General features: G+C 37.9%; 5 protein-coding genes, 1 long non-coding RNA gene and 1 other non-coding gene across 7 annotated transcripts; 4 read left to right on the forward strand and 3 right to left on the reverse strand.

The window, feature by feature from the left end:
- Positions 1 to 42,714: 42,714 nt before the first annotated feature.
- Positions 42,715 to 75,790, forward strand: LOC145773685 (uncharacterized). The gene is made up of 26 exons (XM_082584822.1): positions 42,715 to 42,796; positions 44,159 to 44,289; positions 45,218 to 45,481; positions 46,383 to 46,557; positions 46,728 to 46,886; positions 47,226 to 47,390; positions 47,698 to 47,868; positions 50,116 to 50,334; positions 51,447 to 51,665; positions 52,186 to 52,368; positions 53,608 to 53,777; positions 56,461 to 56,525; positions 56,678 to 56,777; positions 57,875 to 58,033; positions 62,653 to 62,786; positions 64,136 to 64,212; positions 65,147 to 65,179; positions 65,522 to 65,688; positions 65,802 to 65,866; positions 66,601 to 66,706; positions 68,487 to 68,648; positions 69,133 to 69,266; positions 72,595 to 72,668; positions 72,911 to 73,075; positions 74,030 to 74,209; positions 75,223 to 75,790. The coding sequence occupies exons 1-25, from the start codon at positions 42,730 to 42,732 to the stop codon at positions 74,206 to 74,208; spliced, it is 3,543 nt and encodes a 1,180-aa protein (XP_082440948.1). The 5' UTR covers positions 42,715 to 42,729; the 3' UTR covers position 74,209; positions 75,223 to 75,790.
- LOC145774938 (U6 spliceosomal RNA) lies at positions 60,628 to 60,734 on the reverse strand. Its single transcript, XR_014290109.1, has one exon. It is a non-coding gene; the product is annotated as a U6 spliceosomal RNA (small nuclear RNA).
- An 8,475-nt stretch (positions 75,791 to 84,265) lies between the features above and the next one.
- Positions 84,266 to 85,439, forward strand: LOC145774181 (uncharacterized). Its single transcript, XR_014290009.1, has 3 exons — positions 84,266 to 84,403; positions 84,788 to 84,962; positions 85,351 to 85,439. It is a non-coding gene; the product is annotated as an uncharacterized LOC145774181 (long non-coding RNA).
- A 28-nt stretch (positions 85,440 to 85,467) lies between these two features.
- On the forward strand, positions 85,468 to 110,888 carry LOC145773686 (tolloid-like protein 2). The gene is made up of 18 exons (XM_082584823.1): positions 85,468 to 85,486; positions 86,231 to 86,354; positions 86,807 to 86,922; positions 87,181 to 87,359; positions 88,747 to 88,888; positions 89,075 to 89,095; positions 89,690 to 89,868; positions 90,652 to 90,796; positions 91,170 to 91,211; positions 100,958 to 101,033; positions 101,071 to 101,099; positions 101,273 to 101,335; positions 102,527 to 102,708; positions 103,459 to 103,603; positions 103,916 to 103,954; positions 109,542 to 109,720; positions 110,070 to 110,214; positions 110,380 to 110,888. The coding sequence occupies exons 1-18, from the start codon at positions 85,468 to 85,470 to the stop codon at positions 110,418 to 110,420; spliced, it is 1,866 nt and encodes a 621-aa protein (XP_082440949.1). The 3' UTR covers positions 110,421 to 110,888.
- LOC145774343 (general transcription factor II-I repeat domain-containing protein 2-like) lies at positions 104,055 to 106,362 on the reverse strand. The gene is made up of 2 exons (XM_082585570.1): positions 106,330 to 106,362; positions 104,055 to 106,278 (listed from the first exon to the last, which is right to left on the reverse strand). The coding sequence occupies exon 2, from the start codon at positions 106,092 to 106,094 to the stop codon at positions 104,253 to 104,255; it is 1,842 nt and encodes a 613-aa protein (XP_082441696.1). The 5' UTR covers positions 106,095 to 106,278; positions 106,330 to 106,362; the 3' UTR covers positions 104,055 to 104,252.
- Positions 110,889 to 113,174: 2,286 nt separating the features above from the next.
- On the forward strand, positions 113,175 to 113,699 carry LOC145773687 (uncharacterized). Its single transcript, XM_082584824.1, has one exon. It carries the CDS (start codon positions 113,175 to 113,177, stop codon positions 113,697 to 113,699), a length of 525 nt encoding a protein of 174 aa, XP_082440950.1.
- Positions 113,700 to 115,640: 1,941 nt separating this feature from the next.
- On the reverse strand, positions 115,641 to 118,156 carry LOC145774277 (Golgi pH regulator-like). Its single transcript, XM_082585477.1, has one exon. The coding sequence runs from the start codon at positions 118,116 to 118,118 to the stop codon at positions 116,718 to 116,720; it is 1,401 nt and encodes a 466-aa protein (XP_082441603.1). The 5' UTR covers positions 118,119 to 118,156; the 3' UTR covers positions 115,641 to 116,717.
- Positions 118,157 to 121,896: the final 3,740 nt, after the last annotated feature.

A 121,896-nucleotide genomic window follows, 5' to 3' on the forward strand; every position in this document is an offset into this window, starting at 1 on the left:
TAATCTCTTCTTGGGAAAATTTTAACATAAAGTTCCCTAATCCGTTCCTCTGTATATAATGACCGAAGAAACACACACTTGAACTTCTTTTCAAACAGTGTATTCCTGTAAAATTAGCCCGAGGCTACCGAAAACGAGGGGGTGCAACGCCTACACCACTTAAACTGTCACTACACAACAGATTACTTGGATAAAAGACGGAACTTTTGTCCAGCTAGCAAGCACTAAGCCAACAGTTAAATGTGCGGCCAACTTTCAAACAATCATTTTACGAATGACCAGAATAGATAGCAATATCTCAAATTCACGTATGCAGTACTGTGACGCAATAATGAAAGACAATTATGAAGTCATTCCAACAGGTGTTTAAAGCTGATGTAATATTTCCTGTTTAAACAGGCCCAAACAGGCCCAAACAGGTCTGACACAAGTCTATGAACAATGGTGCAATTTCGGCACATTTTCTAGCAAGTTCCATGACGTAATATTCAGTAGACTTGAACGGTTTTATATGACGTTTGATTTGTACAGAGATTGGCCGTAACATAGCGGCCCCTAGTTATGACAGTCTAACATGGCATAACTAAAAAAGAATTGAAGGACAATCGTGAGCCAATGAATAAAACACACGATACACAAATTTTTTGAATCACTCACGTTTAAGTTAATACGCAAATACAAAGGGCATGCAAAGAATGAACAGCAATAAGAATAAACACGACGATACATGAAATTGGTACCATAGGTACACGCTAAATGACGCTATATACAATAGTTGCAATAATAACCGACTGTTCCGGGCTCAGACAAGTATCGGCCACCGCAGACAAAACCAGGCTCAAACCCTAACACTTAGGTGTTCTTTACGGGGGCGAGGCACGAAATATCCCTCAACACGTAGTCTACTTTCACTTTCCCCGTACTCTCATCATAGTTGCAGACGGCAACTTTGGCTCTACGAACCACAGGCTTCCCTTTCCTAATTTGTGGAACTACTTCATGCACCCTCCCAAGTTGATACTTCCCACGTTTACCAATGTCTTGGAGAGAACCTACCACTACAAGTTGACCAGGCTCCAAATTCTCGGCCATTTTTAGCCATTTTTTCCGGCCCTGAAGACCTGGCAAGTAAAAATCGATCCATTTATTCCAAAACTGCTGAGAAAGTGACAAATTGAACCGATAATCCCTTCTTAATTGGTCACGATCATGTGGTTGCCCAACAGCACAGTATGGGTCTAAGTATGGGGTCAAAAGTGAGGCAGGGGTGATGACAGTAAAATCCCTAGGGTCGTCACTCAAAGGTACCAAAGGGCGTTCGTTCACGATCCGAACGGCACTACTGGTGTACGTAAGCAGTTCAATAAAATTGGGCTTACGTATCGAAGAGTCCAAAATGTGAAAAAAGTATTTGGTCACATCAGCCATGAAACCAAATCTTTCAAGCCGAAATCTAGCCAAGACATCTGCCAGAGGGTTTAACAAGTCAGACAAGTCAGGGCAAGAAGACATTACATCATTTACACAAGTTCCTCGAAATTCAGATTGTTTTAAAGCCTTCTTCCTTAAAGCAGCAGCTCTATCTGACGCCAACACAAAATTGTTAGGTAAATCAATATCTTCCTTCAACGGAACAGGTATCTCAAATCGACCATCTTTCAACTCAATATTCGGTTCGACAAGTTCTCTAGCCAAAATGTCATTGCGAGACAATTCACAGGTTTCATTTTGCAAAGTCAAATCCTGAATGACTTTATTCAGGTCTGCTATTTCCATATCACGAGACTCAATTTTATGCTGAAAGCCAGAGATGACATCCGACTCTGAAGACGTCTGCACTCTGCACACTTTAGCAACGCTTTCAACTAAGGGTGACTTACCACCACAAGCCAACCAACCGAGAGGAGTGAGCAAAGCATGCGGTTCACTACGATTGTCACCAACACGCTCTTCTTTTGCACACATCAAATAAGCGTTGTCGTTGCCAATCAGTACATCTACAGTACTACAATCATTCAAATGAAACATATTCACGTCATGAAAATGACGGAAACCACTTAAATCTTGTTTATGGGGTAAAGTTTTAACATCGTCAGCCCAAGCTGGGTTAACCACCGAGGTTATATCACAAAACAGTTCATCAGTCTCTAACGACTGGATGTTGAGTTTAACAAGGTCAGCACAAGTAGGTTTCTGACCAGCCAGAGTATCCATTTTAAACGACGCTTTATCATACGGTTCTTCTTCTCTCGTGTTGTCGCTATATGTCAGGGCATCCGTTGGTTAGCCACTGCCTGGTGTTGTCATCGATGGAAATTAGGCCTTCCATACCATGGGGTGGTCTGTATAGCCGGCAATCCTTGATAATGTGGGCTGCCGTCTGCATTTCGCCACACTCACAAGCAGCACTCTCTGCCAAGCCCCAGCGCAACATGTCTGCACCATAGCGTCCAACACCAGTGAGCAAACGGTTACGCCTTGATGAGGCAAGTCTAGAGAGGCCATGTCCCAGCTGGTTTTCGGACGGGGATCTGAATACTTGGCGAAGTGGGGACGTGCTGCTTGACCATTGTTCACACCACGCCGCGTGGCACCACTGTTTGCTAGGGCTTCCACCAGAGGCTGCCAGAAGGTCTTGTGCAGCGCGTACAAATGGCTTTCTTGATTTTAGCCGCTGCTTTGGTGGATATCTCAGCGTGGTTGTGTGTAGCGGATGGCCAGGGTTTAGGGCTTTACGGCTCAGGGAAAGAACAGCACGTTGGCGCAAGCAAGTACGAAAGCAAGGGGACGAAAGCAAGTACCTCCACGTGGTCGTCCCCGCAAGTACCTACTTTGGGAAACTAAACTTGCTACAACTGTCGCTATAAAAGTCAACATGCGGAAGAACAATCATCAGAATGGTACCCCCAGACCAAGCACAGCGCCCTTGTCAGGGCGAACAGCACCAGCTGTTGTAGGTCAAGGAGTGACCATTCTGCAACTAAATGTTGAAGGCATCACCAACGCTAAATCATACGGTTTAAGACCAAGTTCGCACACCAAGTCACTCGAAACAAAGGTCAACTGCGAACCAGGATCATGCTGACAATACACCAACTTCGATTTGCCAGTCATTGGATTCAAAACACGAGCAGCAGTAACGCGGTTAAAGGCTGCTTTAACATTTCCAATCTTAACATTACGCACAGGAACTCTGGCACCAGCCTCATCTTTACCGACCGAATCCAGAGAATCACGTGACGTCACATAAAAATCATGCAGAAGAAAATAGTGTTTCCTATCGTTGGTAGGTCCACACTTACGACAGTTATTTGCATGATTACAGTCTCTAACCATATGCTGGCGCAAACAATTCAAGCATTTGCCAGCTTTCACAATGACACCTCTCCGATCTTTAGGTGTCAAGCGCAAAAATTCTTTACAATTAGACAAAAAATGATATTCAACTTGACCACGTGACGAACAACAAAAACACGCCGGTATGTCACTATGTCTGGCCACACCGCCGCGCGGTGCGCCAACAGCAGTCGAGTACTGCGAACTCCCTGAAATCACATTATCATGGGGTTTTACCGACGTCTGCCTAACCGGACATGAAGGCAATTTTCCTTTGCCAAACTTTTTAAAATGCTGCGACTCACCAGAATCGCCCATTAGCATAATGCTAAAATCAGTCGACTTGCGCGTTTCCTCCCGTACTACAAAATCAAACAAACTCTGAAAAGTAGGTTCCTCAGTGCTACCATACTGATCACCTAAAAAGTCAAGATAACGCTGCTTAGCGTCAAACGAGAGTCGTTTAGCCAAATCCAAAACAAAACGTCCTTCTAATTTATCACGCTGACCATAAGCTTTCGCGTAAAGCAAACACTGCGACAATTCATCTTTAAACTCTTTCAAATCACTGGAAGAGATAGAAGTCAATTTGCTACCATAGCGATACTTTCTAATTTCTGGTTCTGCGAAAAGACCTCCACGAACTCCAAAACGTTGGGACAAGCGAGATAACGACATTTCTATCCTGTCTTCCTCTGACAAGCCAGGAGTGTCGGAAACCAAATTAGCAATCGTTTGTGCAGCTGTTCTAACACAAGCTGCTTGCAACAAAGTCAAACGAGTTCCCTTAAAGGGCGAAGCTGCCATCAAGGCCATAACACGATTTTTAAAGAAGACAAATGGCATATTATTACCATCGTAACCAATCAAGGCCGCCTTATCGAAGAACGTCCTACTATTTTGGTATTCAAAAAAGCAATCCTGCTGTTGAGAACTCAATTTAGCGGGAGAAGACAAGCTATATCCCTTAAGGGGCTGAGTGGGCTCAGTCACATGCACAGCCTGATCACGATCCTCAAACACGTTAAAATCATGAGACACGATACGCCTCTCACAACCACCTAAATTACGTGTAGCTGGGCGATCAGCAACTAGCGGCGCAGAAAACTTTGAAGGGGGCAAAGCATTACTGCTAATGGCGGCCCCGTGACCTGTACGCTCTGGGGGAGGAGTTCGGTTGTAATTTGCAGACCTTGGCTCTACAGCCTTCGGAAGACCCTTAGCCGCGGCCCCGAGACCTCCTGAAACAGCTGGAAAACATGTGGATTGTACAGGTCCACTTACAGATTGAACAGGCGTCTGGAAAAGGTTAGGTAAATTAAACTGCGATTGATGTTCACTTCTGGAATGCCTAGAAGAGCCCTTCCTAGAGCTACGCCGGGAGCCCAACTCAGAACGATATTCAGCTAAAGCTACCTCCTTACGTTGTTCAGCCCTCAACTGTGCGTCTTTGAGTGCGAACTCAGCAGCTCTCGCTTCGGCTTTCGCGGCAGCCTCAGCTCGTACGGCCTCAGCTCTCGCGGCGGCCTCAGCAGCTCTCGCTTCGGCCTCAACTCGTATGGTCTCAACTCTCGCTATGGCCTCAGCAGCTCTTGCTTCGGCCTCGGCTTGGATCTGGAGCTCCTCTCGTCTTAGCTGTAGGTTAATTTGTGCAACTATCCGTGACGAGCTCTCAGACATCCTAGTGCTTACATTTGAGGCGCTATCCTCAGGATGTATGTCAGCATCTAACCTATCTGAGAAATCACTTTCTTTTTGTTCGAAGTTATTTTTTAACGAGTTAAATTCGGGATCTACCCTATCACGAAGTTCTGCCAAGATTGCAGAGTTAACAATTTTACTCAAAAGAGCATGGAAATGCCTTAATTCCTCTTCTAAAGTAGATAAGTTAGATCTAAAAATTAACAGTTCCTGCTTATCACTCAAAGAACCTAGGGCCACAGAAAGTTTCCCAATTTGAGTCAAAATATCCCGTCTAAGATGCCGGGCCTCTCGAACTGACTTAGCCTCATCGTTAATGGGTCCCTCCCCAGAATGGCCTGCCCGACCGCAAAGAACATCATCAGGCTTAAACTCAGTCGAGTCGACGGCGGTCGAGTCCCTGTCACCACCGAGTGTAGACATATTAAATGTTAGGGCTAAATTTAACAATTAAAAAATTAAGTTACACAAACACACAAAATTACAGTAGTTATAAAAAACTTAACTGCAAAGACCGTAAAAATACAAAAAAGAATTTAAATGCACGATACCGTAGCTGTACGAGTATGTGAAGTCCAAACGTCCACAAAACTTGCTTGGATTCTTCCACTTGAATCTTCAAGCACAGATGGATTGCCTTTAATCTTCTTTCTTGCCAATAAATGTCAAAGTTATTTTTCTTCTGTACCAAACTGAGAAGAAATGTCTTTACTTTTTAGCTTAAAGTTCTTCAGTTGCCTACCGAGAAGAAATGTCTTTAATTTTCTTTGCTTCTTTAGACTACCAACCAATAAGATCTTCTTTTATTATTTCTTTGCTTCTAAGTGCTTCTGTGCCAAACACTAGACAGAGAAACGTCTTTTATTTTTTATGGTCACAGCGGTAAACCATAATCTCTTCTTGGGAAAATTTTAACATAAAGTTCCCTAATCCGATCGTCTGTATATAATGACCGAAGAAACACACACTTGAACTTCTTTTCAAACAGTGTATTCCTGTAAAATTAGCCCGAGGCTACCGAAAACGAGGGGGTGCAACGCCTACACCACTTAAACTGTCACTACACAACAGATTACTTGGATAAAAGACGGAACTTTTGTCCAGCTAGCAAGCACTAAGCCAACAGTTAAATGTGCGGCCAACTTTCAAACAATCATTTTACGAATGACCAGAATAGATAGCAATATCTCAAATTCACGTATGCAGTACTGTGACGCAATAATGAAAGACAATTATGAAGTCATTCCAACAGGTGTTTAAAGCTGATGTAATATTTCCTGTTTAAACAGGCCCAAACAGGCCCAAACAGGTCTGACACAAGTCTATGAACAATGGTGCAATTTCGGCACATTTTCTAGCAAGTTCCATGACGTAATATTCAGTAGACTTGAACGGTTTTATATGACGTTTGATTTGTACAGAGATTGGCCGTAACAGGTTGAACACAGCCAAAATAGAATTCTACGTTTATGTGTTGCATCTAACGCGTCAGCTGTATTGGTGGAACGTGTGGACTATATTATGAATGTTTATATTCCAGTATGGTTTGCCATGATAAAGGAAAGCAGTTTCACTAATGGCCAAAAACATTTCTTTAAAATTCTACACTCTGCTCACAAGCTATCGAATAAACCCCCAATATCCTCAACAAAGTAATATAGAGCAATGCGTTTTATGCCCATCCTGAAAACATTTGTAAATGACAAATTTGTGTAAACAAAATCATGATAACAATTCAAGTGGAACTGTACAGTACATTCCATTTACGGAATCTGCAGATCATATTGCTTTTATTCTGAAGTAGCCTAAATTATAGGTTGCGTTTTATAGCTGCAACTCATCAAACGTAGGCTACTATTGCTTTTAGTTTAAGCAAGACTGCGTCTTATAGTTTGTCAGTTCGTATCATCCTGCAAAGTTAGTGGATAGAACATAAATGAGCGTACAGCGTTAACACCATCTCGCCCTTTTGCGACAAGTTTGTTTATTGAGCAATGACAAAAATAGCACTTCAAATTGGTGAAAATTCAGCATTTTGGTCGTCGATGCGGGGGCAGTAAACCTTAAGCTTCGAGCATGCCTTTACATAGGAAAGTTCTGGGTACATCCCACTTACAATTTATAACTAGCCAGTAGAAAAATTATAAAAAAAATTATGTTAAAACGGAAAGAGTAATTCCCCTTTTTTTTCAAAAAATTGAAAGTTTGACCCCCCTGCGGGGGCAGAAGATGCACCCCCAAACTGACAAAATTTTGCACACGTAATTTTTTCATGCATGTGCCACTTTTTATGACTAGCCGTTTTTGAATTTCGAAAAAAAGTCAAAAACGGCCCACCCTATTATACAATGGTTATTGGTTATATCGATGAGCATAGATCGCTAGTTCAAATCCCCGTAAAAAATTTTTTTTATTGTAAATCAGCTTGGCCTTCGCTTGCTAAAAATAACTACATTTCATGCATAAAGAATTTAGAGTGGCATTAAAAACCTGTAAATATGTAACAGACATCCAGTCTGCGTCGAAAGGAGCGTTCTTCTTGGCTGTCAGCACAAAGCTGAGTATACGCTACTCGCTAGAACAGCGAGCAATTGTGATTCATTAACTATACCAATGTAGCCTCTACACTAGCCATTAGACCAGGGTTACCGTACTCAACTAATCTTAACAAAAGTCCAGCTTTGCAATTTGAATATTTTTAGCGGTCCGGTGAATAACTTATTTCACACGCAACCACGAAAGTTAAACTATCTGTACCAAACCACTTGTTTAAGTAAAATGTAACTCGAATTGGATTTCTGAGAAAGTGTTGGGGAGCGTGGGAGTCGAAGCCCCCAGCAACTAGGATAATTACAGTAAAACTTGCTTCCTCCCAGTAGAATCTGTTTAAATAAGCCCTGAAACGTGGCAATGAGGTTCTTCGTCTGAAAGCTCAAGGTCCACCATCAACACCCAGACGGTCAGGATTCGGACCGCGGCCCGCCAGTTGAGTAGCCCTGCATTAGACCATTCAATCAACTACCGTTAGTACCGTATATGTTTCTCTGCTACAATCGGTTACCTGAGAAACAAACAGTCGCTCCGCAGGCTTATCCCGTATAGATTACCAGTAAGCATCTTTCTGTCATCTCATTCATGAATTTACTGATATCAATCTATTTGTGCATTTTATGTGTAGGCCTCTCGATGACCAACCATACATGAGAAGTATTGAAACGCCAAAGCCTTTTCAAAACCTTTCAGATATTTATGTAAGTCACCCTGCAGTTTCAAGTGGGCTTACGCTCATGATACACATTTTTTTATTGCATGTTTAACATTTTGCATAAGATTCCCCATTCCACATAAAATTCTATTTGAATGAAAATCTACTGATGATCCAAATTGTCCGCTCCGATAGCTTAGTTGGTAAAGAACCTGACTTTACAAACAAAGAAACTTCAAAATCAAACGACGCTGGTCCATTCTTGGAGCAACAATTTAAACAACGCATATCAATGACAGCTCCTCTCCATTTAGAGGAATCTAGTGAATGAAACAACTCACAAACAACAACACTTCAACAATCAACACTTCAACAATCAACACTTCAACAATCAACAATTTCACTACCGGTATGTCAAACTCGGTGACCGGGTCTGTGTCAGTGGTTAAAAGCCTCTATGAGTGTGCAAAACTGTCAGGATTAAGCTCTCCAAGATGCTTTATAAAGATTCCCTCAATCAATCAATAAGAGTGAAAAGCTGTTTCGGGTTTTTGGTGAATAACAACTATATGTGGTGTGTAAAAATTCTATATTTTATTTAAAATTTTTATTTTAATTTCTGTTTTTCCACCTCCACAGCACTTCAGAAAAGATATATCATTTTTTCTGGTCGTCTACCACAAATTGTTTTTTAACCCTCCATTTAATGGTTGGTGTCGTCGTTGATGAAATGCGGTCTTTAAGGCCTGGTTTAATGCATCATAACCCATCATAAGCAAGAGGGACACATAAGTAAGATAAAAACACCAAAAACTACAACTCGTCTCATGAAAATATCCCTATTTAGTTAAAACACAGTAAAGTGGTTTTAACGTAAAAAAATCTGCATACATTTGATAAAACAGCATTAGTGCGTTACAGTATTTTAGCTACAATAAATTGTAGCTAAAATTCTCACTAAATTAGAAAGTTATGCAGTAAGCTTACAATATGTAGATCTGATTTCTTTTAAATTGAATTTTGCACTTTTAACCCATATCCTCCTACCGTCAGTTTAAACTGACAGCCCATTTAGATGGTTTCTAGATTACAAATCGTTTTGTCGAAACCCAGTTAGTATGTTCTGAGGTTCGTAAGGTCTGTACCTAACACTATAGCACATTTAGTGAAATTCCGTTTATCCTTCGACTGGATATAACGGATCAAATTTCCAAAATGGATATTTTTTGTTGTTCGAAATTATAGCGGTGTCAATTTTTACTGGATCGCGTTATAATGACATAAACCACGAAATTAGTTAGAACTAACATTGCTGTATCCATATTTTGCATACTTAGAAGAAATTAATTGTTTGTTTAAGTTTTGTACCATTTCCGCTTCCGTCAGTTTAAACTGACGCTAGGGGTAGAAGGGATCATGTAAATAGTAAATGATTTTAGAAATTATGTGCAGAATAGTTGAGTTTAGGGGTTATATATTTTGCAAACATTTTAAGTCTCAAGCAAAACGTTGATATATTAGCAAATGAAAACTTAATCTAGGTCAATTGGTGAACATAATATGGTATAACTGTTTCATTTTGAAGTTAAAAGTAGTGATATATCATACATCTTTTGATTTCATACAGCATAGCAATGGCAAAACATATGCATGATAGCAACAAATTGACAGTTTTTGAAGCATTGGAAGCTTTTGAAAGGTTAGAAACTGATGAAGAATCAATATCAGAAGTCGTGTCTAAAGCAAATTTAGTTATATTACCTCCTGAAGATGAGGGCATGGATACAGATGAAGATGATGGTGGTGAAATGGATTGTTTTCCAAACAATCTATGTGGTAGACAGTTGTTGGCTAATGCTGAATTGGATCGCGTACTCTTCCAGATGGAATCAAATAAGTATGCCAGGCAAAAAGGCAATCACACATTTACAATGACGTTAAAAAGTTGAAATCATTCATAGCGATCCTTCTGTTAAGCGGATATAATCAAATGTCATGACAAGAGATGTATTGGCAGAGGCGAAAGGATTCCAACAACCAAATGGTAACTGAACTGATGACAAAAAATGCATTTGAAGAATGTAAGCAATTTCTTCATCTCTCTGACAACCAGCAATTAGACAAAAGTGACAAATTTTCCAAACTCCGGCTATTCTTTGATGCAGTGAACAAACAATGCCTTGCAAACTACAAACCTGAACAACATGTGGGTGTGGATGAAAGCATGGTATCATACTTTGGGAAACATGGCGCAAAACAATACATTCATGGGAAGCCTATAAAGTTTGGCTATAAGCTGTGGGTGCTAGCGAAGCCGTTAGGCTACTGCGTACAATTCCACCCTCATGCAGGAAAAGACCCCCAGCTGGAAGAGTACGAGGTGCCGGTTCGACACCGCTCAAGAGCATGTAGCTGTGTCTTTGGCAAGACACTTAAAGACATGCCTGAAGGTGGACACGAAGATTGGCTTCCTTGCCTTCCCGTCCACTTAATCTCAATCTTCAACCACCGGGTGTAAGACCTGGATACGACAAAAAAAAGCTCATTTGATGCAACATCTACCTCCACAAAGCGAGTCCAGTTCCAACTATCATGTGGTTGTGGACAACTTTTTCACAAGTCCGGGACTTCTGCGATACCTTCATGAAAAGTCTATTGCAGCTACAGGAACAGCCAGAGTTAACCGCATAGAAAATCCTCCCCTCAAGCGTGTTAATGAAGTTGACAAGTTACACAGAGGTGCCTCGGATGTTGCTGTGGAGACATCACAATATAACATTGCTGCTATCCGATGGAAAGACAGAAAAGTAGTAAATGTTCTGTCAACCTTTGCAGGAAAAGACCCACTGCAAAAAGCGAAGCGATATGATATAGTAAGCAAAAGAGAAAAAAGATTGATATTCAGCAGCCAAATGTAATACACGTTTACAACCAACACATGTGTGGTGTTGACCGTTTTGATCAACATGTTTCAAAGCATATGATCAACTTGAGAAGCAAAAAATGGTGGTGGCCATTATTTCGTTTTTGTATTGACATGGCAGTCAACAATGCTTTTCAAATATATTGCCATCGCAAGACCAATGCTGGTGAAATTCGTTTAGATGCTCTGGGCTTCAGAAGAGCAGTTGTTGAAAGTTACCACCAGCTTTATCGAAAAGATGTTTCAGATATACTGTTTCCGGACCCAGGGCATCTCCACAACCCCATATAAAATACAGCACTGCCCAACACTGGATCATAAAAGGGAAGCAACGCCACTGCGCCAAACCAGGATGTTCTGAAACATCCCTTTATTTTTGTGAAACCTGCAATGTTGGCCTACATCCTCAGTGTTTTATGGAGTACCACAAGAAATAGATGATGTCAGAATTGTGCTGTTTCAGCTGAACTCAACCCGGGTGAACATGTGAGACGAAATGGTTTCAAGCCAATATAAAGTACATTTTTACGATAAATCAATATCGCCAGACGTTGAATCAACCAAGAACATTCCTATCTTTTGATACTTTGACATTTATTTGATTCCTTAACATGTAGTGATTTCTTGACTTTTTTGTCTTTTTCCATTACTGCTTTGGTTGAATACGTATTAGACTAAACACTGACTGAGAAAACGTTTTTGTATTTATTTTATATGCCCCCTCCTGCTCCTAACGTCAGTTTAAACTGACAGGCCAAAAATTGTTGATAATTGTCCCCCCCAAATTTTTTTTTCAAAAATATTGTTCAATTTGGTTAAGATACCTTAAAAGTAATACACATACAAAAAATTGCAAAAAAATTTTGATTCAGGAGGATATGGGTTAAGAGTTTAATTTGGTTTTAAGTTTTAATAACTACTTTGATTGACTGGTTGATTCGATCTTTATCTTCGGACACGAAAAGCTTCTTTGAGAGCTTAATCATGCAGTTTAACGTACTTGTAGAGGCTTTGAACCACTAACACAGGCCCGGTGACCGATATTGACAGAGTAGAGTTTCCGATTGTTGAAATTTTGTTGCCGGGGAATTATTCCATCCATTAGATGCCGCTGAATGGAGAGCAGCCCTGACATGCGTTGCTCAAGCGCACACCCCGAGAGTCGAACCAGCGCCGCTTGATCTTGAGTCATACGCGTAACCACTGAGCTAAGGGAGCTACTTTGGTTCTTCTATTTTACAGGCAGCAATTGATAAAATTAGACTTCAAGGAACTAAATCATTTACGTCCCGCGCAATATTATCATCTATGTACAGCTTTGCCAACTTAGGCCGAATGTGGGGAATTACTACGAAGAAAGTTTTGGTTGTCATACCAACTGTAGAGTGAGTCAAATGTGTTTAGTTTTATTAATGAAACTATGCTATAAAAAGTAACATTGTGTTGCGTAAGTTCAATGACTGTAGTTTGTTAAGATGACCTTCGGAGTTCGGACGCTTATTTTTTCTGTTATTGGGTGACTGCATCATCTATGACTACTTTGTATTCCTTCGGATAAGCGTAATGCACCATTATTGTCATGAAAAAGTGGTGATTTCTTTGTGAAATCAAGTTCATCAGGAAAAGATAGATAAGCAACGCAGTGAGTTCAAAAGGTGATGCAGTGGTTGATGATTTGTCCGTTGAGATAAGGAAGATGACACGTACATAAGAGGATGTGTCATTTGCGGAAAAAGATATACCATTGAGCAGAAAAATATGGAGAAAATGTTCGCAATGGAGAAACAAATGGCGATTTATGTTGTTTCTTGTTTGAAGCCTAGATTCTATTTTCCGTTTATCGTCTGTTAAATTAGCTTTGGAGATGTCTTTGCTTGTCAGCTCAATTAAATAGAAGTTGATCGCCTGGATCAAAGAAGTGTCTTGCTTTCAGTTAATGGAAATTGCTTACTAAGAGCAGAATAGACTTTGGTGTGGAGCAAGTGGTCTGGTTCAAGATCGTCGTCGTCAGCTTGGTCGCATGAGCAGCTGGGTCCGAGGGTCTATTCTTATAACCCCCTAGTTTACGATTTTCCCAGACTACACTGGAAGGCTGCTAAAGAGCAGCCTGTCTTTGGTTTCATCATGCAAGAAACGCACACCTTCCACTCCATTAGACGAGTTAAAGATGTTGCAAGCTTAGGTTGATAAACAGCAGAGTGCTTCCTTTTGTCAGTAATCCAGTGCTTTTCTGGTAGACACATTGAGAAGCTGAGGCGATGTCCATCGAAGTTTGCAAAGTTACACCCCTTTATCAGTGCACGTGAGATGGATGTCGCTGGTTTTGGTTCTAGTGACAAAAACCTATTAATGTGGCAACCCATCGGTTCTTTTTAAAGGTATAGACTTATCAGGTAATTGTGTCGTTGCATGTTGCTCATCTTTACAAGTGCGGTGGATCTCTATAAGAACAAACTCACGAGTTGGTATGGCAAAGTTGACCAACAACTTTAAGTTGGTCTTTTTAGAAACATGGCACCGTTGCTGCCCTCTGCCCACTTATGCTGCCCTCTATTCTATAAGCAGTCTATGTGGTTGTGCTTCCAATGTAAAAGCTCTCTTTCGATATATGTTTTGTTCTGGATTAAGGTAGGCTAAATGGTACTGCGGTGAGAATGTGAAGCTAATTGTTTGTTATTGTGGTTTTCTATAACATGTATAAGTTTTACTTTATACTTAGTCTACATGTCGAAGAAAGTTGGATGTGAGATTGACCTAGCAACTTTGCAAGTGACTTTCACACGGGCTTCATGCCTACCTTCTTGTTAAAACCATGAATAGCGAACTAAAATTGTGATAGCACATTAAATCTGAGTATGTTGTAAATCGACAAATAGCATATATCAATAGGCTAATCGCCTACCAACGTTTTCATTATAAAGAGTTACAGTGCTTCTTGGTCGTTTGTTCTGACAATCATTTTTGTCACAGTTCTGAAGACCGTCATACACTTATTTCAAGCGCAGAGACCGCCCGAATGCTTGACATCTACACATACGCTGTTGGAATTGGTGAAGTCATACCATCAGATTTACAGGCATGTCTGTTCTCGACAAATTCGGAAAATGTATTTTTCCGTGTAGACTGTTATAAAAACACTCTCATTGCTAATAGGAATGATTTTGGTTGCAAATTAGTTGGCATTTTCATTCGGCAAGACTAAGCGTGACCGCCAGCCTACTATTAAATCACGGTAGTCCAGAAATGTCATGTTTTGCAACAAAATCTTTGAGAAACCTATTATTAGTACTCAGTAGCCTACTGTATAAACATATGGCCTATTGCCTGTAAACTAAATTTTATTTTTAGATAAATCTTTACTATTCCACTTCATCTATGTTAAATTCTTTTACATAAAATGAGCGAACTACTTTTTCTATCGAAAGCGAAGGTAGCTAAGCTTAAATGTTAAGAGACATTGACCAGTTTCCGAGTTTTTGACCAATTAATTCTTTTCTCTCTTTAGCTATTCCTCAGCCTACTAGTCCTTCATCCCTTGTAGATTAGCGAGAATGTCCTTGGGACTTATACGGTAGTGATTTTCCGTTAATGTTGGACTTGTTTTGTCTCGGCACGGTATCACTTAACCTAAAATCCCTGCAATTATATATCCTGACTACCATTAACCGTAGGCTTGTTCATGGCCACCTAAAGATATGGCCTGATTTGTCACATTTTGCAGAAATTTCCAGGTTTTTCTAACTTTGGGCGAACGTTTAAATAAATTTTTCTAAAATTTATATTTTTATGCTTTCTTTATTCTTTTCCCCAGATGACACAATAGGTTTTAACATCCTCACATGTTGAAAAACAAAGAAAATTTGATTTTGTAAATTTTAGTCAGACTGTTAATTTTCAATATCAGTCTGATTTTGCGTTTTTCAACTTACTTTTTCTCATTTGCTACTGCTTCCCCAAGACAACAAAAAAGTTTTATGTCATTAGGACACCGCAAAAAGTAAAAACATCTCAAAAAATGTCAGACAAGCACTAACAGTAGCTGTAATCAAAATCTGAAAAATGTGACAAATCAGGCCGCATTTCCAGGTGGCCATGGCTTGTTCTTAATCTTCTAATTTCTTTAGGTTATTGCAACTGGAACTGAATCCTATGAACGGGTGTTCGTTGTTGATGATTATCAAGATCTTTCGTCAATCACAACTAATGTTACCACTTCAATACTATCAACAAGTGAGATCTGTTTCTCGGCAATCGAGTGTAGCAAGAATTCAGCGATAGACACGTGTTTCGCCCATGAGGTCTACCGCTGAATTCTTGATACATCCTACTGCCGAGAAACACATTTTTTTGGGAAAAGTCTTGATGGCTAGTGTGGAGGCTACGCCTGTATGGTTAGCGAAACATAATGCTCCCTGTTTTATAGTGAGTAGTCAGGTAGTGCTGACGGCAGAAAGATCGTTCCTTCTAGACTGAACAAGTGAGATCTTTGCCTAAGTAGCTTAGCAGCGACAGCAAATTTAAAGCGCTACCCAGGGCAATATAAGGTTAAGAATTCATTCTGTCCTCTTGTCTCTTCTTCTCTCGTGTTGTCTTTATACATAAGGGCACTCGTCAGTTGGCCACTTTCTGAAGTCATTTTCAAGGGAGACTAGACCGTCCATACCATGAGGTCGTCTGTACAGCGGAAAATTCTTGATTACGTCTGCTGTCGTCTGCATTTCACGACACTCACATGCAGCACTCTCTGCCAAGCTTCAACTCAACATATCTGCACCATAGCGTCCCATCCCAGTGATAAAATGGTTACACCTTGATGAGGTGAGTCCAGAGAGGACATGGTTCCAATGGTTCCCAGATGGAGATCCGAATAATGACTTGTCTCTAATGACTTGTTTGTCACTGAATGAGGAGAACTTATGCTTGGCTAAGCTAAGTCTTGTTTTTAGCTCATAACTTTGGAACCAAAGAAATGACATGAAGAAAAAGGTACTTCAACTCTTCTGCTATGAGCCAAGCGCATTTCTCCATTTAGATGCGCCAAGTGGATAAATTACATTACAGTCAACAACACTTCAATAGAAGAAAACTTCACTCTGTCAATAACCTTGGTAATCTGGTCCAGGCCGGCAGGTCTACGTCAGTGGTTCAAAGCCTCAAAGTGGTTGATTTGTCTCGCACAATATTTCGTTATCACAAACATCTTTAATAATTCCTTAAACTAAAGTGTTTAACTTCGAAGTAGGGATTTGACATTAATTTGACTCTACAATTTATACTTGTAATTTTCACTAGTTCAGAAGGACTGTTTTCTCTTTGCTTTTTCAAGCAAAACTTTCATTAATTTCACAGTTTTTCTCTTTTCTATGGAAAGGAAAATGAACTTCCCGTTGTAGCTTGTAGTGCTTTAATCATCATGAATCGATTGTCGAGTTGATAATAGGTTATTGAACTGCACCGAATGCTAGAAGTAGCACTTCCTGTGACACTAAACTAAAAATGTTGTATTTATCAATGCATGATAACAACGACTTCTATTGAAATGTTATCAAGCCAGTAGAGCTTGTTTGTATAGGTTAAAAGCATCATCCACATAATCGTTTCGTAACACTTTGAACACGTTTCGCAACACTAGATGGGCACAATATTTGGTTATATTTATATATGGGGTTTGATGGGGTTTGATGTTTCTCGGGCAAGAAACTTTACGACAATTGCCTCTACCCAGTGATCGATTTCGAGTAATGAGTAGTACCAAATTTAAGTCATAAGTAGAGTAGACAACCGGAAACAGACATTGCCGTCGGCTGCAGCGTGGGTCAGGTATACGTCGGAAGGCGTACACCGATGCATAGCGCTCAAGTCCGCTTTCCCGCAATGCAGGATAAAGATGAAAAAACATACGAAAAAACAAACAAACGCAATGTTTCCAGCATCGAAACACATTAAAAAAACAATTACATTTTACAGCTTTTTCCCTTCCAAAGCATGAAAAGCAGTGTCCTAGCTCTCTTATATTTCATCTATGTGCAACTTGCCCCACTACATGTGCCAGCCAAAATCAATCAGCTCAGTGTACAGAAGAATGCCGAATGGAATGTATATGCGCACCACCAAAGGTGTTGTACGACCATCAGTGCATAGACGTGGCTGAATGCCCTGCAAGTGAGTGAACTTATAAATAGACTTTTAGCGATCAGCGCAACACTTTCTAAATATTTATTTGAAACACACACACACACACACACAAAACAATAATATTGTCAAATAGTTGCATTGAAAGTTTTCAACATACCGTAGTGTCCTCGTAATGCAGGGGTGTCCAAAGTCCGACCCGCGGCCCAATCCGGCCCGGATACGTTTTTGCATGGCCCGCTCCTGTTGCTGCACAATGTGTTATTTTTGGCCCGTAGACACACACAAATCATACCAATTCAACTTGCATTTCAAGTAAAATTAATTAAAGACAGCATTTTCTTACAGAGAGAAAAGTTAGAATCATTATTGTGTCATAATTGCGAAATCAATTATTGTTCTGATGAGTATAGTCTAATAATGAGTGATCGGCGAGTATTCATTTATTTCCTTTCTGGCGAATTCAACGATCGCTTTCGAGATTTTGGAGTAATTGAAAGGGACTTATTGCTATTCACTTCTCTCTGCGTAAACCAAAAGCAACATCTTTCCCTTGTGCTTTTTACTAGTAGCTGGATAAAAAAAATCGGAAATGCAAACGTTTGGCAGAGAAAAAGTTAAGTTTGTTTGGTTGAACATATTTGTGGGAGCAGACGTTCTAGGTTACGAACTTAAACGAGAAGAGCTTGAAATCACAATTGAGCGATTCTTGCACAAGTGATGTGTTATGCTTGTCTATCACTAGACTCGAACCAAACTTGACCTGGGTGTTGAAATCAAGACGTCAGTTTCATCATGGTTTCATCCTTCAAATCAATACAGCTGTATGTTACAAAATTTCTGAATGTTTCAGTTTATAATGGAAAAGCTAATAACTTGTAGCTTAACTTCTCACATGCAGTGATATGCAACTTATGTAACAAAATACTTAAACCAGCATATTGTTTTGTTGTATGAAACTGACAATAAATACAACACAATATTACTGTATAATGCACCATTCTTCGAGCAAAGCAAGATTATCATAGATTGTTGGCCCTCGGGCACTTTCGCATTATCAGATTTGACCCGCCTGAGAAAAAGTTTGGACACCCCTGTCGCAAGGTATGACAATGTCCAAATGTGTTTTGTGCGTATGGAAATATATAACTCGATTTGAACCCTGTGGCTAATGCTAATGTAACTTGGCTTGGTATGTTTGTGGCAATACAAGACGAACTCTTTACTAAAGCTCTAATTTTCTTCATGTTAGCTACAGTACATACTGCACGCCTTTGCTTTTTACATAGACACGTCATAAGGAAGCACTGCTTAAAGGGGAAAATGTAAAGGCACTGTAAAAAAAGATTAAAAAATTGCTTTTGTTGTTTTGCAAAAGAAAGAAGTTTTCTTGCAAAACTCTGACGTTAAAGTTGACTTCAGTTTACACCAAATAGAGATTAATCTTATTTTGTTATCTGGTTTAGTTGGAAACCCTTTTTGTATGTTTTAAGCTCCAGAATGTCCGGATACCATGGTTTTTACCGGCCGCGTGGACACAATTCGTTCATGCGACGAGCGAAATCAATTCGTCCTCCCACCAGCCAACCGCAAGCCTGGATGCACTTGTCCCTTGGATACTTTTCTTTACAATAATCGCTGTATTTCCGCCAATGAGTGTCCACCGCGTATGTAAACTATTGTGTTTATAATTAGACTTGAGCAATGCGCTGTTGCTTGTAGTACGATGATGATTAAAAAATTAAATGAGTCATTAAGCATCTAGTTCTTAAAAAGTGGCTTTTTGTACTTACAATAACTGAGAGAAACATTTACCTACCTATAACTTTGATTCCAAATGAAGTATTTCGGGTTTTTCAGATTATTGTTCTGTATACCGTCAACCAGTTTCTCAAGGTAACCACAGATTAATTTACTGAAACAACACGAAACAATTCATCGTAAAGTGGCTTAACGTCGTTCTTTTTAGTTCCACAAAGAAACATTTCCTTGGAATCACAAACTGGAACCCCTCCCGTTTGCCCCGGTAATATGATATTCAGTGCCTGCGCTATCTGCGTCCCAACTTGTGATCAAATTGGAAAAACAATTTCATGTGGTGGGAATTGCCGAAAGGAATGCACTTGTCCTCCTTACACTTATCTACACGGCGACCGTTGTCTTTCAGCAGAAGAGTGTTCAACAGCAGGTAGAAGGTTGGATGCAGAAATAGGCATATGCTGTACAGTGTACATGCGCACAGCGTTCTCTGTAAATGTAAATCTCACATGTCAGGTAATTAATCCAGGACTGTGAAGTGGCACAAAAAATATACGACTCCGACTGATCATCAGATCGATTTTTAACTGGCCAACTCCAGGTTGAAGGTTGCCAGATTTTTTAAGGTTTCCAGATTTTTTTAACTTTTGAATTATTCAAAAAGAATAATTATTAGTTTTATGAAACGGTAATGCATTTGAGTTGTGTTGTCCTTTTTGAACGACTCCGACACCGGACACACCAAACTTCCTTCTACTCCACAGCTCTCAATTAATCGACAACCTGCCGGTATGGTAAGCACAACCACAACATGCTCCTTGCTTCATTGAGTGTTCAGCAAAGTGTTGAAAGCAACAGCTTTTTCTGCCAGCAGAGACAATTTCGTTATCATAATAAGCATTTGGTACAATAGATTTTAACGTGATGTTTACTATGTTTATAACATCATAAATAAAATCTAAATCTGCCGTGCAGCACAGTCTCTTTGCTTTTAAACTCTATTTTTTATTTTTGTATACTAATCACATAACGTATTTTGGAGTTTAACGAATTTTATTTTAGGTGTGGCCCCGTTTACACAACTATCTGAAGTTTGTCCGCAGACCATGGTGTTCAGCTACTGTGCTGCTGCTGTTGAACCTTGCAATGTAGCTTTAAAAACACAAGCAACCACATGTAAAAGGGAGTGCACTTGTCCAAAGAACACTTGGTGGGACAAATCGAAAGGATGCGTACCAGCCGCAGAATGTACACCAGGTATGGTATATTAGTATAGGCAGGTAAACGTATAAGCAAAACGAAAACAAATGAATATTATTTATAAGCTTACATGCATTAAGCAGTAGCAGAAGTCTGTAAAAGGTTTTCTATAGTAACATGAAAGTTTTAAGAAAACAATTTTAACACGATTCAATCTATAAAACACTTTGAATCAAAACATCAAAATGCTTTTCTGTAATTTAAATAATGTTTTCTTAACTTTGCAAAGTATCAAACATTTTGTTTTTTAAAAGAAGAAGAAGAGGAAGAGGAAGAAGTTGGGAAGACCTGTCCTGGAAACATGGTGTATATGAAGTGCGGACCATGTATTCTCACCTGCGAGGAACGTAGATGGAATGTTGAATGTGCAACACATTGCAATAAAGGATGCACTTGCCCACCAAACACTTACCTTCTCGATGGTATTTGTGTTAAGAGGTGTCCAGAAGGTATTTTTGAATATCCCGTTATTGTAATTTATGTAACGAGTGTAGTTTTAAAGGTGCTTCAGTCAGTTTGAAGAACTGGAGTTTGGGATTGCGTCGATTAGTGAAAGGTATGCCCTGTGTAGTGGACTTCGACGTTTTAATAAAAGCTCAAAATTTTACAAATAACGCTCAGCTGATCATAACAGATTTTTTGCCATTGCTAACTGCAAGTTAACAAAAATATTATTGCCACACTTTTAAAACTAAGCTCTTTATAAATTTTCATATTTTCTTTATCTCTGTCAAGTTTCTTTCATCCATTTGTAATGTATTGTGAAGTCTTCTATTTTAAGAAGTTGAAATTAATCAACAGCTTTGACGACATTAATATCAGTGATAACTGAAAATTCCAAATGGCTGAAATTTAATAAACTTTCGACCCATCATCCTTGAAACAGCAATCAGACATTTTGTCTATCGTCAATCGCAATTTAATTTAGAATCCAACTGCAACAGAGATTGCTTTCATTCAGTAGGACTGAAGATGAAAACAGCCTCGCTTTCAAAACGTTTGCTGAACATAAGCTTGGTATTTATATTTTGAGCTCTTCATTTTGTTATTACAGTTTATCATGTTTTTGTTTTGTGACCATGTTTCATCATATGTTTCTCGGCAGCCGATGCTCAGCCTTGTGCTGATAACCGAGGAGAACGCCCCTTTCTTCACCATGTTTCATCATGATTGATGATATTTGCAGTCACGGTTGTTCATATGATTGCTCATGTGGCTACTGTCATGGTAGCTTACGATGGGTCCTGGGCAGCAAATAGTTTTGAGGTAGAAAGGAGCGTGTTTTCTGGCTATCAGCACAAGGCTGAGTATTCATTAGAATTAGCCTACTGTATTATCGCTGTCAATTCATTGCTACAATCGGCTGCCGAGAAACACAAATGGTATTTTATAGCCTACTACATTGTTGACTTTTGTTTCCATTTCAGGGCATATTTATGAAAATTACATCGACCTGGCCGATGCTGTACAACGCATTGAAAGTGTTTGCAAGAAGATCACCAGCTCAATTAGTTGGTACAACGAGTACTCTTACGACCAGGAGAATGCAACAGCTCATACAATGACTTCCATTCGCAACGGCGGAGATGGAATGTATGATAGTGTTGGGAACAGGGTAAGAGAAAAAAGTTTTATCCGATTCTTTGTGATATAGGTGGATGATATTCGATAAATAATTTGAATGCTCTGTTCAGTTTATTTTGAGTGCAGAAAAAAATAGTAAGCTAGCAGTTATTTTGCAGCTTATCTAAGCTTTTCATATAACTGATGCGTTTTGTGACGATGGGTTGGTAGGCTACAATTATTATTTTTGCTTTTTCAGGTGCTTTATTGCAGCAACAAATATAGTGTTTAGGCTACACTTTGAGTTAACCTTTTAACAAAAGTTTTCGTTAGAAAACATTGTGAAATACATAAGATTTGTCATTAAAAACCTGTATCGTAGGTTGGCATTAACTGCGTTGGTAGCTTACTTTATCCCAAAGTGGGCTTCTTGTTCTTACATTATTTTTGTTGTTGTTGTTGTTGTATGAAATGAGTCTAGAAACTTTGCTAACATTTTAGTTAATGAAAGCTTTATAAAGTTGGTGTGGAATTTAATTCAAACCAGCAAACCGCATTAATTTTAGGGCAAAAGTATCACATTGGGCTAAATCAAAATATTTGGCGTTTGCTGCTTTTTCCAGCGTTGCATATTGTGTACATGACCAAAAGCTACTGTACATTGACTGTTCAGTACTGCTCAAAGAGGAGTCATGTTTCATAAAATATGAATTGTTATGACCATACGTTTCTCAAAGAAACTAAATTGATTGTTTCAAAAGGTGGCTTTTGACAGGTCAAATTTTATGAAGGTGAAAATGAAGAAAAAATTGAAACCTTGCAATATAATCGGAGTAATATACGGTGAGTTGTGATTTTGATATATGTCCTCGTATGTCTAATAGCTAGGGCCATTTAAAGTCATTAAAGTCATATTTTTTTCTATGCATCAGTAAGTCGTGAAATCAATTTTAACGCAAAAACCGCATCTCTGTGAGGTATATTAAGAAAGTTATGAAGTCATATAAAGTCATATTTTCCTGGTTAGGTCATAAATCAGCTTTTTAAGTTATATAGTCATATTTTTGAGTTATAAAGTCATACCGTTGTATACTTTAAATAAAAAGTACCAATTTCGATTCATGTGGCATACCACCACAGCCCATAGTTACTCGTTGGGGTAGCTGGTTGAATGCTGCTCAATATTATGCCGAGAGACTTCCACAAGTGAAAGAAATAGTCAATGCATGGGAAGGTGAAGGAGTTATTGTAAAGAGCGTCAAAAATTCAATCAACGATCCAAAGTTGACTAGTCAGTTAACAGAAATATGCCTCCACTACAACAATATTTCAAACTTAATACTCAAAATGGAAAGTTGTAGCCTACGTACACCATCAAAGAGGCCCATGCGGATCTAAATGCCCTTGATTTCGGAAAAGATCCGCTTGAGCTCAAAAATTACATTAAGAAGCGATTGGACGAAAACGATGTGAAACAAATTATAGAGCTACAAAGACAAGACATTTCACCAGCGCTTTATGCAAAACTGCAGAAGTGTCAACCCACATCAGCGTCTGTGGAGCGCTCATTTTCCTTACTAAAGTCATTTTTACGTCCAAATCGTAACTTCAAAGACTCTAACATTCCACACTACATGAAACTGTTCTACAACAGTGGTTTAAAATAAAAATGGATGTGTATTACTGTTATGTTGCGTATGTTTTACTCTTTAGTTCCGTGAGTGACGTTGTTCGCATGTAAAAATAAACGATTTTCACATAAAGTCATATAAAGTCATGATGATGATTATGTGCCTGATCTGATACAGACGTTGGCGATCATGGTCTTCCAAACTTCTCTGTCATTTGCCATTCGTATAAAATCGTTCGTTTTAACTGTTGTGTTTGTGGCCCATTGATTCAAGCTGTTTAAATAAGTTAATCTTTGTCGACCTCTGCTTCTTTTTCCCTGTATCATCCCCAATAGAGCTAATTTTTCCAAATCTCCATGTCTGTGAATATGACCTACAAATTGCATCTGACGCCTTCTAACTGTTGTTATTAATCTCCTTTCTGCATTTGCCAATTTCATAACTTCGTCATTACTCTTCTTTTCAGTCCAAGATATCCTCAACATCCTTCTGAGAAACCACATCTCAGCAGCCTCTAGTCTTTTCTTCATATCTTTACTTATTGTCCAGCATTCACATCCGTAGGTTAGAATTGAATCTACATATGCTTTTAAAACTTTAATTTTGGTCTTTATTGTCATGTTGCGATTCCTGAAGACTGTGCTCATTTTACTGAAAGTATCCTTTGCTATGGCGATTCTCTTTTTAATTTCAGTGTCACTTTTGCCATCGGAAGTTATAATATATCCAAGATATTTAAATTTATCAACTTGTTTCACTGTAACACCATTGAGTGTTAGGTTGCAATTTGGATAAGTTTTCTTTTTTGATACCGTCATGCATTCTGTTTTTCTTGAATTTAACTCTAAACCCATTGCTTTACTGTTATTGACAACAGAATTTAATAAGTCCTGTAGATTGTTTGCAGATTCTGCTATCAAGATTGTATCATCAGCGTATCTCAAGTTTGTTATATTTTGTCCTCCAACCTTTACTCCATTCATATTTTCGATGTCTCTCAAAATCATCTCACTGTAAACGTTGAAAAGATCTGGAGATAGGACACATCCTTGTCTGACGCCACGTTGTATCGATTTGAATTCGCTAAGATCGTTATTTATACGTATTGCAGCCGTTTGTTCCCAATAGAGGTTTCGTATCACTCTGAGGTCTTTACCGTCGATATCTAAAGAATGCAGTATATGGAATAATTTGGCATGTTGAACCTTATCAAAAGCTTTAGAAAAGTCTATGAAACATAGATAAAGATCCTTGTTCTTTTCTATACATCTCTCTGTTAACATTTTTAATGTAAAAATTCCATTTCTGGTCCCTTTGTCTGGGACAAATCCAAACTGTGCTGTTGAAATATAAAGTCATATTTTCCAAAAAATAAAGTCATATTATTGATTTTTTAAGGTCATATAAAAATGGCTCTACTAATAGCCAATGCGGCCTTGATAAACCGCATGCTGAGCTCTATTTTGTCCAGCGTTTGTTGCATTGTCCAGCGTTTAGGTCCAGTGTTGCTTACATCGTGCAGTGTCCCAAAGTGTTCTTAATTGGATTAGTCGTTTATGTTGTTGGAAATTAGATAAAAATATGACTCGCTGTCTGCCAAAAGCACGCTTCCCGTGAAAGCAACCATGTAAAGGGTAATCTTCGAATTCTTCTTTCCTGATGATATGTCTGAGAAATTTGAGTTGCGTTTTAGTCATGCTGTTTAGGTTAATAGTTCTTGTCCTTTTGTACACGTTACGGATATAGTTGATATATGTGAGCATTGACAAATTTGCCGGTTCTGTAAAAGAAATCAAACCTGAAAAAAAATGGGCTAAACTATAGGCTACTTCTGCAAAACCACCAATTCAACAAAGCAACATTTCTGATCTGAATTGATATCCTACTATAGTTGCAGCCATTTCCAAGAGATTAAGCCTAGTCTAACTACCAAAAAAAAAACTCATCATTACATGTTCAGACTTCCACGGTTCATGGTCTCTACACGAGCAATACAACCTTTCTTCCTTCTTGCATCTATCAATAATCCTGGTATGGAAGATAAAGATTACTACCTCAAAGTAAGCTTTCCATCATATTTACTCAAATGACTTCTAATCTGCATTACTAAAGTTACGCAGTACAAAAGGATTATGTTGATTTCCATAATTAATTTCAAGAATTGAAGATGAGAAGGTCAGGTTCTCATTGTAATAAGCCTTCCGCACTAATGGAAAAAGAGTTGCCGGCCTTTTCTCGCAGTCGCCTTTCTTTCAGCTACTCCAATTTATTACATCCTGGTAAAGGTGAAGTGGTGTTTTTCAACAAAAGTTAAGCTGCACTTGCTTTTTTAATCGTTGCTAGGCCACATCAACTAATCAAGTAAAGAGTGAAGAATTTAATTAGTTTTTGGTTGACTCTCTTTCCTTTTCTTTACACGTTGAGGTTTCATTTACGCATGTTGTTTTCGTTTTTTTTTTTTCAGAACAATTAGGTAAACAGTCCTCCATGTCAACGTTCTTCCGAGACAGCAAAATCGGTCACTCAGGGTTGTCACTCAGTTATAGGGATTTGATCACGTTTAACCTTGTACAAGTCTTTGGTTAGGGTCCACATTGTACAAGTCCATAGCTAGTGTCTCTGAAACTGCTTTTGACATTTACTTGCTTTGCAAGGTGACTGGAAAATATGGAGCAGGAAATACTGGCCAGCAAGAGCAGGACGAAGGAGTTGTGAGAATGCGGAACACGTTGGTCGAATATAAGACTTTCCAAGTGTACAACACATCAAAACCAACAATATGTGAAGTTTTCTTTACAATTGCAAACAATGTAAGCTAAAAATTGCTTCTCTTCCGTAATTTCTAGCCACTTTTACTTGTGACCTACAACACTCTACGTCAGTGAAAATACTTGAGAAGTTTCCTCCTGCAATACAACCGACTGATTTGGAAAAAAATAGTCTGTGTGATATGGCTGTTATGACTGGACTGGTGATACGTCCAATGCTCCAAGTGGTCATGGAATTATCATTTATTCGTAATTGTTAGTTGACATCTTAAGGTTAGTTTTAGTGTTAAAAGGAATTTTACACAGTTGCACGTTTCTTTACAAATGGTTGCAAATAGCTAACTAACTTCGTTTCTGAATAGGACTGGAGATCAAGAGCAGAAAAATTCGATTCTTCCCTGAACATTGGCAGTGACGGAACGTTCAATATAAGCCTTTACAAAGTCTCTGGGAAGACAAACAATCTTCTGGTTGGATACATGCTTTTATCAAGGTATGGTATTTTTGTTTAATAGATGGAAGATTTTACTGTAATTATCAAACCATTGCGTGGTGAGATAACGTGGTGGGTCAGTTGCTCGTTTTTCCAATTATACGATCCTTGGTCCCCTCCTAGCCCAATCAGACTCAGTCATACATCAGCCAGTTTGAGTTGAGGGTCGACTGCCAGTTCAAGTGGGTTGTTGAAAACACCACTCACTTATAGAGTGTAATGAATTGAGTGGATGTAGTTGCTGAAGGAAATGCGGCAGAAAAAAGGAAACTGGCCACCCTACTCTCGTTAGTGATGACGGGCGAGTATAATAAAACCTTTGTCTTCTCATTCCTCGATGCTTAGAATCAATTGGAGACTACCTTTATATTTTTACCATATATTTGGATCTCATTGTAGAATGTGGAACCACTGGGCTACTGTGGATTCTTGTGAATAGAGACTGGTACTTGAATCTTTTTAACTACTTGCATTTTGAATTAAACCCACTCAAATGTTTCTCCTTAAATTGTTCCTCTTGCTCCAACAAGTTGATTTCTTCATCACTTACAGGCACGAAGGACACATTATAGAAAATCATGAAATATCGGAGGTGCTTAGAATTGTATTGGAGGCTCTCCTGGATACAAGTGAGAATTATATTTTAACAACTAAGTAATTGTAATATCAGTTTTGTTTTATGCCTGAACTAACGAAGTTTTGTTTGAAATTACAACAGTTACAATATGGACATATCTTCTTAGAAAACTTACAAAAATGTTCATTGATCGTCTATAAGAAATTTAATTGATCGTGAAATAATCTAACAGATGCAAATAAATGCAAAAATTGCAATTGGTTTTCAAATAACGAATGCATTTTGTTATGATTTTTTTGTTAGACGTTTACAAGCCAAAAAACAAGCCAAAAAATACCACCTTTGGTGTTTATAAGCAACCTAGAAGCTACTATAAGGCGTTGAGCAGAATCAATATAATTTATTCACTACAATTATGCCTACTTGTCCGTCTAATATTTTAGTAATGCCGCTGAAATCTAGCCAAACCTCCCGAAAAAGTAAAATTTATATCTGTTTCTGCTGCACTAACATTAGAATTAGAATATTGATTCTGCTCATTACTAAAAGATTAGACGGACAAGTAGTTGTAGTCAATAAGTTATAAATAATCCAGCTTTAAATATAAACAACTCGGTTATTTATTTTTGGCACGTTGTCAAAATTTCTTTTGAAAACCACCAGGTTCATCTTGTGAAATCCATATATTTGAAAACTAATTGAAATCGTATTTTCATGCTCAACGCCTTGTAACTTATTGAAATGTAAAGTAACATTAAAAATTAGCTGTTAGAATGTTTAGCTTATGTATGAATCTCTTGCAGATACCTCGCCAACGTTGCCAGAGATTGAAAAAGGTAAAAGAAGTACCAAAACAAAATTCGAACGAAGCCACACTTGTGTGGCGAAAGCTCTGCTTAATAAACTGAAATTGCCGGTTTAGTGTGATGCTGTCTACTTTTGTAAAAGAAATAGCCGTTTTTTTGCTTTTTCTTTATGTGTGCTAACATTTCATGATGACGGAAAATAACACTTCTTTTGAGACCATTATGTGACTCTCAGAGTAATAGCTCGTTCAATTGAAGGTATTTAATGACAGTATGATGCCTTTTTTCTATTGGAACAGCTCTAATAATAATTGTACACTCTGCAAAACAAAGACAGAGTTTTTTAGTATTGAAGTGCATTAATATAATTACAATAAAGTGTTAAAAAAGGCACAACTTGACTTTCTGTTTATATCTTGTAGTTAGTACGCGCATTAGGCCAACTACATTGCATTCACACTCGGGTTTGTAATGTTTGATCTTACGTGGGCCTACAATATATTCTACTTGTGTCTGATTTGATTGTTTGGTACGTAATATAAATTTTTGCATTAGGTGTGCAATGAATGACTTTAACCAGTTTTTATTTTTTCAGTTGATCTATTGCCAACGCTGTGGCCAAAGTTAAATGAAATAGAAAATCAACTTGATGACATATTCAACAATACCTGGCACAACTACACTTATGACGACACAACAGAGCCTATCAACAAGATTGAGGAAGGAGGAAATGGCTTATTCAAAGAATATGGAAATAAAGTACCGTATCCAAAACCTTAATTATATCAGTTTACCGCTGCTGCAGTAGATTTAAAATATTTTACTCCATTTCATTAATCTTATGTGATAATTTCTATCTTTCAGGAGATGATTTAACTTGGTTGACTGTTTTTGAATAAAAGTTCAGAGATTAATAAATTTCGTGTTCTTCTTCTTCATTCGTGTTCTCTTTCAGCGTTCTTCTCGTTCTTCTTGCGTTTGAGGCCTCCGCAAGTCACGTTTTTATATCCAGCCGCAGCAGCCAATAGATTGTGTGTTCATCGAGCGTTGTTAGGTCTACATGTGTAATGTGTATCCCTGGGTTGGTATACAGGACATCAGTAGAGAATGTGGTGTGCAGTCTGAAGATCTGAGCCACATGCACACGATGGTGAGTCGGCGAGGCCCCATTGGAACATGTTGCCATTGAAACGACTCACCCCAGTTCGCAAGCAATTGAGCTTCACACATTCCTTCCGCGTTAGCTGTGCTCATGAGCATTGATACTGGGAAGGACGTGAATTGAACTGGTCTCGCGACTTTTTTCCATTCACTATTCCAAACTTCGAAAATGTGGAAATTGGAGTTGTATAACTGCAGCATGGCGGGAAAAAGGGCGTGGAGATTTCAAGCACTGGGGCTTTTGGAGGTACAATTTGGAACATATTGATTTGGAACAACATTCAGTTGGCGTCACGGTGGAATTCTTCGTATTTTGAGCATTGCTTTGTCTGCAAATGCAACATTTATAAATCTAACTTTGAAAGGTTAAAATTCTGAAAGAACATCACAACCGAGGCACACCACCAACCATCTAGTCTAGACCGAGTCGCCGCCACTGCCAAAGGTGGCAGAACGTAAAGCTCCTCGACCCCTGGAGTGGCGAAGAAGGTTCAAACCAAGAAGAAGAAGAAAGAAAAATGTGTTGTTTTTTTTTAAACGTACTAAAAGTTGTAAAAAATATTTCGGAAACTGTAGCAATGAAACTAACATATTGACTTCTTGTTACCTTACTTTGTAGGTTCTGTTCGGATATGGCCAATGGTCAGAAATAGATGATGGTCCTGTTACTCTGAATTACAATCAAAAGATTTTGTGAGTTTATAATTGATACAGCTGCAGTAGGATTTGTACGGTACAATAGAAACGTTCATCCACAAAAAAGGAATACGTCAAGATAGGAACGCCTGGAAAAATTACGAACTGAGCATCTAGTTCATTAAGGCCTCATCGGCCATGATACCGAAGTAGTTGTAGTAGGCGTACAGCCAAAAGCATGCAAAAGTGATTTTTAAAACTCTTTTACCGCTCTCATTTATTGTAACTTAAGTACCAAAATTGGGTTATTTTAAATGTACGCATTTACTGAATAAACAAACGGGAATAAAAACAAAAAGCAGTATAATGGTGATATATTATGATAGAAAATGAAGTCTCTATCTGTATTATTGTGTAGTCAATAAAATACTTTGTTGGTCTCAAACAGCAACGGATTCAGAAAAAGTTTGGGGGTGGGGGCAGTGATTTAACAAAGTAAAATTCCTGGGAGAAATTGGGGAACGTAAAAATGGAGGTCTTTAGAAGCAACTACTTTGTTAAGGAGTCTGGAAAGTTTTTTTCACAGGAATATTTGGCAAACTTTATCTTGTTTTGTGTGTACAATATTTAGTGACACAAGGATGGCTTTTAGTTAAAAACGAACACTTGTTTGTTGCCAGCTCCATACAAACTTTTATTACTTAAATCTACTGCTGACAACACTCGTGGGTCATTGAGGTCAAACCCGCTGACTGGGTCATTGAGCTGTGATAGGGCAAGTGAGAAAATCCTTCTTCCTATCCCCCACTCCCAAAAAAAGATGTGAATGCTTTTTTTTCTAGTACCCCTGAACCCGTTATTGGTCTTAAAACTATAAATAAGTCTAACCTTAAATTTCTATAAACTGTTATTTGCAAATTTTTTAAGTGGACCCGTTTATGACATCGCCGTTCAAGGATCAAGCCAGCCCTTCATTACCTTGGTCTGGATCACAAATCAAAACAGCTACAGAAGAAAAGGTTTCACGTTAAAGGTAGTGTAGATTGCAGACTATTAACTAATCTACATAAGCCTATCAAGGTTTAAAACAGTTGTATCTTTTATCAATGCAATGCATCACAAACTGCTGTAAATTGGTAGTTTTGATGGAGAATCAGAACATCTTTGAACCATAATGCCCCTTTTCAAAATTAAAAGTAATTAAAACCGCAGGAAAAATGTTTTAAAACACAGAAAAATATCCTACTTTTAACAATATCTATGCACAAATTTTAAGTGTCTCAAAAACGTTAAACACGTCTTAAAAACAAAACAAACAGAAAAACGAAACTTTCTGTCTACTGTTACTTCAGAGAAAAAAAGTAATTTTATAGTGCAAAAAGGTGAGAGTGTTGTTGTTAAATGCTAGGCTACGCTATTGCTAAACGTATTTTTATACTTGGTGATAACAGGTGTTCCTACTGGGTAGGCTGTGTATCTTAGTATGTTGCCTAACTGTATTCTTCTATTCATACTAAAACTCCATGAGAACTACTTTGGCAAAAAATAGGATAATATTATGCTTCCAATATTCTTCACAGGTGAAAAGTAAACTTGGAACAAATGATACAAATGGGTTGACCGAAGAAAGAAGAAGTGGTCGTTTGAATCTATGGCCTGACGAATCAAATGTACTGCTGTATCGTTTCTATCAAGTGTATGGAGCTAAAGAACCCAGTGTGGGAAAATTGTTTTTCTCTGTTGCTCTTAAGGTAACTTTTTGTCTATTGTTTTTGTATATTGCTTTTTGTCTCCTCTACCATGTACTCTACCTCTACCATAGCGGTGGGATGGCGCAGCGGATAAGGCGTTGGCTTTCCAACTATGCAAACCTGGTTCGACTCCCGGCTTCAGCTGGTTGTTGAAAACACCGCTCACATCTACCCAGGGTGTAATAAATTGGGTGGGCGTAGTTGCTGAAGTAAAGGCGGCCGAGAGAAAGGAACTGGCCACCCTACTCTCCTTAGTGCCAAAGGCTTAGTAGGCTACAATGAGAACCTTATCTTCTCATACCCGACACTTGAATCAAGTATGGGACCCCCCTTTACCTTTTTTACCATGTGATGTGCTTTATACAGTAATATAGCCTACTTCTCAAGGTGTAATAAATCGGGTAGGCGTAGTTGCTGAAGTAAAGGCGGCCGAGAGAAAGGAACTGGCCACCCTACTCTCGTTAGTGCCGAGGGATTAGTATAATGAGAACCTTATCTTCTCATCCACCAATGCTTGGATTGAAGTATGGGACTCATGTTTACCTTTTACCATGTCATGATAAAATAATATTATTTTTATAATATTGGCGACAGCACTGTGAATATTTAGTGCTTTTCGTTTTTTGAGCATCTGAAACCGAGGATCTGTCCTTTTACCATACCATATTGAAGATGTTTTTGGAACTAGATTGAAAAGCTACTTGAAAGCAGCCAGACTTTGGTTTCATCACCCCAGACATGCAGACCTTACATTAACAGGCTCATCCATTTTAAAATGATATTTGCTAAATAATTTTGCCAACAACACACAAAACTTGCCACTTTGAAACTAACCTAAAGTTATATTAGAATTTTCAAAACTTCTGTCTCTTCAGTAGGTGAATGGAAGACTATTAGGCTAAAGTTCATACAAAAGTTTGAGCTGTTACAAAACTATACAATCTGCAGCTCATAGCCTACTATTTAATGTAATATCCCTATATGCTACTTTTTATTTCGCTACTTTTATGCATCTTTCTATTTAGTGCCCAATATGCTACTCAATCTATATGCTTTCCTGGCTTGTTGATGGTTTTGTGTTTTAATGGGTAATATAAGTTCTCAAATTTTTGTTACCTAAACCTTTTACATCAATAATTGTTAGGTTCACTTACCAAAAAAAAACATAAAAGCAAAACTTAAAAAAATGGAATTTTTTCAAAGCTTTTTTCACTACGTAGAAAGTGCTCATGATTTTTAACTTTCTCAGGAATGGAATTCTCAAGGAGACCCTGAATTCGACCTTGAAGTGTCTTCATCTTTATCCAACTTTAGTAATGTGACGGCAAAAGCTGTGATCCGAGGTCAACCTAGAAATATTCTGCTTGGATACAGTTTACTTTCAAAGTAAGTGTTGCATTTCTATTTTTAATACTTCATTATTATATTACAGTGACGTTCGGTGGCTTAAACCGTTGGGAAAGCAACTTGTAAATATGCTGCAGCAAGGTAGTAGGCCTAGGCACGAAGGGCGTAACCGTCGGGCGAAGCCCGAAGGCGTGTTGCCGAAGGCAACACCTCCAGCGGGGGGTCTGGGGGGCCTCCCCCAGAAATTTTTGAAAAACACTTCCAATTTGGTGCGCTCTGAGAGCATTTTCAAAACAAATCAAACATAAAAATCTGTTAAATTGTGCTTCGCCTATGTCGTGATCATACATCCATTTAATGTTTAGAAGTCATGAACAATCTTAATTTTAACATTGCAGGACCAAAATCCAGTGTTAAACATGGAATAATAGTTGTCTAAATATTTAATTCGTCATGAATGTTCATTCATTCTCAGATATTCAGTTGGGCCTACACTACAAAAACTAACACTTAGGTCTAAACATTACAACCGCAAGCAATTTGTACAAAAAGCTGGATAAGTTTGCCTCCTGAGTATAGAAGCTTAACAAACTAAATATTGCAGCCGCACCTGAACGTTCATTGGCGAAGTAACGTTATATCAACGCTGTAAAAAGGGCAAAGGCATGACTATGAAAGTTAGTAGGCTAAAGTACAGTACATGGCGAGGAGACATCAAAAAACAGCAACAATTATTTCGGCATTATGATGCTTGTGCTGTGTACCGTGACGAGCACCATTCTGACGAGTTAGTCTAGCCCAGGGGTGGGGAACCTGCGGCCCGCGGGCCGAATGCGGCCCGCGTAACTGTTCTATGTGGCCCGCGTCAAAATTTCGTAAATTTTTTTTTTTCTTTTGCAAAAGTGAAATCATTTGAAGTTAAATTACCTGTGGAAAGTACAACTTGAAAACAATAACACCGCACATTTTCCTACCTTGCAAGAGCAAAAGCTTTCTACAACAGCCAAATATAGGCTACCCATTGCCTATGTATGTGTCAATCTTATGGAGACATTTAATGCAAGATTTTTGGACATAAAGAGTAAAGAAATGGAGTTAGATATTTTTGCCTCTCCTTTCAATGTGGTTGCAACTGATGTTCCTAGTAACTTCCAACATGAAATAGTAGAGCTCACAGAGTGACGGTACGTTGAAAGCGATGTACCAAAATATTCCACTGCTCAACTTTTATCAACGCTACATAAATGCTGATGATTTTCCAGTCATGCGGAAACATGCTTTGAAACATGTGTCTCTGTTTGGAAGCACCTACCGTTGCGAGCAGTTTTTTTCCAAATTGAATCTAACAAAAAGTCGGCTTCGCTCCAGACTGACTGATAAAAACGTGGAGATGTAGTTAAGAGTTGCAACATCTTCCGTGTCAGCAGACATCACACGACTCACCAAAAATAAAAACTTTCAGAAATCCCACTAGCTGTGAAAGTGAAATAAATCATTGTCTACTTCGCTGCATTTTTTATCTGTAAATAAAATTTCGAAATTTTAGTGGCCCGCCTGTGTTATTTCTCATTTTATGTGGCCCGCAATACTAAAAAGGTTCCCCACCCCTGGTCTAGCCGCTCTAGCGAATGTACGCATTGACGTCACTGGGAAAGCAAGACTCACCTGGTCTCACCATAACACATCTGATTGGCTAAGCAGCTGGTGACGTTTTGCAAAACGAGTGATGATTGCATAAAACGAAGGCGTTTTTTGACATTTTTTAATCTGGGTAAGCAAGTTTGATAGTTGCTTACCTAGAGCCTCAGTGATTGTTTCTGACAGAAGCGTTTGCGTTAATTGGCATTTATAGGCAAGACATGCGGTTTGGTGAGGATTTAGACTACTCACAAGCGTTACGAGTAATTCTAGTCACGAATACAGTAATTTTCAAGTTAAAATAGACATGATAAAAATAATAAGAAGTTAAACCTAGAATTCAATCATTATAACCTACTTTGCATAGTTTTCTCTCAGGTAAGCACTGCTTTCCTTGCTTTCCCTCACCGATCGTCACTGTTATATTATTATTTTTATATTGCAATTGTTTATCACTCAACATCAAATCTTTCTGTGCTTCAATTGATATTAAACATATGTTCATAGCTCTTGAGAATTTTTCAATATCATTGTGGTTGTAGTTGTCAAATCATGCATCTGTTACTGGTTTGGAAGTGGTGCTAATATTTGTGCTTCAGTGAATTATACTTTATGTCATTTCTACTGCAGGAAGAACGGTGCACGAATTACTGTCCAAGAAATAGAGACTTTTCTAACTCGATTAATGGAAAGTTGGTTCCCAAGTGAGTTTGACTTATTTAAAGCAATACTTTGTCTTTTTGATAGATGTTTTTTTCTTGTGTTTCTAAATCAACAGTCATTATTCTAGAAACCACGGTCATACGGCTTCTTATCTTTTTCCGAAAGAAATAAAATGAAAAAAAGCAAATTAAGCTTGTGGTTAGTTTAAATTAGAAGTAGCAACACTACTCACTACTTTAGTTTAAAAACAGAGTGAAACTGTTCATCAGGCATTTGATAATTAAAATAACTTGCGTTCTTCTGGTCACTATAGGCTACTAGATTACCTCCTGATGTTAAAAATGATACCTAGTTTTTATTACCGACGTTTCGTCAGTCAGCACGACTGACTTTATCAAGGGGGCTAAAACAGGTTAACACAACATGTTCAGCAACGATGGCACAACACAAAAAACATACTGACGACATGATTACTTTCTTTTTTGCTTTTTGTTTTCATTTTGGTGCTGCCAATTGCAGAGTGTCCGCCAACCATGGTGTACAGTGAATGCGGTGACTGCATTATTCCCTGCAATGAGAGAAATGAGGAGTACAATTGTCCAACAAGATGCATCAAAAGATGCACGTGTCCTCCAAGCACGTTCTTGTATGACGGTAAATGCGTCACTGAAGATGAATGCCAGCAGAATGAAGTAAGCGCACCATTTCTTTTGAGTTGCCTGCAAAAAAGTATCAAAACACTTTGTAGCTTTGTTCTTGCAAAATGGCACTAAATTCACTTTTTTACGTTTCAGTAAGAAAATAAAGACTTGACCATTGGAGAAGATCTACCCTTGTAAAAAGCGTCACCTTGTCGAAATGTACCAAGCTTATTGCTATCATAATCATGAAAAGCGCCAAACCATTCTGATGCATCTTGTCATGTTGCTTATTTGATTCATGCATTAGATCCGCAGTAGTGTTTCCAATGTCTAGTAAATCTTATATCCACTGGGAATAAATCGTTTCGAATCGCATGTTTCGAGAGTCTGACAAAGCATATCTAAACATAAATTGCGTAGCGAGTGTGCAAGTGCAATATGAACAGTATTTCCCAATGGTTTTAAGTCATCGATCAATGTTTTGTTTTCAGAAGTTACAAAGTTAAGGTTGCTAGTCCCACAAAATTTTAAGAGTGATCTGAATGTGCAAAATTTGCAGGGATTCATATTATACTATGAATCCCTGAAAATTTGCAATATTTCTTACAAGGTAGGTACGGCATATGAGTGTATTAATAGGCTACTATTACTTTAGTACTTTTGCTTAAAATAACCGTGTTCAAGCGCTCCTTAAACGTTACTGCGAACCTCTGGGGCTTCCTATCCCCCACAACACTGCATGTGAACAAAAACTCTCTTACTTTGAAACTAGTTTCTTCGGAATGCCGTTGTGGCCGATAGTCTATAAGAAATAATAGAAATAACAAAATGCAGGTACCATAAGCACTAAACAATTTGATAAAAACATAAAATGAGAGGTTCGGTGGTCTTGGAGTTCATTAAATCACAATGTTGTGGGAGAAATATATTTTGTGCAGTAATTCGGTATAATTTGTGTTCGCGTTGTAGTTGGGGTGTTTGAAATGAAATTAAGACAAGGGAAGTCATGTATAGGCTACTCTTCTGCAGGGTTAATTGCAAAGCAAATGCAAATGTTCAAAAATATAAGTTGAATCAAATGTTCCCTCAAGTTATACACAGAAAACTAATCCTCTTTCACATTGATCCAATGCGAACAATCGTTAAGTCAATGTAAAAGCGAATCGATTTGCTGATTAGCGTGTGGGACGCAATGTAATGCCAATGTCCGAATCAGAAGCCCAAAACATAGAAACTAGATTTTTATAATTGAAAAAAGGGATGACTTAGGGGAAGGTGGGGCAGGACGGGACACTTAACTTTAATCGATGTTTTGCAGAATTCTATTTTATCAATATCGGTAACTTTGGTATCATATTATTTCTATTGCACACCACTACCAACCAGCAAGATACAAAGACTCAGTTAGTATCGCATGACCTTATAATTAACAAAAACAAAAAAATTAATTTGTCCCATCTTGCCCCACACCTGGGGCAGGACGGGACGCGTATTGTTCATATGAGGAATCACCTGTAAAACCACAAATCTAGGCTACTGATAATATCTTGTAATTTCAAAAATGACTTGCATTTACAGCACACGTAATTACATCAGGGCAAAATGACAGACTACTTTTTTCCATAAAAATCACATAGGCTACAAAATTGCCACGCCCATTATAAGCAGAACAGATGTCCCATCCTGCCCCAAGCAGCTCTGTCCTGTTTTGCCCCAATGACTGACATTTTGAAATTTTTTGTTTGTTTATTATATATGCAACTCACATCTAAAAAGTCAGATATCCCAAAAAGCACTTTTATTACTGTATCTCCAGACCACGTATCATCTTCCAGATTTTTCTGAAATCATGCTAAAATGTGAAAAGTTTTGATAAGATTTCTTATAGCAACTAGCCTTTAATCAGTTATCTTGTTGCCACGACCACGTTTTTTCTCAGAACATCTCTTTTTTTTGCAAGTCATCGAGAATCATGGTGTCCTTTAACATCTAAATGGGTAGAGGACGCTAAAGCTAATACTTTTAAAAATATTCACGGTGTCCCGTCCTGCCCCACGTCCCATCTTGCCCCACCTTTTCCTAGTTTTCAGATTTAAAAACGAAAACGACACAGCAAGACGACTGGTTCAATAGCTTTAGCTTGATCAATCAACTAATATAAAATATTATCCATTTCAAATAATTTGATTGATTGCAAGAATTTTTATCTTCAAACTGAGAAAGCTTTTTTGAGAGCTAAATTCTGGCTGTTTCGCATACTCTAAGAAGGTTTGAAAGATTGATGCAGAGGCGATTCAATGAATTAACAGAGTTTTTCCGCGAATTATTCCATCCAACAGAACTGTCCTTGAATTGCGTTGCTCAAGCGCACACTACCAGAATCGAACCAGTGCAGTTTGGTCTTAAACTTCTTAGTTCATAATCCCAGACGTGTAACCAACTGAGCTATCGGGGAAGACAATTTTATTCGCAATGCAGAGCATAACAGAAAATAATGTCAATTGTGCAATCAATATCATAAACCTTGTTAGATTAAAGATTGCAAATCCAGCGCTGAATGGTAGCCTATATGTCGTGAGCTATTGGGGTAATCCTGAGAAGGCTGCCCAGCTTACACTGAAGAAAAGCTTTTTTGGAGACTCAGAGCGATAAATTTTCGAAATTCTGGTCTATTTTAGTTGTTAACTACCCTTTTCTTTTGTGGAAACAATACATTGCCGCTCGAGTGTAGAAAAACATTGCATTGATCAGTGGTTTACAAATAGTGTGTTCGTGTAGGGTAGAAGATCATTAGATGTTTCGCAAGAAGTCCGGACTACGAAGTGATACACTGCATCGTCATGGCAATGAGGCTCATACTACTTATTGAAAAAATACTACGGAACTCTTCTGCATACGTTCTAGTTCAACTGTAATAATTTTGTGTATGCTTAGTGTTAGTGTAATTTATCGTCCGTTATGCCGTCAGCGCTTGACAGCAACAGCAAAACAGTCCCACATATTACACGAAAAAAATAAAATAAAAGCTTGTTTGAGTTTTTTGTTTCGCTACACGTTTTAAGTTGTTTCCAAATTTCGTTTGGTGCCCCGCAATTTCTTAACAATACCAAGTATTTTTTGGCACAAAAATATTTGTAAAACATAGTTGATCAATTAAAGTTCTCTCTAGCCACCGGAACAAGACTGAGTGCTTGCCGCAAGTTGCCGGAAAACATTGCTTGTCGTTAACCGTATTCGCATATTACCCATGCTTGTTGTAAGAGCAAGAAAACTTTACAATATGCACATGAGCAAACCTGTGGTGGAATTTAATCTAGTTTAGCAACCGGTTTGCTTTAACTAAAATTAGCCACAGCTGCTAACCCTATGTAGCCTACGGTGATTATATTAGGTCCACTCGAAGCAGTTGGTCAGGAATAGCTTATGCAAACTTTTTTATTTTTAGAAAACTGTTAACGCGAACCGGCCAAACTCCTTTACTGGAATAGATTGTTCAAAAAAGCTAGAGAGTAGCCTTAACACCAGGCCCAAGAAGGTAATCTCCTGTGAGACCCTGTATGGGGAAATTTAAAGGCCTAAAGTAGGCTATTTCTAGGTGCCAACTAACTTTAAAAGTAATTGTTACTTTGAATAGACTGTTAGTTTGAACATCCTGGGCTTCTCATTTGGTCCCGGGTCAAAATTACCTTCTTGCCCTGACGGCATATAGGCTAGTAGCTTACCATCGATTTTGTTCATGAATGTCCAATAGGTTCCTCACAGCACGTTAATCAAACAGGTGACTTGATTGTTCTGACCGCGTGAGTGCATTTACCTGGAAGGTTTCTCGGTGTGCCATCTGCGGTTCAACAATCAGTTTCGTTTGTTTTAAGAATAACAGCATCTTGCGTTAATTAATTCTTGCTTTGCCATAAATTTAGTTTAAATCTTCAATCATCGGTGGAAGCTAGCTTGGATTCTATGAAAAACGTGTTGTTTTATACGTGGATGCATACGTGGACTTTGTCAAGGTAAACGATGAAACCATGTTATATGTCTATGCTGCTAACTTTATCATCATCTTAGTTAGTTTATCCTTTTGCAAGGTAAACCGATAGCAAGTGTCATTATATCCCGCTCTAAGCTGTACAGTACATCTCAAGTTTGTTTATGTTTCTAACCACATGTGGTAAAGCATCGTGACAGCAACCATGAAATTTTCTAAGTGGCGTCTTACTGTACATGAAATCCGCCGACAGAACCAGAAAAACCACAACATGCCTTAATGTCCCTCGTTTGAACCTCAATAATTAAATATAAGCTAACCATCTAGTTGGTTAAAGAAACTTAATTTCTAAAAAGTGTTGCCACGTTGGTAATAGAATTATACACATTTCATGTAAAACATGACATGTGTCCTTTCCAAGACAAATATGCTTTTCAATGCTGCAAGAGGACTATACATTTTAGGCACGAACGAGAAACAGACACATGCAAGAGCGAAATAATTCCAAAAGTTATATTTTCGGTATGAATCACAAATTTGTAGCAGCAAACTACTGTAGAAGAACTGACAACACAGTTTGGTTGGTTGGTTTTGAATTTTTATCTTCGGACTGACAAAGTCTTGATTGGTTATTCCTGGTAGTTTCGCATATACTTGTAAGCTTAGAGGCTCTTGACGCAGGGCCGGTTACCGAGATTGACAAAGTGAAGTTTGCGATTATTGAAGTGTTGTTGCTGGGGAATTATTCCATCCATTAGGTGCCGCTGAATGGAGAGGAGTCCTTGGAATGAGTTGCTCAACCAACTAAGCTATCGGGCTGGACGTATTCTACTGATTTTACTTGCGATGTGGACAGCTGGAGAGTCACTGCGAACTTCAAAACTCGGCAGAACTGCAAAAAGTTTTTTTTTTGTATTCACGTAAATTCATTCCCATCAAATGAAATGCTATATTTTGCTCAAAATTTTGGGTGCTACGGTAGCACTGCTACCACATCGACAGAACCTTACTGCAGCAGTGAGAGGCTACCTACAGTTACCACATACCACTGTAGAGTGAAGTTTACCGCTGCATCATCATGACTTGAATAGCATTAAATAAACATGATGTCATGTATTTTTATACATTTATTTGGTAATTCAGTAGACTACACACTTTGTACACACGTAGACAGGTCACATACGCTGCACCTGGGTATGCGACGTATGGCAGTAGACCAAAAACTGTAGTTGCACCAAATTTAGTCCTAACCCTCCGGTTGTCCACCTTCTTTTAGTATGAGTGAACAATCCTCTACTCCTACCATCTCTAGAAGAAACAACCTCATACTTGTTAGATATTCCGATGGTGCGTTTTTCTTAAAAGTGTCTCAATTTAGGTTCGGAGGATCTTGTTGATAATAATCATTCGCTATCTCCGCTTGCAGCAGATTGTGCATCAACATGGGTTACTTGACAAGGTTCTATGTAATTTTATGAGCCGTACTGCTTCCATGCTGGCTCAAGGCAGATTGAAAGAGGGTGATATGTCACCAGATTATTACCCGATTTTTTCCTCACTGCGTTATGCAAGAAAAAGCACAATCCGTACCCTTTTTAAAGTCTTTGGTATGACCCGACCTGGAATCGAACCCAGGGCTACTAGCACCAGAGCCGAAGGCGATAATCACTGAGCCACGGTGCTGGTACCGGGCTTAAATTATCTTCTCAAAAACCCTGAATATGCCTTACCGCTTACCACATTAGTCCCGAATGAAATTTGCTTCAAATGAACAAAAACAGTTGTTTCACACCAACAACTTGAAGGAATGGAAGAGAAAAAAGATTGAAAATGTGGCTCTACAAGAGTCACGTAGACAATCATTGCAACTCTGTTTTTTTACAGCACTCTTATTTTGATATTAAAAATAGCTTACACTACAAAGTTACCTTGTCACAATATATCAATAGTACTTTTCTGTGTTATTGACTTTTTTTATTGGTCATTGCTTATTTTTCTTAATCACGTACAACAAAATAAAAAGGCTTTGAATTAGTGACCGGTGTTTGCTAAACCATGTGTAGGCCTATGTCTAATGAACTAATCTAATCATGACTCTGTCTATGTTTACGCGCCAAACCAGACTTTCTGGCATGTAAACCTGTTTAGAGTTTTCGAGATGCAATTGTTGAAAAAGTGGTTTAACAACAAAAGGTTTGCAGCAAAACTATATAAGTCATTGCAGACCTTTAGCATCCACTTTAGAGCAAACGGCAAACAAGCAGCTGTAACTGTTATCCTAAACAAGATACCGCTAGCACGAGTGATTTGTGAAGCATACAGATTTTAATTGCAACTTTTTTATTTTTTACTCTAATTTTTTCAATATTTTTTGTTGTACAATTTTTTTACCGCTTAGCAGTCATTGTCTGTCGATAACCGCTTTTTTAACAAAACCAAACACTTTGACTCCCAAACAGCATAAAAGACAACATAGCCGAATGTCAATTTAGCTGTTACTTGGTAGCCTATTCGTCAAAAGTTTAACAGAGGGCTAGTGATGGGTAGCCCAATAATCACAATTATTTTTTAAGTACAACATTGAGACACAATTGCACTAATCTTGACCAGCATGCCAAGTTTTTTCTTACTAGCCCTATTGGGGTAAATTTAGTCTACGGTAGGCCGAGCAGTTACGACACTATTTTGAATAATTTCGTTTTCTTGTACCTTGAAGGCTTTATCAGTTTCAAACTATATTGTCAGCTGCTCAATATGATCAAAAAGGCAATATTGGTTTTCGTAATTTTAGCAGTTGCACATGCTACCAACTTCTATGGAGGTAAGGCTCTGGGCAACTCTAACGTATAAAACTATCAGTGTAGATAAATAAAAATGTGGATGAAAAACTACAAGTAGTAGCCTAACTATTTACATGTTTTGTTTTATTATCTTTATCCTGCATTGCGGGAAAGCGGACTTGAGCGCTATGCATCGGTGTACGCCTTCCGACGTACACCTGACCCACGCTGCAGCTGACGGCAATGCCTGTTTCCGGTTGTCTACTCTACTTATGACTTAAATTTGGTACTACCCATTACTCGAAACCGATCACTGGGTAGAGGCAATTATCGTAAAGTTTCTTACCCAGAGAAACAACAACAAGTGCGGGTGGCTGGAGTCGAACATGCAGGCTCTCGACTGCGAGCCCAACGCGCTAATCACTCGGCCACTGCTGCCAGTTAAACTAATTGATGTTTACTAATTGATCTACTCTTTGTCGATTGCTACCGTTTTCTATAAAAAAAACTTATTCGAAGCAAGACAAGAAAACTTTACTTCCAAACAAGTAACGGCTTCGAACACGCTTGGTAGGCTTTAGTCGTCGGCGCATGAGTCTCTGGGACCGTCTACCCTTTCAACCAATATAACCTGGGGTGATACAGTAAAATATAAACCTTTGGACTTAGAGACTTGTAAAGCAGCGAAGAGGGGTTACCAGAAAAGTGTTAAATAAATCCTTGTTTCAAAGTAACCTTTTCAATTTTTTTATTTCCAATATGTTATTTGGAAAAGTAGTTCAAAATTTATCGTTTCAAAATTTATCGTTCAGTCAAAGTCAGTTTCAACAAAATCATAGGTGCAGGTGTCAGTAATATGGTCAATAGGTGTAGGTGTCAACTTTCGAATAACTCCATGACTTACAAAACAACTAATATAGGACTGTAACAAGATGAAACCTTGTTTCAGCGGTAGATATACAAAGGGATTGGCATGGCAACACTTCTCAGGTTTCTATAAACTATAATCACCGTGAAAAAAATATTAAAGTTTTTGCAATGTCAGTCATGCATTTTAAATTATCATAAACACAAAAGCGTTCATGTACGGTACCAGAAGTCTAAAATCATCTTGAAACTGAGCGTTTTAAATATTTTACGATACATCCAAATTAAAATCGCGGGATCTGTAAAAAATATTGCAGCTTTGAAAGTTAATTGCTAAAAATTTTTGTCATTCCAGACAATTTCAAATTGTTCGTTTATAAAATGTATCCTGTATATTTTTGAATAAATTTTGTGCCATTGACTTTCGTGTATTTCGTTTCGTGCTCTTCTTCAATATCCCAGTTTGTGCAACCGGTAAATGTTATTTGGACAGCAGAATATTTTTTATTAAAAATATTTCTTATTCTTTTTCACAGATTGTGAGCAGCTGAATGTTGCACTTGTGCTCGATGTCAGCTCAAGCATGTCGGCTGATGACTTTAAACTGATGAAGAACTTCTCATTGCATATCATCAATCAATTGAATGTTGGTTTGAACGAGACAAGGGTACGTGAATATATACACAGTAATAACAAAATAATATCAGGAAATAAGTAGAATCAATTTTGCTATTTTATTGATAAGTTACAAAATCTTTCAATGTGCAATTTAATTCAAAACGAAATCAAGAATAATAAATTTCGCAATGCAACGAAAAGAAATTTTTCGTTTGGAAAAGCTTTTGCTCACATAGCCTCAAACATAAGGTAATGACATTTTTTTTCAGTAGCCTACTGCTTTCTACAAAAAAGTTACAATAATTTCAAGTAAAATTTAAAGCACATGTTAGGTTGTTGATAACGCTGCAAAAGTAATGACAGAAAACTTGAAGTGATCACAGCTTAAGGAGTTTTGAAACTAAACAAGCTGATGGAGCTCTTGTTAGCTGATGGATCTGATGGAGCCAACTCTTTATTTTTTTCTATTTACACTTCGTTTGGTCACGTTTTTTTCTCTCAAAGCTTTCTGACATTTGCTAAAGCGGGTATACTTTTCCTCGCATTCAAACACCTCATGGGGCTAAAAACATACACAAATAAATTGAACTATCGGCTTACAATTTGTTTATAGAAAAAGTTCTTACATTTTTGTAACAAAAAAAACTGAAATGCATGTGATAGGTGATGCACAGAGGTGGGCAGTAGCTTGCTACTTTTGTAGCACCGCTTCTAGTGCGCTACTCTTTTGGTAGCAATAGCGTTCCAAGTTTTTGTTAGAGTAGAGGCTGCAGGAGTGACGCTGGTTCTTTCCCAAGGTAACGAAGAGGCGAGACATTTCTTTCAGTTAAACTTCCCCTACTTTCCAGTTTAAAATAGAAAAAAAGAGAATCTTTTCTGGAGATTTTCAAAGTATCGGGTCTGCGTTACTTTCAAAGTAGCGGATGCTCAATTCTGGTGGTGATACATCTGAAATACACTGATAATTGCACCTTTAGATTGCCGCCATGACATACAGCACATTTTCATCAACGGTATGGAATTTTGGCGAAAGTGTAGACAGACGAGATTTGTCCGAACTTAACAACAAAATAAGTCATGATGGAGGAAGACAAAACATTGCAAGAGCTCTTTTACATTTAATCCGATCAGTTTTTCGATCTTCTCGTGGTTTTCGATCAAACGTTCCTACAGTGATTGTGATTTTCACTAACGGAAGATCAAGCCAGATATTAAGCAGCTTCTCGAGGAACCGAATCCAGGTAAGGCACAGTTGTTTGAAAAAAATATTTTACGATAAGTTGGATTTAAATTTCACTACACATACCGTAGGTAAAGACAAAATTGCATGTGACATAATTTTTAACTTCCTTTGTCATTGGAAATAGTTTGTTTGCAGGAACTTATGTATAGGCTACATTATAGAGACAGCATTTTTTCGACAGTGCTAGCATATGCTCTTACATAGGCTACCTAGCCTACAACCATACCGTCTGTCCCAAAAGCTCGGTTAGTTAAAAATCTGACCATGAAAAAAGAAAAGTGAAGATTAAGCAACGCTGGTTCGACTTTCATGGTGTGCGCTTGAGCAACGCATTTCAAAGACTGCTCTCAGTTCAGCGGCACATAGTGGATGGAATAATTTAAAGACAACACTTTGCAACTAGAAAAAACTTCACCTTGCCAATCTCGATGACTGAGCCAACACCAACGGTTTAAAACCTCCACAGTAGGCCTATACAAAATCGCCAAGATTAAATTCTCAAACAAGCTTTCTCATTCCGAGAATAAAGTCTTCATAAATCAATCAATTAAGTAGGCTAACCAAAATAATTGATTTTTGTACAAATATCATTTCCATCGAAGTGTAGGTCTTTAGAATACAGGCTTCCGTAGACTCTCAATGTAACAATAAAGGATTAAGCGTAGGCCTATAACCCAAATAGTCACTTGACCTTGTTTAGACCTGTATCATGTCTAAAGATCTATAGCCTACCCCCTACCAGACAATGTAGTAGTCTGAGCGAGATGTTCACTCAATAATTACTCAACAATTACGACATTGCAATCAACAATTTGATTTGAAATAGGCCTACATTCAATGACTGACTGACTGATGAAAATCCAATGAACATTTAAAGAAAATTTCAATGAAATGTTTAGGCTATAAAAAGGAGAACCGGAGCTCGAGTTATAGCAGTTGCGGTTGGCGACAGGCCTAACATTGCCGGTATCGCTGCTATAACAGATAAACCAACTTCTCAAAACGTGTTCATGCAAGGAAACCGACGAGGAGTTACAAATTTGTTGAAGTCTACGTCAGTTGTCGAATGCCATAGTAAGCGATTATGTTTTTTCTCTTCTGATAAATTGACTTGTGTAATTTTGACTACAGATTTTTGTAGCCTACTGTATGTGGATTTTGAATTGGTAGCCTATAATAATAATTCAGCTTTTGTCAAAGAAGTGGTTATGACATTACAATCAACTTTTTCGTGGTACTTTTAGAATGTGAAGCTCCTACAATCTTCAACAAGTGTGGGACTGCTTGCCCGCTAACCTGTGAAAACCCCAGACCTGGTCCTTGTACCTTACAATGTGTCGAGGGCTGCTTTTGTCCCCCAGGGACATTTTTGCATCAAGGAGAGTGTGTCGAATCCTGCCCAGGTATACAATGTCTAACCCAGCGGTATCAATCATGTGTGTGGGTATCATACCTTTGAACAAAGCTCTATAAATCAAACACAAGTCACAAGCGCCAAAATTGCCAGATATTTTTGTCAAAATAGATTTGATTCAAAGAAATAATAGAAATTGCGTTTATAAATCTAAAAAGTGGTCACTTGAGGCACAATATTCATGTGTTCCATTTGCCTTTGCCCTACGGTGTCTGTATCCACAAGTCCCACATTTTCCTTATGGTCGCTATAGGCCTGTAATATTAAACTTGTTGTAAACAGCCCAGAGGGTATAGAAATATGCTCATAAATCCTAATTGTGTTTCAGTTTGCCCGCTCGGAATGGTTTTCTTAGAATGCGGAACTGCTTGCCCCCCGACTTGCGACCAAAACCCTGGCCCGTGCACACTTCAATGTGTCCGAGGATGTTTTTGTGATGCGGGAACTGTGCTTCACCTCGGAGCTTGCATTCCACCTGGACGCTGCCCTTCAGGTAATAGACCAACCCAAAATGATGCTACTGTTTTACGTTACACTGTGATCAAACGTTGGGTACTTTTGTATCTGCTTGTTCATCGCAATTTCGTGGACTGGGTCTTATCAACTCGACTGGGTCTTAACTTAACAAATGCAACTGTGCACTCTCACTCTTTATTTATTAATCCCAGCACGTATCGACATCGAAATGCTTTTATTAAAATGGGATCAAAGGCGCGATGCACTTTTGCATTAAATCAATTTTATATTTGTACGATTACGTTGTGGAATAACTGCGTTACCTGTTGATACACTCATTACAGAAAGATGTCCAGCTACAATGGAGTATCGAGAAAGCGCTCTGTGCACTCGTACATGTAACCAAAGAAACCAATTCGTGCCATGTCCTAACGAACGTAAAACTGAGTGCTCGTGTACTCCTGGCATGTTTTTACATGAAAACCGATGTGTACCTTACGACAAGTGTCCACCCAGTAAGTGACTGAATTATTTCTGCAGCAAACATTTTCATCAATCCTGCATTCTTCAAATATAACCTATAGGCCACTAGCGTTCAACATTTCAAACATGAACTACGGTACTCATTTTATGCTTCTTACATTACAATGATTTTTTTAAAGTTATTGTAGTTGTTGATAACCTTTGTCTTGTTGATACCACCTTGACAGCACCAACCAGATTACTCACCTTTTTAAAATTGGCTGAAAAGTAAGAATTGCCTGCAAATAAGAATGTTTGTTGAAGCCCGGTAATCAAACATAGCTTCTTACATCATTTCATAATTAACCCAAACGATCCAACATTCCGGCACCCCTTGGGAACAGGTGTCGCACCTCTTAGTGGTGCGTGCACTTTTGGTTAAAAACTTCTGAGTTAGTGGCTCTGGTAGAAGTACAGATTCTATTGATGATTCAAAGACTTGCAGTAATTGAAAAACAATTCACAGTGTACCGGGCGACACAAAAAATGCTCATCAATAAAAATTGATTAACTTCCAAAACGTTATTTAGATTAACACAAAATTCACCTGCATTAGGTTAAGTCTGTGTAACAGACACCTGCAAAGTTTCAAGTCTGTATCACAAAATTTCTTTGTTTAACTATCGCTAAAAAAATGTGCTTTATGATCTAAATAAGCTCCCCAGTGCTGCAAGCACAATTGGATCCAGCGGATAAAATTCTCGGTGGCCATCTCATATTCTTCCGTTGGGATCGCTCTTATTGCTGCTGTTATTGTTGCCTTCAGATCAGGAATAGTTTGGGGATTGTTGCCATACACCCTGTCCTTAAGGTATCCCCACAAATAAAAGTCTGGGGCGTTCAAGTCCGGCGAATGCGGCGACCACTCCGGGTCACACCTGCGGTTGATCACTCGGTCAGGGAAACGCTGCTGTAGCCATGCCAATGATTCGTTTGAGATGTAGGGGGTGGCACCATCCTGCTTGAACCACTGGAGGTCTCTGACGACCCCTGTTCGTCGACCAATTGCTGTCCAGAATTTGCCAAGCACCTGAACATATTGCTCGGTGTGGATTGTCACAGACCGCTCGTTGTCGTCCTCGAACCAGAATCGTCCAATGATGCTATGTTTGGAGATGGCAACCCATGCAGTGTAATGGCCTTTGCTCATAGTACTCAGGGGGTGTGCTACCCCAGAAGATGTTATTCTTAGAGTTCACATGACCTGACAGCAGAAAATGTGCCTCATCCGAAAACCAAACGTTGTCAAGGAAGTCTGGCGCAGCGTCAATCTTGTCGCAAAACCACTGGCACATAATCACTCATTTCCTCATGTCGGCAGTTATAAGTTTTTGTTTAATCTGTATCCTGTAAGGATAGAGGTCGAAATATGGGTTATAGGCAAATTGTTCGTAAGCAATTGTTCGTAAAGCAATTGTTCGTAAGCAATAATTGCTACGAACAATAATTGCAATAATTGCTTTTTACGAACAATTATTGTTCGTAAAACAATTGTTCGTAAACTGTTTTTCGTAAAATGAAATCCGTAAAACAATTCTTCGTAAAGCATTTCTTCGTATACATCAAATTTTAACTGCACGCACGAAAAAATGCTTTAGGAAGAATTGTTTTACGAAGAATTAATTTTACGAACAATTGTTTTACGAACAATTGCTTACGAACAATTGCTTTACGAACAATTGCTTACGAACAATTTGTCGGACACCGAAATATGCGATCAAAATTATCCGCATAGATTCCCTGTTCTTTCCAAGCTCCTGACTTCGTCGACGCACAGACTTTTGTGGGCTGCAAACAATAGAGTTTCTGACTGCATCAACGTTCTGTGGTGTCCTTGATAGTTTCGGTCATCCAGAGTGTGATTAGTCTGCTAGTATCTTTACGATTGAGGTTATCAACAGTCCCATGGGTTCGGAAATTGTTGACCCATCTGTAGATCATTGTGTGGACCGGAAATTCACAACATCCAAACCGATCTTTGAATTGCAATTGAACCGTTTGGATAAAATTCAGCCAAAATAAACCTCAACAATAAATGTGTTTTGTTCACTAGTCCATGGCATCTCGAAGTTGCAAATCTTCTAAACTTTTAGAAGATTAATTCTACTTGGTAAAAATAGAAAGAATTTATTAATTATTTCAAAAGTTGTTCAAATTTAGGTGATAAACGCTTTTTTTGTGTCTTCCTGTACCACCATACTGACTAATCAATATCTTTGCATATTTTTATTTTTTTGCAGTACCAGGGACAGCAAAAGGTCTACCTCCTTTGAAGCCTGCACCCCAATGCCCGGAAACAATGGTGTTTCAATATTGCGCGTCGTGTATACAAACGTGTGCATCCAGACGCTATCCTGTTGTATGCACAAGAGAATGTAAACAACAATGTACGTGTCCACCAGAAACATACTTGCTCAGCAAAAGATGTGTTCCGGTCAACAATTGTCCAGCTGAGCCAGGTCAGTATCTCTTGGTTTTGTAGACTTAAAGATGATTTTCATCCAGTAACGTTGACAGGGGGGTCTAGGGGGTAATTTTGGACTTGGGCCCGGGATAGTTCCTGGCGGGCATAACCTTTACAAGGGGCTCGGAAACGTAAAGAAACCATCGCGTATTTTTGTATACGTTTTTTTAGATGTGTGTTGATTTAGAGCCGAAGATCTCATTGATTTCAGGCCCTAATTATCCTTTCAACGGCCCTGTGTTCATTTATGATGATGATGATGAAATGATGATGATGAAAATAATAATGAAACTATTGACTGGTCAAACTGTCATTCTGTTTTGTTCGAAATTAAGGGAAAGAATTATATACAAATCTTTTTCATGTTTTTTAGTACTTTATTGCGCTCGCATCTATAGGCTAATACGATAGACTGCCGACTGCGCATGGCTAAGTTGTTTCATTTTGTGAAAATCCGTTCAATCATTCGGTAAAATCATGTAGACATATTCCAAAATAAGCGGTGCATATCCTATAAGGAGCTTTTTTCAAGCAACCAGAATTTGAGGCAAGTTGTATGAAACTATTTTCCGTCACTGTTGCTGCAGTGACCTGTTACTACATTTAACTACAACTAACCACAATTAAGATTGCTCAATTTACCCTGATAGATCAATTAACAGACACCTGACTCGTTAGTAAAATGAACAGACAGATCAAGAAACACTTCTCATAATGCGCAATTTTGTAATACAGTTCCAGGATAACTCTCTATCCAACAGCATGACGGGTAGACTTGTTTACATACAACAGAACTTAATGAACATTTAAACAAACCAATGTCAACCGAAGTAACCGGGATTAGGCTTTACGAGTAGCCTTATGCAGAACTGCCAGATTAAGCTCTAGAAGAGCTGTTATCAATCCCAGAATTAACCATTAATTAAGCACTGTTAATTTTAGAGAATGACTAACGTCACTGTTTGAAATTGCGTTCTTGCGGTTTCACTTTTTTTTCAAATACTATTTCAATGAACTATAATATTTAACTTTTTGGGATTTCTATATGCTTTCTACTGTATCTATTCTAGGAAAACTTAGCTACTAACTTTAAAAAAATGGTTTTAGATTTCAGGCCAATGATGATGAAGCCGAGAAGAAAACTCGAACCTATTCGGGTTTGTCCTGATACGATGGTGTACAGCAATTGCTCTTTACCAATTTCCACTTGTGTTCCATCAAACGAGAGTACCACCAATCTACCCTGCAAACCTGGTTGTACGTGCCCCCCAAGCACAAGCTGGGATTCCGAGAGAGGGTGCATACCAAAAGATGAATGTCCTCCGGGTAAGAAATTGTAAAATCAGAGATTTCAATTTTAGTGTTTCCACAGGCTGATGCCTTTTAGGTCCTCATTCCTGCTGTGGCAACCCGCAATCTTCTCGATCCTGGCCAATTGATTGGTCATACCTAAGAACCAATATTAATAATCACCTACGTAATTAATTTGCTGCACAAGAATTGAATGAATCATTAATACCGGTAGGCTACTGTAATAATGGGACAAGACAATTTTGAAGAAAAATTGCATCTATTAGAGTAAAATTTATATTTACTAATCTTTCTTTTTCATCTAAACGCTCGATAGCCAAAGTTCAATGACTTCTTTTTCTAAACGTTTTCCAATTTTTTTTTTAAATTTTATTACCATCAATACACGAAGTGGTTCTACCGGTAAACCTGCTTCAAGTTGCATTAATCCAAGTAAATTAAAGCATTGTATGAAGGCTACAATGCCAAATCTTCAATGTCTTGTTGATTTATTTCAAGTTGAATAGCTTTTTAACCCCAAAATTTGCATTGTTAGTTTCTTGTCCACCAACTATGGTGTACAGACATTGTGCTCCCTGCGTTGCGAGGTGCGATCAAAGAGATCAACCGATAAGATGCCCAAGAATATGTAAGCAAGAATGCACCTGTCCCGACGAGACATTCTTGGATGGAATGCGTTGTGTGAAGGAAAGCGACTGTCCGACTGCTAGATCAGGAAGTAATTCTTTCAATACAGTTTAATTTTGCTTTACAACCTTGGCAGCAATAGGCTATATATCGTACAGTGTAGGCTACACGAGTGCTTCCCAACCTTTTTCAGCTCGCGACCCACTTTTAATGCAAGTTTTATTGTGCGACCCACAATAAGATATGACATCTTTATTATGGCATCTTTACTACTGGCGTAGGCCTATACGTACTGAAATGGTTAATGCGACGCAACACATCTAATTGTTACATATTTGTTACATTGTTGCATAATTGTTACGCAATGATAATGCAATAAATTTCCCGATCTAATAGAAAACAGGGTGCACAATTCATGAAAATGGAAAGTCAACAAATGAAGTGAAGATAAGAGTAGCGATGGCGAAGGCGCAGCGGCTTGTGAGATCCATAGTAGTGTCGGTATTTTTTAGAAAATTTTAACATTCAGTAACATTTAGAAAGGCTTCGTGACCCACCTGAAATAACTTCGCGACCCACCAATGGGTGGCGACCCACCGGTTGGGAAGCACTGGCCTACACTATCCAAGCCTGGCCTAACGCATACACCTATTGCTGATTTTGCACAATAAATAAAGTAGATTTGTTTTGTTAGTGAAATTCCTTGTTTAAAAACTTTTTACTAAATCTAATACTTTCACTTCCACATTCTTGCAAAAGAGCTTGAAATCACGTTGTGAGCTGGTAACTGATGTCAAAACTCAATAGGCCTACTGTGAAATCGGAGAATAAATATCCTAATTCGAAAACACCAAAGCCCGAGTCCATAATCTTGGTGATACAGTGTTACTTCCACATCAAAAATCTAATTTTCCCGCTTCATTGGTTTCGACTCTTAGTCATTATACGACTCTTCCTCACAACTTCCAATCCCTTGTCACTTCCTACAATCATCATCATCATTTTGTTCCTTGCTCGTATGGAGGGTTGGATACAATGCGCCATTGTTCTCGACGATGAGCTGTGCGTACTGCAATTTCATAAGTTAATTTTGTCCATTTTGTGATGTTTGTTGTCCAAATCATTCTTGGTCTGCCTTTATTTCTTTTACCGTTTATCTTCCCTTCTATTAATGATCTTTGTAACGAGTTTTGCCTTATTGTGTGTCCGAAATACTTCAAGTTCCTACAATCAGTCATCTATAAAGTCACACTACCTACTCGTATCCTCGTGGCACTTGAAGTATCAAACTGAAACCAAAAGTACTAACTTGTGTAACGGTTGTTGTCAGGATTCGTGAAATACATTGATATGGCTCATGTTCTTGATGGGATAGCTTATGCTGCTGAGGAAATGAGAAATCGTGTAGACGGTTTCTACAAGTACGAGTATGATGAGAATAAGTTGGTTGTGGATTCAATCAACAACGGTGGAAATGATATGTTTTTCGATGGAAATAAAGTAAGGTTATCATTTTAATTACAGTAATTTTTTCACTTTTTTTAGAGTGAAACACTAATATGCAGTGGCGTATATTCAGGGTGTTCAAGGTGTGCACTGCACACCCCAAGAAATCCAGAAAAAAAGAAAATTTCCATCGGTTGTCGATGTTCTTTACTTTCATGATATTCTAACATCTTGCTGCATGCTGATTGTTTTCTTTTCAATTGCAAAACTCGTCCCCTTCTAATTTTAATACTCCAACGTTTGAGGTCATTGCCTTTAATTTTTTTCGGTCATTACCTTTAAGCTGGGTGTGCACTGACAGCTTTGCGAGTGCTATTTAAAATAAACAATTAAGAAAAATGACGTCACAAAGCAGCGAAAACAGCAATGGTTTTAGGTCAGCCAGGCTGTGCACTCGCTGATCTGCACATCTTGGCGCGTCATTGGGGGAATCCCAGGCAATAGCAAGTTTTAGCTTGTTGGATTAGAGTTTGAGGTGATCAGCGTTGGAAACAACTTTTGCTAGAACTGAAGCAAAAGCAAGCTTTCTACGACGATGTAATTCAAAAATTTATTGCACAAACAAGAAGAATCGAATTATGCTATAGATGAATTTTCCTTCTGTAGTCGAGGTGTTAAACATTTTCGTTTTTACTAAGTAGTAGGGGAGAGTGGGGCACAATTGGACATGGGGTACAATTGGACATCGCATTTTATAGAAAAAATTGGAAACTCTGGAAGTCCCTGCCTTGGCAAAAAATTAGTTTCACATTAGTCGTTGTACTATGAAAATTCAAAGAGTTTGTGTTGGTCGTGTATTGAGTTTGGCGGTGGGAAGTCTTTTAGCACCTGTATAGTATTTTTAGCGGATTTTGTTTTAATCGTAATTTTTTTATGTAAAGTAGAGATTTTTAGATTTTTTCTTTTTCTGTTAAAGCCATATACAGTAAAGTATCTTTTCATTACCTTTGCTTTGACCTGACTTTTAGAGCAGGTTGTCCCTGCCCAACTTTAAATCGATGTTGGTGTGTGGGGCACAATTGGACACAAATTTTGGGGAACAATTGGACAGCAACACACATGGTAGATCATACTGTAAAAGTAGTTCTTTTAATATTGCATGATCTCATGCAACGCAATGTCATTTAAACGTTGTAATAACATTAAAAATAAAAATTTTGGGAGACAAGATAAAGTTTAGGGGGGGGGGGGTAAAATTGCTTTTCCAAGACCCCCTCCCCCGTGGCAACGTCCCTGATTTTACTGCAATAAACAAGTAAAATCTATTTATTAGAGTCCTTGTCAGTTTCTTGATTACTTTTGTGTTGGTTTAAACTGTTGTTTCTAAACCATTGATAATATTTGCAAATGTCCAATAGTGCCCCATTACCGGGGCACAATTGGACAAAAACAATATTTTTTTCAATTGACTGTAGTATTTAATATGCATTACCTAAGTGTTGTTTCACTGTCTCATTTTGTTAACAGTGTGATACTTTGTTATTGTGCAAAAGTTGGATTTTGTTAGACTTTTAATATAGACGAGATTTCTATTTTACTATTTTTTGTCCAATTGTGCCCCACTCTCCCCTACGGCGGATAAAAGTACAGCCGACCAACATAGCAATCGACTTTCTTTTCTTGTTTATTATCGAGTTGCTTTGCTATTGTTTTTTGTTTTAACTTTCACCTGTTTGTTTTTAATTCGCTTGTACATTTCTCAAGGTGTTGCGACCGTGCCTAATCCTTGCATGAAGTAAATCATTTCCATCTCGAGCACGCTTTAACTTTCGCGCTTTTTCAGACTCCTGCTGTGTTATGGCAAGTAGGCTAATATTGTTCGTTTTGATGGTCGGAAATAAAAAGTGAACTGAAGTATGTGACTTTAGAAATGCAACTTAATGTTTGATATTACTAAGTCTTTCATTCAATGCGCTGTCAAATAAATATCTATTTTGTATTCTTCTCCATTCCGACAACATTATTTTTGTCAGTTCTGTTCATGTTCAGAATTTGTGCTGAAAATGCTCTCTGAACGCACCAAATTCAATGTTAATTTTCAAAATTTTCTGGGGGAGGTCCCCCAGACCCCCCGCTGTTGCTTTGCCGTCACTGAACACCCTGTCAAAGTGGTCACGGTACGCCACTGCTAATATGATAACTTCGATAACGCATTGACTACAATCTTGCAGATTAGTGGATAACAATTGCGGTCTAACATTTTTGAATATGATAGATATCTCATGTAAAGTTGAAAGTACAATGTTGTTGCCAAGCAACCAAGAGGGTGCGCAGGCTATTGTGCTGTAGATAAGCATAAAGTTGCTAGCAACAATGTCTCAAACAGTAGTGGCTTCAATACGGGGATTTTAAAATCGTGGTCAAACGCCTAATTTACATAATTATTTCCAGTTCAAAATAAAGTTAAAAATTGTACGGAATTATACGTAATTTTAGCAATACCATATAATGTACAATGAGTTAATTGCCATATATAATACAGTACTATCAATTCATGATATTTTCGCAATATTTATCTAACAGAATTTGCAATGTTTCTATAGTTCGTTATTGGCTTAAAAACTCTCAAAGATTTGAAATGTTTTATACACCTGTAAAATGCAAACGTTAGCGTACTGGAAATGGTTCTCTTGTTTCAAAATGTTTGCACATCACCAATTTCCCGAAATATTTACAGGTTAAGATATATGAAGATGAAAATGAAATGGAAGTTGATGATTTTCAATACAACCGTTCGATTAGGTATGAACTGGTACTATTGAATGCAATCCTGATAGATAGGCTACTATAGCCTAATCAAATAACACATATTTTCACAACAAATTTTTAAGCAACCTTGCCAACCTCTCTCTCCAAGAACCAATTCACACAATTTACGTTTTTATACTTTATAGATTTCCACGAGCTGTTACTGCAATAAAAGCCATACACCCCTTTTTTGCCGTAGCTGCCATCAACAACGAAGACTTCGAACTGCATGATTACAAAATCGAGGTTAGTTGAAATACGCACTTGACAATGTGTTAGCATTGAAAACTTGAAACGTAGAATGAAGTTAAACTTTCCTACTATTAGCATCGGTCCTTTTTAGAATTGTAAAGGGCGTATGATTTGAAGTGGCAGCAGGGCCGTAGCCAGACCGCAGAGCAAGGGGCCAACTTTTTTTTGGGAAAAATCATTATAATTGTAGCTGTTGCTCGAGAATGTTGGGATTTTGCCAAGAGGGCGAATTTTTTTTCAGGGGGGCGAGACCTCCCCTGGCCCCCAGCTGGCTACGGGCCTGAGTGGCAGGATCCTTTGCAGGGCACTAACTTGCTTGGCTGTTGCTAAACAACCTCTATGATGTGATGTTTTCTGTTAGACCATCCACGAACTCAATCGCTGGGAGTTTCTGACTGCATGAGTTATTTTTATCGTTTCAGGTAGTCTCTTTTGCTCTAAACACTCAGTTCTTTTCATGTTAAAATACAGCCAATTAAAGTTTTATAACAGCTTATTGTTAAACTACTCAAAAGCTAACAGGTTTAATAAAATTTAGACAACAGTTCATAAAAAGCTAATAAAAATGTGACAAAAAGTATCTTTACTTTCGCTGAGTGATTCCAGCTACGCATTCGTCAAACACGACATAAAAACGTAGGTGTTGCCTTCCAACCTCGAATTGAGCCAACGCCAAGTAAAACCAAACGGCATGGACTGCTTGGTCGAAACATGGCAAGATCTAGCAAAAGCTGGTTGCTTAAAAAGGCACAAAGCCGAAAGTCTGCTGCAACGTAAACCAATCAGTTAAGAAAGGGTCAACAAAACAAGGAATGGGCCAGGAGGGAAATTAAACTAAATGGTCAGCATTAAAGAATGCAGAAATATAGTAAAAAGAAAGATACTTTATAACACTGATAAATATAAACTCCAAATGCAATTGAAAATGCATGCAACATAACCGTAAGGAATGCTTTAGGCTATACTGACAAAATACAAGTTTACTATAAAAAGTGTTTGAACTGCTAGATAACTAAGAGCAATATAAAGCACAAAAATTGTGTATCATGCAAAATATTTAAAAACCATCTTTAATTGCAATATTTTACAAGGTAACCGGAAATTATGGAGCTAATAATGAAGGATCAGTAGTGAGGTATGCTGGAGGAATTCCTTTTCGAGACGTGGCTAACATAGAATATGAAGCTCGCCAAGTTTACAATACAAGCCACCCAACAATCTGTGAAGTCTTCTTTGTAGTGGGCCAACAGGTAGGTGAAAATTATATGCTCTGCTTGGATATTATTTGGGTAATGTCAAACAAAAGTACGGTAAGGCTTTATTATTTTTATTTGTAGGCTACAGGTATTAGTATTTGCACAGGGATCTAAGCTCCATTGCTTTTACAAATCTATATGCAGTGTTTAGAGGCGTACGTAAGGGAATTTTGAGGAGAAACATTTCACAATGGTTAAGCTATAACGATTTTGTGATAAAGACAAAGGTCCCTTGGATCATAATCTACTTAAGATTAGTATGTTTTTAACCAAGCCTCCTCGTAGCTTAAAGATTTTTGTGAATTAAAAACAAAAACCTGACAAGCAATGTGACAGCACAATATGGTAACTTTTTAAGCGAACAACTTTTATCGCAAGATCTACCAGAATTTTACAGTTTAAGGTCAAAAAATTAAAAATTTAGTTCATTGCAAACTTTGCAAGATAATTGATGATTTTAATCCAGGGGTCACCAAATGGCGGCCCGCGGGCCGCATGCGGCCCGCCACGCTGTATCGCTGCGGCCCGCGGAAGGTATCAGCCAGTGCCGGATTAAGGGGGGGGCGGACTGGGCTGAAGCCCAGGGCCCCCACTTTTGGGGGCCTCCACCTCAAAGAAAAAAATCTACTAATTTTTTTAGTTGCACAGCTGGAGATTACTGCTTTAATTCGTATCTCAAACAAGCAAGGGCGGCTCACGCATAAGTGCTGCGGTGCTGCAGCACCTCTGCCCAGCCCCAGTTATTCAATTTTTCTTTCTTTTTTTAACAAAAAACATATTTATTTGATACTTTCATATCCGAAAATGGTACGGATTACGGGTCAAAGATGTGATAATGCTGCCAATATGAGTGGCAAGTATAACGGTCTTCAAGCTCTTCTGCGCGAGAAATGTAGTGTAGCTCATTATGTCCCTTGCACAGCACATTCACTTAATTTAATCGGTAAATGTCCTGTAGAAACATGCCGTTCTGCCGCTGAGCTTTTTGAATTGTTGCAGAGCCTTTATTCATGGCTCGTCTCGTCTACTCATCGTTGGCAAGTCCATCGAAAATTCCTAGATGGTTTGCCTGTTTTGAAGACATTATCTGATACAAGATGGTCAGTTAGATATGATGAAGTTCTTCTTCTTCTATCGCGTCTTCTAAAGTTCGTTGATAGGCCTACACCACAGATCGACACATTCTTCCGCAACGGAGTTATAGGCCTACACTGACAGGTCCCACCTACTGCACCGAGTGGCAAGCCGAGGGCAAACAAGAAGGTGATCCGCTGCATAGGCGTAGCCAGGGGGGGCGAAAGGGGCCATGCCCCCACAAATTTTCAAGTTTGGATTCCGAAGTTGAGCCCTTTGTTGAAAATATAATAAAGTTTGTAGAAATTTATATCGTTTTCCAAGACATCTGGCTAACACCTCCAAGGACTTGTTTTAGACACACAGAAAGACACCAATAAATTTTGCATATCGTAAATCGCGCAAAATTTACGCGATTTACGTTTCTTTGAACTAATTTGTGGAAGCAATTTCAGAATGGCTTACTCTGTTAGGTTTTTGTGTAGTTATTGAGTTTTTGTGTAGCTGAGTTTTTAGTGTTCTCTAATTTTAGCCGCAGTTTTTGCCCGTTCGTGTGTAAGAGCTATCTTTAATAAGTTAATAGCTGTTTATCTGCTAATAAATTTCATACAAATATTACCCTAAAAGTGTTTTCAAAAAGCGCTATAATCCATTATTTGAGTGTAATTTTTCAAAAATTTTCCGGGAGAGCATGCCCCCGGACCCCCCTAGAATACGCGTGCCTTCGGCACGCTCTAACCCCCTACCACTTTTATTGCTTCAACCCACCAGGATACGCCACTGCACATCAAGTGGCGATGGCTTTAGATCAAACACTTTGTTGTTCTCTTCAATTCATCAAATATTTGGCCTTCCAAAATTTATTTCTGGCTACGCCACTGGTCCGCTGTTTGGGGCTCGGTGCCACAGATACATGCAATTGGGCCCGTGTCGTAGCCTCACTCCACCATTAATTTTTAGCAAAAAATGTCACTTGATAAGGGCCCCCACTTTCAGCTAAGCCCAGGGCCCCATAAACCCTTAATCCTGCCCTGGTATCAGCGTACAAGTATAACCAAAATATACTTTTCTTGAGGAGTTAAAGAACACGAAAGCAAAAAATACTTTCCGAGAAGCATATTTTCGCTTTGCATACGATTCCACAAGCCGACCAATCAGATTATAGTTCTAGGTGGGGGAGTGTTTAAAGTTATTCCAATGCGATGTCCAGCCACATTGTCCCAGTAGTTGATTAAAACGTCTGTTTTCGAATTTCGAAATTGTCTGTGAGCATAGGGTTACTTATTTTAAGTTTGCAAATGTCATGTTATCACTAGTGTGCGTTTCACCATTATTGGATTTCACGAGCAGTGTTCCTTTATGCAAGTTTGTGTTGGCAAAACAGGTCGGTGTGCCAACTCAATTTATAATAAATTGGCAAAATATTATATATATATAAATTTAAAGACTTTTTCTGATTGTAGCCTATTATGAAAATATTTAGCTTAGTACTGCAAAATGTTTTTTTTTTTTAAAGAAATATGGAACGCTTCACGATTTTGCGTGTCATCCTTGTGCAGGGGTCACGCTAATTTTCTCTGTATCGTATCAATTTTAGTGTATGTACTGCCGAAGCAAGTACTGCAAAATGTTGTTAATCAACAAATTCTTGCCACGCTAATAAGCACCGCAAGTGACAGTTGTGTATAATAAAAGAAAGACGGTTTTATAGACTCTCACAAAAAGGATGAAAAACCAACTTATTGCTTTTTTAGAGGGAAGACTGTTCATGAATTAGGCTACGATAGAATTACGATTTTTTCGGTGATTTCCACAAGCGTTTGTTTCATGGTGCCTGGTTTCTTTTTTCCTGTTATTGGAGCCTATTTTTCGCTGATAGGCCTATGTTTGCAGGTCACTATTGTTGCCTGTATTGCAATGTGTCAAACATTTCCTTGTTTACTGAAACTGTTAATTGCAAGATATCTTTTGTGAAGCGAAGTGGCAACGCCACTCTTGCTTGGCAATGAATATTCTGATGAAACCGCTCGCCTCGCTATAAGTGCGCAAAACAAGTGGCCTCGTTTATTAGGCATTGTTAAAAAAGTCAAAAGTGTTGTAAAAGGAGCTTGGCCTGGCAGTAGCGTTGTTCGATTAATTTTGTTGCTGCGGTATTCTAACATAAATATGAACAACATGTAACGTTGGATACTGGGTACGAAATGCGTTCTTTTCTAGCATAAGAGTCAACCTACCTAACATTTTATTAGTGCGGCCCGCCACAGCTCTCCTTAGTGTCAAAGTGGCCCGCATGCAAAAAAGGTTGGTGACCCCTGTTTAATCCAATATACTAAGTTATATGTATGAAGTTAAATGTCAATTTGTTGAAGACTAAAACGTTTCAAGGAATAAAATGATAATCTCATTAAGTCTGTAATAAGAAAAGAAAATTTGAATCATAAACTTAGCTTTCAATAATTACTGTAAAACTTTTTTTTCTACTGTTGCTATGCAAAAAAAAGTTCCAGTAAACGGTTCGTTTAAAATTAAATCATTTAAAAAATAGGAGCCACTTCTCAATACTCCTTGAGTGCGCCACCAGGAATGCTTTTTCATTAAATTTTAAATTTGTCAAATGCACTTTCTTGTCGATGCATTGTCGTGAAGAACATTTTGAGCCCATTAATCACTCTTCAAGAAACTAATTTTCCATTAACTCTTTCGCTCCCAGCGTTTTTCCCCAGTTGAATTGAAAGGCCCAGGCGGTTCTGTCGGGCTTTAAAAGGGCTCGATTTCTGATTCAACTTTTAGAAGCTAAAAGCTTCCCTAACTCCAATTATTTGTCTGCAAATATCTTGATATTTTTCACCTAGCCACATACATTTGGAAAACGATTGATAGATTTCTAAATATTTTGTTCAAAGTAAAGCTTGTCATGCATTAACCAGCATTATGTCGTTATGATGCTGGGTGGAAAAGTGAAGCTAATTTTTTCTACAATAGCAATAGAGTCCCAAAATGCAACGGTAGCATGCTGTTGAGAAAGCGATTCGTTTCTTGAAAAATTGATTGGCGGTACAAATAATGAAAACTGTGAGTAGAAGGTTGCACATACCGTAGGCCTACATATACACATACTGCACTGTACTTGTACAGTATGTACAGTACAGTAATGTACTGTACTGTACCACATACTGTAGCCTACTGTACTTGCGAATGGAAGGTTGCACATACCTCGCAGCTGCAGGTTTTCGTTTGATGGTCTTTAAATTTTTCTGATTAGGCAAGTTTACATTTTATTTTTCTTCTACTGTAAATAGCCTACTTTACCACATTTAGGTTTATTTTATTCTGACGTTTGCTCCTGAAAAAAGTCGAACGAAAACCTTTACCTTCGAGCTAAGCGCGACCTTCTACTCGCAAGTTTTGTTTCTGTTTTACTCAGTTGCACAGTGCTTTTCAAAATGTAGCCAGAGCATTTGGCTAAAAAATTTATGCACTTGCATTTGTCTTTTGCATGTTGCCTATTTTATTAACCCACCAACCCTGCTTTTGTATAGGTTTGGGGTACGGAGTGGGATTTAGATATATATCCGACCCTTGACAGCAACGAAGGCTACACTCCTAATGTTAATACTTTCGTGCTTCCGCAACGAACAGGGAATGTATTGATGGGATACACACTTCTATCAAAGTAAAGATGTGTTTTTGATAGTAGATAAATCTAATAACTCCACATAAAAACTGCTTTGGCGTGAAATCAAACAGCAATCAAAATCTCCGGCGTAACATCTTTTTGTTCCAAACCAATAGACTGTATTTTAAGTGTAGGTCTAGATCAGGGCTTCCCGATTGGGGGTGCGAGTAGCTGCAGCTGGGGGTGTGAGAATTCACAGATGAAGAAGAGCCATACCGTATATAGAGATGGATTTTGTTTAACCAGGGAGGTGGTGATTATCTTTCAGAGCATTCTATTTTGGCCCATACAGCACAATGTATGGGCAACAAGAAAATACCACCCGACAAGTTGCTGATAACAGAAAGGCTGTGGTCCGAACGTCACGTGGTTGGTGGCGGGATAATGCGATAGTATTTCAAGGCAGAAAGCAGTCAGCACTTCGAAAGTCTGAAAGAGTCATTTGACGGATATTTCTCCCCAGGAGATCTGGAAGAACCGGGAACTTGGATCATCAACCGCTTTGCGTTTAAATTAGAGAAGATGGGAGATGAGGATGAAGATAAGGAACATCTGATAGATATGCAAGTATGCCAATCGACAAAGCTGCTTTATGGGTCCAGCTCACTCGAAACTTTCTGGTGCAGCGTTCAAACTAGGCATCCAACTCTGGCTAAGAAAGCATTGCAAGTTTTGGTTCCATTTGCTACCACTTGGCTGTGTGAATCGGGATTTTCATCTCTACTTTACACGAACAATAAATACTGCAACGCCCTGGACCCCGAAAATGATCTGCGCATTGCATTTTCCCACAAGGTTCCACGTTTCGAACAGATATTTGCCAAGAAGAGGCAGGAGCAAAGTCAAAGATCTTGATTAACGCCATTATGTTCTCAGTTTGTGTTATTTCTTTATTTATTCGTTTTACATTTTGTGTGATTGCGTTGTTGAAGGCTGCCCTTTTTCTTATTCGTTAGCCATATAAAGGCCGGTGAGCTGTTTTTCTGCGTTGTTTTCGTACGTATTTTGAATTTTTTCTCAGAACCACTCCGCTTCAAAACAAGGGGTGCGAGATTGGCTTTATCAATCCAATTGGGTGTGGGGTGATAAACGAATAGGGAAGCCCTGGTCTAGATGAAGGTTGTGCTTTTCAATGCAGCTCTCATGATCTCATCATGTTTGCAGAAGCAGTCTCCATCTTCCTAGGCTACGTGTTTAGAACATTAGCCTACATTGAACTCACCTTGAGAATGTTAACTGCTTCATGCATAATGCATTGGAAGATTTTCAGCTATACCATATGCATAGCGTATAGGCGTATTTTAGTTTTATAAGGTTATCTTACTGATAAAAAATACTTTGTTTAGACTAAATGGGGAATTGATCACAGAAGACGAAGTCCACAATGCGATGGAAGTTCTACTTAATGCTATGAAAAATGTCGGTAAGCCATTAGGTTGTTGACATCAAAAACATGATTTGATTCCATTTCAGTTAGTTGGAAGCTCTGGCAATTTTCTTTGTATAATTGACAAAGATTGCTTAAGATTTTTATTGATTGTTAAATTAGTTTACAAGTACACGAGCATTTTTTTGTTTGTTTTATTATCTTTATCCTGCATTGCGGGAAAGCGGACTTGAGCGCTATGCATCGGTGTACGCCTTCCGACGTACACCTGACCCAGGCTGCAGCCGACTGCAATGTCTGTTTCCGGTTGTCTACTCTACTTATGACTGAAATTTGGTACTACCCATTACTCGAAATCGATCACTGAGTAGAGGCACTCATCCTAAAGTTTCTTGCCCAGAGAAACAACAGCAAGTGTGGGTGGCTGGAGTCGAACATGCAGGCTCTCGACTGCGAGCCCAACGCGCTAACCACTCGGCCACTGCTGCATCGAGTGCTACAGGCGGAAGCTAGGAGCTGTTAAGTTGCATGTTCAAAAAGTAGCAAAGAAGATGATTCAATAGTTCACTTGGAAATAATAAACTGACAGTAAAATATTTGATGAGATTCTTAAGATCAAAATAGTTGGCCTCTGTCCGTAGTTAAAATAATGCCTTATTGGGCATTTTCTTTCAAATTATATAAAAAAATAAAATAAAAGAGTTTTAAAGTTTAATTTTCACTTTGTGTGTAGCTACATGTGCTTAAAAGATTGCTGATCCGTTTTTTCACTAGCAAAATAATTGTGCGATTAAATGTGATCTTGTCATGGTCACAAATATGACAAACGATGTTCCAATCAATTAAAGGCTCTCAAAATGCATCGCGAGGCAAAATAGTGTTTCACGATAGCGTCTTTGCTTTGTGTTACATTATTACCACACCAGCAGATCCTTTAAAAAACTAACATTGACGTAAATTTTCGTTGCAGGCACAACAACATCACTGCCAGAAATACCCAAATGTAAGTTCCAGTGAATTTCGTACTATTGATACATGTAAGCTATAACCTCAAGTACAACCAACGTTTTACTTCCCTACGTAAGGCTACCACTTCCCTACGTAAGGCTACCACTTCCCTACGTAGGCTACCTACCACGTAGGCTACCACAATAAATTCCAGTCAACCACTTTATCTGGTCCAGATCTTTACCAGATCGGGTACGGATCTGACCAGATCTTTATTAGATCTGAACCAGATAAATTAGTTGTCTGGGATGCCGTTTTCATCACATTTTGTGGTTCATATATGTTTAAAGCCAAAATTTGATTTTCAAGCCTTAACTGTAACTTCAACTAATTGCAGACGAATATCTACCGCGGTTTTGGAGAAGGACATCTAGAATCGACCAAGACTTGGACAGAATATTCAACAACAGTTGGTACAATTATACTTACGATGACACATCAGACCCCATTGATTCGATTGAAAATGGCGGAGAAGACATGTTTAATTCATTGGGTGGTAACCAGGTATACAATTACATCTACTTTTGTAGGGAAAAAGAACATTTGATAGGCTTTTAAGTGTGACGCAATCGCTTCAAATTACATTTAGTTCTGCATTTACAAATACACTTCCTCAGGTGAGAGTTTATGTCGGAGATACTGTTCCAGAGGAAAGTTTGTTGTACAACCAAAAGTTTGAAGGGTGAGTTATTGAGTCGAATTTTTGAACTCTCATACGCATTTCGGGATTGATTTAAAGTCAACTGTTGTTTTCACTGAGGAGAATTTCACCACGCTGTAGACCTAAAAATGAAGACATTTTCTGAATATTTAGGATCGTTTGTGACAACGTTAATTTAAGCAAGAAAATAAAGTATCTTCTGACAGGTGTCAAACCCACAACAATGCTTGATATTAATATGAAACACGTTTTTTCATTCCTTACGTTTTTTAGTAAAACGTTTTTTCATTCCTTCGCACTTTCATCGTTTGATTTTTGTGCTGTTTGCTTTCAGCTTAACTGAAGAAGATCTATAGCTTCTAGCTGATCGAAATCGATATTTAGCTATGATTGAACTGACTCGTGTGAAAATAAACTTCTTTGCATTAGTTTAAGACATCTTTTGGAATGTTTGTAAAATCGATTTGGATTTTTGCTAACTGCTCATTCCTTCTAGCGTTTAACATAAAATATGTTTTGAACATTTTTTTCTACGCGAAATGCTCTGTTTTAATATTATGATTCGACTTGGTATTTTCATAAAAAAAATTCTTTTGGACCATAACAAATCGTTGCGGGCAGCAGTGGTTGGTAAAACGACATTCAGTCAACTAATTTAATTTCTTTCACGTTGCAAAGATTTATACGATTGCTTATATTTGAAAGTAGGCTACTTCAAGCTCAATATTTGTTGTTGCAAATAAGTTTCGTTGTAGGCCTTCTGGAATTGATGTGGCGGTTGGCGGATCAAGCCATCCTTTCATGACTTTGGCTTGGATTTCAAACCAAAACAGCTACAAAAGAGAGACTTTTAATTTGAAGGTACAGCAGTCTCGGTATCTTTGAGTTTATGCGCTCTATATTTAAATGTACGTATATAGTCTTGAACAAACTATTAGCCATTTTTTTCCCTATTAAAATTCTGTTAAAAATCCTAAAATGGGACTGTCAGAGTTTACAGTACCGTATGTTGGCTGGTCTAATGGTTCAATGATCGACTTCATTATGTTAGAATAGGCGATATTCACTCTATACAAAAATGGAAGTTGTTTTTAATTTTGCATTGAACAGTAGCCTCCGGTCATCATCATCAGTTTGAAAATGCTTAAAAATAGAAGGTAGTCTAAGGCAAGTAATTTAAATTTCTGCAGGAAGGGACAAATAACAGTGTTTTTCGGCAGTCGAGTGTAGCAAGAATTGACCGCGATATACACCTGTTTCTCATTTACAAATAAATTTACAAATTCACAAATGAAGGTGTCGTTGGAGAAAAACTTGTTTGAAACAGAACAAACTTGTAAAGAAACGAAATGTCTCCAGTTGTAGGCTACTATATTGGTTAAATTAAGAATTAAATAAAAGTTGGTGAAGGTATGGAGGACAAAAGATCTGTAAACTGTGGAACAAAGCGGAAAACCTCACCCAAGCGTGACAGGAATGTAGTAAAGATGTTTCTTGGAAGATAAAGCTTTTGTATGAGAATTTTATCAGATTTAACCAATCAGAGATTCCTTGTTCACAAACGAACAATCCGTAGAAGTATGTAGGCTATAGTTGGTCCGAAAGTCTATCGACCGAGAAAAAAGCTATGCCTGACGGTGAAACATCTTGTTGTGGATAGGTTGAGTGGGCAGTGATTGGACTGTACAGGAATGAGAATAGGTACAATGCAGCATTGTTTTTACACACTTTACAACATTTCAAACTAACAACAATGTACTTTCCTTTTAGACCATATTCTCTGATAAATCTACTGCAGCTGTTCTGGATGACAGAGTTCAAGCAGTAGGCCTAGCCTAAGGAGAAGATTGGAGAAGAGTTTTATCCTGTCTGTATCAAAAAGAGGGATTCCAACAAAATTATGGTGTGGGGGGCTATTTGCATAAAGGGTCCTAACAAATTGTTTATTGCTGAAAAAATATGAAGGCAGCAAAGTGCATAGAGAAGTTGAGTTGCCACTTAAAGCCACAAATCAGAGAGTGGTACCGATATTAGCCAGGAGCACTCCAATAAACTTAATCTCCATGGCACACCTAAAAACAGGTTCATGATTGAAAGAAACTCAACTCATTGATAGTCTGATATACAGTAGCCTATGTCTGGTTGCATTCTGAAGAAATCAAGAATTTCTGTGGAACATAGATAAGTGGTATGTTAAGAAGAGTTGCTGTTCTACAAGAAAATTAGCTAAAGATGGCCAAACAAAAGTACTGAAATATTATTTTATCATTTTGTAAGCATTTGATAACTTCCAGCTTGTAAAGACTTCCCTTAAACTAGAAAAATTTAAAAAAAAAAATTCTTTCAAAAATGGCTAAAAGTAGTTTGTCTAGGACTGATAGGTTGGCAAGCTTAATGGCAGGTCAGGTGAATATGCATAGTTTAAGATGCATGTTACCTCAAAAGTAAAATAACCTAGTTACTTTTCCGAAGCCTGTAGGCTATGATGCGGCTACGCCGGTAAAATCATATTGTTTTCTTCTGCAAAAAAGTTGCCTTTGTCGTCTAACTCTAAACAAACGACAATTTCGAGAAATGGACGGTGTAGAAACACGTATAACTTTTCTAGTTTATTGGTAAACAAGTATTCTTATCAACTCAGGTCACTAGTCATTTTTATAGTGAAGATGAAAGACTCATTGACCAGATGACCCACCTTTTGGTTGGAGACTTCAACGATCCTCATATCATTTATCATTACTATCAGCAATTTGGCAACAGCACCCCCAGCGTTTGTCAGTTGTTTTTTATTGTTGGATACAAGGTTGGTTGCTGTGCATCTACTGTACGACACAGAATGGAAAACTTTCTCTGTCGCAACTATATTTAGATACTAATTGCACTATCCATAAATAAGTAAATTGCAGCTTGTCTTCGTTTTGTGTGATGACGTAGACGCTAATGTATCTTAACATCTGTTGCGGTTTGTCAGTGTTATAGAGAATGTAATCAAAAAGCTTTATTAATATAGGCTATTATAATGTTCAAGGATGAAATTTTAGGATGAAATGATATTCTGTAATCAACGCTATCAGCAGTGTTGTCAATTTTGTCAATTTTTTTATTTTTTTATTTAATCTTTTACTGACTCCCATGACACTGCTTTCTCCATTGATAGACATAAACAGTGGCATAACAAATTCTTAAATCAAAGAAACCCATGCTATCATAACCAAGTTAATATTTTCGGTTATTGAGAACGCACAAGTAGCCTATGAAGTTTAATCAAAAACATAATTTTATCTAAGGGATGGAATTCAGAAGGAAATCCTGACTTCAGTTTTGAAGTCAGTGACACCCCCTCGACTGGGAATAAATGGGTAAAAGCCTCCTTGTCTGGCCAACCTAGAAATTATTTGATGGGATATGCACTTCTATCTAAGTAAGTAGGCTATAATAAAATTTATATTAGCAATTAGTTGTCAGTTGCAATATCTACTGCTTATGATGAAGTGTTACTTTCTTGTAATATAGTCTATATTGTGTTTGAATGTCATATGGTTAATTGCGGTTACAAATAATCGAAAAAGCAGATTTAATATTTTTCGGAGCATGTTAAGAAGGACAAAACATATAGAGGCTAGATACTTACTGGGAAAATTTAAAGTAGAGAGTTTTGGACGAATCTCTAAACTTGTGGTTATTTTTGACACGTGGTAACGTTTGTCAGCCTCCGTAACATTGATTGAATGCTTCACCATCAGGGTTGTCAGGTCATCCTATGGCTATAGGATTTCGGACAGTAGGCCTATTAGTTTGAAATTCGTATATTTTATGACAAATCAGGGACGGATGTAGCAACTAGCTTTAGGAGGGGCGAGTTCAACAAAACACAATGATGTATAGATCTACATTAAACCAACTTTGCAAATACACTATGAATAAAATCATTTCTCTGTGTTTTAGTGGAAAGGGGGGAGTTCGCCCTCCCCCTTGATCTGCCACTTGACAAATCATAAAACTTGTTTTATTTATGGTCCAGCATGTCACTGATCTAACTGGTAATCAAATTTTGGCACAAATTACTGTCGGAATGATTTACTAGCCGTCGAAAACGGCTTATAAAATTAGGTCATCTGGCAACCTTGCTTACCATGTCAGTTGTACTGAAACCTGCGGAAACATAACTTGGTTATTGATGTGTCGGTTGCCGGTCACACGTTTACGTCACTATCATTGATATGATATGGTAAAATACTTTAATAGAAACAAATAACCTACCATCGATGCGATGCTTTCGTTAAACCTGACATTGAGCCGCTACATCATTCAAAAAACTTATCCGCTGTTGCTTACTTTATTATTTTTGAAAACAGAATAATATGACACACTTAACAGAGAAAACATAGATTTTTGAAGTTTAAAAGCTATTAGCTTGCAAGCGAGTTTCTTTTTTGTGACTAATCGCTATCATAACCATGTAACACTCAGAGATGGGCAAGATCACCACTCACCAGTATTGGTGATCTTGAAGATCAAGATCAAGATCACCAAGAATAGGTGATCTTGAAGATCAAGATCACCAAACTATGTTATCTTGAAGATCAAGATCGTGATCTTGAAGATCAAGATCACTTTCAAGATCACTTTTTGTGTACTTAAAAAAAATAAAGTTTTTGATCAATGATGTTGCAAAAAATAAATCCTATAAGCAGGTTTTTTTTAAGGTTTGGTTTGGGTGACCGCTAAGTAGTTTTAAGAGACCGCAAGTGTTTCATTTAAATACCAAAAAATAACCATAACTAGCTACATACAATCAACGCAACATAAAATGAATTATTCGACAAAGCACAGCTTAAATGATTGTGACAGCGACCAAACAGCCTGCCCAACACGGCCGCCAAACAAGTTTGCTGCAAAATCAAACAAAGTGTGCTTGTTGGCTTCTGCTTGTTATGTTTCCACACGTAAAAACTGATCATTATGCGCCATAAATCAGAAATAAACATTGACGAGTATCGAAGGTGCACTTCTTTTGTGAATAACTCTTTTATTCAGCTGTTAGCTGTACCTCCACTTATTCTTTTTTCCGGACGTGAACTATTGATCGTAGGCTAAATTCGTATTATCGACAAGACATAGCGAGAAACAACCATTACTTTTCTACTGTAGTTGCAAGTCCAAATTTTGGGAAACCGCTGGAGAAATCTGGGGGACCGTTTCGGTCCCCCAAAACACCTTAAAAAAAGCACTGTAAGCAACCTGGGTAAAGGTTTATAGTTGGTATTGCTAACTTTAACTTTTAACTATTCGATCGCTGGCCTAAGAATTGTAATAAGTTAATGACTGTTGCTATTAGGCCTATCAATTGTTGACGTAGTTTGCGTAGAATCGAAACGTCACACTCAAGGCCGAGGTTAATTACAGTATAGGCTAGTAGGCTACAGAAAAGTCGCAAAATTTGCAATTAGTTTTATAATTTTTATTTATAATAAATAAATAAAAATAAACTTTAATCTGTATCATTTTTTACCAAGTTTTTGTCAGGTTTATGTGGGAGTTTTTAACTTTTACTGTATTATGTCCATGTTTATTACACCATTTACCCATCTGGCAACCTTGATACTGTTGTCTGCTGTCAAAAAGGTTCAGAGGTTTGCGGTCAGACAAACCGCTCCATACTCATACTCAGAGTGGTGAGAACACTGGAACGGCAATCGAAAGGGCGCCGGTTCGACACCACTCAAGAGCATGCGGCTGTGTCTGTGGCAGGACACTTGAAGGCATGCCTGAAGGTGGACACGAAGATTGGCTTCCTTGCCTCCCCGTCCACTTAATCTAAATCTTCAACCACCGGGTGTAAGCCTGGATACGACAAACAAAAAACTCAGACCTTAAACAAGTCTTGGTCTGGTTGATTCGCTGCAATAAACCACTTTAGATGACCAAAGTCGGCTAGAGTCCAGATTTTTTAACACCGCCATTCTAGACTTTTGAAACATCTAAAATTGGGTCAAAGAAAGCAAACATTTCTTTAAAATTTACACATGGAAATTGTGAATAAATTTAAATCATTTTTTTATTATACGTCAACATAAAGTACACGGAAGTTGACTTCTTTATTATGACCAACACAGAAAACTTTTTCAATTTTGAAATGGCAACACTGACCAGATTAGATGAAGACTTTAAATCGTCTTTTGTTGGAAACATTATCATATTAACAGTGGCTTAGTGTTAGTAGTCGCCACAAATTACGTTGCACAGTACGAGTTCTAAAAAAATGCCTCTATCTAGTAAGTAAACTTCAATTTTAAAGTGATCTTGATCTTATTGTTCTTCAAGATCAAGATCACACAAAAAAAGTGATCTTCAAGATCAAGATCTCGCCCATCTCTGAACACCATGAAACACTACGTTGATCATTATTTTGGCTAACACCAGAGTTCAACCGAGCTGTATTGCTCAGCTTTATAGATGTTGTGTTTTTACCTCATTCAACAAGAGTTATATGAATGTTTTCTACTTTATTCAAAATTGTAAAGAGAATGATTCCAAAAGGCGTGCACTCAGAATATAGTGTGAAAACGAGAAGCGCTGATTAACAAAAATGCAAAAGACAAAACCTAAGCTAAGGGGAACGAAAGCAAGGTACATTTTTTAAACAAAAACAAACCAAAATACGCAACAATAGGTTTGAAATTTAAAAAGCACAACTATTTATGTAGGCTTAGTTTAATTCATACTTGATTTTACATTTGCGCTTTCAGACAAAACGGAATGAGAATTACTGTTGATGAAATGGATGAATATTTGAGGCGTCTATCTGACTTACTTATTGCAAGTATGAAACAGATGCTTCCTTACTGATTAATTCTTGAACTATCTAGCGTAAGCCTGGATACGACAAAAATAAACTGATAATACAAAGTAGCCTACCTTTTGTGCAAGGCTACTTCAACGTAGACCGACTGTTTGGTAGGCTATAATTTTTACATAAAATTTTAATCAAAGTGCATTAATAATTAATTAATTGATGTCAAATTTGCATTGAAAATTTCATCATCATATTTTCCGTTTTTACAGAATGTCCGTTTTCCATGGTATACAGTGAATGTAGTGGGTGCCCGAAAACATGCGAGAACAGAGATAAGGACATACCATGTACGTACATCTGCAGAGAAGGATGCACTTGTCCCGAAAAGACTTACTTACATAATGGAAGGTGTGTTCCTGAAAGCCAGTGCCCAAGTAAGTAGCCAATGCTAGCACAGTTGACCACAAACCTTTGTCCGCCCCGTTAGCTCAGTGGTTACGCGCCAGACTCAAAATCACGCGGCGCTGGTTAGACTCTCGGGGTGTGCGCTTGAGCAACGCATTTCAGGACTGCTCTCTATTCAGCGGCACCTAGTGAAAGGAATAATTCCCCGGCAACAACACTTGAACAATCGGAAAACTTCACTCTGCCAATCTCGGTAACGGCCCTGCGTCAAGAGCCTCTACAAGTATGCGAAACTACCAGGAATAACCTATCAAGGCTTTGTCAGTCCGAGGATAAAGATTCAAAACCAACCAACCAAATGCTTAGGCTCCAATAAAGCTCTTCCAAGAGTCGTACAAAGGGTATCATAATTCGGCTACGCAGCCTACAAATTGAGATAGATTTAATGATGACCATAATTATGAGTAGGCTACTTGGTGTTCTTTACTCATACGACCAAAAAACCAACCAGGCGTCAATGTCAATAAATAGACTAGAATATAAACTTTCACAGCGTTTGTCTGGAAAAAGTCATTTATCTGATTTGAATAGCCTACTCTAGCTCTAAATCACCAATGCCATTAGGTGGCCGAGCAGCTATGCTGCAAGCCTAACAAATTTTGAAAATCCAAACAGTTTTGTTTCAGACCATAAAGAGATACAAAAATTATAGACAATAGGCCTACATGGAATCGAGTCGTACACTAGTCTATCATTGTTTTTACAGTATTTTATGCATAAAATAAATGCAATTATCTCTTAAATATCATTTATTCTAAACGTATGGAAGTTTACAATTATGTTAGCAAAGCATTAGGTTACGATTACATGTGTGTCTTCATCAAATCGATTGCCGGTACTACATGAAAATTGCAACCTGTGGTTATTGATTACGATTTTCATTTACGTTTACCTCACATCTGATCAAAAGCAACTAATTACAGTTGATTGTCCCCCAACAACATATCAGACCCAATGTGTTGGATGCCCCCCGACATGCGACAAACCTGACGGCAGTCAAATATGCCGCGCTATTTGCGAAACAGGGTGCTCATGCCGACGTCCTTTGGTTTTGCACAACAACAGATGCATTCCTAGACACCAATGCCCCAGAAGGTCTTAAGGTAAGAATAGCTTAACTCATAGACTTACATGGACTTTGTGTTGGTTTTTGGACATGCGCTAAAGATTTGAATTTTGTAGATAGCAAGATCAACTAATCAATCTTTTTGATCGTTTAAATCAGGGGTGTGACAATTTGGCTCGCGGCCACAGGTTGCACACCCCTTGATTTAGGCAAATTTTATCATACCAAGTTAGGCTAAATATAGCATAGATCTCTTCGTTTCATTATGTTTTGTATCGAAAACACAGACCTCTTATAAAACTCCCCGGTTGACGACGTGCTTACTTTTCACTTGCCTTGTGATAAATCTCTTGTTCTCTACAGAAGGGCTTTACAAATTATTGGTCGTGAATCGCGACCCAGACGGCGTCGCAAATTGCTCATTTTTAAGTCGCCGAACAAATTACTCCCCATTGGGTCGCATAAAAAATAATTTCTGAAATGAACATGCACAATAAAAAAAAAATGAGAAGCTCTGCTATCCCGGCATTAAATTGACAAGCTTTTCATTGAACTTCTCTAAAAATTGTTTTTGTTGGACGTTCTTACCATTAAGTTTACAGCATACTTTAGTTTTCAGTAGGCCTATATCGACTCATCTTAAGCCCAGTCATGCTTTGCAGCTACGTTACATGACGTTTGTCCATTTGAATGGTGCAGTAATACCATGTAATGTATGTTGTGGGCTACTCTAAGATTAAGGATAATTGTGAGGCGTTGAGCATCCTCCTGTACATTGAAAAAATGAAAAAAATTTCAAACTTCCTTCTTTAGAACGTAGTTTATGAATTGCATCCACACAAAACAACTTTGAAGCAATAATAACACAAGTGCGATAGGAGTACAGGGATAAGGACTGAAAAATCGGTTTATGACGAGCTCAAAGTTGAAGTTGGTCTTTAAAAAAAGAGACGCTGGCTAATTTTGGTTCCACTTCAGAACAGAAAGTAGGCAATTTTATAAATTAATAGATGCTGTGTTGAGACTCTTACCAACTTTTTTAATTTTCAGTTTCAAGAAAGATGATGAACTTTTCCATATGATACAACGCCAGTTGCTGATTAAAGCAATAATCACCACCGCTTGCATGTAGAATTCTTTGATCTTGCATATACGCTTGCATATATATAAGCTACAGAAGGCCTATATTGTGCTTGTGGGAATATTAATCCTTGGACTGAGGAACCCTCTTTGGATGCTTAATCCTCTTAGTTTAGTACGCTGTGCCAAACTTGTAGAGGCTTTTGCTTCGTAACGGAGTGCTTCCGATATCATTTCAAATTTTCAACATTTCAGTTTTATCTTAAATAAATGAGATGCAAATTGTTTGTATACAGCAGTCCTGAAAAAAGTATTATCTGATGAAAAAGTGAATTTCTTAAAATGTTTTCTTTAACTTGTCACGATTAGACAAGACAACTCTGCTAAACCGAAATTTCAGTTAACTGATGAAAGAAGTTGGTCGGATTAGTAAAAGGTCTGAACTGTATTGTTCTTCATATTATTAATCGAAGATGGGTTACAACACATTTCGATATTGGTTTAATTAAACATCGTTTCAATAAATGCGCTTTGCTGCAATCAACCCTGCCTGCACTTTATGCATGTCAATATTATGAGCAATAAAGTAGGCTATAAGCTGCTGTATAAGCTTATTTAGTAACGGATCTAAAAACAAATTGGGATGTACCAGAATTTTAACAAAGCAAAAATTCTAAGAGAAAGTGATCAACGTAAAAGTGAAGGTCCAAAAAAAAAATGCTTTGGTTTGGTGTATGGGAAATTGTTCTCCAGAATATTTAAAAAGAGCCGAAAATTGATGAGCAAAAGTCAGGCTGAGAGAACTGAAGTCAAGATCTGAGAAACAAATATCTCTTGGGTTATAAGCGATTTTGTCTTACAGAGCTATAGAGTTATAAAAATGTTATCTACTCTAGTGTTCTACTCTACTCTAGTTTTCTACTCTATAGTCTACAACTAATTATGCTTAAGCTACTGATCTTGGAACTTATTGTGAAAATTATAAATGTTACCTTAGAGCAGAACAACTAGTAGATTAGGAAAAGAAATTATCTGTAAACTGTGTTTTATCTCACTGCAAGAAATTGTGCAAAGCATTCTCAGAGCAACCAGAGATGTTTTTCAAAATTTGTAGCAAGAACTACAGTAGGCTAGATAATGAATATTCACTGGAGTCGGAATTAGCGGACGATTGCATAACTTCGGACTTAATTTACATTGGCTCTCCTACTTGATGAACATAAAGGGCTGTATTCGATAGCATTGACTGTTGGTTCCAAAGAGTACTTTTGAAAGTGGGTCTGAAATAATTTTAGGTAGGCTACCTGGATTCTTTTTAGGGGTCATGGAATAACGAACACACCGCGCACTCTTTGGGGTACTTTTTTTTCTGTTTAACAATGTATTGTTTAGAAGGCCGGGCCTCTTAGTCGAACCGGACCCAAATAATAAATTTAACGACTCTGACTGTGTTTACCCATAAATCCCCAAATCGACACAAGGTATAGGCATCCTTTAAAAGAAAAAAAGTTTGTTTGTATCATATATGAACAGTTGCATATAGGCTAGCATCAAATAGTTTAGACGTGCCAAAAAAGCTAAGTTTCGCTTTAATCTGAGCAAAAAAAGCAAAGAAAATACATCTTATTGTTTAGTCGATAAGACTTAACAGAATTATGGAGATGCGGGGATTTGTAAAGATATTAAGGCCTTAATCAAACAAAAATAGAAGACGTCCTTCTTAATTTTCACCCTTGTTTTACACTTGAACTGCTTGGAAGGGGTGCCGGTTCGACACCGCTCTAGAGCATGCGGCTGTGTCTTTGGCAGGACACTTAAAGGCATGCCTGAAGGTGAACACAAAGACTGGCTTCCTTGCCTTTTCGTCCACTTCATCTAAATCTTCAACCACCAGGCGTAAGCCTGGACACGACAGACAGACTCTTGTTTGAGATCATTTCTACATCTCCATAATTCTTCTATATTTTCCCTCAACGAATATTAGGAAGCGAGACGCTTGCAAGGAAATATCCTAGTTGTGAGGTTTCTCGCGTGGAACTGTAAGACTGTAGTTAACAACACTTTCATTTTGGTGAGACGTGTGTGGAGTGGTTAAGAACGCCATACTGGACACCGTAATACAATCTCGGCAGAGGTTCGATTGCCATTGAAGACAACATGGATATTCGCCAGCACTGATGATCTCAAGCAAGGGAAAAACTCAAGGATGGAGTCTGCCTTTTCGTTTGATCGGGGCCTTTTAATTAAATTTAACCTAAACACTAAATAAATAAACAAACTCGCCATGTTTAACATCTGACAATGCAATATAAACAACAGAAAGCTAAAAAATCTACACAAGACATCTTTCATAATGTTTCTTGGAAACCTAATGTTGCAAAGTAAGAATTGATAGCGATAGATTGATATCGATAGATACGCAGTGCGCAGTGCGCACACAGCTTTCATAGCCAAGTCAAATTGTATTCCCAAGTTTGAGCATTAATTTTTTTTGGGGGATATTTTCCATATTTATTAGTTGATCCCGTAATTTCATTTTCAAAGATCGCTAGAGGCTAGACTACAGAGCCACACATATGTGCGATGGTGTGTGAAGTAGGTGTACAGAAACCTTCACTTTGCTATATTTTTGGTCGTGGGCTATGACATTTTCTGCAAGTGACAACTGACATTTAATTTTAAAATTGCTAACGTGTTTTCACTGCAGAGAACAGTCATAACAGCTGAGCTCAAAATAATGATTACATTGGACTTTCAATAATCAAAATCCACTTTAAATTTCTGTACCAGACCTTAAAAAAACGAAACGTAATTAAAAATTACTCAGAGCAAGGAGAAAATTATTACCACAACTATTTTGAACTTAAATGAATGCTCATGGGCTTGTCGCTCGTGGTTCCACTATTTATCATAGCTTTTCGTGTAAACCTCGAAAAGCAGAAAAACAACATTCTTCGTTGACAAAAAGAATATCGGTTAATTATTTCTAGTCAAACCTGAGCATAGTTCTTAATACCTTCAAGTAGGACAGCGGTTCATTAGGTTATGTCCAGATATGAGTAAATTGTTTGTCAGTTACAGCGAAATGTGTCAAAAGGTAGAGAAAATGGGTTACACTGTAAAGCTACAATCAATCAATCAAGTTTATTTCGGAATAGCTTCACATTCATTTTCAATGTACACATCAGGAGATATAACAATCGCTTTTTTGATATGGAAACTACATCATGAAGGCACCGAAACATACATCGTAGTTTTGTAGGCAATAGGTCTACAGACAATGCAAAACAAGCTTTGCTGCTAGATATAATCCAATGAAAAAGTAAGACGGCAAAGTATAGACGTGACGTGTGTACAACAGTAGTAGTTTGTGGAAAGAAAACTTTGTGGTAAGATGTAGCCCTGGATGTAGCGAATGACTCAGCATATCAAACTTTCCCGTGGAAAACCAAGTGTAAAACCTCTTTTTATTGATATTTTGCAGTTAAAATATAGCATGTGCTTTAAAAGATGAAGTTATACACTGCTGCTTAAGAAAAGTTTTAAATGGACGATCCTCATCCTACGACAGATAAATTATTGTATTAATTATTGCTTAGTTATCCTGTAGGCCTACACGTGATAACAACGGTGTTAGTTATGATGGAGTATATAGCCACCCGTTTAGTAGCTACGTGACTTCTAGCGAGTAAAAATGCGCCATTTTGCCACCAAGCTATTTTGGTTTACTCATGTGTCTCAATCTGGATTAATGTTTACTAACTTTTTTAGTCAAGGAACTCTGTCAAAGGACTGTCAAGCCTGGGGATCACTAAAGCCACTCAGAGTGTCACCGAATAGCCTATAATTTAACCAAAATTAATCATAATGTTTCTTCATCAATACATTCACAAATCTTAAAATTTTCCACGGAACCCAAAAGGTCTATGGACTTCAGATTAGGAACGATTGGAATATAGCCTACCATCAGAGAATGGGAGAAAAAGACATGAACAGAAAAAAGAAAGCTTTGTAGGCTACAGCAAAATGAACGGTATTTCGAAGAAAAAATATTGCCTGTTTCTGTGCGACATTTTGAGATATATAAATAGTTATATTATTTATTGCATGTTTCCAGCACTTGTACCTTCAGGAAATGCCGATATAGATATCAGCTGGACAGACACATACTGACTGAGTTGCTGTTGTTGTTTGTTCTAAAAACTTTTATCTAATTTAACAAAGCATGAAGACATGACATTAAACAGAAGATGGTACACAGTCTTCATATTTATTCTACCTTATATCAATGTCATTTTATCTCAAAGCGTTCCATTCAAACATGAACATCAATTCCATTTCTTTCCAGGTCTGTAGTCTGGCCCAAGTTGATAATAATTCTTCCTTAGGTTATTTTTTCTTTCTGTTTTAAGTTTGTTGATATTCTAGCCTAATTAAGCAACTTTGTACGTGATTACTTCGAAAATAAAGTTTTGTATAAGAAAAGTTGGTTTCCTAAGTAACGCCGAAGCTTCAGTATCAAGCGGCCCTGGTTCGACTCTAGAGGTGTGCGCTTGAGCAACGCATTTTGAGGACTGCTCTCCATGCAGCGGCATCTAATACAGTAGATGGAATAATTCCCTGATAACAACACTTCAACAATCGGAAACTTCACTCTGTTAATCTCGGTAACCGGCCCTGTGTCACAAGCATCTACAAGTAAGCAAAACTTCCAGGAATAACCAATCAAGACTTTGTCAGTCCCAGGATAAAAATCCAAAACCAACCGTATGAGGGTGGCTTTTGTTTCTCTTCATGCATTGTTAGTTCAAAACCAACCAAAACCAAACCAAAATGCAATAAAAAAAAACAATTAAAAAGACTTAAGCTTTAGGGACTAAAATCTATAATATGAACTTCTGAAACTGATTGGACGATAGAAACGAATGAAGCGATCCTACTAGAAAGGGAATTTAGTCATAGCTCATAAAACAGCAAGCAAAACCCTCGAAGCAATGCGCATATCAGAAAAAAAAAAGAAAAAAAAAAGAAAGTGCATGCATAAGACTAGTATTTGGTAGGAGAGGGATTATTGAATTAAATGTATGACGTGTTAAGGATTTTAACGTGAAACACAAATTTTATTTCGAAAATAAGTTAAGCTTGATTTAATACAAAACGTTTGCGACAAGCAGCATATTTCACTTTGAGAAAATCTACTCTGAACAAACAATTTTCAAACCATATTTTATCGATTGTTAAAAGGAATGCAAGATTGAAAGAGTTTAGACGCAATAGTGGAGTTTTAACATATTAAAAAATCTGTTTATAATAGTTGATAAGAAAGAAACGTGGTCTATAAACATTGAAAGGAACGACATATTAGTGTTCACGGCAAGCTTTCAATGACTTGGTAAAAGCAACATATCGATCGAGTTGCATCACTTTGTTTACGTTCATTTTCAGCATAATCTGATTAGGGCAAAATAAACAGTCCTTGGCTAAATAGAGTACCGTACTGCAATTCTATAAAAACTCCGTGAATCATTTATGCAGCTTCAGGAGTTGTTTGTGTGATATGGTTTCCTTGACTCGATCTTCCACGAATTATTTTTGTCAAGCTTAAAATAAAAATCAATTACATACGCACTTTCTTGCCAGGCCATTGTTTATCATCAACCCAGCCTTAATCAACCTAAACGTTTATGAAGAAGCATGCACTAAAATAACTGAAGATTTTTAAAGTTACTTTGTCAATAAACTAGCCAGTACAATTCATTTTGTGTGCTGGCAAGAATAACATAGAGCTAACAAATAACATATATAAATATAATTTATTTATACATATATTTGCATTATTATTGTACATTGTATACATATTTATTGTATATACATTATTACTGCATATTATATATTAAGATAATATACAATAATAATATATAAAAACAATGAAAACTATTAATACTACAAAAAGTGCTCAATGCCAAGCAAAAAGGCAAAGCAGAGCGAATTAAATCAAATATAGTTATTACTATAGATAGTAATAACTATATTTGATAATAATATATATATATATATAATAATACAATATAAAATAATAATAATAATATATAATATTCTATGATTAGATATTTTTTTCAGAGTGTGAGCTCATTGATCTAGCCATTATTTTGGATTCAAGTCCCACCATTGGCTACCAACAGTTTGCACAAGCAAAAAATTTTGTAAAAGAATTGATATCAAAGTTGAATGTTAATTTACATGGAACCAGGGTAAGAATCGATTGCATTTTATGAATATGAAATAAATCTTTTTATAACCTCCATGAATGTATCCAATAATATGTCTGAGCGTACTCTACTGATGTAGCCTACATAGACGGTAAGTGGGACATATCAAGTTCACGACGATGGATTTGTTTACTTGAATGCCTTGTTTTACACTTGTATTTTACTTTGCCTTGGCATTTAAATGTTGCCAGCACATAGGTTCATGTGTCTGCATTCACTTCCCGTGTTTGTAGCTTTGAGTAGTTGAAAACGAACACCCACCAGGTAGGCTATAACGCATCGAGACGAAAACATTTTCTCTAAATTTTATAATGTTTTGCGGTACTTTGATCTATCAACTTTGAAAGTTTGAATTAGTAGTGTCCAAACACATAGCCTACAATTCAATAGGCTACAAACAAGAACGTTGAAAGTATAAGTTGGCTTACCTTGCGAATATCCTAGTCATCTGTAGAGCAACCTACTGTAGGCTACTTATTAGGCTACATCTCTGACACCTTAATCTAACTTGAGTCGGGTTGAAAAAATACCACGAGGACCTTCCTTCAACGATCAACACAAAAAGTGTCAGGCAATTTGTCAAATGTTTTTATTTCTAAATTAGACTTTTAGTTAAACAAACTTTGCTCTGAGTAGCCTAAGTCTTATTTTCCGTCTTCATTAACAGCATAATATATATTTTTCTCTGAAGTGCAGTATCTTTTGATAATGTACCAATTACATTACAGTATGCTGTCACGATTTCTTTCTATCTCTTACCAGGAAAGAGACTTGGAAAGGATTAATGACGTAGTTTAATGGGATATCACCGAAAAGCAGTCAATTAAATGGTCGGATAGTTTTACTAGTGAAATGATATTGAAAATTCTTGAAGGACTTTAACGAATGGTTCAGCAGTTCCAGCAACTGATCAAAGTAACAGTTGCAGTGAACAGCAATAGATTCCAACGCTTACAACTATTAATCGATTTTAACGTAATCCACTCACAGCTTCTCATACAATTCTAATTTCAATCAGAAATTATATTAGCATCAACTTTGATTTACTCGTATTCAATAACTTCAACTCTCGATCAACAATAATTTTTGCGTCTATTACCAACTACCACTACCACAATAATAATAATCTCTCATAATAATCATTTGCAAATTACGCCACTATTTATAGTAGGTTTAACACTTTAGCTGCCAGCGTTTTGAAAAAGTGAGAGGAGTTCTCCTTTTTCTCTTGTTGCCATGGTAATGAAAAAATGGGTTGCCAAACTGTTGAAACGCACTTTGAAACTTTGGAACAAATCGGTGTTGCAATTGATCGTCGAAATGACCATTGCATTTACAAGCGCGCCAGTCAGCAAAACAGTTTTTTTTGCATTGAATCAACCTGTTCAGACGTGAAATCAATGTAAAGAAAAATAATAGGCCGAGTGATTCAACGTATTCAAACATTGAATCAATGTAAATACGAACTGTTAGGCTAATTCGGTTTTTTGAACAAATCGAATGGCTTTTGTAAATATTTCTCAGTTGCAACCTATACCTGGTCAGCAAAAGCTCCTTTTTTACACGATTTCAACGTCTGGCGACGTTGAAACGATGTAAAAATGACAATTTTTGCTGGCCGATAGCTAGGCTACTGCACGGTACCGAAGTTTAACTTAACCAACTAGGCGATTGCAAACATATTTCCTTTCGATGAAACCTATAGGCTACCACGCTTGGTTTGCCTTTACATTACATTCATAAGTTTTGTTGACATCATAGCATAGTCAATAAGTCATGGCCTATATTCATAAGAAAATGCTTGCTTGGATTTTTTTAGCGACTAGGGTTAGATAGCCTACCGTACAGGACTTCTAGCTAGTACCAGTAAGCAGTCTAGTCTAGTGACTCTAAATGAATAGGTATATTAGTCTAAACCTTAAAAAATAATAGAATATTTCAATTACCTTGCTGCATAAAAACTAAGCTCTTTTACATGACCTATGTGCATTGATCAATATACTAGTTGCCTGGCAACATAATCCCAGTCTAAGAATCTCTAGACCTCGAAGTTATTGCTGAATTTCAAGCTTTGTTCACACTGATTGGTGTTTTGACTTTTATTTAATTCTAAGAATTTGGCGGGGAAATGGGTTAAAAATCGTTTTTTTTGGTTGAAAATTGAAGCAACCTGTCAGGCCCCCAGACTGGCAACACATTATGATTTTTGCGGCATTGTGACGTCATGTGACGTTAAATTATATCACAATTGCACGAGCTAACTCGTTTCCAGCAGCAGAACTGTTAAGAAGGTACAATAACGCTACATCGTAAAAACTCATTGTTCTGTCAAATTTTACTACCGGAAAGCATCTTTAAGATGTCACAACACCCAACACCTGGCAAGTCAAGCAAAGAACATTACCGACTTGCACGTCCACAAAATATTTTGAAAATACGGAACATAAAAAAGATTTCGCAATCAGAGGTCACTACACGACAGTAACCGATAATAACACATCGCTCAAGAATTCCACAATAAAAACAGCACGTTCGGTCAAGATACAAAGCAGCCAGTCGCGAGGCCTTGCACATTGATTGTGACATATAGCCTACTGTATACCACAAAATAAGACGATTCTATTTCATAGATTTCAGCAATTCGTTTCACAAAGTACATATTTCCCTTGTGGACGTTCCTGGATTCCAAAGTACGCCCTGAAGTAATGAGCTGGGTTGACAGAGTGACATACTATGGAAAAGGAAAGCGGCTAGCAAGAGCGTTAAGACACACTGAAATTGTAACCTACCAAAGATCCAATGGTAATCGGCCAAATGTACCGAACTTGGCTCTTATTTTTACAGATGGAAGGTCTCTGGACAGACCACTTCAAAGAGCCAGAGTAAGTCATATGATACTAGGCTATGTTCGACTCCCTGGTTATGGTGTTAGTTTAAAAACATCACTCTCCTCTATCAAGGATCTAATAGATTAAAGTCGGCTACAAAGCCGAGTAGCGAGAACCGTGGCTCGACATTCAAAAGGGCGTAGGTTCGACACCGCTCCAGAGCATGTAACTGTGTCTTTGGCAAGATGCTGAAAGGCATGCGTGAAGGTGGACACGAAGATTGGCTTCCTTGCCTTCTCGTCCACTTAATCTAAATCTTTAACCACCGGGCAAAAATCTGGATACGACGAATAGATTAAACGGTGTAAAGTTACTAACTTACTGACTTCTTCGATGTCCAACTAATCGAACAAACTCAACTATGGAACATCTGTTTAGATATTGAAGCGAAAAGGTGTTCGCGTCGCAGTGGTAGCAGTTGGTCTAAATACGAGGCTACTTCGGCTGCGGTCGCTTGCATCTTCTCCTCCAGAGGGCAATGTTTTTCGACTCAGCCACTTAGACAATGTTCTTTCTTTAATACGGAGTACTTCCTTGGGCCGTTGTCCTAAAGGTAAGATATTGTTGTCTTTACTCTTTATATCTTCGTTTACAGCGTGGCCGAGTGTGTGAGATCGTCTGTATAACGCTCGAAGAGACATCAGATCGACACCGCTTTAGAGCACTCGACTGTGCGTCGCAACATATTATGTAACTTAATGGAAGCATTGACTCGATGACTAGCCTACAATTTCTTTTGATGCTTCTAGTCTGTTGTGTTGGATCTGTGATTCGCAGTGCAGTATAAGTTTACACTACAGGCAAATTATTTCAATGGGTGTAAAATAAAAAATAAACATTATTCTTGATAGCCTGCAGTTTTGATCTTGTTCAAGAGAATATAAACTTATCATTATTGCACAAATTGCACTTGTTCATATTTTAACATCCATCTTGTGCAGATGAAGATAAGTGCAAAATTAAAAATGGGGGTTGTGTCCCTCCGGCGACATGTAGAAGCCTCCCTGGATTTCGTCAGTGTATTTGCCCCGACGACTATTCAGATTATACTTTAGTCGATGAAGTTTTATGCGACAGGTAAGCTTCGTCTTAAGTATTCAACCAGAACTGAATTAGGTCATCATAAAATTGATGGTAATGAAGATGATTGAAGGACAAAACAATTAAGACAAAATGCTGAGAGAAGCTTTTAATGATTAAAATTGTGTTTATCTTTACATGCAGTGGACTATGTGTCATTATCTTTGGCTATATTAAACTAAGGATATTATATCCCTTAATTACACGTATATTTTTCAACATTAACGAATCTCATTCCGATAGTCTAGTTAAGATAATTTTGTTCTTGCTGTAAGAATAATTTGTTGAGTCGTTGCAAGAACATATTTAATAATCGTGGTGTAACTTTCTTTTTCCAGAAACGAATGCTCAAACGCAAGTTTATGTTCATATATTTGCCTTAACACTCCTGGGAGCTATGTGTGCTTGTGTCCCAATGGAGAGTCACTACTAGAAGACGGCTACACCTGTGGTGAGTGAATAACTTGAATTTTATTTTCGCAAAATCTATCTGACCGCGTGGTGAGAGTCTCTTACCGACGTTTGAAGGTTGTTAGATCGATACCCATCAAAAGCAGGCGGCTGTGTGTTACCAGGACGTTGAATAGCATGCTGGACACAGAAATTGTTTTCCTTGCTTTCTAGTAGGCTATATTTAAATTTTTAAACTGTTAAGAAGCTTGGAAGCGAGGAATGAATTAATCAAAGCACAGTGCATCTTTGTTCGATGTTGCTTACTAATGTTTTGTTTGTATGATTCAGATTTTAACGAATGTGCGATCAAGAATGGTGATTGTTCAGCACTGGCCACCTGCGTCAACACTTTGGGGTCTCGTCGCTGTGATTGCCCAAACGGATTTATCCTAATCGAAAGTAACTGTGATGTGTAAGTATGCTTAAATATTGTTATGGCTTTCTCTTCAAGAAGGAAAGGAGAAGGTGTACAGTAGTTCATGACTTGACGTAATTTTGTTCGACTTTTTTCTGAAGATTGTCGTCAGAAAAGCAGACCGAAGTTTGATACTGATCAAAGGAACCAATCAGAGTTAGAAACGAAAATCTTAAAACTATCAAAGTTGAGTATTCAATCACTTTAGACCGATATCAAATCAAATTCATAAAGAAGTGTCCTGTATAAAAAATTCAGACCGTGACTAAGAAAAATTGTTCAATGAGAAATATATAGAAGTTTTTTTCAATCATATCTCGTTCAACAGAACTTTCCTTGTTTTTTCGATCGGATAATAGTATCCTCATAACAAATTTTCGTACTTTATTTGGCTGCACGTAGGCTATTACTTGTCCAATCTGTTTATATAACTTTTTTCTTCTGTATAGAGATGAATGTGCCAACAACAACGGTGGTTGTTCTCACCTATGCTTTAACACTTTGGGCACTTATTCTTGCTCTTGTCCAGAAGGATTTTCATTGGGATATGATAACCAAAATTGTGGTAAGAATTTACAATAAAAACAAGGCTATACCAAGTAGGCTATAGGCCTACTCATTTTTCCCATTATTCGACTTCATTTGTTTACATTAACTTTTTCAGTTTTTTCTTCTGTCATTTTGTGGCTATTTTCTGTTTCCCGGGGTCAGTTTAATTGTTACTTTGTTTTATTTGAGTTACAAAATGCCTCGTATTCAAAGCCATTTGTTGTAAAAACGTCTTTGGTTGGTCAAGCAATGGTCACGTGATATATCTTTTCAGTTAAATGTGGATTCTCGGCAGAAGTCAATAAGTACAATCAACCTTTGACCTCTCCCGGATGGCCATTCAACTACAAGGATGACGTCGTTTGTGTGTGGACGCTAAGAGCAAGAAAAGGATACCGCGTGAAAATTATCTTGGAATATCTTGGAACAGAACTGTGCTGCGACTATTTATCGGTAATTTTTCGTTGGTTTAAAGGTAGTAGCTTACAGTAGTGAATGTTATAGGCCTATAAGCTACAATGCCATTGAGAATAAAGTTTATTGCTAATAACTAATACAGTTATACAAAGACACAAATAGTTAAGTAAGGAAAACACTTCCCCTTTTTGATTTAGTTTGCGTTTCAACATCCAATCAAGACAGTATCTTTTTATTATTTATTGTATATATTGTATTTTTGTTATTGTATTTTTTCAATATCCAATTAGACAGTGCAGACAGACCAAATATCCAATCACCAGTAAAATTTGAAAAGTTGACTTTTTTTGTAAAGTTGGCATTCAAACATGTCAAATTCTATTCTTTCTTTCTTCAAAAAAATAACCTGGTCTTTTGAAAATTAAATCACAGGTTAGTTAATTAGTGGTTACATGTTGCTATGACATAAACTATCTTTATTTTTTCTTGGGCTGTTGTTGACTCAAGTGAAGATCTTTGTATCTATTCGATTAATTATGCGAATTGCGAATACTTATTTTGATTTAGGAAGCCTTACCTTTGCAAAAGCATTGCACTTACTATTTTGCTTAAGCTAGGCCTACTAGTTGTTGAAGCGTTTGGTCACAGCGGTAAACCATAATCTCTTCGTGGGAAAATTGTAACATAAGATTCCCGAATCCGTTCGTCTGTATGTATCGACCGAGAAAGAAACACTTCTTGAAACGTCTATTCTTAAAGTGTATTCCTGTAAAATTAGCCCGCGGCTATCGAAATGACTGGTGCAATGCCTTACACCTCTAAAAAACTGTCACTACAATACAAATTACTTGGATAAAAGACGGAGAATTTGTCCAGCTAGCAAGCACCAAATAAACCAGTTAAATGTGCGACCGACTTCCAACAAACAACTTCGAGAATGAATCAGAAAAATTTGTGATAACTCAAAGGCACGAGAGCAGTTCGTGACGCAATATTTCATGTCCAAACAGGTCTCAAACTGAAACAGGTTTAAACCGGTCTGACACGAGTCTTACGGACGATGGTGCAATTTTGGCTCATGTTTTAGGAATTTCCATGACGTAATATTCAGTAGACCCGAACGGTTTCTACATGACGTTTGACCAGGCGAACAACCGTCTGTAACAGCGTTGAGCCACGGTCTCAGATTGTGTCATCAAGACAGAAAATTTAAAGATTGCGACTGTTGTTAAAAAAAAGGTTACATGTAAATTTCCCTGTATACCCAATTCTAGTGAGTGGATAACTATACTTTTAGCTCATCAGGCACTACTAAAGTGTACATGCTAAGAAGCCTTGAACCAGTTAATCTTGATTTTCCTCAGACAAAGGGCTTGTATAGATTAACGTTGGAATATATATCTTATGGATTTATATCTTTCAGATAAAAAGCAATGGTACTGAAACCCACAGACTGCATGGCTTGATGACCAACACATCGATTGTATCAGAAGGCGTGAAAGTTTCTCTCATATTTAGATCTGACAGAAGCTTAAACGAAGCCGGATTTAAAGCGCTGTTTTCAGGTAATAATTTACATGTGTTTCTAAAGAATCTGCTATTGACAAATAAGTGAAAACAGATCTTACTTTGACGAAAATGCCTTCCAAATGGCAACCACTGAGCTGATATTTTTTATTTTGAATTATAAAGGGTAGTTCTTGGAAATATTTCAGCATTTTGCATTCATTGCTTTTCCTTTTTTATTTCAGAAACTCAAGAAATACCAAGTGGTGAGCTCATAAATTCATAAAATAACAAATCATCAAAGCAAATAGAATGTGGAATTGCCACGTCCAAACTTGTTAAGTGTAACAGCTGTGATAATTGCATAATGGCGGCGACATAAAAATACGTTTGCAGAAGAGCTCTTAACGGCAACTGCTGCATACCCAAACTGTTGTTGAAAAGCCAGAGGCTACGTCACGCTATAGGCCATTGTACACCAGCTTATATTTATCAATGCAGTAGTTTCAACTTGCTTTTCTTCATAAACAACCCCGTAATTGGTTGTAATTTATGTCACTGATATGGATATTGTACAGTATTATGCTGACTGTTTTGCAATGCTTTCTCAAGGACGCCCATTCTGTACTGTATTTAAAGTTTTTAGTGCGGGCCGACCAAGGAATCGAATCGAGATCTACCAGCACCAAACACGAAAGCGATGACTACTGGGTTGATATTATGCAATTCTAACATAACCACTGTACATTGTTCTAGGTCAGACTACACCTTATTATAAGAAAACCAACTTTTTTCGTTTTTTCCTGTAACAGTCTTGTGTTTAATAATATTTTGTGAATAAATATTAAATTTATCCGCAGCGCCTTGTGGCTATTTTTCTGTTGCAACTGAAGAAAGTTCCGTGTTAGCCTCTCCCAATTGGCCGAGACCTTATCTTCCTTATCAAGACTGTGAGTGGACAATTTGGTCAAAACCTGATTATAAAGTTCAAATCACTTTTAGCGAATTTTTAACCGAAGATTGCTGTGACTACTTAGATGTAAGTTTCTACCTGTTACCTATAAATATTGCACTGAAGCTGAAACATATAAAAAAAAGAAATTTAGTTGTGTTAATACTAATTTTAGAACAGTGATACTGTATTGCAATTCTAGGTAGCCCAGTTTGGCATATTCTTTGTCTGCATAGTTTAGTAGTCTTATAATAATCTACTACTATACAGAATAGCCTACCGTACATTGTCATTTATAGATAGTTTGAGTAATCTAGATATTCTATGATTCTTTTGAGTAAAATAGTTTAGAGTAAATCATTGGTGAGAAACGTGTAGTAGGTTATGCTAGCCAACACACTAATAATAAGAAGTAACCAACAAATGGATCAACAACTCACACTTTATTTGAGAATATTCATTCAACAATTACTTTTTTCTAATAAACTTATCACAAGTTTTTTTTATGGATTTTCATAATTTTTTTCAATTGTTTGTAGGCTAGTAAATAATGATGTTGACGAGAATAAACAGTCTAGGCCTATATCTGTTCTATTGAGTAATGAGTGTGGGTCAGAGTCGAAAGGTCCTTAAACTACCAGAGAATGACATGCCAAAAGTTAAGAATATACACGAAATCAATGACCCTTTTGTAACAAATTGCTACTTTTTCGACGTCCTTGGCCGCTTTACGACTATAGCTTCAATAGGAACCAGCTGGGCCTACAACAGCCTTTGCCACCTCACTCAGTCGATGTCATTGCAAGCGTTGGGTATCCACCTTACTGTTGCATCCTGAACCAGTATTTTTATATTTCTTGCATTATACAGATTTATGAAGACGATACAGAAGTTATTCGACTTAAGGGAAATACTACTTTTCTTCAACCGTATATTTCAACAACGCAAACAGTTGTTGTAAAGTTCCACTCGGACAAAAAGACTCAATTGGCTGGCTTCTTTGCTACTTTTAGACGTAGGTTTTTGCGGCAATTTAGTTCTTACAGTCCTTAGTTTCTTTACAAAGTAAAAATGTTTTCACCGTCGACAGCTAAACAACGGAACATCATTAAAGTGTAATCATTTTCTAGAAACAAATTGCAGTTTAACCTCATCAGTTTTTGAAAATGTTTAGTTATTTTAACAAACGTATTTTCTGAAGTACAGCTAGCTTTTCGATTTGAAATCTATTGTATGGTACCATTGTCCGGCCTGTCAGCAATGTTGTATGAACTATCGATCACTACGGCAATGCATTATTTTATAAACCTTATATAGCGCATAAAGATTAAAACAGCAGTGATGTAAACATGTAGGGTACACTATTGATAACCGCGCGCTTTCTTTAGAAACCGTAAACTGGCCCACTGGATCTAATATCACTCTTACAGGTAAAAGAACTATTTTGTTAAGAAAATGTTTTATTCAAACGTAGCTTGTAGCCCTTTATTTATTACAAACGAACAATGAAATCCCAATCGTTAGCTCAGTAATTAAGCGCCCGACCCCAGATCAAGCGGCGCTGGTTCGACTCTCGAGCTGTGCGCTTGAGCAACGCATTTCAAAACTGCTCTCTATTCAGTGGCACCTAATGGATGGAATAGTTCCCCGGCAACAGCAATTCAACAATCGGAAACTTCACTCTGTCAATCTCGGTAACCGGCCCAGCATCAAAAGCCTTTATAAGTATGCGAAACTACCAGGAATAACCTATCAAGGCTTTGTTAGTCCGAGGATAAAGATTCTAAACCAACCAACCAACATTACACATCTACATTATACATAATATAGGCTACTCTACATGTCCACAAGTATGCGAAACTACCAGGAATAACCTATCAAGGCTTTTGTCAGTCCGAGGATAAAGATTTTAATCCAACCAACTAATTCAAGTTTAAAGGCATCTTTAGACACAAGCAGCCTACTTAAATATGTATATTCCAAACTTTTGAATTTAAAGGGCAGCTGTGGTAGTTATCCCAGTTAGAGCTATCGGTTAAAAATTATCTCGATTCTGCAATATATACGCAAAGCACAACTTTAATCACCTTCTAACAGCACCGTGTGGGTTCACGGCAATGGCAAAGAACCATTCTTCAAATTTATACTCGCCTGACTGGCCAAATATGTACGACAATAACTTAGATTGCAAATGGAAATTAAGAGCAAGATCTGGTTATCGAATTCGGGTGGAATTTGTTAAGTTTGAAACGGAAAAGTGTTGCGATTACTTAATGGTACGTAAGCCTGACTATTGTAACCTTAGCGGTGACTATATTGTTTTCTAATGTTTGACGCCTTGCACGGTGTTTGTTTCTTTTACAGCCTTTTCAACCACTTTTAGCATTCTGGCTTGCTTGTGCTGCATGCAGGCCCGTAACTAGGGGGGCGCAGGGGGGGCGAAGCCCCCCTGGAAAAAATGATGTTTATTACTGTAGCTCTGTTCGCTAACTAGGTAGGTTTTATACCCAATTTTCTTGTGTTGTTTGATTGTAAAGATGGTGTGTCTAATGGTGTGGTCAAATGTTGTGTTAAACTCGAGATTAATTGCTGGTAAGATCCAGAGTAGGCTAAGCCTACACCAATTTCCAACTGAGCTAAGCAGTGTGATAGCCGATCAGTCTCCAGAATGCTGTGCAGTTGACAGCCATTAAGCGTTATTAAAGTGCCGGTGTAGCAGTCCAAGAGTTACTGCAGGACAAAAGTTACAAAGGTTGCCAAATATTTCATGTAAATTTTATTTGATTTTGTTTTGAAAAATAATTAAATTTTTAACCTCTCAAAAGGTCAGATTATTAATTATAAGTATTTTGTAATGTTAACTGAAAAGCTTGCATTAGTTTGAGAGTAATGAATTCATTACACTTAGTTAAAACAATTTCGCTTTTCTATCGATTGCGAAAACGCCGGGCACCCCAGTTAACTTTTGGACTGACAGGAACTTCCAGACTGCAACGCCGCAGAAGCAGTCCAAAAGTTACTGCTATTGTAAGTGGGTGTGCTTTTTCGAAATTCGTTTAGAAAAACTTGTAAATGAACTGAAACTCCACTTGGTCAGTACAGGCCCGTAACTAGCTTGGAACGCTAGGGGGGGCAATAAGTATTCTAGAGGGGGCCCAACTTTTACCTTCCGTATCATGTATGAAATCGACGTTTGTACACAATGTGGTTATATTTGCGCAAAAACATTAATCGTAATACAGAGTTTACATTAGCATAGATTACACTGGTCTGCACGATTTTTGAAAACTGATTTAGAGTAATTTTTTGGCGCTGAATCCGAATCTGACCTCAGATTTTGCCTATCACGTCAGGTTTGTGAGATATGATAACAACAAATTGTTACTTTTGTCAAAAGTGGAATATTTGACTTTGCGTTAATTACACATAGGTTTACACATTGTGCTACATCCAGATATCCAGGCCCTGTGGTGCATAAATAGCTGAAATACACCCACAGTCCCACACACTATAATTTTGATACCAATTTGTCTTCTAAGCAACATTATTAAAAAGGCAGTAAAAACAAGTTAAAAGGGAGGCTAAAAGTAGCCCCGTCAAGGTTTTGCATGAAACCACAAAGATTTAAGCAGTCCTATGGCAATGCTTGTCCAATATCTTTCGTTATAGCACTGCATGTGTTGGTAGTAGCCTAAATGCAACGCTAAATCTTTCACTTTTGGCAAAAATAAAGTATTTTTGTTATCATATCTCAAAAATTTAATGTGATAGTAATAATCTGAGTTCAGATTCGGATTCAGCCAGGGATGGAGGAACCACCTGGGCCTCGTGGGCATGGACCCACCTACTTTATTTTCTGGGTGGGCCTGGCCCTCCCACTTTTGAAAGCCAAATTTCTTTGAAAAGATAGCGAAAACGGCAAATCAGAGAGGGAGTTTCAAAACAGGTCTTCACGTGGTTGCGTGTGACTGGTGGAGCATTCTATCAATCAATATAATTATTCTCTATGCTCTTTATGGTTAGAACAGTGATATCATTACATATGCACGTACTGTATAATGCCGCATATTATTACCCCCAGGTGGTATTATAACTGTGTGTGTATTGTTGCCTTTTTATTTGTGTGTACATCGCCACATTTTGTACAACGCTTTAAAGAAATTCAACAATTTTGTAAATTTTTTGACCAAATCCGACCCAAAAATGGAACATTTTGCCTGTTGGCACGAAAGGCAATTATGAAAACGCAATGTGTAAACCAGAGGTCGGCAACCTTTTTCTAACCGCAGGCCAAAGCCTAACTTTACATGGTCTTAGCGGGCCGTAGCCTATTAATACCAGTTTTGATCGATTCAGAGGCATGATTTCAAGGCGTTGACGTAGCCGTAGTCTAATGCCTTCAGAATATCGGCTAGTAATATCTTTGACGGGAATCAGCTGAACAAATTCTTAAACATCAAAATATTTATTTACTGCACGCACAAACACTGCCAAGTTAAAAATTGGCAGTCGTTGGTTGTAGCCTAGGCCTACAGTTCTTTCAGTACTACATTGAAATCCTGGTGTTCTGCAACTTCCACATGGTCATGTAGAAACTGTTTTGCGACTTGTAATTCCGCCTCTGATGAAATATCTATCTTCAGTTTCATATATAGTGGAATGAGCGATTCACGGTCCAAGAAGTTTTCATTTTTTCTTGAAAGGTCACGAACAGATGTGTAAAACCATGAATTGTCTGCCATTCTGAGTTTCAAACTGCAAGTATAGAAGCATACCTAGAACGCAAATGCCAAAGTGGTTGTCCTTGTCCGGTACTTTAATAACGCTTAGTGGCAGTCAACTGCACAGTATTCTTGAGACTGATCGGCTATCACACTGTTTAGCTCAGTTGGAAACTGGTGTAGGCTAGGTCTACTCTGGATCTTACCAGCAATAAATCTCCGAGTCTGTCTGTTTAACACAACATTCGACCAAACCATTAGACACACAGTGTTTACAATTAAACAACACAAGAAAATTTAGTATAAAACTGAAAAGTTAGCGAACAGAGCTAATAATTAACATCATTTTTTCCAGGGGGGGCGAACATTATTGCAGGGGGGGCTTCGCCCCCTCTGCGCCCCTCCTAGTTACGGCCTGGGTCAGTAGATTAAACTCTTTGCAAGTATGCGAAAGATGAATCCCAAGGATAAATGTTCTCACCACGCAACCACAATTCTTGACTTTAAGTTTTATGCCACGTGTTTTCGATGGGAGTCCAACGGAAATTGATTGGAATCTCAAAGTGTTCAACACTTTCGTAAAACTTAAAGCCTTCCCCGCGTGTGAGACTGTGATAGCCTACTCACTGAAGGTTGATGGCGTTTTGACTACCGGTTGGCCTACATGTAGCCTAAGTTATTTTATATTTTTTCAAAACGGTAGTTATGAAAACCAGATCAAAAATAGGCTCAGTGCTTCATTCACTAGAAAACTTTGGTTTTAACTTTCATGAAATAGGCCTACATAAAATATAGTCAAAGACTATGTTTGTCAACTACAACTCAAGACCAGCGGCTAACAAGTCAGCATTTAAATGCAAACTTTGCACGATATATTAAGGCCTGTAGCTTATTAAATGCCACGATTCACGTAGCCTATAGCCACTATTTAAACTTTGAAATGTTTGGAGCGATGATCAATTAAATTGTTAATTTTGTTTCAATAGCGCCATAGCCTACAACGAGTCAATAAAACACTCATAACACTACATTGTGAATCCAGTGGCGCCGGCAGGGGGGGCAGACGGGGCAGCTGCCCCCCCAATGTTTTGGGCATCATCTTTTTAATTTTTTTTTTTTTATTAATACATATTAATATTATTTTTTTAATATTTGGATTCCAACCTCAAGTAAGTCAACTCAAGTTGCAAGGGGGGGGGGGGGGGGGGGGGGGAAGCTCTCTCTTTAAAAAAAAGTGTCGAAAACCTTAATGACTAAATTCTAAATTGTACAGTAGATAAAAAGATTTTCTACAGAAGCAAAGATATAGACTTTTTAAAGTTTCAACTAACGTCACATTGATGTAGAACAACCGGTTAAATTTTTGATACCTCACACTCCCATGACTTCTTCCGGGTGCATTTTGGCATTGGTTGCTTGCAGTGATTCTTTCACTTAAACAAAACGTTTTGTTTCAGCAGTTTTGAGTTGTTCGATTCTTAAGTTGTAAAGGAGACTCAATTTATCCAATATTTATCATTTATGTTTCTTCTTTAATCTCAGCAGAGTTTAAAACTTGTAAAAGTTTTTCATCCATACGACGACGTCATGAATGAAATTATATCTCAAATCGGCGTAATGACGTGACATCATCTAAACATTTTACCGAATAAGAAATTAACAAATTCGATCGTCAAAGTGGTTTGGTGGTAGTAAATATTATGTAATGAAAAAAATGAGATAAGGTTGGAAGACATTACGTCATGTATTTTCAATACAAATTGAAGTTTAAAATTTATTCTTTTGTTCATAGTCGTAATCCACCTTCAAAGCGGTACTACAAAGAACAATTTTTCGATAAGGGGGGCAGCAAGAATAAGTCGACATGACTTTTAACTCTTAGAAGGATGGGCTCCTGGAGTCTTGCTCAGTTTGGGGGGGGGGGCTGTCAATTCTTTTTATGCTTTAGGAGTGAAATCTCTGTTATTTTGGCACGGTTTCAAAATTTGGGATTCACTTTGTAAAATTATTCACGCTGAGCATATCCGAAAATTAAAACTATGTGAATTTTAGAACTGCTCATATACGTTGAAATGTTGAGGTCACTTATGAGTGTAATTTGTAGCGTGAGTTTACACATTATTTTTTGGTAGAGTAATGAAGAACGTGCATAGTAATGTTGTGATTAATTTTTTTTACATTATTTTACATACAGCCAATGCCTTTCACGCTGTGAAACAGTTCTACAAGACGTTACGTAATGAAAAAATATATAATCAAGGTTGGAAGACATTACGTCATGTCTTTTCAATTTAAAATGAAGTTTAAAATTTATTCTTTTGTTTATAGTCGTAATCCTCCTTCAAAGCGGTATTACAAAGAACAATTTTCGATAAGGAGGGCATCAAGAATATGTCGAGAATATACATGACTTTTAAGGTTTACGTCAGCTCCGGAGATCAGTAAAATATAAGGTTCTCATTATCGTGATTGTAAGCCGCGGGAAATTTTTTCTCTAAAAAACAGATTTCCGGAAAGCTAAACATTTTTTCCAGCCCTGGTAGAAAACAAGAGAAATTAAATAATATACCACTGTCTTGCATGTCTTGCACCAGTGGCGTAGCCAAGGGAGGGGAGTTCGGGGGTTTCAACCTTCAAATTGAATTTACGGATGTTAATACATTGTTTACAAGAAAAGGTTTAGCCTATGATGTAATTTCTCGTCAAACTGTGCAAGTATGCAAGCCATCTGCAACTGCTGAGATCGCTTGTTCGATCTAGACATCTAAACAGCTATTCGTTATACAAAACTTGAATATATCAGAAATAGCCTATAGTAACTTCATTGTCTCAAAGCTTTTTGTTTGACACTCATCAAGATGTATGACCTCTATGACGTTACATTTTCTAAACTTTGGGTTGACTTCAGGGCATAAAAGTTAGTGACTTACCGGAATAAGATCGTTTTTTGAATCAACCAAGGAGAAAATTGATAAATAATAAAACTGTAATAATCTCGCAAAAAAAAAGCAATCAACCTATGTCTCTAAAACAAAGTTTGCCTAATTTTAAACGAAACTGCATTAAAAGAGCGAGTTTTGCCAATACCAAACATTTAAGTATCTCAGTCTGGAATTAGCAACAAGAAAACTCAGAGACTTAGCTTTATTTCAGAAAAATGCCGAAGAAAACATGATTTTATCCTTTTGCTATGCCACCGGACAGCACCATTTTACAGAAATATTCATACCCACAATTTTGTTGAAAATGCTCTCAGAATGCACCAAACTGAAAGTAATTTTTCAAAATTTTCTGGGGAGCCCCCCAGACCGCCCGCTGCTAAGTGTCGCCTTCGGCGAACACGCCATCGGGCTTGGCCCGCCGGCTGTCAAGACCCCCCTTTCAAAGTTTTTGACTACGCTACTGTCTTGCACTGTCAATATTTTGCCCCCCTATTGTTGAAGGTCTGGCGGCGCCACTGTGTGAATCGTAGGTTGCATTATAGCACAACCAGGATGACAGCAAAATACTATAGGCTAGGCTAAGTGGTCATAGTCAATCACCTCCCAATGCAAATTTATTTGCCAACGCACGTAGGCTAAGGCACGGACACAACTTCAAATGGTATAATACAAACAAAAGCAGGTTAAAATGATAGCCTACGTAAATTTTTAGGTTACAAATTCAAATTTTAGTCCAATACAGCAACAATTTCTGGTAGAAAACTCATTTTTAACTTTCATCTTATTTTCGCTTCATTCCCAATTACGTTTCTGCTGTAAACCATGTTGTTAAGACGCAATGGAGGATAAATCTTCAAGTTCAACATGTTTCCAATGTTGAAATCATTTATACAAATCTGCTGCAAGCGTAAAATCTGAAAACCCTATTTTAGTAACTTCTGGACTGGCAGTAACTTTCAGACCGCGTATACGCGGTCCAGAAGTTACGGTAACTTTCAGACCGCAGTAACTCCCGGACCGTTACACCGGACAATCACCTTGGCATTTGCGTTCTAGATAGGCCAATGCTTCTATACTTGCAGTTTGAAACTCAGATTGGCAGACAATTCATGGTTTTACACATCTGTTCGGGCCCATTCAAGAAGAAAATGAAAACTTTTTGGACCGTGAATCGCTCATTCCACTATATACGAAACTGAAGATGGATATTCCATCAGAGGCGGAATTGCAAGTCGCAAAACAGTTCCTACATGACCATGTGGAAGTTGCAGAACACCAGGATTCCAATATAGTACTGAAAGAACTGTAGGCTACAATCAACGACTGGCATTCCCGAATGTATATGAGCTTGCCGCTACTGTGGCATCATTCGGGTCCAGTAGTGCGGTTTGTGAGAGTGGCTTCTCGGTTTTATCTCGGATAGACAAGTCTACACTCAGGTCTATGTTCCAGTCGAACTTGGTTCTGGTGGGATTTGAAAAGGAAATGATCGAGAAAATAGACTTGGACGTTTTTGTTAATAGATTCAGTGAAGCCCATCCACGCCTTATGTTAGGGTAGGACGTAACCTATCTATGGCGAGAATACATTTCACTGATGGTGTGAAATAGATTCTCACTATTATCATTAAAGGATTGATCATGAAGAGATGATTGTTGATTCTGCACTAGAAAAAATGAGGTGCATTGTACAATTATTTACAAAACGATGAGTGTGACAGGTGCAGCGACTGCAACCCTATTTGATCATACATGTAGTTCAACGCCTATTTTCTACGTAGGCTATAGGCCTAGTATATTCTGTGTGATTTATGCACTGCAGCGCATCAAAGGAAAATTTTATCAAACTAAAACGAACTCAAAGTTTATGAAAGCCAATGGATTAACTAACAAAAGAATCAACTACAAACTCATAAATTTCGCTGCGGTTTATATGCCAATTTTTAATCATTTTATCACTAGTTGATGGTCGGATGTTTTAAAAATGAGTTTGCTTCTCAATTTCTATACTGTCGTCATTATAACTGTTTAATCTACAGCATGTAATTCACTCCATAATGCCAGTTGTTTCTATGATAATCTATGCTGATGTAAACGCTGTATTACGATTAATGTTTTTGCGCAATCCACATTATGTACAAACGTCGCTTTCGTACATGATAGCTTACGGAAAGTAAAAGTTGGGCCCCTTCTACAATACTTATTGCACCCCCCCCCCCCCCCAGTGCTCCAAGCTAGTTACGGGCCTGGCTGCATGTTGCCTGAAACCGGGTGGATGACAAATTAATCAACCAAGTAGCCTAATGCTATATTTTCCTGAAATAGGAACATAACCCACATGTTGAAAATATGCAAGTCATGGCCTATTATATAGAGATTGAGGTTCGCGTTTAGCAGCATGATCGTTGCTTACTTCACAATGTAGATATTAACGACCCGTTTTAGCCTGATATTAACCACCTGTAAGCAGCAATCATGTTGCTAAAAGCGAAACTCAGTCTATTGCATATGCATAACCTTCGACTGAGTCACGAAACCCTCGCTTCGGCCAAAACAGGTCGTTAATAGTCTATATTATATATATTGCCAAATTGAACATTGAAATCTAAAATTGCAACCAATTACACTATTGGTTGCAATTTTACACACACACATTAACACTAGAGTATAACTAACTCTTGAAATAAAGCTAGCTACTCAATGGCCAAATAGGTGGTGCTCTTGTCAAAAAACTTTCAAAGAGTTATTGACTGATTTTTTTACTTAAAACATCAGCGGAGGGTCGGGGCATGGATATCTAAAACAGCGGGAGGTCGGACAAAGATGTCTAAAACAGCGGTTGGAACTAATAAGTACTACACGTAGTCACTGCAAAGCAGAGCCATTGCAATGATATATAATGTGTCGCTAAACTGCTTTAGGTGTTGTGGAGGTAGGCTACAACATGGCAAAAAAACGAAACATTGATTTTTAAAAAAGCCTCCGTTAAATTTAAGAGATTCTAGATTTAATTTAACGTAGCCTACCAATGGAAGCGGCAATCTAAAACTTGCAGATAAAATATCAACAAAGCTGATGTATTTTTACCAAACTTGTATTTAACAAAAAAAAAGATAAGTTAAAAACAGGTGAAATATTGTAGCCAATTGCACTACAGTGGTAGACTCACCTAAAGTGATGTAAAACGCCATGCAATTTATCCTGAGGAAAGAACGCAAGAGTGTAAGTTATGTGGGCTAGCTGGGATTGGAACGCCACACGAGTAATCAAACCAGACGTATGTGCCCTGCAGGCCTAGAGAAAAATGTTGCCAACAAAAAAACAGAACAAAATTTTTCAGCAAAAATCAGGCTCTAGCTGTTTTTCGCATGCCGCATTACAATTAAAACCGGTGATGTTGAAAGCTTAGGCACTTTAGTGCGAAATTTACATTTTGTAACACTTATAACAGTAGCAATTTTTAAATATTCTACAAATTCACTGTTTTCTGCTTTTGTCATACCGCCTTATTCAGCTCAACGATGGATTGACTCCTCTAGTTTTGAACGGGAGTCTTCCTCCGGGATATCTCTTTATTTCGTCAAACAACAGCCTAATCCTTACTTTTCATTCCGATATATCAATCAGAGATGTCGGATTTTCGATTGCGTTTGAAGGTATGAGCCATGGTTTTAATTGCAGCTTATGTATTTTTATACCAAATTTTAGAGCCATCTATTTAAACGCGAACTAAAATTATGAAATTACTATTATAAATAAAGCAGCTGACCTCCTTTGACGTGTCATGTCATGAAGTTTAACAAATTTGAAACTGCTCACTACTTTTCAGAAACAGAAGCGCCATCGTTACCTTTTATTCCATCCACTTCACTTCCTACCACAACTGAAAGCCGTAAGCAAGTTACCTATTGATAAATTTAGTAAACCTATAGTTTCTAACATAATAATTTTAAAGCAATGTTCGGTGGAATGAATAATATTTTGTGTATGTTACTATGTCTTGCATTGTTTAGTGCTTATTTTTCTGGGGGAAAATAGTTTCGTATTCTATAGTTAGACTACTAATTTCACTTACAACTATGTAAACTTACAATCGGCTACTTTACTTTATTTATGGATACTGAAAGACAAAAAACACTGAAACACTGAGGCCAATAATAAGCTGTAATATTTTTCATTACTAATGTACTTAAAATGGCAAGAGCATTGATGAAAATTTTTACTGTGGGGAAAAATTTTTGTTTCGGAAATGTCTTTTATTTCAAGACAAGTTTCTTGCCAATACAACAGTTGTTTAATTTTAATCCAAAATCCTGGAATAAGCTGCATTTTCACATTTTCTTTTCGTAAACCAAACTTAAAATCCTGCAGTCAAAACGTTCTCTTACATAGTAAAAACCTTCTTCGATATAAGCTACTTGACAGTCTTTGAGGTTGTTGTTGAGTAATATCCAGTTGGTTCATTTATTGTTGTTCGGCGATTATCTCTGCCACTTCTTCCACTTCTCCCCAGACCTTGAGCCCAACTGTGGTTGATTTGCGATCGTCTCCGGGATAGTCACCTGGCAGACCCGGATTTATGGGGGGGCAGAGGGTGCAGGTGCTCCGGGCCCCCCGACTTTTAAAGGCCCCCCCTACGTGGAAAAAGTGTGATTTTGTGTTATTTTTTTTTCTTTCAGCCTTTGAAGTTTCTGCGAAATGCTGTGCAGTGCTGGATTAATGCTACTGTAGACGTAGAGGTGGTTTTTTGCGCCGTAGGCGCGAACAATTTTTTTGCACGGGGGCCCCCGATCTAAAAGTGCCCCGGGCCCCCCATCAGCTAAATCCGGCCCTGCCACCTGGCCGTATGTCAGTGGATGGATAACTGGCACTTCAGCTAGCTCCTTGAGGTGCGTTGCTCAGGCGCACATCGCAAGAATCGCATCAGAAGTGTTTGACTTAGGCCTACTGAGTTTTTGTGCACAAAATTGGCGCTTAACTAACTGAGCTATCGAGACAAACTAGTTTCACATGCGGTAAGCTAATTGTGTTCATCCTAGTCTCTGCTTGTAATTTCTTTTTGCATATATATTTTATTCAGCAGCTCAGTGCATATTTTCCATGCAAGTTGGGATTCTACAGCAGCAAAAAATTTTGTCGCCTGGTTGGCCACTAACGTATCCAAACAATCTTGATTGCGTGTGGAATGTAACGGCACGCCCAGGACTTCACGTGCGCATGATTATAACGTCATTCCACACTGAAACCTGCTGCGATGGTTTATCGGTAAGGAAGTAGCCTATAGGATAGGATTTGGCATCAGAAATCAGCCTTCGGTCATAGTACAATAAAAAGCATTCAAAAAATCTATTAGCCTATAAGAACATTATTTAATAATGATTCTTAATGAATGTTAATAAAAGCGTGTGATCCCTGTAAAAAAATTGCTTAGTCTGTTGAATGTCTCTCACCCATAACTCCTCCAAGGAGAATCACAAAGATTTTCTGCCCATATCCACTACAATATTATTGTTTTTTTCTCGTTTTTTTACAGCAGTGTGGGCTAATTCTTATAACCATCAGGCTCTCTCTCTCTCCCTCTCGCATTAACATAGACACCGCAAAAGTTTTACAAATATCTTTAGTTGGAAGTTTTTCTTCATTTGATTAGGCTACTATTCATTGACTTGACAGATGCAAAATATAAAAAACGTTGGGTATGAATTATTATCGTTATGTGCATAGCCTAGCCTACTTTCAATTTGTTTGCTCAATATTTTTATAGACCTACCTGCAGTGAGTAGACCTATCAATGTAGCCCACGATTAAAGATGTAAGAGTACTCAGCACAAGACAAATAATGAATATGTGGATATGGACCTAACGTGAATTAGATTATAGCCTACTTAGCCTATAACAAAATTTTAATCAATCTGCTATTAAATAAAAAGCTATTAAATACATAGAAACTAATCAATCATCAGCAATGATAGGCCTAATTTAAAAACGTTTGAAACCAGTTTTGGATTTTCGAAGATACATGAAGATACGGTGTTGGTTGTACGTATCCGTGGCAAGCCACATCTTCCTCTGCAGCATGTATCCACCTCTTCAAGCCTGTTTTTGCGATTTCATTCGGATACGTCAGTTGCGCACATTGGCTTCCAAGCCACTTTGTCAGGTAACCCAAACAGTTTTAAATAATTGTAGGGTATCGTTGGGGTTTACGCTATTGGTAAGCCTACGAAATGTTGGGTATTAAATTCTTAATTGTATAGGCCAATACAGTACACTAGGTTTGAAACGTTTCTTTGAAAAGTTATTAGCCCACTTGAGGTTGGAAGAGTTGTTGTAGCGTATTTCTTGTAGTAGTGCATTGAGTTATGAATTCAAAAATATTGTGTTTCGTTCTTTGCAGAGCCTAAAGCAGCCTAAGGAGAAAGTTTTCAAAGCAAACCAATACTTTCTATCACTTATAAATTTTCAATTGCAGAATTCAAAAAGAAGCCTTCACCATCTCATCAACTATTCAGTGAGATATTTGTATACTACAGTAGAATTCGCCTATAACGACACCTCTAGGGGATTTGCAAAAACTGACGTTATAGCCGAATTGACGTTATAGACCAGGGGTGGGCACACTTTTTGAATTAGGGGCCAAAATTATTTTGTTCTTAGACTGGCGGGCCAAGTGATCGAGCCGCCACTTACATATAGTTTGTCACACGAATAACAAAGGGACAAAAAAAACGGAAGATTAAATTAACAAATAACTGAAAAATACAACCAAAAAACAAAATCGAATTTAAATACGACGTCTGACAGGATTGTCAAGCTTTATTTTTTGCCAAAGCATCGAAATTTGGCATCATTTTGGTTGTGGCGATAGTCAGGATAGATTTGAGGTGCGCATCACTCAGCTGAGACCTGTGGCTAGATTTGTTAAAATTCATCAAGCTGAACGTCTGTTCACAAATATATGTGGAACCAAACAATACCAGCATTTTTTGTGCCACCTTTCGAATTTCTGGAAATCTGGTGTTGCTTAGCGATGCGTAAAACTCATTTAGCTTCAGGGCTTCGAATTTCTCCTTTAAAACGTAGTCACTCTGAAGATCGATCAATTCCAACTGCAGTTCTTGTGGTGCTGTTGCAGCGACTTGTGAAAGTGGAGCCGAAATAATCTGAAATGGTTTTTGGAGTTTTTCGAAATCAAGAAATCTACGGCAAAATTCGTGGTGCAAATCATTTAGTGATTTGCTGTATTTATTTGCATGTTTAGGGGCTTCTTTCATCGTCAGTAATGTGGGGAAATGAACAAAAGAATTGTTGGACATTTGTGCTGAGAATAAAGCCAATTTTGATTTGAAAGCCGTAACGCTTGTGTACATATCGTGAGCGAAGAGTTCTTTCCCTTGCAGCTTTGCATTCAGCTCATTCATATGTGTTAATATATCGACAGAAAAAGCAAAATCACAGAGCCAATCTCTGTCCTCCAGCTCAGGAAATTCATCAGCTTTCCCGATTGACTTCAAAAATGAGGTAATTGCCTCTTTAAGGTTCCAGACTCGTTTACATGCTTTACCCAAGCTTAACCAGCGCACATGAGAATGATAAAGCAAGTCCTGGTGATCAGAATCAATTTCCTCAAGAAACTTGATAAATTGGCGATGGTGAAGTCCTCTCCCTTTTATGTAGTTGATCAGTTTTACTACTGCCTTCACTACATGATTGAGCTGCAGTACAGATTTACACAGGGCTTCCTGATGGATAATGCAGTGCAAAAAAGTTATATCCACCCCAGCATTTTCCTCATTCATCTTATCTTGAAGTCTTTTTAGCAGTCCAACATTTTTTCCTGTCAAATTTGGTGATCCATCAGTGGTGACATTCGTAAGTTTGTTCCATGGTAATTTAAACCTGTCGATCACACTAGTGACTTTAAGAAAAAGGTCCTCTCCTCGAGTAGTCCCTTTTAACGACTCCATTGCTAAAAGTTCTTCTATTATCTCAAACTTGTCATTAATTCCTCTGACGAAAATCAAAAGCTGTGCCGTGTCTCTTACGTCATTACTTTCGTCCAGCGCTAACGAATAAAATACAAAAGAATCTGCTTTTCCTTTCAACTCGTTAGCTAAGTGCTCATCAATTTGTTCTATACGGCGAGTTACAGTTCTGCGTGATAAACTGATTTGTTCATATTTGCTTTTTGCATCTGGACACAAGAGACTTGCTGTCTCTACCATGCACTGCTTGATAAATTCTCCATCGGAAAATGGTTTGCTTGCTTGTGCTATTTTGAAAGCCAGTAAAAAACTTGCCTTGGTGATTGACTCAGAAACTGCACTCTGCTGAAAAAGAGTGCTTTGCTGAATCCGAAAATTTGCCACTAATCTCTGAGAAACGTCCTTTCTTTGCTGAGTTGACAGGCTGCTATGATGGTTTGCATGATTGGTGTCAAAATGGCGGCGGATGTTGTATTCTTTCAAAACAGCAACGTTTTTTTGGCAAATAAGGCATACCGCAGTTGATCCCACTTCGGTAAAAAAGTATTTCGTCGTCCACTCCTTTTTGAACACTCTGCGCTCACTATCGACTTTACGCTTCTTCGCTGCACTCATTTTAACAATATAATTTATTAACAACTTAGCAATGTCTATTTCGCTTAGCATTCCACACTGACGAAACTGTTGATAAAAACACTAAACTAAGAAATATGGTACATTACTGGTTAAATTGACTAATAAAACTTTCTGTTTTTAGTGAACCTCCCAGCAAACTGTCCACTTGAAGCGGTTGACTGTCTCTTATCTATAGTCTCGTTCTGTTGCTCAACACAACAAACAGTTTACCAGCCTCATTTTTTTAAAAAAATGAGGCTGGTAAACTGTTTGTTGTGTTGAGCACAGGGTTGCCAGATTGATAAAACAAAAAAGGCCAAATGCATCCCCAAAAAAGGCCAAATTATAGAAAAAAAGGCCAAACCTGAGGTTTTATTCTCTTTGTTGAAATCAGTGGTGTTTTTGCACTTACTTTCAACAACAAATTATATAATATTTACCCAGTTTCTATTGTTTTACATGTTATCTGTTAAAGAAGAATCGCTTAGTAAAATTCCTGAAAAAATGCAATCCATAAAATACAAACAGATAGGTATGGAAACAATTACAATACAACTGAAATATGCATACAACAACATTAGGCTAAGCATCATCCTGTTGACTAAAAAGCCATTAACGTCCACCAGTGCGACCCTGGTGACTAGTGAGAAGGAGTTAATATTGGCATATCACTTAATGCAATATGAAATAGTATATATATATACAATATTTATACCCAATACAATTACTTGTAGGCTACATTAAACACCCAACACTGCAAAATCAAAGAAATCAATTGCATTTATGTCCAACATCCTTCCACAATGAACACTCCTTACTATTCTAGGAATGCTAGCGCCTCTGCCATTTCGTTACTGCTAGTTTTACCATAAACAATATCAGCTGTGAAACGCCTTATCATTATGAAACTGGCATCAAAGTTTGTGCAACATTTTCCATTCAGCAGCATGTCCATTTGTATTCGCAAAATCGTTTCCAAAAGCTCAGTCTGCATTTTGTTTCGTGTTTTTTTTTCACTGCAGTAAGTAATGAAAAATCCTCTCTACTACTGCATTACTGACAGGGATGCAGAGACATGTTAAAGCATAGCTAGCAAGGTCTTTGAAATGAGCATGATGTAAAACGCTACACCAAAACTTTTCACTGTTGCTAGAGATAACCAAAAGAACTATGTAAACCAAAAGAAAAAAAGGCCAAACAAATGCCAATCGGGAAACTAAAAAAGGCCAAAAAAAGGCCAAGCGGCCAAACAAAAATTGTCCAGCCAAACACTTTTCAAAAAGGCCAAATTTCTGACATTTGGCCGTAAAAAGGCCAATCTGGCAACCCTGGTTGAGCAACAGAACGAGACATTACTGGTTAAAAGCAGAAAGCACTGTTGCGTCAAGCGACGCACAAATGTACCTGTGACATCATAATGCTCTACATTCTACATTGTATCGCTATTTAGAGACAAGAGGTATCTAATCCTCCTATTGAAACTTCACAATAATAAAACTTGCAACATGTCGATAACATCCGGCGGGCCAGAATACAAGAGCCGGCGGGCCGGATTTGGCCCGCGGGCCGTAGTTTGCCCATGTCTGTTATAGACGAACTACCGCAAACTATTCCACAAGTGTTTTTTGATTAAAGAAAGAGGTGTATAATCCAATCAGGGTTACTGTGTACCACCAAACTGACAAAAGGCACGCAGAAAATACAGTAAACAAAGAAATTGTTTAAAAAAAATAACCTACAGCGAAAGGTACAGGAAATTTGCGCAATCCAGCTCGTTACATACATTAGTAGAAAAGTTCATTGTTTATTAGCAAAAAAGGCATTGATCTTGAGCTGTTTCGGTTTTGACACGGATTTGACACAGCTGTAGAGCTGCTTTTTACACGTGATAGTTTTTCACGCGGGAAAAAAGTTAATTCACTTAAAGTCCCTGCTGAGAACGATGTAGCGAAATAAAGGGAAGACATTTTGCAAGCAGCAGCGCTAACTGGATTAAAAGACTGACTGTTCGTGGTGAAGGTGATGGCTTAAAGTGACGTTATAAACAAACAAAAGACGTCTGGGGACCAATAAAGGGTGCTGTTACATGCGAATTCAATCAATCAATCAATCAATGTTTTATTTGTCAGTAACAGGAACATAGGTACATGTTTGAAATATGCAATATACACAGTACAAAAGTTACACAAGTTCCCATACCGACAGGGAGACAACGAGACGTTATAGGCGATGCTGTTGTAGCCGAACTACAATGTATGTAAAAGATAGGAATTCTGCCGGGACCGAGCGAAATGTGACGTAATAGGCGAATTGACGTTATAAACGAAGCCGTTATAGGCGAATTCTACTGTATTTAGTTTTTCGCGGTTGTTCAATTGCCATTTTTCCGCACTAGACAATTTAGCCTACCTAAGCTACAGTAGGCCTATGCTACAGTACGATTTATCTAAGCTACAGCCGAAGTTAAAGCTGGTAACACTTGGTATGGTAACGTACGCTAATGTAAGTGGTCAGTTGTTAAATATCAGAAGTTGGTCTTTATCATGCCATAGTCTGCTACAGTGTGTAGGCTATGAGCAGTATTATCAAATTTAAGAGAGACGGGGAAAACGGTTTGGTTTTTTGAATCTTTATCCTCGGACTGACAAAGCCTTGGTAATGATAGGTTATTCCTTCCTGGTAGTTTCGCATACTTGTAGAGGCTTTTGATTTGACGCAGGGCCGGTTACCGAGACTGGCAGAGTGAAGTTTTCCGATTGTTGAAGTGTTGTTGCCGGGGAATTATTCCATTCATTAGGTGCCGCTGAATGGAGAACAGTCCTGAAATGCGTTGCTCAAGCGCACACCCCGAGAGCCGAACCAGCACTTAAAATGTGCCCTCGCGATTTGCCAGCTCAATTACCACATTACAATTATCCGAACCGAGTTTTGATGAGAGTTGGAGAATGCCCCCCTATTCTTTATAGCCTACTGCACTAAACTCCAGTAGCGTAGCCAGGAATTGTGAAAGGGGGGGGGTTTTGACGGCCGGCGGGCAAAGCCCGACGGCGTTTTCGCCAAAGATGACACCCAGCGGCGGGGGGTCTGGGGGGCCTCCCCAGAAAATTTTGAAATATTACTTTGAATTTGGTGCATTCTGAGAGCATTTTCAACAAAAATGTGGGTATAAATATTCCTGTAAAATGGTGCTGTCCGGTGGCATGGCAAAAGGATAAGATCATGTTTTCTTTGGCGTTTTTCGGAAATAAAGCTAAGTTTCTATATTTTCTTGTTGCTTATTCTTGGCTGAGTTATTTGAATGTTTGGTATTGGCAAAACTCGCTCTTTTAATGCAGTTTCGTTTAAAATTAGGCAAACTTTGTTTTAGATTAGAGACATAGAGACAGAAAGCATCATTCCCAATATCGTGACGTCACATGCGTGCCAAAGGGGGGGGGTTGTAACCCCCAAAACCCCACCCCTTGGCTACGCCACTGCTAAACTCTATACTTCTCACAGGTCCTTGCGGGTATTCTGCAAATGCAACCAACAATAGCCAAACTGTGCTTTCTCCTGGATGGCCTAACGATTATAGAGAAAACCTGAATTGTGAGTGGTATTTGAAAGCACCCACAGGATTTCAAATACACCTCAGTATCTTATTCTTCAACACAGAATCCTGCTGCGATTATTTAGATGTAAGTACAACATGGGATTAAAATGTAAGACAATGATTTGTAAACATTAAACAACATGATTAAACCTGGATTTTAATAATTAAATTTGATTATGCCTGAGTCTAAATATGATAATATAGTCAATTTAAGTCAATTAAGTCAATTTTGGTTTTGGTTAATTAGGTCTGCCTTATCAAACAAGCCAAACGTGACGAACGTAAAGAAAAAATGCATAGGTCGTGATAAAAGGTCACTGATGATGCTGCACTATTAGAGCGCAGTCGATCAAAGTTTGGTGATTTAAATTAAACTAAAGCACTATCAAAGAACACATGCTCATTAATCGCACAGTAAAATTGTTGATTTTCAGGTATTTGATGGCAATCAAACCACTGTGAGATTATCTGGGGAACTGTCATACGTTTACTCTCGACTTTCGAAAAGTGGACAGTTTCGTTTGCGATTTTTCTCCGACGCTTCTATTGTACAGAAAGGATTCCAAGCGACGTTTAAAGGTGGGCGCAGAGAAAAAGTAGCCTATAATTGCCTAGCATACCGAACAAAACAAAGAAAATAATCATTCTTATTCCAACTCTTGAGAATTCATTTGGCTAAGGTGTTGTCAAGGAAACGGCAGCCGAGTCTTACATAGATTAATAAAAATGGTACTTGCTTTCTAGCTCTCTCTGCGGATGAATCAAAGAAGAAAGGCAATTCTTAAAGGAGGTCTAAAACAGGACGTTCGAAAACTTCAGTCTTTGAAATAGTAAAACGGAAAAAGAGCTGTGCAGAGAAAGTGAAAATCGAAAATGTGCTACAAGCAAACGTAAAAACGATGTTGGCCAAGGAAGAACTCGGGACATTAGTTGACGAAAAAGGAGTCTTAGCCTACATGCTATGAGAAAAACATCGTTTAGTTTTAGCCTATTTCTTTTTAAATGGCTAGGCTATGACCCTAACTTTATTTCAGTCTAAATACATTTTCATGTTCCTCAATTCTTTTTTGCACCAAAACCATGGTTTTTGATATTTTTTGGCTGGATAATTGCAGCCTTCTATAGGCTATTGGTTTGTTGTATTTTAAGCCAAATGAACATGACTTTTTAAATAAACAGCAGTTTGAAGACATTATAAGGCAAACCGGGGCGTGTTGTCACAGGTTTGGGGTTTTTCGATTTGTGTTTTTGCTATATACAATGCAAGTGATTTGGTTATATCATTCGTACACTGTCCACTAACACTTCCTTTTGCCACTAGTTAAACTTTTTAATCGCAAAAGGATTTCAAGAAAATCAGATTTTTGTAATAAAAAAAATTGTGACAATACGCCCCAGCACGGGGCGTGTTGTCACAAAGTATGGGGCGTGTTGTCACAATTTTTTATCTTTTACAACAATTTGATTTTCTTGAAATCCTTTTGCGATTAAAAAGTTTAACTAGTGGCAAAAGGAAGTGTAAGTGGACAGTGTACGAATGATAAAACCAAATCACTTGCATTGTCCTAGCAAAAACACAAATCGAAAAACCCCAAACCTGTGACAACACGCCCCGGTTTGCCTTACAAAATCAAATTTTATTACGTGGAATTTACACATTTATAAATTTATAAACAAGTTGAAATTAATTCAACAACTGCTTTGGGTCTTGTTTCCTTGCCTTCACATATCGACCAAGGGTTCGGTAGTTTATACCAAATTTTGCTTCTGCTTCTCGTAAGCTGTGACCATCATCACAGCTGTGACAACTCGTCCCGATCGACGTACGCAATCAGACAAAAGTTTTAATGGCGGCTAGAAAAGGCACGCTATTAACTTCTAAAGTGTCAGCTAAACTTCTAACATAATATAAGCTATAAAACTGATTTCATACTTGCGGTCAGACTGCTCTTACGAAAGCGTCACACAATTTTGAAAAGTTAGTGAAATTTACATCAATGACCAAATTTTTGATAATAATTTAGGCTAATTTAAGCTAAACTTGATGTCTTTTCTTGACTTTGCTAACCTCAAAATGAAGATGACTCTTAACGAAGCAGTCAGTGCAAGTACAAAAAAATTGCTGTGACAACATGCCCCTTGTGACAACACGCCCCGGTTTGCCCTTTTATAAATTGAAGGTAATATTTTGAAAGTTGGTCAGCAAACACCAGCTATTCAGCATCCCTTTGAGCCTACGTGTCAACAATATTGTTGACAGAGGAGTTCAAGTGGTCGTTTGGAAATTGAGATTATTTTAGTGGCGAACCCTTTCAACGGGCACGAGAAAACTGAAAATACTGTAAGCTACGGCAGCCTGTATTATTTTTCTATTCAGTAGCCTAATCCGTTTGCATCAAATCGTTTCTTAGGAAAAAAATTCGGCAATTGGAAGATAATTAGGCCAAGTCTACTTTATCGATCAGTAGGCTAGGCTACAGGATTTTTTGTTGTTCGGTTAGGCCTACTTGTAGAAATTCTTGAACTGAGAAAATTCCTTAAGAGCTTAGGCTAATTCTTACCATTTTGCATAGGCCTACTGACGCAGGCAAGGCCGTTGAAAGGATAATTTTGGCCCGGTAGCCTACCAATGAGATCTTCCCGCCTCAAATCAAGACACATAGGCTACATTTAAGAAAAATGCATTGTCTTTAAAGAACACGCGGTGGTTTCTGTAAGCTTCATGATCCCTTGGAAAAAGTATCGGTCAATGAATTTATCACAGGCAGTGCAGGATTAAGGTGGATGCTATTGATGCTGCAGCATTAGGCCCATTCCTGAAATAGGCCCAGACGAAAACAGACGTGAATTTTCCGGACGCTGAACAGTTTTCCTTTGCTTAATTAACCCACAAATAATTCTTATTATGAAATTTGTAGTCCGACTTTCGCACGCCTAGGCACAGTGTTACGCCTAGGCACGTAAGATAAAGCAAGATTTTGGCATAGACTACTTATTTAAGATGAAAAATTATAACACTTTTCGAGCTGTTTCAGGGCCCTTCATTACTTCAGCCGCAGATAAGATGCACGGCTTTATTAACTCTTCCCCAATCGTGTATGCTTTTTTTGGTTTTAACTATTCGTAGAGAAACTAGATAGGATTCATGAAGAAAGGATTTTTCGGTAGTCGTCATCTTTTCATTTGCTTTTTTAATCGTTCATATCAGAGAATATTCGTCCAAAATATTCAAGTGGCTTGCCTTCAAGATTGTTGTGCTTTGAATGAAAGTGACGAACAACTTTAGAAGGTTTCATGACGTCATTTGGCAGAATTTGGGAGCACACCAAACATTAGGGCCGTGACGATTGTTCACTACCCGGAACTATTGTAAAACCAAGCTCCAAGTATTTTTATTGTATTGCCTGACAAATTCCCCTTTTCGTTTCTTACTTCCCTCTGTGACACTCAACTTATCTGCATATGCCCTTTTCGTAGGAGCTGCAAACGAAGAAAACCTCACCCCTAGGGAAACATTCAAAACCCATATATATCTGGTCATGATCGACAGACTGTTAGCTGAACTGGAAAAGCGAATGAAGGCGTATGAGGATATATCTACAACATTCGGATTTCTTTCAGAGCTAACGTCATTGAGCATAAAGCAGATCGAGAATAAAGCTCAAAATCTCGTTTCCTCGTATCCAGATGACTTGGAAGACACGCTGGTGGCTGAGCTCATACAGTTTGCTGCATTTATGCGCACCCAGAAATCGGTAAGTGTGAACGAGTCAGCAGAGCTTACCATGTACAAGCTTTTATTGTCGTTGAACCTTTCTCAAACATTTCCAAACGTCGAGATTGCTTTGCGCATCTATCTGTGCTTGATGGTGTCTAATGCCTCCGGCGAGCGGAGCTTCTCAAAACTGGGAATAGTCAAAGGAGAGCTGCGGTCCTCGATGAGGGAGGAAAGGCTAAACATGCTGGCGCTTATGAGCATTGAACATGAGGTGCTGAGCAGCCTTGACTGCACTGACATGATCGAAGATTTCGCGCTTGCTAAGGCTCGAAAAACAGTAGTATAAGTAAGCAGCACTAGCGCAGCATTGACAATATGCCAACGTTAAGTTGATCTGGATTAGCCTTTTCTTCATTAACTCCGCTTTTCAGGCAATATTGGTATTGAATTGTGTTGGTGTTACATAGCCTGATGTTACTCTCGAGTTTTTACGATAACACGTCGCTATTATTGTTCATGTTCATTAAAATTTGGCTGACTGCGTCGAAAGCAATAAAGGCTCTTTGGTCGGTCTGATTACGCGTGTACGGTGGAGTCAGAGTGTCGAATGCATATGTACCAATGCCTAGAAAAAATAGGCCTGTTTTTGCGCTGCAGCATCAGGCCCAGTTTCGTCTTAATCCGGCCCTGATCACAGGCCTGGGTCAAACAGTAGGCTACATTCTCATGTCATCGTTTCTATACATAGGCCGGTCACCAAGATTGACAGAGTGAAGTTTTCACATGTTGCTAAAGTGTTGTCTGAAATATTGGTGAAACCTACAGTTGTTCGTTAAATACGTTGCTCATGCTCATACCCCGAGAACTGAACCAGCGCTGTTTGATCTTGCAGTTTTTTGTGCACAGCATTTGTCATGAATAGGCTATGTGTTTTGTTTTGGAAACTAAGGCCCAAACTGTCCTCTTAACTGGCCGAGCATGCCAATATTGTCATATGCATTCTAAATTTAAGATCAAGGGGCGCCGTCTCAACAAAATCAAGTGGTGTGAAATTGAGCAATCCATTTCAGGATGGCTTTCCATTCAGCGGCACCTAACAGATGGAATAAATTCCCCGACAACACTTCAACAATCGGGAACTTTACTCTGTCAATCTCGGTAACCGGCCCTGCGCCAAGAGCCTCTGCAACTATGCGAAACTACCAGGAACAACCTATCAAGGCTTTGTCAGTCGGAGGATAAAGATTCAAAACCAAACCAAGTGCTGTCTCTTTAATCCACTAGGCGACCCTTGATGTGCGTAGCTCCAGCACATATCTCGAGAGTTGAACCGTTTTTGTTCTCGTTGTTCATGAAGTCGACGCTTATCAAATCAGAACTCTCATATGTCAGGCCTTAAAACTCGTGTTTTTTTCCGGCAGCCATCGTGGCCTACCTAGAGCTCCTTCTCGGCGGCCAAAATACAATAATGATAGCACAAGTAAATAGTATTAAACTTGCAACAATGTTAAAATGATCACTTAGCGTTGTTAAAGTCTGGGCGACGTCCTGCAATCGAATCGTTGTACCACGCATTAAATGCTTTATCGGGATTGTAATCCGGTATTGCGGGACCATCTAACGACCCTAAATTGTTTTAACTGCTCGCAGCTCAGTAAATTGTTTCAACTGCATACCGCCTTTCATAAAACCTGACCATTTATTCCGTTATGATGTCAACATTGAGGGTGTGAAGTCACTAACCCACAGCGTTCTCAACTATGAAGACACGTGTTTTCCCCTCGGATGTCAACTAACCTAGTTCTCCTTTTTAACAACGATTCAATGTCCGACAACATTGAATCGATATAAAAACGACAATATTGCCAGCCGATGTAAATTAGCACTTCGGATTAACACTTCGTTAAAATAAACATCGGGAATTGCAAACAAGACTTACAGCGCTGGTGATCGCAGCTGGATATATTCAATACAACAGTAGTGACTATGATGCGCTGACCTAATTCTGCGTCACTCTTTGATACTACATATTTGCGACATTTAATCTACGATCATTCTATTGCGAAATTAAATAACTGGCTAGAAGAAACCGGCGGCCAAACTTGGCCGACGGAGGAGGTAGCACCGGCGGTCATTCAAGCACTACTTAGCGGCCATGGCTGCGATGGCCGCCGGCTGCTTTAAGGCTTGTATGTCTATCTGATTGTGCCTAGTCTGATTGTGGCTCATCTTGAATGTGACTCTCATCTGATTTGCCATTTTCTAATATGTTTCACAACACTGAGTATGCCTAAGATTTATTAAGCGATAAAAAATAGAACATTGTAAAATGGAAGAAAATATATTGTGTCGGATTGATTTGTTATAGTGCTTCTTTGAGTATGATTTATGTCTCACCATAGGTTGTGAAGAAAGCCCATAGCCTACTGCAGCGAGAGATTACCAGAAAGTAGCCAATCTTTGTTCTGATCATCAGACAATGTCTTCAGCACTGTTTTGGAAATTGACATCGTTGAGGCCATGAGCAGTAGCACAGCAGGCGGGATAAGAAGTTTAAAACCTCACTTTGAGACAAGTGTGACAAAACAACAATTACATCAACAATCATACTAACATTATTCATTGCCATATTGATTCAATTATCGTGACGTCACACACGTCTTATGAGAGGTGTAAAAGTTCATACCGCTCTAGCGACGCTACCGGGGGAGTGAGAATAGTTCATTACTATGTTGCTTAGTGTCACGATTATACCAATATAGTACCAGAAAAAAAAAGATATTATCATCTGTATCAAGACAAATAAAAAGATTGTAAGAAATGTAAGTTTTGGTTAAGGTCATAGTTCGCTTTCATGTCGGGTTTGAACGGTTGCACTCTAAGACAACTTGGATATGCACTGATGATCTCAAACAAGGATAAAACTCGAGTATGGCGTCTTTCATTTTCGTTTGGGGCCTTAATGGTTGCACAACCGTATTTGCTTAGTTGAAAACAACAATATTTTTTTCGGTGAAGTTAGCAATTTAAAAATATTACTCTCAACAAAGTTCATTACAGTTTGAAGAGAAAAATAGCAGCTACATGGCAGCAAAGTACAACTCGTAGTTTGAAAGATTTTGTTAAACAAGACCAAAATTGAATTTGGCCCAAATAACACGTTATTGTGTCAAGCAAAAAAATCTACTTTTACAAAGCTACAAACCACTGAATTGCATCTAGACGCAGTGGCAGCAAGTTTACAATACGGCAGGCTATTTAATGCTAACGAAAAATTCAAATCTTTATTGCACAAATTTGAACAAGTAGTTTTGTAAAATGTCACAATTTTATGCAGCACCTTTTAAAGGGTAAATTGGTGAATTCATTCCTTAAACGCAGAAGACAATTTCAAATCTTTGACAGTGTGTTTTTCGGGAGCCTGCTTATGAGCAAGATAAAGAAATCCAATGCTACTTAAAGCACTGACCAAAAATATGACGTCGAACCAACGGTGGTAAAACTGGAATTGCAATTCCCCCAGAACTTCTGTGATGATCAACCTGTATGATTCCGGCATATTCATCCGCATGAGCAAAACAGAAGAAACAAAATACATGCCCATTATTTGGGCAAGAGCCATAACAATAATATTTGAAGATTTACTGCTTGACACAGCATAAAAGAACTTTGTTAATGTTATCAACAGTCCTCGAATAGACGTCACTATCATTACTCCAACAAGGATAAATGAGACATGTTGAGACCAAAATGCAACATCAAATTCAAATCCCAAGTAATGAACAAGTATTTCTATTCCTTTAGTAATAGGATCTTTTTTACCAACTCTGTTAAATACAATATTAATTGTGCACATGAATATTTTCCACATACAGTACAATGAAAAGAAGTAGCCTAAAATGTTAAAGTATCGTCCTTTTAAAGTCTTTGAGTACTGAATTCTTTCTTTGGTTGCATGTAAGTCAACGGTTTCTAAGAACAACTGTCGGCTGAGTTCTTCTTGAACATTAATATCAGCTTCTAATTGGGTTACGTTTTCACTCTGCAGGGGCGATGAAGCAGTTGCTGTCCGAAATCGAGCCCATATACCACTTCCACTAACTTCTTGAGTTCTTTGCATGTCTGACGTACGTTTGGCAATAGCTATTCTCTTCTTTTTGCTAATAATAATTTCATTAGTTTGAAGAAGTTTTTTCTCTAAAGCATGGATATCATCATCTGTTACTTGACGTAAGAAGTATGATGAATATGTATATGGACAGTTTACAGCCCCAAAGCCAGATAAAAGGGCCATTACTGTGACTCCAATCACACCAACCCTGCTTATAACTTGCTCAATAGACAAGATGCCATGCTGTGGGCTTAATATAGGAAATGGGTCACCAATTTTAAGAAACAGATAGACAAATAGTGTCCATATCATTCCAGCAGCAAACATTTTATACTTTTGCAAAAATCGAATGTTTCCGACTATAAAGTATGCAATGCAGAAAGGCACAACTACAATGACAACAGCAAGCATTACATAAAGGTTGAGCTTCCAATGGAAAAACCTTGACCCAGGATCAAGAAGTCCAACAATTTCAAATATAATCAGTTCAAACATTGTGCAGGAAAGAGAAAATGTGACAGCAAATATGACTTGCACTGTGCGATGGTGACATTCATAGTCTTTGAACAATTGGTAAAGAAAAAATATCCACCCAAAAGCAAAAAACAAAATTTGAGTAGAGAACATCACGATTGAGTCAAACAAAAATGTCATTTTCAAAGTTTATATCACTAGAGCTTAATTCTATTTGTTTCTAATTTCTGAAAAAATAAATTGTAAGATCATGTTCAGTTTAGCAGGCCATAGCCCTGAGAAGGGCTGTAGGCATTTCTCTCTAAAGCAGCGTACTGTTCGTAATCATAAGAGAAATCAAAGGCTACAGTCGAAGGGGTGCCACTCCGCAAAAGATCACATATTATAGTGATTCCCCTAACCACAATTTTTTTTCCAAAACACAAATTTTTTTCATCACCCACTTTTTAATTCTAAATATAATATAATTTAATAGCCTAAACTTGACATAATTTGTTATCAATTTTTGCCACAAAAATAATTTTACCACAAAAAGTTGGACAACTGCAATTCTATCTAATTTACTCGTATCTTACTCATAAAATAATCTCTTTATATATTTGAAAAAGAATATGACAGACAAGTCATTTTCATGAAGCATGTACGGTACGCTCTTACTAAAAAAATTGAGTTTTTAGCTGCTAAACACTTTAATGTAGCGACAACAATTGTCAAGAAAAAGTCACCTGATATACAACAGAACTGATTTTGCTACTTTATATTATAACATTCTCTAACAGCTCTTTGTTTGCTTTGCGTTAAAACATTTATATAAAACTTACTCTTTCAAAAAATAGCTTGAACAACATTAGAACAATAATTATGCTGCTAAAAGTGAAACTCTATCTACCAGTACCGTATCATAGTTCTCAAAACTGGCACCGTCTTACAGTTGTGAAGTGAGTATTATTTCAAACCAGATGAACATAAGCTATAAAATTAATTTGTTCATTGTTGCAAGTTCAGAGAAATTAATGATTTATTAAAACACATGTTATGATTGTGAGAGCAGATATGTCCATAAATCTACAATCATCTTCATCACTGCCTGTTTAAACTTGAAATATGTATTTAAATAATTCCAATGGGACAGAAAAATAACTCTTTATTTATACGGTATTAGAGATGTACCGATACCAATATTTTGGCCGATACCGATATCACTTTTTTAGGCCGATACCGATATTTTGGCCGATACTTTGGTGTTACAAAAAGAAGCAATTTTGGTATTTGCAAGGAATTATATCAAATGCTAAGTGTTACCTTATTTGCATAAAACTATTAAAAAAAGCTTTCAATTGGCATAATTTATTAAAGATTCAAGAATCCAATCTCAGCCGCATTGTTGTGTCATAATAGTAGGTTTTAGTCATGATAGACCACCGTAATTGAGGACTGGGGTATAAGGGAAGAAACATTACATCATAATTGGGGTTTCTGAAAAAATAATAAAGGGTTTGCGCAAACTCTCCAAATAGGCTATCATAATAATTGATAATAATATGTAAAATGTAAACCAAGCGATTTGTGTAGTTGTACAAAAACTATTCGACAAGTAATGTGCAACCTAAGGGCGCTTGTCATTTGGTTGAAAAGCTTTTGCCAGGCCAAGGCAACCCAGGTAGCAAAAATGTATAATTTTGCATCGTTTTTACGTTGCTAAACGTTTAAAAAACCTGTGTAACTTGGTTGTTTTTAGTAAGCTGGTTCTATCAGTTTGTGATTTAATTTCCACCTTTCGTTGTAATAAACTCACCAAGCTCAAACAATGTCATGGCAGAATAAGTAGGCTCAAAATGAAAGCAATGGGACTACGAATCCTCACTAAACTAATCAAAATGGTCTTGTTGCGCCAAAGATGACAACCTCATTGTGAAGAAAGGACCGTTCTTCCAGGCTATCAGCACGAGGTTGAGCACTCACTAATACAGTGAGCAGTTGCGATTCGCCAACCACAATGGTGTAGCTTCCACACTAGCCATTTCAATTCTTGTCGATGTCAATTCTTGCTACAAAACAGCTGCCGAGAAACATATGATATAGTTGATTGGATGGTCTAAATGGCTAGCGTGGAAGCTACACCGTTATGGTTAGCGAATCGCAACAGCTCACTGTACTAGTGAGTGCTCAGCCTTGTGCTGATAGTCTGGAAGAACGCTCCTTTGTTCACAATGAGGTTGTCATCTTAGGGGCAACAAGACCATTTATTGATTAGTTTAGTGAGGATTCGTAGTCCCATTGCTTTCATTTTAAGCCCACTTACTCTGCCATGACATTGTTTAAGCTTGGTGAGTTTATTACAACGAAAGGTGGAAATTAAATCACAAACTGATAGAACCAGTTTACTAAAAACAACCAAGTTACATGGGTTTTTTAAACGTTTAGCAACGTAAAAACAATGCAAAATTATACATTTTTGCTACCAGGGTAGTTTTGGCCTGATTTTATCCTCTGCTGAGAGTAAAAAAGAAACACAAATGATAAATATTGGAGAAATTGAGTCTCCTTCACAACTTAAGAATCGAACAATGCAAAACTACTGAAACAAAATGTTTTGTTTGAATGAAAGAATCACTAAGCAAACAATGCCAAAAGGTGCGCGCATGAAGTCATGGGAGTGTGAGGTATCAAAAATTTGAACAGGTTGTTATTTTTCTACATCAATGTGACGTTAGTTACTACTTGAAAAAATCTATATCTTTGCTTCTGCAGAAAATCCGCAGCAAACACCTTTTTTTATATGTTTAGAATCGGCCACGGTATCGGCCAAATTTTGCCGATACCGATACTCAAAAAATGGCCGATATCACCAATACCGATATATCGGTACATCTCTATATGGTATTATTTATACCACAGGCGCCTAACTATTTTTTTGGCCGTGGGGGCGAAAGCGTGTTTAATCAGCAGCAACTTAAAATCAGCAAAATGTCACGCAGATGGATGACGTAATTATGTCGTCACACTAGGATTGCTTTTATTACCACACTCGGAGTTATCGCTACGTTCGACCTATCGTTAATTATTATAAATAAAACTTGACCAAAACACATGCCATGCGTCTGCGTTGGCTAGCGGTTGCTGGTCTGTGACTCTTTAAGCTAAGCACAACATAAAGTTTAGCAACGAACTAGATTTATTAGCATGAAACAAGAGACGAAAAGTTTTACTAAAATGTATAATACTGTAAATCGAATTGAAAATACTAACTTGATCATACGCTTGAAAATGTACCTGTTGAAAGCAAAATCATTCATGTTTACATCAATCAAAGCGCATCAATTCAACAGCACGTCACCTTGAATAAATTTAAAAGTTGCTGACATCCGTAAACAGCTTTTGAAAAATAGTTACGGAGAGACGTTTGATTAAGTTTTCGACTTGACATTGCTTCCTTTTTACTACAATATCGCAACTTATGACTGACCTGCTTTCAATTCGCTGTAAAACGCCCGTTTTCGTGTGGCAGATGAAACAAAAGATGCGCACATTCCCGCCTTTGATCGGGTTTCTATGGCAACGGTCGTGTGTGCGCCATGCAGTTTGCGCGAGTCCGTTGTTGCGTTGATTATGCCGTGTGTGTGCAATGCGATTTGTACCAGCCCTTGTTGCGTTGGATAGTGGTTACCTCGGGCCCAGACTTCAAGTTCATTTTTACAGCGAGCGATTCACTGCCGCGACTATTCACTGCAGAGGTTTGGACTTTCTAAAGCGACATCGAGTCTGTTTGCAAGCGCATTAAGCCAAACGCACGCTGCGTCTACGTAGCAATTTATGTTGTTTTTGGGTGCATTCAACATCTGATGACATTGAATCGACGCAAAATGGTAGATTTTTGCTATGTCCCAGGCAGCATATTCAGTCATTTTTACATTAATTCAACGTCTGCAGACGTTAAATCAATGTAAAAATGAATTTT

Source organism: Aplidium turbinatum, chromosome 7 (genome assembly GCF_918807975.1).
Source record: "Aplidium turbinatum chromosome 7, kaAplTurb1.1, whole genome shotgun sequence".
Taxonomy (NCBI): Eukaryota; Metazoa; Chordata; class Ascidiacea; order Aplousobranchia; family Polyclinidae; genus Aplidium; species Aplidium turbinatum.

Coding starts and splice junctions, on each gene's coding strand:
- LOC145773685 (XM_082584822.1), top strand. CDS start 42,730: ATGATCAAAAAGGCAATATTGGTTTTCGTAATTTTAGCAGTTGCACAT. Junction 44,290..45,217: donor TTGGTTTGAACGAGACAAGG/GTACGTGAATAT, acceptor TTGCACCTTTAG/ATTGCCGCCATGACATACAG. Junction 50,335..51,446: donor CAATTGTCCAGCTGAGCCAG/GTCAGTATCTCT, acceptor AAATGGTTTTAG/ATTTCAGGCCAATGATGATG.
- LOC145773687 (XM_082584824.1), top strand. CDS start 113,175: ATGATCGACAGACTGTTAGCTGAACTGGAAAAGCGAATGAAGGCGTAT.
- LOC145774343 (XM_082585570.1), bottom strand. CDS start 106,094: ATGCTAAGCGAAATAGACATTGCTAAGTTGTTAATAAATTATATTGTT.
- LOC145773686 (XM_082584823.1), top strand. Junction 86,923..87,180: donor ATATGATAACCAAAATTGTG/GTAAGAATTTAC, acceptor ATATCTTTTCAG/TTAAATGTGGATTCTCGGCA. Junction 89,869..90,651: donor ATTGCTGTGACTACTTAGAT/GTAAGTTTCTAC, acceptor TGCATTATACAG/ATTTATGAAGACGATACAGA.
- LOC145774277 (XM_082585477.1), bottom strand. CDS start 118,118: ATGACATTTTTGTTTGACTCAATCGTGATGTTCTCTACTCAAATTTTG.